At 56.5% G+C, this 136840-nt stretch overlaps 6 protein-coding genes across 21 annotated transcripts in view; 3 read left to right on the top strand and 3 right to left on the bottom strand.

Moving 5' to 3' along the window:
- The first annotated feature begins 8519 nt into the window (after window positions 1-8519).
- Window positions 8520-75634, top strand: Ell (elongation factor for RNA polymerase II). Of its 3 annotated transcripts, XM_046437591.1 has the most exons (13): window positions 8520-8667; window positions 54698-54745; window positions 60695-60816; window positions 60996-61159; window positions 63531-63796; window positions 65684-65808; window positions 69262-69355; window positions 69634-70056; window positions 70087-70123; window positions 73047-73113; window positions 73311-73482; window positions 74731-74775; window positions 75159-75634. In XM_046437591.1, the coding sequence occupies exons 1-13, from the start codon at window positions 8533-8535 to the stop codon at window positions 75273-75275; spliced, it is 1815 nt and encodes a 604-aa protein (XP_046293547.1). In that variant the 5' UTR covers window positions 8520-8532; the 3' UTR covers window positions 75276-75634. The 3 variants fall into 3 exon arrangements, with proteins under 3 accessions (XP_046293547.1, XP_046293546.1, XP_046293548.1); XM_046437590.1 differs by having other exon boundaries at window positions 69634-70123; XM_046437592.2 differs by lacking the exon at window positions 8520-8667 and adding an exon at window positions 19484-21205 and having other exon boundaries at window positions 69634-70123.
- Window positions 75635-80339: 4705 nt separating this feature from the next.
- Isyna1 (inositol-3-phosphate synthase 1) lies at window positions 80340-83573 on the top strand. Its single transcript, XM_046437593.2, has 11 exons — window positions 80340-80460; window positions 80563-80691; window positions 80832-80993; window positions 81323-81455; window positions 81541-81734; window positions 81913-82062; window positions 82144-82359; window positions 82467-82631; window positions 82715-82828; window positions 82909-83126; window positions 83267-83573. Exons 2-11 carry the CDS (start codon window positions 80572-80574, stop codon window positions 83472-83474), a joined length of 1680 nt encoding a protein of 559 aa, XP_046293549.1. The 5' UTR covers window positions 80340-80460; window positions 80563-80571; the 3' UTR covers window positions 83475-83573.
- A 237-nt stretch (window positions 83574-83810) lies between these two features.
- Window positions 83811-97719, bottom strand: Ssbp4 (single stranded DNA binding protein 4). Of its 7 annotated transcripts, none has more exons than XM_046437600.2 (18): window positions 97311-97716; window positions 90393-90465; window positions 90011-90072; window positions 89843-89927; window positions 87159-87248; window positions 86782-86847; window positions 86518-86577; window positions 86368-86437; window positions 86165-86235; window positions 86010-86077; window positions 85667-85712; window positions 85530-85565; window positions 85385-85439; window positions 85229-85299; window positions 85055-85133; window positions 84695-84723; window positions 84498-84605; window positions 83811-84141 (listed from the first exon to the last, which is right to left on the bottom strand). In XM_046437600.2, the coding sequence occupies exons 1-18, from the start codon at window positions 97367-97369 to the stop codon at window positions 84112-84114; spliced, it is 1158 nt and encodes a 385-aa protein (XP_046293556.1). In that variant the 5' UTR covers window positions 97370-97716; the 3' UTR covers window positions 83811-84111. The 7 variants fall into 7 exon arrangements, with proteins under 7 accessions (XP_046293556.1, XP_046293553.1, XP_046293555.1 ...); XM_046437597.2 differs by lacking the exon at window positions 97311-97716 and adding an exon at window positions 90930-91445; XM_046437599.2 differs by lacking the exon at window positions 86782-86847 and having other exon boundaries at window positions 84382-84605.
- A 14415-nt stretch (window positions 97720-112134) lies between these two features.
- On the top strand, window positions 112135-116632 carry Lrrc25 (leucine rich repeat containing 25). Its single transcript, XM_046436985.2, has 3 exons — window positions 112135-112307; window positions 112770-113617; window positions 116298-116632. Exons 2-3 carry the CDS (start codon window positions 112779-112781, stop codon window positions 116434-116436), a joined length of 978 nt encoding a protein of 325 aa, XP_046292941.1. The 5' UTR covers window positions 112135-112307; window positions 112770-112778; the 3' UTR covers window positions 116437-116632.
- A 2327-nt stretch (window positions 116633-118959) lies between these two features.
- On the bottom strand, window positions 118960-121466 carry Gdf15 (growth differentiation factor 15). Its single transcript, XM_046436830.1, has 2 exons — window positions 121110-121466; window positions 118960-119841 (listed from the first exon to the last, which is right to left on the bottom strand). The coding sequence occupies exons 1-2, from the start codon at window positions 121450-121452 to the stop codon at window positions 119201-119203; spliced, it is 984 nt and encodes a 327-aa protein (XP_046292786.1). The 5' UTR covers window positions 121453-121466; the 3' UTR covers window positions 118960-119200.
- A 13738-nt stretch (window positions 121467-135204) lies between these two features.
- The window catches only part of Pgpep1 (pyroglutamyl-peptidase I), a 24925-nt gene continuing 23289 nt past the window's right edge, over window positions 135205-136840 (bottom strand). For all 8 annotated transcript variants that reach the window (XM_046436833.2, XM_058576501.1, XM_046436832.2 and 5 more), the window contains one exon: window positions 135205-136840. This exon is cut by the window's right edge and continues 2495 nt beyond it. The gene's annotated coding sequence lies outside the window, so the exon portion shown is untranslated.

Raw genomic sequence — 136840 nt, forward strand, 5'->3', positions numbered from 1 at the left:
GGATTACAAGTTCAAGCACAGCCTCAGCAACTTAGCCAGAACCTGTCTCAAAAAAAAGAAAGAAAAGAAAGGGGGTTGGTGGAGTGGGTCTGGATTAGGCCTGTGGCCCCTGGGCTCAATCCACAATACTGCATTGAAAAAATACAAGCTGGGGCTGGGGATGTGACTCAAGCGGTAGCGCGCTCGCCTGGCATGTGTGTGGCCCGGGTTCGATCCTCAGCACCACATACAAAGAAAGATGTTGTGTCTGCTGAAAACTAAAAAATAAATATTAAAATTCTCTCTCTCTCTTAAAAAAAAAAATACAAGCTGGCACAGCGTCACATGCCTGTAATCCCAGTGATCTGTGAGGCTGAGGCAGGAAGATCCCAAGTTCAAACCAGCCTCAAGCACCCCTGAGTGCAATCCCTGTTACCAAAAATAAGTAAGTAAATGAAATAACAGCTGACTACATGGCATCTCTTCTGGGCTCGGCTCTGCCCCTTGGGTCTTCTTGTCCCCTCAGCCCACCCTGCGCTCTGTTCTGTCTCCTACACTGTCCCTTATTTTCCTTCATCCCCCCCCGGGGGGATCCAACCCAAGGCCTTGAGCATGCTAAGCACTTGCTCTACCACTGAGCAGCTCTGGCACCTTCGGTCCCTTAGGGTCCCTCTGGGAGTCACTGGGAATCAACTGTAAAGTGCAGAGTGCACCCGACTGGACTGGGGCAGCCCATGGCTACGCATCCCTAACTCAGCTCTTCAAGTCTGTTTTCCCGTTTGGTCTGTGGATCCAAGTCACCAGCCAGGTCTACCCCAAGGAGGTCATAGGTGCCAGGCGTTTATAGGTGCCACGCCCTGATCCTGAAGCCTTCTGCATTTTAAATACTTAATGTTGGGGGTGATGTTACTATTATTGAGATAGGGTCTCACTATGTTGCCCAGGCTAATTTTTCTTTTTTCTTTTGGTACTGGGGATTGAACTGAGGGGCACAGAACCACTGAAACACATCTCCAGCCCTTTTTTGTATTTAATTTAGAGAAAACTCTCACTGAATTGCTGCTTAGGGCCTCGCTAAATTGGTGAGGCTGGCTTTGAACTTGCGATTCCCCTACCTCAGCCTCTGAGCCGCTGGGATTACAGGCTTGTGCCACAGAGACTGGTGCCCAGGCTGATCTTGAACGTGTGGGCTTAAGGGACCCTCCTGAGTGCCACCTCCTGAGTAACCGGAACTACAGGTGTGTACCACCACACCTGGCTCCAGACTGTGACTGCTGTTGTCTTTTCCCAGGTGAATTCACAGAGGTTCAGGGAGCCAGCTGGCCAGCTGCGCCTAGGGGTTCCTCCTACATTCTCCTCCACTTAGCGGCCTGGCTGGCTCCACCCTCCCAACCTTTGTTACAGAACTCCTGTGTCCCCGCTGCCCTGTCCCTGCCCTTCTGTGACCCTCCAGAGCCAGGTAGCCCCACCAGCTCCAATATTGACCTGCGCCAGCTCTGCAGATAAACAGCTGGGCCCAGACAGGGGATTGTTAGGTCAGCATCGCCCCAGGCTGGTCCCAGGGGAAAGGTGGCAGAGAAAGAGCCCTGCGCTCGCACAGGCTGGTCTCCTCAGCTCTGAGAGCCCCTGCAGCTTCGCTAAGCCTCAGTCTCCTCATCCGTGGAATTGCCTTATAGCTGGATCGTGAGCATTGCATGAGGTCATTTATTCACTCAAAATTCTTTTTTTAAAATACCTTTATTTTATTTACTTATTTTTATGTGATGCTGAGGATGAAATCCAGTACCTCATATGTGCTAAGCAAGCACTCCACCACTGAGCTACAGCCTCGGCACTTTTTTTTTTTTTTTTTGTTACTGGGAATTGAACTCAGGGGCACTTGACCCCTGAGCCACAACCCAGCCCTATTTTGTATTTTATGTACAGACAGGGTCTTACTGAGGTGCTTAGGGCCTCGCTGTTGCTGAGGCTGGCTTTGAACTTGCAATCCTCCTATCTCAGCCTCCCAAGTTTCTGGGATGATAGGTGTATGGCACTTGGTTTCAATACACACACTCACATACACACAAACACACACGTATATATTTTTCATATTGTTTAGTTGTTAATGGGCCTTTATTTAATTTATTTATATGTGATGCTGATGATTGAACCCAATGCCTCACACATGCCAGGCAGGTGCTCATCCACTGAGCCATAACCTCACTCCCTTATTGAGCATCTTTACTCCATGCCAGACACTCTGCTGGGGAGGGATGATTTTTTATTTTTATTTTTTGGTACTGGGGATTGAACACCCAGGTGTGGTTTACCACTGGGCTGCCAAGGCTGGCCTTGAACCTTCGATCCTCCTGCCTCAGCCTCCTGAGTATTTGGGATTACAGGTGTGCACCACCGTACTTGACTCCTCTAGTATACATTAAAAATCATCTCTAGGGCTGGGGATATAGCTCAGGTGGCAGAGTGATTGCCCAGCATGCACAAGGCCCTGGGTTCAATCCCCAGCACCACCACCACAAAAAAAAAAAAGTCTCTATATTCCTTACAATACCTAATACAATGTAAGTAAGCGCTGTGTGGACAGTCATTGTGCTGGATTGTTCAAGGACTCATGATAAGAAAACATTCTGCATGTGTTCAGTTTAGATGCAATGGTTATTTTCCCAAATATTTTCGATCCATGGTTGGTTGAATTTTAGGATGTGGAACCTGGGGATGTGGAAGGCTGCCTACATAACAAGGGACCCTGGCTTTGGAGGCAGGCTGGAGAGTATTTAAGAGGGCTCTGGATCAGAAAGATTCCAAGTTCAAGTCCCAGCTTGTCTATGCCTCGCTCCTCCGAGCCTTGGTTTCTCCATTTGTAAGCGAGGATATTAATGACAAATACCTGAAAAGGGTACTAGGAGTGTCACACGGCCTCACAGGAGAGTGGTGACACCCAGGGGTAATGAGCGAAGGCGCTGGTTTGCTGTGGGGCGGGAGGAGGAGGCACAGAACTAAGGAGATCCTCTGGAAGAGCACCTCAAAATCTTCATCCTTTAAAAAACAGAAGGGGGCTGGGGTGTGGCTCAGCAGTAGAGCGCTTGCCCAGCACATGCGAGGCCCTGAGTTTGAGCCTCATCACCACGTAAAAATAAATGAATAAAATAAAGGTATCGTGTCCAACTACAACTAAATAAAATATTTTTTTAAATGAAACAAAAAAACTCCATACAAAACAAAACCAAAAATTGCATTCTGGAACCACCCTCTGTGACCAGTAAAATGGAAAAGCCCCCAGGAGGTGTCCACAGGTTGGGAGGCTGCGAGTCCAGGAGGTGGTCGCTCTGTGCCCTGGACAGGCCAGGGCTGGTCTCCAGTTCCTGCTGCCTATAAACATGAAACGAAAGAGGGTCAAAACGGGGTAGATCCTGTGGAAAACAAGCACCTCCTCAAAAGGTCTAAAGTAGAATTGTCATATGACCCAGCAATCCCATTCCAAGGCTTATTACTAAAAGAAGGAGAAACACCCATCTACACAAAAACAGGTACGTCTGGCCTCGGGGTACAGCTCAGTAAAAGAGCTCTTGCCTAGTGGGCATGAGACCCTGGGTTCCATCCCCAGCCCTGCAAAACAAAACTAAGCTAAAAAACAGAAATAAAACTAAAAAAAAAAAAAAAAAAGCCCTGTGTACTTGAATGGTCAAGAGGCAACATTCATAATAGTGAAATAGAAAGAGAAAAAGCTGCCCAAATGTTCCTCAAAGGATGAATGGACAAACAAAAAGGGTAGGTTCCTAAAATGGAATAGTATTCAGTTGTTAAAAAGGAATGAAGCCAAACATTCACTGGAGAAAAGATAGCCTAGTCAAAAAATGATGCTTAGCAAAACTGGAAGTCCATATGTAGCAAAATGAAATTAAACCTCTATCTCTCACCCTGCACAGAAATCAACTCAAAGTGGACCAAAGACTTAGAACAGAGACCCTGAGCCCTAATAGAAGAAAAAATAGGCCCAAATCTTCACCACGTCAGCCTAGGATCTGACTTCCTTAACAAGACTCCTAAAGCACAAGAAGTAAATTCAAGAATCAATAAACGGGATGGATTCAAATTAAAAAGCTTCTTCTCAGCAAAGGAAACAATAATGTGAGGTGAGAGACAACAGACTGGGAGAAAATCTTTACCACATGCACCTCCAATAAAGCATTAATCTCCAGGATATATAAATAACTCAAAAAACTTAACACCCACAAAACAAACAACCCAATCAATAAATGGGCTAAGGAACTGAACAGACACTTCATAGAATAAGAAATACAATTGATCAACAAATATATGAAAAAAGTGTTCAACATATCTAACAATTAGAGAAATGCAAATCAAAACTACTCTAAGATTTCATCTCATTCCTTTCAGAATGGCAATCACCAAGAATACAGGCAACAATAAATGTTGGTGAGGATGTGGGGAAAAAGGCACACTCAGACATTGCTGTTGGGATGGCAAATGGGTAAAACCACTACGGAAAGCAGATGGAGATTCCTCAGAAGACTAGGAATGGAACCACCATTTGACCCAGCAATCCCATTCCTTGGTTTATAGCCAAAGGATTTAAAATCAGCATACTACCGTGACACAGCCACATTGATGTTTATAGCAGCTCAATTCACAATAGCTAGGCTATGGAACAAACCCTAGATGTCCCTCAATAGATGAATGGATAAAGAAAATTTTTAGTTGTAGATGGGGATATAGCTCAGTTGGTAGAGTGCTTGCCTTGCATGCACAAGGCCCTGGGTTCAATCCCCAGCACCACAAAAAAAAAAAAAATTGAGTATCACTCAGCTTTAAAGAAGAGTGAAATTATGGCATTTGCCAGTAAATGGTTGGAGTTGGAGAATATTATGTTAAGCGAAATAAGCCAATCCCACAAAACCAAAGGCCATTTGTCTTCTCTAATATGCGGATGCTGATTCACAGGCCTGGGGCACTAGGGAAGAATAGCGTTACCTTAGATTAATAGAGAGAAGTGATGGATGTGGGCATAGGACAGATGGTAGAGTGAAACAGACATTATTACTGTATGTAAACAGGGGTGTGCATGTATTGCTCTGGTATAATGACTTTAATTGTTTAGGATAGATACCGAGGGATGGTATAGCTAGGTCACATGGTGGTTCCACTTCTAGTCTTCCAAAGAAACTTCTTACTGATTTTCACTGTGGTTGTGGTGATTGATTTATAATCTCACTGTCAGTGTAAAAGTTTTACCCACGCCTTCAGCAACATTTATCATTATTTGTATTCTTTTTATTTATTTATTTATTTATTTTGCTGTACTGAGGATTGAACCCAGGGGCGCTTTACCACTGAGCCACGTCTCCATCACTTTTTATTTTATTTTTAAATGTTGAGACAGGGTCTCCTTAAGTTGCTGAGAGGGTCTTGCTACATTGTTGAGGCTGGCTTGAACTTGAGATCCTCCTGCCTCTGTCTCTCCCAGGTCTCTGGGATTACAGGCATGTGCCACCATGCCTGGATTGTTCTTTGTATTTTTTTAAACAATTTTTTAGTTATTGATAGATTTTTGTTTATTTTTATGTGGTGCTGAGAATCGAACCCAGTGCCTCACACATGCCAGGCAAGTGCGCTACTGCTGAGCCCCAGCCCCGTAGTTTTTTTTTTTAATAAATATTTTTAATTTATTAAATGAATGTTTATTTAGAGAAGTAATTTTTCAAATTATTTATTTATTTATTTTTTACCAAGGATTGAACTCAGGGACACTCGACCACTGAGCCACATCCCCAGCCCTATTTTGTGGTTTATTTAGAGACAGGGTCTTACTGAGTTGTTTAGTGCCTTGTAGTTGCTGAGGCTGGCTTTGAACTCACAATTCACCTGACTCAGCCTTCCAAGCCACTGGGATTACAGATGTGCGCCACCTCCCCCAGCTTTATGTGGTGCTGGGATTGAACCCAGGGCCTTGTGCATGCGAGCGAGGCAAGCTCTCTACCAACTGAGCTATATCCCCAGCCTTCAGTGTAGTTTTGATTTGCATTTCCCTAATTGCTAACAATGCTGAACATTTTTTTTAAAATGTATTTTCTGGGTATTTTTACTTTTTAAAATTTTTAGTTGTAGATGGACACAATATCTTTATTTATTTTATTTATTTGTATGTGGTGCTGAGGATTGAACTCAGTGTCTCATACATGCCAGGCAAGTGCTCTACTACTGAGCCATGACCCCAGCACCCCCATTTGTACTCCTCTTTTTAATTTTTTTTTAGTTGTAGATGGACACAATACATTTATTATTTTATTTATTTATTTGTTTTAAGATATTTTAGTTGCCAATGGATTTTTAACTTTATTTATATGTGGTGCTGAGGATCGAACCCAGGGCCTCACACATGTTAGGCAAGAGCTCTACCACTGAGCCACAACCCCAATCCTCCATTTGTACTCCTTTTGAGGAGTGTCTATTTAGTTCATTACCCCATTTATTGATTGGGTTATTATTATTTTGGGGGTGTTAGGTTTTTTGTGCTCCCTATATATTCTGAATATCAATTTTCCAGCAGAAGAGTAGCTAGCAAAAATTTTCTTCCATTCTGTGGACTCTTTTTGCTTTTAAATGTTTCCTTTGCTTGTGCAGTTTTTTAATTTGATGTTATCCCATTTATTAATTCTTGGCATTATTTCCTGAGTTCAGGAGTCCTATTGAGGAAGGTGTTGCCGGCACTTCCCTGTTTGGATGTTGACCCAATGTTTTCTTGTACCAGTTTCAAAGTTTCTGATCTAATTTCTAGGTCTTTGATTTGTTTGAGTTGACTGTTGTGCAGGGTGGGAAATAAGAATCTAGCCTCATTCTTCTACATATGGATAGTCAGCTTTCCCTGCAACATTTTTAAAAAGACTGTCTTCTCTCCAATGTATGTTGTTGGTGCTTTGTCAACAACCAGATGACTCTGGGTGGGTTTATCTTTGTGTCTTCTATTCTTTCTATGTTATTGTCTGTTTTTATGCCAGTACCATGCAATTTTTATTACTAGAGATCTGTAATATAATTTGAAGTCAGGTATTGGGACAATTCCAGCATTGTTTTTATGGCTTGTAATTGTTTTGGCAGGCCAATTTGGGGATGTGTACTTCAATAATAAGGTGAGTGGCTAGCATGTGTGAGGTGTTGCGTCCAAACCCTGGGTGGAGGGTGGGGTTGGGAGGGATTGCTTTGGCCATTCTGGGTTTTTTTATTCTTCCAAATGAATTTCAGGACTATTTTTTTCTAAAAGTTCTGTAAGGAATACCATTGGTATGCTGGTGGGGATTGCATTGAATCTGTAGATTGCTTTAGATAATATGGCCATTTTAACAATGTAATTCTGCCCATCCATAAACACAGGAAGTGTTTCCATTTTTTTTTTCCTAGTGTCTTCCTCAATTTCTTCAGTGCTATAATTTTCATTGTAGAGGGTCTTTTACTTTCTTGTTTAGGTTTATTCCTAGGGTTTCTTTTTTTAGGTTCTTGTGAATGGAATTTTTCCTAATTTCTTTTCAGCGAAGTCATTATTGGTGTACAGGCATTTTATTGGTTTTTATATATTGATTTTGTATAGTGGAATTGTACACATTAAATAGATGACTACTTTTTAATATAAAACAGCCTAGGTCTGGAGGTTAGGACCATAGTACAGCATTTGCCTGGCATGTTCCCAGCCCTAGGAAACAATCATAAGCAAAAAAAAAAAAAAAAACTTAAAGACTTTCCTACCAAGTTCTATTTCGTATACTTTTTTTTTTTCTGCTCAGAAATAGAGCTATACGCCACCATTGCTCAGGGAGATGGTGTATTTTATCATTTTACAGTCTACTCTTTTCATAAACAAAGTTTAGAGGATCCCTCTTCTTCCAACCCTCTAGTAGCTTCAGGTCCTGGAATCCCAGCAGCCCACCTTAAGCGAAGCCGCATCAGCAGAACCCAGCGTCCATCGCGCGACTTGTTTTCATAGCCACGCCCACTAACCTGGCCAGCATCTGTCCCCCGCCTCCCACGTGTTTTGCGCTGTCCCCGCCCCCTCCACGCCCTCGCTGCGGCTCCTAACAGAAGCCAAAGACGGAAGACCGAAGAGATCTCATAAATAATGCATCACGTCAGAGGCTGGGGGCGGGGTTTTGACGCGCCCGGAGGAGTCAGGTTCGTGAATAATACATATGGAGGCGGGGCCTGGAGGGGTGCGCGTGTCAAGGCGGAGTTCATGCACGGAAGTGGCCTCCTCTAGGGTCTGGAGAGGTGGGACCTTCAGCATATTATGAATATGCAGAACATTGGGGCGGAGACTATGAACCTTGTTGTGCCCGTAGAGGGCGTTGCTTTTTATGTCTTATGAATAATGCAGCACGTCAGCGAACTGTGCGAGAGCGATTGTTGGCTTCTTGGGCCCCTGTGGGGCGTGGCCAGCCGCATCTCATGAATAATGTAGCACGTCAGAGGGCGGCGGGGCGGGACGTGGCCGTCGCGCCGGCGCTGGAGCCGGGAAGGGGGGGGCGGGGGAGCGATGGTCGCAAGATGGCGGCGCTGAAGGAGGCTCGGAGCTACGGGCTGTCGTGCGGGCGGGTGAGCGACGGCAGCAAGGTGTCTGTGTTCCACGTGAAGCTCACCGACAGTGCCCTGAAGGCCTTCGAGAGCTACCGCGCCAGCCAGGTGAGCGGCGTGGGGTCCGGTGCGCCGTCGGGGACGTCGGGGCGCGGGCCGGCCTCGCGCGCCCCTCACCGCGGCGCCCTGGCGGGGAGCGCAGGGTCCAGCGTGCTGCTGGTAGGTCCCTGGGCCAGCGGTGTCCTCGGCCGGCATCAGCCCGGAGCGCCGGGAACCGCGGTCTTCGTAGGTGCTACTAGGCGGTACCGGCGGACAGTCCGTGGCGGCCAAGGGGCCGGAACTTGGCCGGGAGGGGCGTCAGTGTTGGCACCTGGAGGCGTCCGGGGCCTTTCCTGGCCCGCCCGGCACCTGGGCAGGAACTGGTCTGCCCACCTGGTGGGGAAAGGGAGAGGACGGTGCTCCTCTGGCCTGGTGTGGTGGTGGGGACTTGGGCTTCTCTGTCTGGACACCTGGAGGGGCAGTTGGGTGGGGGTGACTGGTGTGTCTTCCTGGGAAGCAGCTTTTCCATGTCCCAGGCAGGGTGGGTCAGGGGGCGCTGCTGACTGGCCACCTGTGGGGGCCTGTTCCATCTAGGTGGAAGGCTGTGTCTGTACCTGGGGCCTGTGTTTGGCGCTTTCCGATGACCCTGTCTCTGGATACCATCGGAGGGTGAAAATGTTTAGGGAGGCAGTGATGTTTTCCTGAAGGTAGTTGTGTGGGGTTGGCCCTCCCGCGGTGTTTTTCTCAGTCTTGGAGCCCCTGGTGGACCTGGAAGGAGGCTCTGGCCATCATACCTGGTGGTTAACTCTCAAACTTCTCTGGTCAATTTGGGCCCATCTGGGGAAGTTTGGAGTCTTTCAGTTCTGCCACCTGGCTGGGGGGTGGGGAGACTGCTGGGTGTACCTTCTCTCAGGTCTAACTTTGGGGCACATCTGGAGTCGTGATCAGAAGTCTGCCTCTTCCCATTTCAGTTTGTGTCATGGGCACCCTCTGTCTTGTGCCCAGATCAGAGTTGCAGATCCCCCAGTGATTAGGATCTGAGAGAAAGGAAGGAGCACTTTACCTCTTTTCCTGGAAAGTGAGGACTTCATAATCATAAGGCGGCTGGGGTTGTGGGGGGATGTCTGTCTCAGATTCAGGGAGGCCCTGTGTGTGTGTTTATGTATACTGAGCATGGGGGGGCCGCGGGCGGGTGAGGAGAGAGTAACTAGGAAGGAATGTGGCTTTCTTCCTGCCCCAGACTTGTTCAGCACCATTAGCTAAGCTGGGAATTTCTTACCCTGTTTTGTGTTCCTTCTCCTGTCCTGGAGCCCACAGCTCCTTTGCTTCTTTCAGCAGTTTCCTTCCTGTCGTTGTGTTTCAGTTTTCCCCTTCATAGAACGGGGATTTCTTCTTTTTGGAAGAGCTCCTTCTACCCTTGTCAAAAAGATTCCCCAAGACGAGGCTAAGGCGCCCCTGCAGGTGAGGAGGAGAATTTAATGATGGTTTCAGGAGGTGGCAGTGGCTGCCCAGTGACCATCTTGGGCCATTTTTCCTGGTGAAATTGCAGCCTGGAACCTTTTCATCTGTGCAGTCCCCCCCCCACCCCAAGGTACTGGGGATTTAACCTAGGGGCGCTCTATTACTGAGCTATTATCCTGAGCTCTTTTTTATTATTTAAAAAATTTTGAGACAGGCTGTCCTTAAGTTGCTCCGGCTGGCCTCGAACTTACAATCCTTCTGCCTCAGCTTCCTGAGTAGCTGGGATTATAGGCGTGCACCACCACCTTGCCTGGCTCCCCTGGGCAATTCTGACTTGTCCTGCAGGAAGGCAGGTTTTCCCAGAAACAGCTGGGGGAGAGCACATGAGTCATGTAAATAAGATGGACTTGGTACCTGGTTGCTTCGGACTTCTGGGATCCTGGGACCAAGAGCCCCACCTTCTGTCCAAAGCTGCCCTCACTCGTTCCAGTCCCCTGTCAGGAAGGCTTGCCTGTGCGTCTGCCTCATGCCATCATGCTGCTATTTTTAATTTCGGGTATAGGTTACATCTCCTAACTAAGCTGGGTCTTCCTTGTATGTGAAGGTGAAGTTAACTGCAGACTGTTGAGCTTGTTCCATCCAGGCTGTTTATAGTAGTGTGTTGACCAGCCAGGAAGGGTTCCCTCAGAGAACTCTCTAAGCCGTCTAGGGCAACTTGATTGGCTGGGTTAAATTTTGGGGAGATCCAGACTTGTGTTTTTCTTGAAAGATGACTGGCATGGAAGCTTTCGTATTTAATATTACGCTTTGGGCAGTGGACTGGACTGAGCTAAGACCAGAGGAGCTCCTGTGCTTTTTGTGGCACTGGTGGCAGGAAGAGCCTTCATTTAGCTGGTTTTGGATGGTGGGCATGGGGAAGGCAACTTAAAGAACTTGATATTTGTTGTTCACAAAACCTTGTGTGCCCATCTCTGTCAACTAGCAGCCAGGATTTACTGTTCTCTGGTGCTGTGGCTATATGGTTTGCCAATAGCAACTTGTGGGTAGGGTTTTTTTTTGTTGTTGTTCTGGGAGTGCATGCTTGTGCGTGCTAGGCAAGCCCCGTACCACTGAGCTGCGCCCCTTACCCCTGCTTAAATTTTTTTAAAAATATTTTTTTAGTTTTAGGTGGACACAATATCTTTATTTTTTTAAATTTTTATGTGGTGCTGAGGATCGAACCGAGTGCCTCATGCATGCTAGGCAAGCACTCTACCACTAAGCCACAACCCCAGCCCCCTACTTAAACTTTTTAATTGCAAAAAGACTTTTACATATTCAGGTGTGGCAGGGTCTAGACAGGAACTTGCTGTGGAACTTTCCCTGTGTCTTTCCATGAATTGTTCATCGTAGCCCTTTGAGCAGCCTTGTGTAAGGATCTACGGTGGTTTCTTTCCCCAGAAGGGTCTGAAGTCTGAGCTGCTCTTGTGTAGGCCTGGTGGCCAGGCCGGTAGAGATTTAGCAATATGTGTAACGGCTGGTCCTCCCATCCCATTTTGGACTTGTTAAAGTTTCTCTTTGATTATAAAATCCCGAGTAGTTCTGAGGTTACCATTTCTCTGTATTTCTTTTGTGACTTTGCTGGGTTATTTCCAGGCGAGCAGATAGAGGAAGTGGTATACAACTCATCCTTCCAGAATAATGTCACTGCCTACTCAGAGAAGTGTCCCCTGGTGACCCTGAGGAAGTGACCCACCCAGGGGCATCTGCCTCCATCTGCCGGGTTGTATTTTGTCACTAGGGGAATTGAGTGGTCTCTGTGGCCAGGTGACCTCCTTGGTGGAGAGGAGCATATTTGGGAATAACTGAGGGCCCAGGCAGGGTCCTTGAGGCTGGAGATCGAAGCTGTCTGGGTTTGAATCTTGGCCTTGCCTGCCTCACAAGGCTTTGGGCAAGTGAATTCCTGACCCATCCCAGCTCCAGATCCTTCTCCTCAGAACCGTGAGGGTGCCAGTATTTAACCCCGTTCCAAGCTTCAGATCCTTCTCTCAGGCCCCAGCATACCCTGAGCCCTCTTGAGCTCTCAGCTCTTGGCACTCCTGCCCAGCGCTGTCTCCTGCTCTGGGCCCTCGTGGAGATTCAAGCAGAGCTGGTGGGAGATGAGCCTGGGCTCACTCTTCTCACCCAATTTGATGGAGTGTCTGGTCAGCACAGGGCCACTGCTCAGGGGCTAGACGCCCGCAGGGACTAAGATGGGTGCCTTGTGTCAGCAGCAATATTCTAGAATTATCAAGAGGTAGATAATAGGGGCTGGGGCTGTAGCTCAGTGGTGGAGCGCTTGCCTAGCACATGTGAGGCACTGGATTTGGTCCTCAGCACCACATAAAAGCAAACAAAATAAAGACATTCTATCCTTCTACAACTTTAAAAAAAATAAAAATAATAAAAAAAGAGATAGATATTGGGGCTGGGGATGTGGCTCAAGCGGTAGCGCGCTCGCCTGGCATGCGTGCGGCCCGGGTTCGATCCTCAGCACCACATACAAAGAAAGATGTTGTGTCTGCTGAAAACTGAAAAATAAATATTAAAAAATTCTCTCTCTCTCTCTCTCTCTCACTCAAAAGAAAACTAATTTAAAAAATAAATAAATAAATGTTAAAAAATTCTCTCTCTCTCTGTCTCTCACTCTCTCTTTAAAAAAAAAAAAAAGATAGATAATAAACAGCCACCCCGGAATCAGCAAGAAAGATTCATCAGTGGACAGTGCTAGAAAGGAAATAAAATAGGGCAAAATGCTGGTGAGGGACCCCAGGTGGGCATAGGAGATGACACAGAGTTGAGGTCAGTGGCTGGAGAGTCCAACCTGCACAGTCTCTTGGAGTCAGGGCCTGGTAAAGGTGTAGGGTGGCTGCAAGGTGCTGTCCAGGTGTGAAGGAGCACCAGGTTCCATGGGCCTGCAGCCAGTATCCCACAGCTGTCCTGGGAGGCCCCAGTGCTATGCTGCGTGCTAGTAAGTAGGTGAACTGCTTGGACGTCAACCTGGACACTGGTGGCAGGAGGAGTCTTCATTTAGTCTGCATTCCCTTTGCATGGTGGGGAGGTCCGGGAGGCCAGGCTTGTCTCTCCCTTCCTGGGTGGGTGCCCACGTGCTCCTGAGCAGGGAAGTGCTTTATCCTGCTGTTCAGATGAGGACTTCCTTAGGAATCCTAGGGCCATCATCTCCAAGCTCTGGGGGGAACACTAGCTTATGGTTCCTGCTTTATGTTAGGGGCATGTCAGACTCTGAGGCAGCCTCACCTGTTTGAGGGCACTCCACTGTCCTCGTGTCTCAGCTTCCTCTTCGGTGCCCTAGCCACAGTCTTGTTTGGGGTTGGGGTGGGTTTTGAGCTGTAGGGCACATAGCTCTGAAGGGAGTCATACTGTGGGACCAAGTACTAGTGAAACACCAGCATTTTGACAACCCCACCCCCACCCCCCGCACAGAGGCCACAAACATTGATGACATGAGTGGCTGTGCAAAATTTTTGTAGTTTGACTGTTCTGAGCCCTGTCCTTGGAGAAAACCAAAAGATGATAGATGATCGCCTGCATCTGTAGTGTATGTCCCACTCCCATGCCAGCACTGGCTGTGCTGCCCGAGTAGTTCATTTTGTCCCTGTCAGGTCCATGACGTGAGCAGTTCCTGTTTCCCAGGTGAGAAAACAGGCAGGCATGGCTTAGAAGGTTGAGTCACCTCACAGGAGGTTTCACGGCGTGAGGCTTTGGCCAGGCTGGATGGGCTGGGTGGAGTGGGCTGGCACAGGGCATCAGGAGCATGGCAGCCTTGTGTCTCCCGCTTGCTGGGTCATTGGGTTCGATTTGCTTGTGTGTTTCCAGGTGGGCGCCAGCTGATTCTGGGTGGGGTGGGCTCCTCCCCCAAGGTGCTGCTGTAGGATGGAGCCAGCCTGAGGCTGTAGTTGGCTGGCTGTGCAGGAGAGGGGCTGGGGGTGCGGGAGAGACAGGGAGGCTGAACACCACCCTGGCCACTGTGACCCTTGACCAAGCTTCCGGCTGCCTGGCTGTGACCACGGTGATTGTGTGTAAACAGTAGGCTGCTCACGGAAACCCACCCTCTGTTGACTCATCAGGAGGCCAGAGTTCATCACCCTTTAAGCAGTTTTGACATCATACCAGGATTGTGACATCGCCAGGAGACCTTGAGGGAGGAACCAGCCAACTTGAAAAACAAGACTGCTTCTCCACTCTGTGTAGCTCGGACCAGAAACCCAGGAGACCCCTGGCTTTCAGAATCTGGGCTTCAGGGACAGCAGCCCTGCTTGATGTGGCCCAGCAGGGGTCAGACTGATGATTAATTCTGTGTCTGTAGGATTTGGCCTCTTTTGTTTTTAGGGCCTCACGCCCAGGACTCTGTCTTTATGACTTACCTTGTCCTGTTTTCTCCTTGGTCTGTGAATTGTGCAGCTGGGCTTTGTGTGATCTCATCTCTGCAGTCAGCCACATAGCCTGAAGGGACACTTAGAACAGTGACCCCAAATGACCTCTGATCTGTAGGTGCTTGAATGACAGACAGTGATGACAGGCAGATATGTTGTCACTTTTTAATTAAGAGAAACAAAAGAGAAAAAAGAAAACTGGTGTCCAAGTAAGCCATCCCAAGGGAGACTGTTCCACTGCATGAAAGTGTCATAGAGAGACTTGTCTCCACATGAAGTGGCCATGCACACCAGGACCCAATGCTAATTATATCCTCCAGGGCTGGATACCTCCCTGGCCAAGTGGAGACGCAGCTCCTGGCTGAGTCACGCAGGTTTGAGGGACTATGACTCCCAGTCCCTAGGGAGGGACAGGTTCTCAAGTCCAGGTGAAGTTTGTGGAATCACTGAACTGCTGTTTAAAAGCCACACATGCTGGGTGGGATGGCGCACACCTGTAATCTCAGCGACCCTGGAGGCTGAGGCAGGAGGATCACAAATTTAAGGGCAGCCTTGGCAACTTAGTGAGACCCTGTGTCCAACAACAACCACAAAAAATATAAAAGCCACGTGTGTGAAAGCTTTTTTTTTTTTTAAGCTGGATGAGTAGTGTAGCTCAGCCTAGAGGCTTGCAGCAAACCTAAAGTACTAGTCCTGTTGCCCCAGGCAAGTGCGATGGCATCTCATTTCCTTTCTCTTCTGTCTTGTACTGAGTTGTCATCATGATACGCTCATGTGATTTTGTCTCTTTTTGTCTCTTCCCCAACTAGAGAACTATTTTTTGTCCTTATAAACTTTGCATGTGCGTGTGTGTGGGGTGCTGGATATGGAATCCAGGGTCACAAATGCCAGACAAGTTCTCTACCGCTAGGTTCTTCCTCCTGCTCCGCTTTTTTTTTTTTTTTTTCCTGTTTCGAGACGGGGTCCGTCTCCCAGGCTGGCTGTACCTCCTGGGCTCAGACGATCTTTCTACCTCAGCTTCCCAAGTATCTGGGACCACAGGTGTGTGCTACTGTGCCCTGCTCAAACTTTGTTTTTTGTCTTTTATGGTGCTGGAAACTGAATCCAGGGCTTCATGCGTTTGGCAAGTGCTCTACCATTGAGCTATAGCCCCAGCACCCTAAACTTTATTTTTTATTTATTTTTGATACTGGAGATTGAACCCAGGGGCACTCTACCACGGAGCTACATCTGCAGCCCTTTTTATTTTTTATTTTAATACAGGGTCTCGCTAAGTTGGTTAGGGCCTCACTAAGTTTCTAAGACTGGCTCAAACTTGTGATCCTCCTGCCTCAGCTTCCTGAGTTGCTGGATTTATAAGCATGCACCACTGCACCTGGGTCCAATTTTACTTTTTTTTTAAATATATTTTTAAGTTGTAGATGGACACAATATCTTTATATTTATTTATTTATTTTTATGTGGTGCTGAGAATCGAACCCAGGGCCTCACACATGCAAGGCAGGCACTCTACACTGAGCTATAGCCCCAGCTCCCTAAATTTTACTTTTCAATGGCTATGTCTTCCACACGGTTTGGATCCTAAGAGGTCACTATTCGTAGATCATTTTTATGTCCTGGTCATTCTGGATGCTGGGACAGGCTGCTCTATTTCCTGAGGTGGAGGTGCACAGACGCACTGAATTGTGGCCGGGGCTCCCCTGGGGAGGCTGGCGCAGGCAGAGGCCTGGCATGACCGCTCATCGCTGGGTGGAGTTGGGAGGCTGTGATTGCTGTGCATTTGCTTCCAGGATGTGTTCTGGCTCTGGTGGGGATGGCTGTGTGGTCAGGAAGGGCCAGGTGGGAGGCAGGGAGGCTGGAGGAGGCTGTGGATAGAGGCTCTGAGGGCCTTAGCTGGGATGGTACCTGGGGACTGGGTAAGGGTTCAAATGTGGGAAACAATTGGGAAGTCGCCTGTGTCTGGTTGGAGGAGGTGGACATTTCTGATGTTGGCTTATGCTGGCTATGTGGTAGAAGGTCTTGACCTAGTCGGCTTTGTTGGGATGTTTGATCTGGGGTTTTCAGTGAGAGATGCAGGGTTCCTGCAGGGCTGAAAGACGTGCCGATGGCAGCTCTGGAGTGGTTGCCGAGGATCAGAGAGCCCTAATGTGTCCGTGACGGATGTGTCGTTGCTGTTGAGGTGGAAGCTGTGTGTAGTGAGGTTGTGGTGAGCCGGTCTTTCTGAGCTGCTGCCTTTGTTCCAGAGTGTGGACGTCCTGAGTTCCTCCAGGTGTCCTCATATGTGCAGTTTGAAGGTGGGTTTGAACAGATGTGGCCAGTCTGGGTCTTGGATTGCATCTTTTGCTGAGGAGCAGTTGGACACCACGTTTCCCGATTGCACTGGTGTTGACTAGCCCAGAGGCAGTTACTGGACTGTGGGTGCACTGGACAGCGTCACCAAGGTCTTCGGCTGGATGGAGGGTTTGCCTAGGTCACCCTGAGTCAGCCTTGCAGGTGGGTGAGTAATGTACTCATCAGGTTCAGGGAAGACCAGGGGAGGGCCTTAGTGACAGCTCTCTTGTCACTGCTTCCCAGTGGGCTTTAGGCATTTCTGTCGCAGGCTGCCTGGAGCAGCTTAGCCTGCCTTGGAGCTTTTGAGAAACTAAGGTGCTGCTGGTGATGAAAGCCCTGGGTTAATCCTGCTCTCTTCACATGGAGTGATCAGGGCTCAGCTGGGTGGTCCCTTCCTTGAGTGTGTTCTTCCCCAAGTCACTGCTCTTGCTGGCCCTGTGACTCTTCTAAATACTTACGAAAAGAGTCATCATAAGGAGGCATTTCCCTTGAAGGATGCTGGGAGTCACATGCTGGGGTGAGTGAGACTGGCTTCAACTCCTACTGACAGTCTGGTTGCAGGTGACAAAGACCCTGACCACAGCTACCATCGGATGGGATGTTGGTGTCCATGCTGGAGGTGAGCTTGGCTGACTTCAGGTCACGTCTGAAGGAGAGTGTTAAGGAAAGTCACCTGGAACCAACTGAGAAGCAGGGGCATGGAGGGCCCTTTATTGACTCTGGAGTGGATGCGAAGAGAAGTGGAGAAGACAGTGACAGTGTCCTACTTCTGTAAGGACAGCATGTGGAGCCCAGTACCAGGATGCAAGTGTGTTTGAATAGAGAAGGTTAAGATGTACCTTGGGTGTCCTGGAGAACCTGTGGGGAGGGGAGAAGGGTAACTTAGCCTTGGCCCTTGGTTGGGCACCCCAGTTATTCACAGCCCCCTGCTATCTCTTGAGTCTGGCAGGGTGGGACACCCAACCAGCCAAAGGTCCTAAAGATTTCAGGAAGGGGCAGGGCCCACCTTGCAGGTCCTAAGGCCACAGCTCTTTTGGGAGCAAAATCTGCTTTTATGAGTTTAGTTCTTTGTGTCCCAAGTGAAATTGAAAGATAACTCTTGTGCTGGGCACAGTGGCACATGCCTATAAATCCCAGCTACTTAGGAGGCTGAGGCAGAAGGATTTCAAGTTTGAGGTCAGCCTCACCAACTTAGTGAGACCCTATCTCAAAATAAAAAATGGAAAGGGTTGGTGATGTAGCTCAGTGGTCAAGGTCAGTCCCCAGTATTACATCCCCAGTACCACACTCACACAAAGATAACTGTTGTGCTGGGCATGGTAGCCCACGCCTGGAATCCTAGCAATTTGGGAGTCTGAGGCAGAAGGATCAAAGTTTGAGACCAGTCTCAGTAACCTAGTGAGGTTCTGAGAAACTTGGTGAGACCCTGTCTCAAAATAAATGAATAAATAAATAAGAGCTAGAATGTAGCCCAGTGATAAAATGCCCCTGGGCTCAATCCCCAGTAACTGCTCCCCACCTCTGAAAAAAAGATGGAAAAAGATAACTGTTAAGATGACCAGGGTGTGGCTCAGTGGTGGAGCACTTGCCTGGCGTGTACAGGTCCTGGGTTCCATCCCAGCACTGTAGGGGAAAAAGAGAACACTTGTCGGGGCTGGGCTTGTGGCTGAGTGGTAGAGCACTTGCCTAGCACGTGTGAGGCACTGGGTTTGATCCTCTGCACCACATAAAAAATAAAATAAAGATATTGTGTCCACCTACAACTAAAAAGTATATTTAAAAAGAAAAAAAGGATAACACTTGTGGAAGATGGGCTTTCTTCCTGGCAGGAAGCAATCTGGACACCTCAAAGGTCAGGTGCTGCCCACTGGGGGGTACTGGGCAGGCTGGCCTTTGCCCCTGCTCCTGCCCTTGGCCTGACCCTGTGGTGGTGAAGGTGGGTGGGAGAGAGCAGAAGCAGTGAGGTTTCCTGGGATCCTGTGGGCAGAAGCCACCTACTGACTGCTGGGAGGAGCGGGGCCTCTAATCAGAGGAGGTGAGTGCTTGTGCACACGTGTGTGTATATGTCAGCCACCATGTGACCTGCACTCCCCTTGGAAACATGGGGTCAGCGCCTCAGTCCAGGCTAGGCAGATCTGAGGGGGGCCTCTTGGCTGACAGGTGGGGGCAGCCACCCATTCACACTGCCCTTCCTGGTGGGGGTGTTGTCTTCTGGGACCCAGAGGGCTCAGGATGGTCTCCTTTACTGGCCAGTGTGGATGGGGAGGTTCCCCCGCTTTTTTTTTTTTAAACCTTTAGGAGAGATCCAGCTTTCTGCTGTGGACCTGTTGTGGGGGCTCCCCTCCCCTCATCCAGAGGGAGTGATTTCAGGGTCCCAGAGTGAGACGATGATAACTGTAGCATCAGGGCAGCCTGAGTGGCAGGTGTGTCTCCAGACAGAGCCACTGAGGGTAAGGAGCCCAAGAGGTGCCTCCTGCTCTTGTCCTCTCCAAAATTTCGTTCCCAGGACCAGGACTGCGTCTCCCACTTGCATATTCCCGTGGCTTAGTGGTAGAGTTGAAGGGGCTTCTGTCATTTCTGAGGAAGGAGTTCAGACATAGCTTGCCCAGCAGGCCGAGCAGGGCTGGCTTCAGGCACTGACAATGCGGACTGTTACTTCAGCTTTTCCAGTGTCAGCTGTAGTGCCTAGGGCAAGGGCCCAGTCAAGCCCACCATCTGTCTTTGTAAATAAAGTTTTATTGGGACACAGCTGCTCAGTTGGAACAGCCCCATAAAGCCCGAAGCAGAACTTGCTCAGACAATTGGCTGTTGGTCTGGAGTGTTAGCCCCTGTGCTGAGACCACACCCCTGGGAAACTGAAACTTTGGGTCCCTTTGTTCTGGCCCCTTCATTTTATCAGCAGGAAGTCTAGGTAATGACTAGCCATGGTCCTGTGGTTGGCAAAGATGAAGAAAGGCTAGGTGTGGTGGCGCACTCCTGTAATCCCAGCTACTTTGAAGGCTGAGAGGAGAAATACAAGTTCAAGGCCCACCTCAGCAATTTAGCGAGACCCTTCTCAAAAGAAAAAAGGCTAGCAATGTAGCTCAGTGGTAGAGTACCACTGTTTCAGTCTGTATCCTGCAAAAAACAAAATAAAAGATGAGGTTAGTCCTGGAGTCCAAGGGTGTCTGCTCTGGGACCCACAACCCTCCTGGCTGCCAACCCCCACCTAGATCTCCTGAAGACTCAAAATGCTTCCCACCCTGAGTGCCACTCCCATGGCTTTCCAGGAGCTTTTCTCAGCTTCAGCAAAGAGCCTGGCATAGCTTCCAGCGGGACTGGCCTTTTTTGTTTGTGACCTTTGGAACTGAAAACAAAGCCCAGTCATGCACAGCCTGGATGGGAAGGGCCAATGTGCATGACCCTTGTGGAGTTGGGATCAGCTGCAGCTTAGAGGAAGCCTTGGCGTCCTGGTCCCCTCCACTCCTGGGGATGTAGGTTCCACGTCTTTGCCTTGGAGTGGGTCGTGGGGCCCGTAACTGCTTCTTTTTGGGCCCTGACCACAGTCTCTTGTTCCTTCGGCCTCTGCTCTGTGGTCAGAACAGGGGGGGCGGTGTCTCTGTGGGGCTGGTGTCCGTCCGCCATGGATACCTCACCCTGGACTTAGGGTGGTCTTGGGGAGCCTTCCAGAGCTTTCTCAGCTTGGGGCAAGTGCTCTCTGTAGATCAGATTCCATGTAAGATACCAGAGGCCTGAAAGTCCCTGAGAAGGGCTTCCTGGGTTGGTCACCCTGGCGAGGGGCAGCGTGTGGTTTCTGCGTTCTGTCAGCAGGAGCGGCCTGGTTTTGCTCTTCTCTTCTGATGTCGTCTCTCCTTTCAGAAAGGGTGTGGCAGCTGAGCTGCACAGGCCAGGCAGGGGCCTTGCAGGGAGATGTCTGAGGGCAGGGGCAGGTCTCAGCTAGAAGAGTGTGTTCCTTCCTTTCCTGGTGGCACTATTTTTGGAGTTGGACGCTCACCGATGTCTGCTTGTTCCAGGGAAATGTGCTCAGCTCGCAGTGCATCTGGCGAGTGGGAGGGGACAACCAGTGCTGGCGGCCTGTGTCCAGCTCATCCCTAGTCTTCTCTGGGGCCAGAATGAGGCATGTTGGATCCCTTTCCTGTGCACGGGGTCTCACTGGTGAGGTCCTTCATGTAGGGCCACACAGCCCACCCTGTGATCTATGAATGGCTCCATCCTGGGGTCAGCTTTTCATAAACCGGAAGTAAGCTGTGTCAAGGAGGATTCTGCTGAGGTGTCTGTCCTGAGAGGATTGATGAGGTGTGGCCCCGGCTCTCTCTGCGCTACCCTCCTGTCATAGCATCTCTGAGCTTAGGAGGCCGCGGATTCCCCGCTGAGCAGCGCCTGCCAGAGCTCACATGTGCAAGGTAAAGTTCACCAGCCCTGGAGCAGAAGTGGGTCCATGCAGCCCCACAAAGGCAAAAGCGTGGAGTGTCTTCCTTCCCCTGGGTGGGGTGACCGGCAGGGTCTAGGCCCAGAGTCCCACCACTGATGGCAGCTTGTCCTGGGAGCCTCAGAGTGCCCCTGCCTTTTGCCTTTCCTCTTCCTGCTCTCTCACATGTGGGTTAATTGAAGTCTGGCCACTTTGGAGTGACAGGAGTGGCCTGAGAGCTGGCCGCAGACTGTTGGTGCAGTTCTGGGTTGAGGTGTTCAGGAGCAGGTAACCATGCGCTGTGGGCACAGCTGTTCCTCAGCAGGGCCTCATGCCCAGGTGTTTGCATTGGGGTGGAGGGATCCAGTGAGTGGGAGAACCTGAGGGTGTCACAGGCAGGTCACCAGAGGATGTGGAAAACAGGGCTCAGGCCTAGGGCAGTGCCAGCAGTGCCAGTACCACGTTGACCACACCGGGACTGGTCCTGAGCCAGTCTGCAGACCAGGCGGATTTACTGCAGACGGTCTGGGAATTGGGGGCAGCAGCCTGGGCACATGCTGGCAGAGGCTGCCCATCATCCTGTGGCCACATGGGCACCCAGGGCTCAGAGGGAGGCCAGGCAGAAAGCTTCCAAGTGGTAGAGCTGGTGTCCTGATGACAGCTAAGGGCTGGGAAAAGGGACAGGCTGCCTCATTCTCCTTGCTGATGTTAAAACACATGGAGGCTGGGCACAGGGTGGCAGTGACCACCTGTGTAGTGGTGCCACCCTCTGGTCCTCAGTTCCCCCTCCTGCAGTGTGGAGTCATTGTGGGCCAGTGCCTGTGGCCTGGTGGTGTGGTCAGGTCTTGAGTCCTACCCCTTTGGCTGCAAGGCCTCCTTTCTCCTCCTCCGTGGCATGTTTGTGGGTTTAGGGAGCTGCACTCCAAAGTGGCTTACAGGGCATCTGGCACATGAGGCTCCCCTTTCCTGCTCCACCGTGTCCGGGCACAGACAGCTCGGCTGGGCTGCTTCTGCCCACATCCCTGCTTTCTTGTACCTGTTAGTGGCGAGGAGCCTGCTTTATTGAGGACAGTTGAACAGTGAGAAATAAAAGCTCGGCCTAGAATGGCAGGCAGGTGGGGGTGTGGCCCCACGTGCTCCTGTGTTCCTGGCTCCTCCGGGCACACCTGCCTTTCTGCTGCCCATGAAGCCACAGGCACAGCCTGGCCCAGGAAGGGTGGGACTGGCCCCTGCATCTTTAAAATGGCTTTGGTTAGGAAGGCCTAGCAGAAACTTCCTCACTCCTCTGACACAGCCTTGCTGGTAGGGTCACAGGTGCTGCCGGGTCAGTGAAGGCAGGTGGAGAGGAAGGCACACGGTGGAGTGGCAGGAAGGGCTGGTGGTGGCTTCAGTTCCCAGATGTCCCAACATTTTCTGCCCTCTGGCCCCTGAGCATCAAGAGGTTGCCCACTGGGGTTCAGCTGTGAGCCTGGGGGTGCAGACGTCCAGTTGCTTGACCTGTCCCTTCACAGCTCTGGTGTCCCGGAAGAGTTGAGGCACAAGTTGCTCCAAAGGAGCTCCACTGTTGGAACTGGGCACCGAGGGGTCTCTTGCAGGTGGGAGTCACAGACCCCAGGCTAGCCAACTGCTGGATACTCAGAGCTGCAGGACTTATGTGGACCTCCGGGCCTGTCACCTGGACTTGTCTGAGACAGGTCCCTATGGAGGGTGACACAGAGCAGGCATTCCTCACAACAGCCTAAGGGGGTGGTCTCCACGGGGCTGTAGCGAGGCTGCAGCCTGGAGGCTTCACAGGCTGTGTTTTGTGGTGACTTGTTGACCCCATGATTTGTCCTGTGGGCAGTGTCAGCCTCTCCTCAGGCCTGAAAGATGACCAATGACAGACAGGTGTTACCACTTTAAAGACCAGACTCTGGCTCCCTCCCCACCCTCTCCAGGCAGAGGCGAACGTGACAGAGATCAGATGGGCAGCGCAGTGTGAGCTCAGAGCCCAGGAGGAAGGCCAAGTTGGCAGACGGCTTGGGGGAAACGCAGCCAGGGGACTGTTTCGCTCAGGATGTGCGTTCAGATTTTGGTGAACTTGAGTTACAAAATTGCGTGGCAAAAACCAGAATAGGAGTGGCTGCAGCACATCAGCCAAGTCATTCCTGGGTGGGTGGCTCTGCAGCTCCCCTGCGCCACCTGGAAGGCTCCTCTCCTCCTCCTCAGCCTCACCCCTCCTGGCGCCTGCCCTGTCTCTTCGGTTGTCCCTTGGGCACAAGTAGCCAAGCAGGCCATCGAGGTTGAGTGAAGTGTGTCTGTGAGGGTGTGATCACTGGGTCAACCGTTGCCACTGTGACTGCCCAGAGCCTGCCCAGACTGTCCACGAGAGACGAGGCCTCTCTAAACTTGGGATCGGAGCAGTGGGTGGGAGGGAAGTGAGTCTGCAGGATGGTGACTTGCAGGGTCAGGTCAGACCTGGCATCTGGCCAGAGCACATGCTCTCCATTTTGGCCAGAATGCTGGCCCAGCCCCCACGTAGGACACCTGCTAACCTGGTCCTGGTGCCTTGCTGGGCAGTGGGGGTCCTAGGTGGAGAGTGACAGTCCCACAGGCTCTAGAGCAGCCTGCATGACAGGAAGACTCCCTGGTAGAAGGGACATTTGCCAGGGTCTGAAGAAAGATTGGAGTTCCTGGCCCTGGCGGTTGTTGGGGAAAGCCAGTGCCCAGGAGGCCTGTCCCTGCCCACGGGTGCCAGTGGCCAGAGACACGCCACAGCAACAGTTCAGAGTGAGTGGGGAAGCCGGCCAGAGGGCACCTCCTCCCTTTCTTAGGCCTCCCTCTCCAGTCCCTTCCCATCCTGGTTCAGATGTCTCCTTGTCACTTGGGTCACCTGGGATTGGGTCACTCGGGATCAGTGGCCTTGGCTCTGCGCACCTGCCTGCTCAGTGAAGGCTGTTAGACATTTGTCTAATCCTGCGGTGGGCTGTGTGGAGGGGGAGGGTCCTGTGTGGTTCCCTGTCCTCCCGTTGCCTCCGGGGCTGCGTCCTGCCTGAGATTCCCAGTAGCTGCCAGCTCCTGCCTGGAGCCCTGGCCGCGCCGCCTCCCCCAGGCTCTTCGCACTCGCACGTGTCGGGGTCGCTCCCTCCGCGGTTCTCCTGCTCTGCCAGATGCCTTTTCCAAAAATAAAGCTGGCAGAACTCCGCTACCTCTTCTCATGTGGGTTAAGTGGCTTCACCCCACGGTGGTGGCACTCCCTCACAGAGCCCCACAGAGGCACCTCCGGCGCTGCCTTGCGCAGCAGCTGCTCAGGGCCTGAGGTGGCCATGCCCTCTCCAGACCCTGAGTGTTCATGGTGGCTTTCCTGAACTGGGTGCCAGCGTGGCCCTCTGCAGCCTTGTAGCTTCTTCTCTGCTCTGCTCTGCTTTCTCCTTTCCCTCTGTTGGGGATGAATCATGGCCCCACACATGCTAGGCAAGCACTCTGCCACTGAGTGTGTCCCTAGCCCAGAACACTTTTCTTTTTCAACTAGGTTCCTTTTTTTTAATATTTATTTTTTAGTTTTCCGCGAACACAACATCTTTGTTTGTATGTGGTGCTGAGGATCGAACCCGGGACACACACATGCCAGGCAAGCGGCTACCGCTTGAGCCACATCCCCAGCCCCCCCCCTTTTTTTTTTAATCAAATAAAACCATAAAAAAGTGCCACCTTATAAAGCAGGTGATGGTGGGCTGCTCGGCAGGGCCAGGGAACCTTATAGTGTGACTCTGCCTTAGAGCTGGGTGGTCCTCAGGGATCCCCCTCCATAGGTCCCTGGCATTGTGGGGTTCTGGGATGCACCTGGCCCCCTGTGCCCGCCCTGGAGGGTGTGCTGCAGGTGGCAGCTTCGGGCCGTCTGCTGGATCACTGGCCTGCACCCTTAGCAATGAAGCTCTTTCTGGGCTCAGCAAACCTGGCCAGGTGGCTCAGGGCTGCTCCGGGAAGGGCTTCTGGGATTCTGCGTGGATGGCCCAACACTTTTCCTGAAGTTGGCTCAGTGGCAGGAGGAGGAAGGTCCTCAACCTTCTCCACAGAGCACTAACCCATGCTAACACCATGTTCTGCTTCTCTGTCCTGGCATCTGTGAGTTGACAGTGGCATTGGGCACTTCTCCCTTGTTTCTGCTCCACTCCTTTCTCTTGATCTCCTCAGTTGTTTTCCCTCAGGGATGGAATTTGGAAAAGCCCCGTGTTTGAGGTACTGGGACACCTTGGTCTGGGACATTTGACCTTTCAGTTTCAAATGTTTGCTCCTAATTTGGCTGGTTTTAGGATGTCCCCTGGTGTTGGGGCTGGGGTCCCTGCTAGGCAGAAGTGATTAAGGCCAGCTCGTTCCTTGCTTCTGTTGGTCCTTCCTGCACCACTGCACACCTCAGCCTGGCCCCTCACCTGAGGTGTCCCCGTCCTTCTCTGCCTCACTGCTGGCCTACTCCTTGGGAGTCTTTCTGCATCCACACAGCTGTTTCTGTGGCTGGTCATTCCAGAGTGGCCTGGTCTGTCCCCTGGGACCCTGCTGTCTTGGGAGCCCTGACCATTCCTGGCTGCTGGACCAGGCACGTGCCTCCTTAACACATCTATCAAGCGGTGGTGGCAGGACACTGAGTGGCCTCAAATGGGGCCTCCTCAGCCTGTGACAAACCACTTCCCAGGATGCTCAGTGTTTTGGGGGACATGGTCTCGCAATCTCTGGGATGCTTGCAGAATTCTAGAGGCCCTGTTGGGAGCAGCCACTGAGCCATCCGACCAGGTTTGCTGGAGCCTAGAAAGCACTTCGGTTGCTAATGGTGCAGCCTAGTGATACCTGATTTCTGATTTGTCTCTCCCGTGCCACCCTCACAGGGCCACCTCGTGACCCAGCTAAGCAGCTTGGAGCTCCTTTCTGTCCCTGCTGAGTCTGCTGAGGGCCTTCCTTTGAAAGAGACTGTTTCTGGAGGGCATGGCCGGCTCCCTGAGGAGAGAGGGCTGCAGGAGGCTGCTGAAAGCAGGCCAGCAGCAGGAGTCCAGAATTTGCGTGGGGATTCCTTTGCCTGCATCAGGGGTCTCCAACGTTCTCCTTCTTTTTCCCATTTATATGGTGCCACCTCTTGGGCCCTAGCCAGGAATGCCAGATGGATCAGGGAAGTGCCTGGGATTCGACTCCTAGTCTCCTGGTGCACATTTTGCTGAGCCCTGGTCCATCTGGCTCTGATGGGTCCTTCATCTGCGCCTGCTCCCCTCAATAACTGGCCCCTGGCCCAGGATGCTGTACCTGCCCTGCCACACCGGCCTAAGGGAGGATGCGGCCCTTGGCCTTATCAGCCTGGCTCTGAGCCGACTATGCCATGGACCAGGTCCTGCTCCCTCCTCCCAGTGTCCTGTGCTCCAAGACCTGGGCTGGGCCAGAAGGACTCCCCTGGAGTGGGAGGCAGGTTGGAGGGTCCACCTTGCTCTGACCACAGACTGTCTAGACCTTCGAAGCCACCTCTTCAGGCACACCCCAGGACCTTCCCACTTCTTGTACACCACAGTCTCTGATTCTTCTTAGCTTTGTCGCAGTGCTGGGTGGGATACCGCCTTGCTCTGATTTGCGTCTTACTTGTGGCTTCTCGTGTGTTGTCACGGTCCATGTTACTTTCTGCAGCGGGTGCTGCATCCCTTGCTGTTCCTGTTGGCTGGTTTGGCCAGCAGTGGGGCTCCCCCCCGGGGCAGGTTGACCTAGGCCTTGCTCTCAAGAGTTTGCTTGCCTTCCGCCTGCTCTGCCAGTGAGGATGGTGGCGTGGAGGTGAGGACAGTGCCGTGGAGGTGAGGACCATGTGTGCCCTTCCTTGTTTGTGATGGGCCAACATTCCCCTGCCCTGTGGAGAGTTGTGGCCTGAGTTTGGCAGCTGGAAGTTGCCACACCTCCTTGTGGGACCTCTGCTGACAAGTGGAGTCACATGTGTGAAGCTGGCAACCAGCTGGCTACTTGTCCCCTTTGCTGAGCAAGATCTGTGCACCACACTGGCTGGTGTTTTCAAAGCACTCAAACTGTCATTAGGCTACTTTTGAAGGTCTTGAGTTTCCTTCAGTTCTGGGTAACATATTAATGAGAAAGCTGAAGTTATGTTTAAAAAGTGTTTTTTTTTGTTTTGTTTTGTTTTTGGTATTGTGGGTTGAACTCAGGTGCTTAACCACTGAGACACATCTCTAGTCCTTTATATATATGGATATTTTTTCCAGAATATTTTTTAGTTGTAGATGGACATAATTCCTTTATTTTGTTTATTTATTTTTAAGTGGTGCTGAAAATCCAACCCAGTGCCTCACACGTGCTATGCAAGTGTTCTACCACTGAGCCACAACTCCAATCCCTCTTTTTATATTTCATTTGGAGACAGGGACTCACTGAGTTGCTTAGGGCCTCACTAAGTTGCTGAGGCTGACTTTGAACTCACGATCCTCTTCCTTCAGCCTCCCAAGCTGCTGGGATTACAGGCTTACACCACTGCACCCAGCTTGTATTTTTTATTTAGAGACAGGGTCTCTCTAAGTTGCTGAGGGCCTCACTAAATTGCTGAGGCTGGCCTTGAACTTGCCATCTTCCTGCCTCAGCCTCCCGAGCTACTGGGATTACAAGAGTACATCACCACGCCCAGCTAAAGCTGGTTTTGTACTGGCAAAATAGTAGAGTTCACCCAGCCCCTGACAGCTCCCCAAATCATTTTGCATATAGGTTGTGTTAGAGCCCAAGGCCATCATCTGTTGCCATCCAAGCACAGAGCAAGAACTTACCAAGAAGTTCCAGGGCATCTGTGCTGTGACGTCCTCTGCAAGGATGAGACTACTCTGTTGGCCCTGGCGCACTGCTGCTTTCTCGAAGAAAGACCCTTAATTCCCCTTTCTCCATCGTCAGAATCTGTTCTCTAGGCAGAAGCTGCCTGAGTCCTCCCTGCTCAGCTTGCAAGATCCTTCCTCTTTTTGGTTTGGCATCAGGGATTGAACCCAGGGGTGCTCTACCACTGAGCTGCATCCCCAGCCCCTTTCTTTTTATTTTTAGTCAAGGGCCTAAGTGGCTTAGGCTGGCCTCATATTAGCGATCCTCCTGCCTGAGTCCCTGGAGTAGCTAGGATGCAAGCTGCGCCAGTGCGCCCAGGATCTCAAACGCCATGACCTGGGAGTCAGTGCAGCGACATTCAATGGAACCACGAGAGGTGTCCTCATGATGAGCTCTTGGTGCACCCAGTGGGGTTCAGTTGTAAACTAGGACATGCACAGGAGTCTTCGTGGCTATACTGTCACGTGCAATACCTGTCACATGTGGCAAAGGTGGAACGAATGGGCCACCAGTCTCACATTTTACTTAAACAACAGGCCTGCCATCACCTTGCTGAATATTATTTGATGTTTTGAGAAAGGTCGCCAAGAGCCTCTTGTGTCCTTTTTCCCAGACCTTATCCCCCATGGCCTGTCTGATACTCTGGCCGAGAGTGGATGCCTTGAGGTTGCATGGTCTTCGTCCCCACTTTAGCCCCTGAAAGACAGGACCGATTGTTCCCATTTTGTGGATGAGAAAGCTGACAGATACAGTGTCAAATCTGTCACCAAGGCCAACAGTGAGTTGAGGGACTGTCTCCCTGACCCAGGGAGTCTGCAGGCCCCTGCAGCTTTGCCCCTTTGTTCATGTCAGGGCTTTGCTTTGTGTGTATGTGTGTTTAATATTTATTTTTTAGTTTTAGGGGACACACTATCTTTATTTTACATTTACGTGGTGCCTCATGCCTGCTAGGCGAGCGCTCCACCACTCAGCCCCAGCCCCAGCCTAGCCCCAGCCCCAGCCCCTGCTTTGTGTTTTTATTTTATTTATTTATTTTTTAATTTTTTATTGTTGGTTGTTCAAAACATTACAAATTTCTTGACATATCATATTCCACACTTTGATTCAAGTGGGTTATGAACTCCCACCTTCACCCCATACACAGATTGCAGAATCACATCAGTTACACATCCATTGATTTACATATTGCCATACTAGTGTCTGTTGTGCTCCGCTGCCTTTCCCATCCTCCCCCCTCCCCCCTCCCCACCTCTCCCCTCCCCTCCCCTCCTCTCTCTCTACCCCCTCCACTGTATAACCCTGAGGGTCTCCTTCCATTACCATGCAATTTCCCTTCTCTCTCCCTTTCCCTCCCACCTCTCATCCCTGTTAAATGTTAATCTTCTTCTCCTGCTCTTCGTCCCTACTCTGATCTTAGTTACTCTCCTTATATCAAACAAGACATTTGGCATTTGTTTTTTAGGGATTGGCTAGCTTCACTTAGCATAATCTGCTCTAATGCCATCCATTTCCCTGCAAATTCTATGATTTTGTCATTTTTTAATGCAGAGTAATACTCCATTGTGTATAAATGCCACATTTTTTTTATCCATTCGTCTATTGAAGGGCATCTAGGTTGGTTCCACAGTCTTGCTATTGTGAATTGTGCTGCTATGAACATCGATGTAGCAGTGTCCCTGTAGCATGCTCTTTTTAGGTCTTTAGGGAATAGACCAAGAAGGGGAATAGCTGGGTCAAATGGTGGCTCCATTCCCAGCTTTGCTTTGTGTTTTTAATAAAAGAATGTTGTAGTCCTTTATCGGAGTGTTCAGAAAAGTAGAGGTGGGAGCTGGAAGAGGTGAAGGTTGTTGTGTGGCAGGGTCCATTTAGTACTATCACATACATTGTTTCAGCAGCCTAATAGGTTAGGTTGCTAGCTCCCTATGGCAAGGCCCAGAGAGGTAAGGTGTATTACTGAGGCCACACAGCTTAAATGTCAGATCCTGAATGGGAACCGAATCTTCTAATCTTAGCTTTTGGGCTCTGAGACAGACTTTTGCTTTCAGTTTCCAGCAGCTGTCAGTGGCCTCAGTGTGCCGTTTTCTGATCTTGAGTCCTCTAGTGCCCTGACCCTGCTGGGCTGATGGGTGGAAGTTGGGCTTTTATACTGCTGGGATCTCCTGCAAGGAAGGACATCCCAGGTGATATTTCAGGTACTACTTTAGCTTTAAGGCTGAGGTCAGGTCCCTTCCCTGCACCCCTGGCCTTGGTTTTGGGTGGCTCAGGTGTCATGGAGGAGGGAGCCAGCCCTGGATCACGTGGATTTTAGTGCCTTCCAATTTGTCATTGCTGCACACGTCTGTGAGTCAAGTTTCATTCTTCCTAACCCAGGCCCCTGGCTCCTGACCCCTGGGAGGCAGGAGGATTGGAAGTTCAAAGCCAGCCTCACCAACTTATGAAGGCCCTAAGCAACTCAGCGAGAACCCATCTCTAATAAAATACAAAAAAGGGCTGGGGGTGGAGCTCAGTGGTTAAGTGCCCCTGGGTTCAATCCCTGGTACTAAACAAGCCTGGGTTGGCAATGAGTGCTGGGAGGCTGCTGGGCAGGGCCTGACTAGATCTTCTGCTCTGGTCAGTCCTGCTTCCCCCCATAGGATTGCAGAAGGGAACTGGATTTTGTCCTTGCAGCCAGACTGCGGAGAAGGGCAGCTTCCCAGCACCAGAAGCCAGTTTTGTTTTCCTTTCCTAAATAAATAGGCCTCTGGCCATCCGCTGAAGCTGTCAGTCTGGAGCTGAGCCGGGTTTGACTGCTGTATCACGAACCATTCCTGAAATCTAACTTTTAGCCTGAAATAAATGATCTTTAATGATCTTGGTTGGCTCTGGCTGATGCTGTTGAGTAGGAAGGTAGGAGACATTATCAGTATTTTCTTTTGGAAGAATTAATATTTTTAGAGCAGTTTTGATTTCACAGAAGGTTTGAGTGGTGAGTGCTGCCTGGCCTGTGCTACCCTAGGTTCCATCCTGGCACCAGACCCGACCAAACCACCCTGAAGACTGCAGGTGTCCCACTTACACCGTCTCCCCATGATCAAAGTCCCCCACCTGGGTGGTACGTTTGTTGTGACAGCTAATCCTACGTTGACGTGTCATTGCCACCTGGAGTCCATACTTCATGTCTGGTTTCATAGAGTTGAAATTATATAGTAGGCGGCCTCTTCAGACAAGCGTCTTTAACTTAACAGTATACACTTAAGGTTCTTCCATGTCTTTTCATGGCTTGATCACTTGTTTGTTTGTTTAGTACCAGGGATTGAACCCAAGGGTACTTAACCACTGAACCATAGCCCCGGATCTTTTTTGTATTTTATTAGAGATGGGTTCTCACTGAGTTGCTTAGAGCCTCCATAAGTTGGTGAGGCTGGCTTTGAACTTGCAATCCTCCTGCCTCAGCCTCCCGGGTTGCTGGGATTATGGGTGTACACCACTGCACGTGGCTCATTTCTTCATCACTTCTTTCTTTCTCTTTTTCTTTCTCTCTTCATTTCTCTCTTTCCTTCTTTCTTTTATTTATTTTTTTGCGGGGCTGGGAATGGGAGCAGGGCCTCGCATGTCTAGGTGAGAGCTCTGCCACTGAGCTACACCAGAGCACTCATGCCTTTTTGCTGCTAAATAATATTCCATTATTACATAACACAGTTTATCTGTTTATTTACTCGAAGACTTCTTGGTTTCTTCCATGTTTGGATAATTATTAATAAAGCTGCTGTCACTCTCTGAGTGCAGGTTTGTGTGGACACAAGTATCACTCTGCTGGGTAAACACAAAGGAGCGTGATACTGGATCACCTGGTAAGAGCATGTTACTGAGATTGTGCATGAGTGTGTTACTGGGAATTAAACCAGGGCCTCACTCACTCCAGGCAGGTGCTTTACCACTGAGCTCCTTCTCCAGCCCTTTTTACTTTGTTTTAAGACAGGAGCCCACTGAGTTGCTGAGGCTGGCTTGGAACTAGTGATCCTCTTGCCTCAGCCTCCCGAGTTGTTGCAATGACACGCAGCTGTTATTTAGACTTGTAAGAAGCTCCTGCTGGGCATGGTGGCACACCCCTGTAATCCCAGTGACTTGGGAGGCCAAGTCAGGAGGATTGCAAATTTTCAGATTTGCTTTGGCAATATAGCCAGACCCTGCCAGTCTGATGGCCTCCCTCTACCTCTTTCCAAACTGTACCTTCCAAGAAATGTTAAAAGCGTTGTTTCCTGCACTTGACCTGGTTTCATTTATTTGCAAGCCCTGAAAGATGAGCTGTCACCCACAGGAAATAGAGGAAATGCTCTGGGCTTGGCATGTGGCCTGTCTCCTCCTGTCTTACTTTCCTGCTTGCCCCTCTCTGAGGGGTCGCCTGTCTTGCCCAGTGCCAAGGGGAGGCAGTGCCTGGTCTCCTCCTATATGTGGGGAAGTTTTCTGCCGAGGCAGTGGCCCGTCCCACCTTGAAGGCTCCCGTGAAGCCCCACCAGCACCAGCACATTCTCCCGTGGCTGCTGACTTCCAGAGTGGCTCTGGCGTTTGCCTTGGAAGTGCTGTCACGGGGCCTGTTTGCATGGCCCTGTTTGCGCCTCAGTTTCCCCTTCTGTAAGGAGCAAGTAGTTCACCTTGCTCTGGAGGTTGTGGGGACCAAGTGGAGTGTCACGTGAAGAGTCAGTTGGGCAGCATAGTGGCTTTAGATGGCAGGTTCATTGCTGTCACACTGGGAAGAAGCTGAACTCTCTGGGGTCTTCACACCCCCCCCCCCATCTCCTCCCATCCAAACTTCCCACATTGTCCTTTGTGACATTCAGACATCTGCCAAAACAGCAGGTAGCAGCTCGTGGAGGACAGGCCCCTGTCCTCAGCTGCCTGCCTGAGTCTCGCTACCCTACATCAGGTCAGAAGATCCCCGACAAGGCCCCGAGCCGACCTCCCTGCAGGGCCCGCCCTGGCTGCTTCTCTCCGCGGCTGAGTCTTCCTCACAGTCTGACCAACAGGGGCCACTTTCCCGCTCCTTGCTCCAGTGCAGATTCCCTTGAAGTGGCTACAGGTCGGGGGAGGGGCTGGCTCTGCCTGCTGAGCCCTCTTCTCTCAGTGGGTGGCACTGCCTCCATGCAGTCTGCCAGTCTTGTCCCATAGCCTGGTAGCTCTCCTCCCAACCCTGGTGGCAGCTGGGAGCCCGCAGGCCTGGGTTCCCCTGGTCTTGAAGGGAGGGGAAACAGGCTGTGGGGCTCATGCCACGACCCAGGGTAGTCAGGTGGGCACTGCGCCCTGTCTGACGCAGATTGGAGTGAGCCTGGAACAGGGGGCCCACTGTCCCCACCCGAGGTGTCCTGCAGCTGCCACCAACTCCTCTTTGCACCCCAGCAGCCAGGGCACTGGTTGATGTACCTGTGGGGCGGGCCTAGCCCTCCCCTGGACACCTCTGGCTCTCGTCACACTGGGTGCTGACCTTTGATAGCACTTCTGTTGCTGTCTTTTCTGATTTTCAAGTCCTGGGCTCCAGGTTCTGAGATAGTACCTACCTAGAGGCTCTGGGTAGGGACCTGGGGAAGTGAGGGGGCTCCCAGGCTCTGAAGGCAGAGGCCTGTGTCCAATAGCAGTCATCTAGAATGTGCCCAGAAGGCCAGGGCTTGGGTGCTGTGATGATTGCAAGGGGTGGGGCCGGGCAGAGCGGCCCTTTCTGTGAGGTAGCAGGCGGTGGGGGGGGAGGAGGGGAGGCCTGTGCTGGCTCTGGGCGCTCTGGTCCTTGGGCCTGTGTCTCCTGGATGAATTTCTGGTGCTGATATTTGTTTCTGACCTCCCACTTGGGACGAGAGCCGGGAACTCACTTCACTCTTGTTTTTTTTTTTGAGAGAGAGAATTTTAATATTTATTTTTTAGTTCTCGGCGGGCACAACATCTTTGTTTGTATGTGGTGCTGAGGATCGAACCCGGGCTGCACGCATGCCAGGCGAGCGCACTACCGCTTGAGCCACATCCCCAGCCCCCTCACTTCACTCTTGTAGGGCTGGTCACCTCACCTTCCAGCAGTCTGTGGGACTGTCTCCTGTGGGGCCACTGCCACCTGAGACAAAAGAGCAGAAAGAACTGTGAGGAGTGGGCTTGGGGCTGGGGTGTGGCTCCGTGGCCTGGCGCTTGCCTGGCGGTGGGGCAGGGGGAAGTGGTCAGGGATGGGTGGCTGGTGGGTCTGCAAGCCACCTTCCTGTTTAGCCTGCTGTGGCCCTGGGCATGGAGGTGGCCCGAGCCGCGCCTTCCCTCCCTGGTTGTGGGGGGCTGCCCTGGGCCCGCCCACCTGCTCTCCAGGGGTTGGGTGGAAGCTCATCCAGCTCCCTGCCCTCGTCAGCGGACGTCTCGCTCTCATAGCGGTCTGTTTGCTGCTCAAGATGAAGCAGCTTGGCCTGTATTTGGGGAGTCTGGCCCTCTCCTCTCTGGCCAGCAGTCCAGAAGCAGCCTTGGCTTCGGAGGGGACAGAGGGACCATTATGCTGCCAAGAGCCCAGGGTGAGCTCCTCAGAATTGTGGCACAGAGAGCGTCTCTTCTGGAAGGTGCTGGCAGAGCTTCCCAGCACGGCCCGTGGGCAGCTCTAGTGACAGTGGCTCTTCTCATCACCTGGGTCCCCGAGCTGCCCTGTAGGATGTACCCGGCTTTCTTCTGTCTCAGACAAGCCTCTGGTCTTACAGAAGTGGTTTGTTTCCATGAGCGCGGACCCTGCCTTCCCTCCTGGTTCCCTGTGGTTGGGTCTCCATGCAGGAGGGCAAGGAGCCTGGCTTACCTCCGCTCGCCACTGCCAGCTTTAGGAGCCACACTGGATCAGAGCGACAGGAACACAGCGCAGCAAGGGGGCCCCTTCATTGGAGGTAGGCGGGAGAAGGCAGCTGGGCCTGGAGGTGGGCTGGGGCTCAGCTCCCTTCGCCAAGCTGCCCTCCTGGGCCTCAGTGCCTCCCTCCTCCTCCCTCAGTCGTTGAAGGGCCTGGGGGCACCTCCTGCAGATGTGGTGGGGGCGGGCGGAGCGGTGTGCCGGGGAGTTGTCAGAGCGCAGAGAAGAACAGGAGAAGCCAGGCAGCCCCAGCTACTTGGGGGGTTCAGCCAGTTTGGGCAGCTTAGTGAGACCCTGTCTCGGGATAAAAAGGGCTGGGGGTGCAGCTCAGTGGCAGAGTGCCCCTGGGTTCAGTACTGGGAAGTTGGGGGGGGGGCAACAAGTGATGTGACCCAGTAATGAATTCACTCCATTAATGCATTAGTAATAAGGTCCAGTGGCCTATCTAACTGTCATAATTAGTGGTGAGCTGAACGTCATTTTAAGGTATCAACACAACCATGATTAAAAGCGTATTCAAGGACTGGGGCTGTAGGTCAGTGGCAGAGCGCTTGCCTAGCATGTGTGACGCACTGGGTTCAATCCTCAGCACTACAGAAAAATAAATAAAGACACTGTGTGTTTATCTACAACTAAATAAATATTTAAAAATTATTTTAAAAAGGTGATCAATAGTGCTATTAAAAAATAAAGTGTATTAGGTCCCCGGCACCCGCCCCCACCACAAAAGTGTATCAGAGCCGGGGTGTCGCACGCCTTAAACCCAGCAGCTTGGGAGGCTGAGGCAGGAGGATTAAGAGTTCAAAGCCAGCCTCAGCAACTTAGCAAGACTCTGTGTCAAAGTAAAATGGGGTGGGGATGTGGCTCAGGGGTTAAGCACTCCTGGGAACAAAAAAGGGAAAAAAAAGTGTATTAGAGTCACAGGCCTGTACTGTCCTCTACTTGCCTCCTGCCTCTGTAAAGGAAGAAAATGCAAATAAGCCGTGGTTCGTGGAGAGTGGAGGCAGATTTTCTTCTCACTCAAATTCGAGGACTTCAGAGCTGAGCTGGCAAGCTGTGTCCTAGCAGAACCGACTTCCCCAGCTGGGGGCCTGGGGCGCTGTGTGCAGAGGGCTTGCTAGTCACTGCTGTTAGATGAACGGGAGGCTGCTAGGCCTTGAAACCGGGCCTCTTCCGAACACTGTGGCCACTCAGGGTGCCAGAGCCTGAGTGGGAATGAGTCAAGAGTGGGTGCCCAGGACCAGTTTGGGTCAGTCTGCACATTGAAGATGTTAAGGACGGTGATGCACTTCAGACCACTGTGAAGGGCAGTGGTCACGTCTGTCTCTGTGAGTATTAGAGACACAGAACCAGCACATGTGCGTATACATGTATGCACCGAGAAAGATACAGAGAGAAGTTCATTTTAGGGAATTGGCCCAAGTGGGGTGGTGGGGTAGTCTGTGATTTTCAGGGCAGGCCAGCAGGCTGGAGACTCAGGGCGGCTTGACATTATAGCCTGGGTGTGAGGGCAGGTTGGAGGCAGAACTCCTTCCTCCTGGCATCTTGGTGTATTCTTCTCTGGGTCTTCAACTGATTGGACGAGGCCCACCCACAGCCTGAGGGAATCATGTTTTACTCAAAGTCTACTGATTTGAATGTTAAACTCATGTAAAAATAACTTAATGGCAACATCTGGACTGATGTTTTTCACCCAACAGCTGGGCACCATAGCTTAGCCAAGTTGCCATAGGAGATTAACCATCACACTGCTGGAGAATGGGAGAAGGATGTCTACCAAGGGCCGATGGTGAGCTGAGGACAGTGGTGCCAAGCCCAGGGCTGTGGGTGTGGAGCAGGGTCTGCTGGGAGCTGTGCAGGGAGAAGAGCGGCTGCAGGGGGAAGCCCTGTCTGGACCATCAGAGTAGCCATTCAGTGAGGAGTGGATGGACCCTGAGAGCCTCCAGCTGGAGTCACCCTGTGGCCCTCAGCTGGGACCACGCAGCACGATTGGTCAGGGTGACACTGGCAGACCTGAAGCACAGCCAACTCTAGGAAAGAAAGATGGAAGAGTCTGCCTTCCAGAAACGTCAGAGCCCCGAACGTCCGAAAATAGCAAAGCTTGCAGGTTGTAGGCAGCTAATGAGGCCGGCTCTGCGTCGGGGAAAATGACACGAGGATGCTGCCAAGTCAGGTGACAGCGTGGAGGTGAGCAGTGGCCTGAAGTAATGTGTGGATAATAGAGAGGGGCTGGTGGCTGCCGTGTTGGCGCTGGAACACGCTGAATGGTGGTGTCGTGGGGCGCGGCATGCAGCCTGCTCGCCAGTGGCTCGGGACAGCTCGTGTGTACAGGAGCATGGGGGGGGGGGTGGGGAAAACTTCCCAGCAGCCTGCGTGGGGCTGAGGGGGTGGCCCATTCCTGTACTGTTCTGTGCTTTCGAGATTATTTCCAGATTGTGTCCAGGGAGAAAGCCAGGCCGAGGCCCTGCTCTCAGATGCAGCTGCCATGTCTTACCGTCCCACCAGCCCTGTGTGCAGGGTTAGAGGCCCTCAGGACCGTCCGAGCGTGCTCAGTGTGTCAAGGCCCGCGACGGCCTCCGCTCACCAGGTGCAGACTCAGGTGTCCTTGTGCCTGTCATTGGCCCCAGGGGTGAGCAGTGGTGGGGTGGACTCCTTCCTCCTGAGTCTCACCTTCAGGAGGGCAGAGACAGCTCTGCACACTGGTCCCCCAATGCCTCCTCCAGGCATCTAGTGAGTGAGCCCGCCCTGGCAGTCAGAAGCCTCTGACCCAGCCGACGAGTTGGTTGGGGAGCCAGGGAGGAATGCTTTGGATGGTGGCCCAGGAGGTCACAGTGCTTTGCCGAATACCATGTAGGGGGCCAGGGTGGGCCCCTCCAGGGGCTACAGAACCAAACCTGCTGGTGCCATTGGCCACAGTCAAGGCCTTCTGTGTGATATGACAGGTGCTTGGGCAAGACCCCCCCTTTGAGGAGGCCAGAGAAGCTGCTGGAGCTGGCTGGGAAGAGGTTTGTGGCCTGGATGGCAGGGGCTGAGCACCTGGGGCCTGCAAGATCTGAGCTGGAGGAAGTCACAGAGAAGGAAGCCATGGGTGGACAGGGACGGGGGCAGGGGCAGCTGGGGTGGTGGGGTGTCGCCAGCTCGAGGTCTGTTCAGGCCTGCACTGCTTTCCTTTTCCCTCTCCGTAGTGGAGGGGTTGTCTGGTGTGACAGGGCTGAGAACTGTTCCCGGATACTTCTGTTGTGCAGGGCTCCCAGAGCACCCGCTGCCTTCTGGCGTCTGCGCATGTCAGCGTCTAGGGGCAAGCACCTGAGGCTTATCTTTTTTTTCTTTTCTTAAGGTCTATCTTATTTCTTTCTTTCTATGTATGTATGTATGTATGTATGTGTGTTGCTGAGGATCGAACCCAGTGCCTCACATGTGCAAGGCAAATGCTGTGCTACTGGGCCACAATCCTAGCTCCTGAGGCTTATCTTGTCACCTTGAGCCCGTCACTTTTGTTTGAATCAGTCACTTTTGTTTGAAGGCAGGTGACAGTACATTCTGTAAAAAGGCAGATTATTATGGCCAGGCATAGTGGGGTACGCCTGTAATCCCAACAGCTCAGGAGGCTGAGGCAGGAAGATCACAAGTTCAAAGCCAGCCTCAGCAATTTATCGAGACGTTAAGCAACTAGAAACCCTGTTTCAAAATAAAAAACAAGAAGGGCTGGGGATGTGGCTCAGTGGTTAAGTGCCCCTGGGTAAAATCCCTGGTACCAGAAAAAAACAAATTCCAAACATCTGGCTGCCTCCTGCCATCAGGCAAGCCTTCTCCTATGGGTGGGTGATGAAAACAGATGTGTAGATATGGGGACACCTGCCCCCTGCAGCTTCAGCCCAGAACACCGATTAGCCAGTTATGGAGAGCTGACAGGTGTTTGAAGCAGGGAGTCTGTCAATGTGGAAGGACAGTCAGAAGAAAAGACACACCATGAAGGAGCAGCCTGCCACCCCTCACTTTGAAAGAGTCCTGGGTTTGAGCTCACGCACTGCCATTACTGAGTGGGCAACCTTGAACAAGGCTCTGGCCTTTCTGAACCTAGGTGCCCTCATCTGCTTGATGGTGGTTCTCAAAGTGCTCAGCCCTGTCCATAGAAAACTTATATGTAATATAAATTGTTATTATATATAAGACATATAATCAGGCTTTTGAGGGTGTGTGGGCACCAGGCACCTGGCAGATCGTGACCTGCTTCTTCCCTGAGAGAAGCTGGGAGGATGCAGTACCACCCAGAGCCCTGGCTTCTGAGTTCCCCGGCCTCTCAGATACACTCTTTTTTTTTTTAAATCTTTATTTATTTTTTTAGTTTTCAGCAGACACAACATCTTTGTTTGTATGTGGTGCTGAGGATCGAACCCGGGCCACACGCATGCCAGGCAAGAGCACTACTGCTTGAGCCACATCCCCAGCCCCTCAGATACACTCTTCAGTTTTTGGGACCTGCTGTGGATGGGCCCTGGCAACATGTGGCCCACTGGCATAGAAACTCTTATAGGTGGTTGTTTTTTGTTTGTATGGGGAATTGAACCCAGAGGCGCTTAACCACTGAGCCACATCCCCAGGCTTTTTTGTATTTTCTTTAGAGACAGGGTCTCACTAAGTTGCTAAGTGCCTCACTAAGTTGCAAAGGCTGGCTTTGAACTAGAGATCCTCCTGAGCCATTGGGATTACCAGCATGAGCCACCTCCTGTGGGGTTTGAGAGTGTCATGTGCTTCCTGCTATGTGGTCTTCTCCATGGGCCCTAAGGGCTTCACAAGGGTGCCCTCTGGGTTCTGCATTCTGGGGCAGGAGTCCAGTTTGGTGACGATTCTTGTTATGCTGTGTGGTCATCTTTCTGGAAAGAAATAAGTTGGCAGGTCTTGGTGTGTGCTTGTATACAACCTAACTTGAGCACAAGCTGATCGTTGTGAGACAGGACCCAAGAGGAGAGGCGGCCTGGGCAGACCCTCTGGAGCCCATTCTCAGGGGTGCTGGCAGGTGGCGGGTAAAGGCAAGAGCCTGTGCTGCCCACCCTGGTGGATTGTGCTTGGCATGGGGCAGGGATAGCAGGCAGAGAGGTCTCCTGGTGTTAGAAGCTGGTGGCTGGGATTACAGCTGGATGGGGCAGGGTGGGGCCTGCTCACTGGGTCCTGCTGAGTACAGTCTGAGAGTACAGACTACACTCTGTTTATCTGGGTAAACAGAAGAGCCTGTTGTTCTCAAGATAAAACACCTGGGCCTCTCCGAAATCAAGTGCTCGATTCCACTGGGACCCGAAGCTGCTCTTCCAAGGGGAGGCTCAGCTCTGCTGGTGATGCAGCCTGAGTGCTGGGCAGCCCTGTGAGTCCTTGTCCCAGAGTCATTCTGGAGGTGGAGGATGTAGGACATGTCGGTCTGGTCCAGGGGTTTCCCCGCAGGGCCAGTACAGTCCCGCCTTGACCACATCAGGTTCTGTTTCTTAAAAAAAGAAAGTTAAAAAGATGCAGAATGAGCTCTGCAGAGGGGCAGATAAGATGAATCACAAGAGCAGGGCTGGGGCCAAGCCTCAGGGCCTCCAGGTACCAGCCCGACAAGGAGGCACCAAGACAGGGCGCAGATTCTGCTTAAGAGGTGGCATCCTTCTCAGAACCCTAGGTCTCTGAGGGCCTCAGGGGTGGCCTTGGTGAGGTGGCCAATGACCGAGACTGATGGACCATTCACCCCGGGTCCTGGGCATGTTCCCCAGCTCTGCTGCCCTCTCCTGGGGTCTGCTGGTTCAGGAGGCCCTTGTGCGCTCTGTTCACCACGCCTGCTGATACTCCTTGGCTGCACTCCCCAAACCTGGAACCAGAGCGTCCCTCCAGGTTTGTATCAACAGGCCAGGGTCATGAGCTAGCACCCAGCCTATTCCTGGGGCCTTCCCACTGAGTCTCTCCTCCAGACCCTGCCAGCACAGGTCCCCAGCCCAGGGGCTGCATCTTGGGGAGGCAGCCTGAGGGTGTTTGTGCTAAGAGGTCTCTTGCTGCCCTTGAGGTCAGTGGAGGGATGGCCAGGCTGTGGGGGAAACAAAAGCCAAGGGCCTTCAAGGTGTTTCCTACCTGGTGGTTTTCCCAGTGACCATGAGGGGGTGCAGATGTGGGCAGGGGATGCCCTCTGTCTCCCCCAGAGGCCTAACATGGGACCACCCCGGGCTTGGGTGGGTGGACTGGTCCTGGACTTGTGGGCTCCCTGTATGGAGATGGGTTCCTGAGGTGGGGGTTCATGTGCAGGGAGGGGGGAAGGGAGGCTGCTGGAACTGTGCCCCAGGTAGGGCCGGGAGCTGGCCAGGCAGGCAGTTAGGTATTGAGGCTGAGACAGAGAGGGGAGGTTCTGAGGGTCCAGCCAGAAACGGACTGAGCCCTAAGGCAAGGCTGCCCAAGGGAAGTGGCCTGAAATACAGACAGGTCAAGTGCCTGACCTGAGGGGGCCTACTGGGGACAGCTGTCTACAGGCCACATCAGCACACTTCCGAGTGGTTCTGCGCTGGGGAGATGAGCTGGTGAAGAAGGATCTCTTGAGCTGGAAGGACAGGACAGAGTTGATTCTCAGACACACCCTGTGGAGGCCCTGCTTGGGGTCTGAGGAGGGGAGGTGACAATGTGGGACCAGAGCAGATTTCCTCTCACCTCAGACAGAGTGGGAGCCCCCAGAGAGGTCTGTGCCAGCCCAGAGGACCCAGGTGGCCTGGGCCATGGGCCAGGTCCTCACCTCCCTCTGTCAGGCATTGAGGATTGTGGTCACTCAGCGTGGGGAGAGGGGAGCACTGGTCAGGCGCCCAGGCTGTGGCCGAGGCAGGCTCGGGGAGCTCGAGGAGTGCTGCTCAGAGGCCTCGTTGAAGTTCCTTGGTGCCAACACTGAGCTCAGTCCAGCTGTCGGTGAGCTTTTGTGAAAGATCAAAAAGAAAACAAAAGCCACCCAGCACTTGTGCTCCTCTGCGGGCACATGGCTCAGAAGGTGGCTGCTGAGAGTGGCTTCCTCGACGCTCCATGGGTGAAAAGATGTCTTCAAAGAAGGGTTCCAGCAGTTCCTGGAGCTGGGAGAGCTTGACTCAGACCAGCAGGGTGCTTGGCACATCTGGCAGAAAAGAATTCCAGCGTGTGCCAGGCAGGGCACCGATAGAGGCTTATTTATGAAGGTAGATCCTCATTCAAGGGAGGATGGGGACAGTCTTGAGAGTGAGGGTCACATTTGAGGGGGTTCCTGGCTGATTTATTTATTTATTTGGTACCAGAGATTGAACTCAGGGGCACTGAGCCACTGAGCCCCATCCCCAGCCCTATTTTGTATTTTATTTAGAGACAGGGTCTCACTGAGTTGCTTAGGGCCTTGCTTTTGCTGAGGCTGGCTTTGAACTCCTGTCTTAGCCTCCTGAGCTGCTGGGATTACAGGTGTGTGTCACTGGGCCCTGGCTCTTTTAAAGGAAAGCTGGTAAGGGTGGGTGTGTAGGAATGGTATTAGCCTGGCGATCTTAAGACATGATGGTTTCTGGTGGGCTGGATCCTCTCAGGATTCTTACACTGATGAGGTCTTCATTATCTGACCAGTAGATAGCACTGGAAAGTCCCCTGAATTATAAGTTCTTCAAGATGTTATATTTCTCTTTGCTTCAGATTGGCAGTTTAATTAGCAGTGCACAGGTAGATTTACAGATTTCACAGGAATTTGGGGTGTAACAGTTGGCCTGGGAGAGGGATTGGCTCAGGGAGTGACCGACCTGTAAAAAGTATGAGGAACTTCTGAATTAAAACCCTATTTTAGTTTTTTAGTAGTGGGCATTAAACCCAGGGGTGCTCAACCACTGAGCCACATCCCCAGCCATTTTTTGTATTTAATTTGGAGACAGGGTCTCACTGAGTTACTTAGCGCCTCACTAAGTCGCTGAGGCTGACTTTCAACTCACAGTCTTCCTGCCTCAGACTCTCAGGCTTCTGGGGTTACAGGTGTGTGCCCTTGTGCCTAGTTAAATTCTTATATTCTTGTCCTTTCTTTCTCCTTTCTGTCTACTTTCATCTGATCTCACTGTGAGTGGCCAGGGCTCAGGAGCGGAGCGAGGACCCTGCCCCTCCTGACTTTGGGTAGGCAGCTTGTGATGTTGGGCAACTCCTTCATATCTTTATTTGAGCTGAGGCAGATGTGAAAGGCGAAATAGTAATGAGAGAGCCTGGGCACTGTGGTTCACTCCTGCAGTCGCAGCTACTTGGAGACCAGGGCAGGAGGATCTCAAGTTCAAGGCCAACCTTAGCAACTTAGTGAGACCCTGCAAAACTATAAAGGCTGGGGATGCAGCTCAGTGACAGAGCGCCCTTGGATTCAACCCTTAGTGCTGCAAAATAATAGTGATAATGATGAGGGGAAAGGCAAAGTTATGGTGCTGGAAAGAGGCCCTGGCCGAAGGAGGACCTCATGGCTTCGAGAAACAGCAACATAGTTCCACTTGGGAGTATTTTTTTTTTTTTTAAGAGAGAGAGAATTTTTTAATTTTTAGTTTTCGGTGGACACAACATCTTTATTTTATTTTTATGTGGTGCTGAGGATCGAACCCAGCGCCCTGCGCATGCCAGGCGAACGTGCTACCGCTTGAGCCACATCCCCAGTCCTTGGGAATGGTTTTCATAAAGTTAAACCCTTCCCGTGAGCAAGTGGAGGTCCTGGGCAGTCACCAAATGAAACGAAACCCTGCCTGTGAGTGTTACAGCCTTTTCTTCATTAATCTCTCAAACTGGAAACAACTGTTGTTCTTCAGGGTGAATGAGTGAACAGAAGGTGGCATATTTACTCAGTGGGAAAATGCTCAGCAATAAAAAGGAATGAGCTTCCCAGAGAGCCACATGGATGAATCCCAAAGGCATTATGCTAAGTATGAGTGGTGGACGGAACAATGATCTCAGTAGATCCCTGGAATCTGTGACTGTGACCTAATATGGAAAAAGAGACATTGCAGATGGAATTAAATTAAAGGTTTTGAGAAGGGGAGATTGTCCAGAATTATGCTGGTGGGCCCTATATGTCATCTTAGTGTTATCTATTTATTTAGATACTGGTACTAGGGATTGTACCCAGGGGCACTTTACCTTGGAGCCACATCCCCAGCCCCTTTTATTTTTCACTTTGAGACGGGGTCTTGCTAGTTGCCAAGGCTGGCCTTGAACTTGCAGTCCTCTTGCTTTAACCTCTTAGTTGCTGGGAATTCAGGTGTGCGCCACCACGCCTGTCTGTCATAGTGTCCTTATAAAAGAGAGGGAGACTTGGTCCAGACTGAAGAGGCAGTAGCCACAGGATCGGAGAGGTAGAGGTTAGGGTGACGCAGCTACAATCCAAGGAACACCTGGGATCACGAAGCCAGGGAACATTGTCCCTGAGAGCCCCCAAAGGAGGACACCTGCTGACACCACAGTTTCAGCCTAGCAATACTGACTTCAGATCTAAGAGAAAATGAACTTTTGTTTAAAGCCACCCTGTTTGTGGTCATTTGGTCCAGTAGCCATAGGATAATCATGGTGGGTTCCATTTACATGAGTATTCGGAAGAGACAGAATCACAGGGACAGAAAATGGATCTGAGATTGCTGGTGACTGGGTGTGAATGGAGGGTTGGGTTCCAAGTCTGCTCATGGGAAGTCCAGCAGAAAGGAGCTGGCCCATGATGCTCTGGCAGTATTTATTTGCTGACCCCCCAAAAGCAAGCAAAACTCATAAGAGGGTGTTAGGGCCCCTAATGGTCTGTGTGGTCTTTTCTAATTATCAAGATTTCCTTTTTTTCTTTTGTGTGCTGGGGATGGACCCCAGGGCCTTGTGCATTCGAGGTGAGCACCCTACCCACTGAGCTAGATCCCCAGCCCTCTCAGGGTTTCTCAAAGACTTTTTTTTCCATAAGCTTCTGAGCTTCTCCATGAATTTAGGTAGAAGTACCCACTCTGCTGGCTCCTGTGTGGCTCACCTGGCTCATGGCAGCTTGGAGTCCCTTTGTTGGGACTTCCTCATCCGGTCACAGCTGGTGTCATCCTTCCAGCAGAAAGGAGGAGCTGCCAAGGGTCCCTTCCCTTCTATGCTTTGACCTGGTGGTGACCATGATCTCTGGGCTTCTCGGGGTGGAACATGTGGGTTCAGCCAGACCTACTGGGGCCCACCTTCCCCCGGCTCGTGGCTCACAGTCTAAACAGCCCTTGTGTCCCACTCTAATCCTGCCAGGAAGCCAGGGAGGTTTCCTGAAAGATGTTTCTCAATCATCTTCGCTTTACTGGAAGGTGGGGGGCTGTTGCCAGGAGGCCGCTGGCCGGGCTTCTTCCCAGGATTAACCACCTCTCTTCAGCCCCGCATGCCTCTGCGAAGCGTGACCCAGCTCTGTCAAATCAGTGCGTGTGAACTGACATTTGCTCTGTAGAACCAGCAACACACTCTTAGAGAAGATCCAGATGCCCTTCCTTCCCTGTTTCCCGTCATGGGGTGTGTGTGTGTGTGAGTGTGTGTGTGCGCGCATGCGCCTGCGCATGCACCCATGTAGACAGCAGGGGACTGTGATGTCCAGGCAGAGTTAGCATCCAAGCCAAGGGAGTGCTTCTGGACCCCAGGGAGGGGATGTAGGCATTGTGTGCCCTCAGGCAGCCTGTGGGGTACAGCTAGGGTCTCCTAGTCCCCCAGGCTGGTGGCAGGTGTCCCAGGGCTCTGTCAAAATCAGGCCCCTCCCATTCACGTCTCTCCTCTTCCCTTTGTCCTACTCCGAATATTTTGTTTTGTTGGAGCATTTTAAAAACTATCCCAGATATCTTTTCTGTTTACCCTTGACCTTTCTAATGACAAGATTTAATGTCCAGAGATAAGGACTTGCTTTAACCTAATCTTGGCACATTTTCACATTTGGCCCAGTCCACAGCCACTGTACTATCACTGGAGCCCTGCCCCGTGTACCTTCACCTGACCATGTCCCTGACGTTGCCACCGTAGCTGGGTAATCAGTGTCCACATGCTCTGGAGCCTGTGGTCATTTGGAAGGTTCAATCCTTTTTCTTCTCATCTATTCTTATGGAACCAGGTCTCTTGTCTGTGGAATTTCCCGAGCTCTGCTGTGACACGGGCTCTGCTGTGACGATCACTTCCCTGTGGCAGGGTCAGCCCCAGGGCTTCTCAGCCTGGCACTTCTGACAGTTGGAGCCAGAGTGTTCTCCCGGGTAGGGGCATCCTGTGCCTTGTGGAACATGGATCAGAGTAGCTGGCCTCCACCCACCAGATGCCAGCAGCACCCCCACCCTGTGGTGACCACAAATGTCTGCGGACACAGCCAGTGTCCCTGGGGCTGAGGATTGCTGATGTAACTTGATGCTTTTCGGCTGCACTTCTGTAAACTGGTCGCTAGGCCTGGAGGTGGATTTCATGAACCACTTCCTGTTGCTTCACCCTAGGAAGTGCTCTTCTCTTTGGGGAGAGGATCAGGGGATTCTGGGTCATGGAGAGGTTCCTTCTGTCCTGTTCTCAAACCAGCAGTGAGTGTTCAAGGTTTCCTCCCCCGCCTCATGCCACCTGACACTGCCCCCACCCCCTCCCCCTTTCCTTCCGCAGATATGCCTCTCTTGAAGTGTGTCTCTTCATGGAGGGACACTGCCTGAGGTGGTTCCTGAGTGTGCGCCACAGTTCCAGCAGGCATCCAGGCCGAGTGACAAGATGTCCATGTCTCTGCTGTGCTGCTTTGAGACATGACCTCTATGAGAGGCTTCTCAGCCTACACGTAGCCTGGCCCCCACCTCCCCACCTGTCCTGGACAACGCTCCTGGCCCTGGTGGTCCAGCTATTGTGACTCTGCCAGGCCTCGAGACTCATGGCTGGGGCCCTTGGCCCAAAGCAGAGTACCAGGGAGTTGTGTCTGTCTGTGGGGACTCCTGGCTTATCCCTGTGCCAAGCTAGTGCGACACAGACCTTTAACCCACAGGGGCCTGATTGGACTCATGAACTAGAGAGGGTTTGGGGGAGGATGTCACCTCTGACCCTGCAATGGGGGTGACATGATCCCTCAGAGGGCCTGTGGAGTCTGGGTGGGTGGGGTATCCAGGTGTGCAGACAGCGGGGAGGGGTGTCCTTTCCTTCAGTTACCCAGTGACTTCTCACATCCAGCCCCAAAGCTACTGCAGTGACCAAGAAACAGTGCCTATTGTTACCAGTGCCACAGGCTAGTTTGGGCCCTTTGTCCTGTTGTTTAGATGAGAATGACATTGGTGGGCCCTGACTCTGTGAGTTGTGGGGTCCTGGAGGGAGCAGCCAGCCATGCCCAGGTGGGTCCAGGGTAACGCCTGATTCTGCCTGGCGTGACCTGCGGTCTGGGCTCTGGCTACCTGCTTGTAGATGCCCATCTGCTGATGCCCTCTGGGTGCAGCGGGCAGCCCTGGAGTGCCCACACTGTCGCTGCCCACCATTTATTCTTAGGGCACAGTGCCTTGGGCTGCCTCCCGCAGTCCAGCCCATTTCCCCTCCTAGTCCTTGTGTTCTTGTCACTATCCATAGTGCCACCTTTAGAACCTGAACTTGACTGTTGTTTTGAGTGCCTCAAAGGGTATTTACAGAAAAGTAATGAGCCCGCCTTGTCTGGGTCCCACACGCCCTCTGCCCAGCGTGCCCCCGGGTGCAATCCGTGTGTCTGTGAAATTCAAGGTTGGCTGTGTTTTACCCTGTGCTCTAGAGATGTCCTTGGTGGTTGTTGGGCCTGTGACCGAGGTATGGGGAGTGCATGGAGTATCGGTTGGGGCTGCGCTGACCTGCTGCTGCGCCCCCCCCCCCAGTTCTTGGTTTTCATGGTGGGGCTGATGAGGCTGCGATCTGTGAATTCGTAGTGTTCATCACATTTGTGGATTTGGAGTCATTACTTTTTGAGATGCTTTGTCCATCCTTTGGGCTCTGATATGAGTCCGTTGTGACTTTTTGGTTTGGTTTGGTTTGCATGCTGGGGAGCGAACCAGAGCCCCTCATGCTAGGCAGACGCGCCAGCTCTGAGCCACACCACAGCCCCAGTTCTGTGTATGGTGGACCTCATGGCCAGCGTCCCCCTCGTCACTGAGGCTAGGCTTATTTTCCTTTAGGATGTCCATTCACTGTGTGACTCATTCTGGTAGTTTCTGTGGTTTTGTCTCCATTCACTAAGCTTTTCTTCTGCAGTGTCTACTGTTCATTCCTCCTGGTGAACTTCTCATTTCAGATGTGTTTCTCTGTTGCGGTGTCTCTCTCCTGGTTCCTCCTGTTTCTCTTCTTATCAGTTCAGGTTTGGTTAATGTAAGCCCTGGACCCCACCCTCCTTCTTTGGAGCAGCATGTAGCGTCAGGAGTTGGATCAGAGTGGGTCAGCGTTACTCTGTTTCCCAGGCTGAGATCAAACCTGTGACCCTCCTACCTCAACTGGGATGTCAGATGTGTGCCACCACACCTGGCTTCCTGGAGCCTTCGTTATTGATTTTTCTTTACTTGTCTGTTTATCTGGTACTGGGATTGAACCCACAGTGTTGAGCATGTGAGGCAAGCCCTCTACCCCGAACTATGTACCCAATTCAAGCTTTTAAAATTTATAATAGCGAATCTGAAGCTCATCTCTTAATTCTTTTTTTTTTAGTATTTATTTTTTAGTTGTAGTTGGTCACAACACCTTTATTTCACTTATTTATTTTTTTTTATGTGGTGCTGAGGATCGAACCCAGGGTCTTGCATGTGCGAGGCCAGCGCTTTACCGCTGAGCCACCACCCCAGCCTCATCTCTTAATTCTGCCTTCTCTGTCCTCCGGGCTTGCCTCTACTGACTGACTTTTTCCCCGACCCCGGGGTCATGCTTTTGCAGCTTGGAGTGTGTCTGGAGGATTCTGTTTTGGGGTGCTGGACTTCCTGCCCTTGCTGAAGTGTGCTGGCTGTGTTCCTGCTGCTGCCGGCAGTTTGATCAGGAGTGGGTCAGTCGGTCCCTTGGAATTGTTTTCCAGCTCCTTTTAATAAGGGGAGCTGAGAGAGGTCTTTACCCAAGGGCTAGTTTAGCTGTCCCACTGAGTGCCCTCGGTGTCTCCAAGCCTCCCAGCCCTGCCTCTTGAAGTGTCCTCTCAGTCACAGCCACTCAGGCCTTGTGCAGGTCCCAGTCCCTGCTCCACCTCTCTGGGGTCTCTGCCCGCGTGTCCCAGCCCCTTTGACCTCCTCAGTCTCCTCTGCCTCCCCAACCCTGGGCTCCCCGCACGTGTGGGCTGGAGGCTCCTCAGGAGTGCTCTGGGCTATTGGGGATCCCTTCACTTGTTCCCCTCTCTAGGCTCCTGTGCCCGCTGTGGGGAGCCATGGCTGGATTGTCCGTCCCGCTCTCTAATGTTGCCATGAAGACCTGCTGGGTCCCAGGTCCTGGCCTACATGGGTGCTTGCTTGTATGGGGCCAGGGGGATTCTGCGAGGCAGCCATTTGTCCTTCGGTCCGTCCATCAGCAAACATGACCTGAGTCCACTGTGTGCCCGGCACCGTGCTGGACACCAGTGCTGAGTGGGGTAGACTCTGCTGTGTCCCAGGGCGCCGGAATTCAGACTTGCTGTGTTTAGACCAGTTGCGTGATCCTCTTTGAGCTCCCCAAGTTTTGTGGTGGCATTCAGCGATACTCTGCTGACAGACTGCTCTTGGCATGTCACTACAGATGTGTTCCCAGAAACCCCCTCCCGCTCCCCCTTTCCCAGACGCGGGGGCTGCAGTGCTGGTGGACGCAGGGCTGCCTGCTGCTCCCCGGGGCAGCTGGGTCTCAGCTCTCTGCACACTGCCCACAGGAGTCGGGAGGGCGTGGGCCTGTGGCTGCAAGGCTGGGTTGCCCCTGCTTCTTAGGAGCCTTTGGGAACAGTCACCACGCAGGTCTTCCTGTGCTGCAAGTGTGCAGTACCACTGCTTCAGGGGCAGACCCAAGCACTGGCTCGGGCAGGCCTTGCTCTGCACCTGCTCCTTGCTGGGCACCTTTCCGGACGCTAACTGTCATGGAGCAGGGCTGGGTGCTGGCATGGGGCAGGGCTGGGTGCTGCCCTGGCTGCTTGCCCCCAGGTCCTCAGGGTTGGCACCCAGGCCTTTGCTGGGGCTTTGTGCATCGTGTGCCCAGCAGATACCCCTCGACTTCCTAGTGGGACCCACATTGTGTCTGCCCTCAGCTTGCTGACGCAGCAGAAAGAGTCCTGGATGGTTCCACCCGCCGCAGGGGAGAGGGGAAGAACGGAGGCGGGGGCTGCTTCACCAGCAGGTGCTGAGACCGCCACACCCACAAGCAGCCTGACTGAGACAAGCCCAGGAGGCAGGGTTCCAGGAGAGCTCACAGGCTGGGGGTGGGGCTCAGTCACGGAGGGTCGGCCTGGCACACGGGAGAGCTCGGGCTCCATCCCCAGCCCCGCGAAAAAAATAAAAAGGGGGGCCATCAGATGCTGAGTTCTCTTCAGCCTGCCCCTCGCTCCACAGCTGACTTGCTGGCTGGGGCTCCATCAGTAGGTTCTTAGGTGACAGGGGTGTGCTGGGAGTCATTTAAATTAAGTGTATTTGTTGGATAGCAGCTGCTCAGTGTCACCTGAGGACTTTTAAGAAAACAGCCACCCTACTTTGATGGAAAAATAGATGCCATTCCAAGCCCCTCCCCCGCAGACACCGCAGACCGTCGGTGCCTGCTGGCCGCTTTGCTGGATGTTGGAAACACAGTTCTAGTGCACTCGGGAACTCTTCAGAAAATTTGTTTTTTTAAATCTGTCACAATTTTTATTTTGTGGCATTTTTTTTAAAGGATGCTAGAACTCTTGAGCTGGGAGTTTGAGACAGGTGGACACGTGCGGGTACTCGGGACACTCCGAGTCAGAGGCTTCCTCAGCCCTCTGAGGGACACCCTTCCCCTGCGGTGCTGGTGGGGCCTGTTTCCTCTGGGAACCCAAGGGATATGCAGGGGCAGGTGGGCAGCTTGCTTGAAGGTACCTGGGTGGAGAACTTTGCAGAAGGGGTCAAGGCTACCTGCACTGTCATGGAGTAGCTGATAGGCTGACAGCCATGGCCAGCCCAGCAGCTACAGCTGTGTTAATCAGACCACCTGCCTGGAGGGGCAGCTCTGGTGCCAAGAGACAGGGCTTGCCCTTTGTCACACATGTTCCCTGACACTGGTTAATCTGACTGGTTGTCACCTGTTGGACACATGGGCTAAGTGCCATTATAATACAACTGTCATCATCAGGCACATTTGGGAACAGCGAGCAGTGCTCCTCCCTTTATTCTGTGTCTTGGGAAGCAGGTGCCTTGTCTGCCAGCCTGCACAGGGACTGTGACTTAGTCGGATATTGGTTTGGATGCCCATTTTTGTGAATGGCTGGACAGGTGGTATGCAGAGTGTTGTCCCCGTGTGTGTGTGTGTGTGTGTGTGTAAGAGACGGTCCTAGTGAAATGCTCTGTTGTTGACAAGAAGGGCCTCGTTTGCTGGAGGGAGGAGACACTACACAAGCTCACATGGCCAGGAGCCCAGATCTGTGTTGACAGCCAGGTCACGTGGGGACAGGCACTTGAGGTTGGCTGTCCCAGTGTTGCAGAGAAAGGCTGGGCTCTTGACTGCTGAGTCCTCTTCCTGGGAATACCCTTGGGGAGTGAACGACTTTGGAGGAAGAGTCATCCAGACAACCTGGTTGGCATCATCTACAGAAGGCGGTGAGTGCTTCACTGATGGCGGGGATGGTGGGAGAGCCGAGCCATTTGAGGGTGCTGTCATCGGTGGCCCCACCACCAGACCCCCAGCACAGTCCTAGGATGGTGCACCTTCCTGGCTCCTGTGCCACATTGTGGCCCTGTCTCTGTCACATGGTCATCCCACAGAGGTCTTGGCATGGAGTGAGCAGTAGATGATGGTGCTGGAGTAACGTGGGCCTGTGGAGGCTTGGGGGCCGTGCCCCACCTGCTCTGTGCCACCTCAGCATCCCCAGACCCCACTCCAGGGTGTACCCCCTGGCTTCTCACCAGGAGCCCTTCCCTGATTCTGGTCTCAGTCTCACACTCCCTGGCCCGTGAGGGCTGATGCTTCAGTGTCACAGAGGTCTTTGGAAGTGACGACAGGCAGGGTCACTCTGCTGTGGGGGCTCCTTTGTTCTGTGTGGATCTTATGTCTTCGCTGGTTTCCTTTCACCCGCTTCATCTCACTTGTGTGTTAAAAATGGTGAACGAGGCAGGGCCGTGGCTCAGTGGTGGAGTGCTCGCCTAGCGCGTGCGAGGCACTGGGTTCCATCCTCAGCACCACATAAGTGTAAAATATTGTGTCCACCTGTAACTACAAAATAAATATTAAAAAAAAAAATGGTGAATGGAGCCCGTGGACGTAGCTGAGTGTCGGAGTGTGAGCTGGGCGTGTGTGGCACTCTGGTTCAGTCCCAACATGAATGGCCTACGTGTGTCCAGAGAATGTCACTCCAAAGCCCCCAGGTTGGCAAAGACCCGGTGTAAGTCAAGAGGGCAGCCAGCGGCGTCACAGAGGTATATAGCGTGCGTCCCATGAAGCACTCGCATTGTCAGTGTCCGGCCACCCGCGAGCCCCAGTGTGACCCCCTCCTGCTCCGCTCCTTGGCCCTGGAAACGTGTTGACCTGCTTGGTGTCTCCAGTTCTGCCTGTTCTGGGAATTTGGGGATCTCCGCCACCTGGCTCGTGCTGAGGTTCTTCTGTGCGTGTCCGTGGCAGTCTGTTTTTTGTATTGCTGGGAATATTCTGCCGTGTGGGTCTCTCCGTGAGTTGACAGACATTTGGGTTGTTGTCCCTTTTTGGATACTGTAGGAGACTACTGGGGATGTTCAGGTGTAAGTTTTCATTAAGAAGAGCATTCACTTCTCTTGGGTCTTCCCAGGAGCGGGAATGCTGCGGATGTAACCTTCCCCAGCCTTTCCAGGGCCTGGGTGTGGGGCTCAGGGGTAGAGCGCTTTCCTAGCATGCTCCAGGCACTGGGTTCCATGCCCGGTGCCAGGGGGGAGAAAAACACCTGCCAGACCTGTCTCCATCCCAGCTGCACTTTGTTTGTTGGCACTAGCAGCTGGCAAGGGTTCTGGATACTTCTGGATTCACTTGTCCCCACCAGCATTCGGTGTTATCCACCTCTTTGGTCTTAGCTGGCTGGCTGGGTGCATCCAGGGACCTCCCTGCGGTTAGGGTTTGCATTCCCTGAGGAGTCAGGGCACCCCACGTCTTCCCACGCATCTGTGGACCCCTGTAGGTCTTCTTCCTCAGGCCCGTCCACAACTGAATTCCAAGCCATGGTCACTGAGTGCTGCACTCCTGAGGGCCCAGTCCGGCTGTGGTCCCTGCTAGGTGCTGCATATCCCCAAGTGCCTTGCCACCCGGGTGGTGGTCAGGCTGTGGATTGTGGGCCAGGGTCAGCCCTTTCTGAGCTGCCCTGCATCTGCAGCACGGTGATGTTTGTGCCTGTAGTGTCTGGATCGCAGGACCCGCACAGGAGGGGGCCCTTGGAGCCTCTCTCTGGGCGCCATGCATGGCCATAGGGTCTCAGCTGGCCAAGTGACCCTCTTAGCTCAAGGCCATCGTAGAGCTAGTGAAGCCAGTCCCCTCACATTCCGCCCTGTCCCTGCTTGTGGTACCTCCTTTCATGCCCAGTGCTGGGCCTGGGCTCTGGTTCTTGTTCTCTGCACCCCTGTACCCCAGGCTGTTAGCATGCCTCCCTATGCAAAGGGGGAGCCTCGGCCATGGCCTCCAGCTGCGGACCTGGGAGGCGCCTGAGTTCCAAAGGGCAGACTCAGAACTGACCTGGGGGGTGGTGTTGTCTGCTTCTGTCCCCTGGAGCACAGGTGGGTTCTCTCTCCACTAGCCCCTGGTCTGCTCTGCAGAGGGCGGGATCGGCAGGAAGCCCCTGCAGACACAGTGGAGCTTTGCTTGCTGGGAAGACCTCTGACCAGTGGAGCTGGAACCAGGGTCTGAGTGGGGAGGCCAGAGTGCCAAGGAGAGGAGAGCAGGGGACACCAGTGGGCCTGGGTGGGTGTCTTGTGCAGGAAGACGGTTCTGGACCTTGAGGGGATGGGCAGGTGCAGGGGGGCATTGGGGGCTGGGGGTCAAGGTGACCAGTCCTAACCCTCCACGGATGGCTCTGGGACTCGGAGGGTGCCTGCTCAGGGCCCACGTTCTCTCCGCAGTGCCACCAGATGTCTGATCTCTGGGGAGCTAATGCTTCTAGGTTTTTAGTATAGTTTTTTTTCTTTAGAAATTCTGATGTCCCAAGCAGGTGATAGACTGCTCAGAAACTGTGCTGGGGCGCTGGACAGATGAGGGATCCTGGCTGCTGCGCTCCGGGTTCCACTTGAAGGGCGTATTTAGGCGGGACTCAGCCAGTTTAGGGCTTCCTGGGGACTAACGGGGACTGTGAGAATGGAGAAGGGCCGTCTCCACACATGCAGGGGCTCAGGGAGTTTGTGTGATCTGGGTCGCTGCATCCTGTCCTCTCTGTTTCCCGGTAGGACTGTGGGGCCACGGACACCTGAGCCCTGCTTCCCTTCTCTCTCCCCATGGGAGCCACAGGCCAACAATGGCCTCTGAGGACATGGAACACATTCTTGAGTCTGGAGTCCTGGGCCTGCTGCCAGCCTCTCTCTGTTGCCTGCCTGTGAAGCTCCTGGTTCCCCCCCCTTGGCCCTGGCCGTGTCCACTGCGAGAGCTCCTGCTGACCATTCCAAACCCCGCTTCTGGTGGCCTGCCCTGCAATTTCCACACTTGAGCGTGTTTTCTTTCACCTTTCCTAAAATCACTGTCCTTGGGGTCCTGCTCCTTCATAATGGAAACTTGAGCCCACATTTCTAAAGGTCTTTATTGACACCCACCCCTCTTTTTTTGCAGGATTCTCTTTCACTGAGACCATCAATCCGATTTCAAGGAAGCCAAGGGGTAAGTCTTTTTGCCTTAATCTATTTGCGCTCAAGGGAGCTCCGCCGCCTTCAGCCTGCGCTTGCTTCAGGGCACGGAGCAGGCTCAGGGCAGGCAGCGTTTTGGCCCGGTCCACTGCTGTGCCAGGTTGGGGCCCTGGGCCTGTCAGCCTGGCTTGTGTCCAGTTGAGGTCCTCTGGGTGGCCCTAGGCCCATGGCCACCTCAGCCAGGCTCCCAGTGCCCATGGCAGCTTGTTGCTGGGCAGAGGGCAGCTCTCCTCAGAAGGCCCCCTTCCTGAAGCCATTGCCACTGAGCCACATCCCCAGCCCCATTTTGTATTTTATTTAGAGACAGGGTCTCCCTGAGTTGCTTAGTGCCTTGCTGAGTTGCTGAGGCTGGCTTTGAACTTGGGATTCTCCTGCTTCAGCTTCCCGAGCCATTGGGATTGCATGTGTGCGTGTGTGTGTTTGAAGTTGCCATGTTGTACCCACTCTTCCTCCCACCTGGGGCTTCTCACAGCAGGAGGGTGGACGAGATGGTCAGCGGACTTTCCAGAGCCCCTGGGTGCTGCAGTGTGTATCTTCAAGTGCCTGTGTGACCAGGTGTGAAAGGATCCATAGTAAGGAAGTCTCTGCAGCTCCTGAAAGGCTGCAGCCCCTAAGGCAGGTCAGAGGCCCCAGGCTGCCCTGGAAGTGTCTCTCTCCTCCGGAAATCCTCAGTTCCCCCTTAAGGCCTTCAGCTGTTGGGCAGGGCCACTCAGACCTGTGGGTCATCTTTACCTACTTCCACCCAATTGGTTGTAGAGAATAGCTACATTTATAGATACCTCTGTCATCCACCTAAACTGGAGTGCAGTGGATGGTGGGATTCCTGAATCTGTGACTACCTTTTGGCCACCTCCCCCTTACCTTCCCCGGGGGTCAGAGGTCAGTGTCAAGGCGCAGCTGGCCTTGACTTGTGCTTACTTGGCTCCACAGTGCCCCCTGGTGTTCAGAGCCATCCTGACCTCCTGAGCAGTAGGACATTCTTCCCTCCATCCCTCGTTCTCCCAGTCCACACAATGTGGGAGAGGCTGTCCACCAGAAAGGGTGTTTGCAGGTTGAACTTGATGTCAGTAGAACAGTGTCCTCCCTGTGGCCCAGGACAAGCTCAGCCACTGGTGTGCATCTCCTCCTAGTCTGAGCACACAGTGGCCCACCTCACCACTATAGTAAGTGCCATGAGAGACAGGCCCCCAGGAAGCTGACAAGCAGAGCCAACAGATTCTGTGGAGCCAGATTCCCTGAGAGCAGGGCCACCTGTGGCACATGTGGCCTCTGGAGTCACATACTTTGCTGCACTTGCTTTTTGCTCATGTGCCCTTGGGCTTTCTGCCCTCTCGTGACACCATGGCTGTGGCTGTCTGGGGAGCACTGGTAAGCTTTTAACTCCAAGGGGAAATGAAACCCCACCTGGCTGGCCCCACCTCCAGAACTTATCAGCAAAATCCCAGTTGATGAAACAAGAAAGAAAAGTAGTAGTTGTTTTCAAACAGCAGGGCTGTTCCAGATGCTAGGACTGTGTGCAGCAGTGGGGTCTGGACAAAGGTCTCTAGAAGGTCTACAGCACTTGTCTGAGGTCTCTGACCATGTCCGTGTGCCTAAGAGTGGATTCTACAGGAGTAATATTAGTGTTGTGTCCAAGGGTTTAGCCACAGGCATGCTTGATGCTTTGTTGAGGGGGCTCAGGTCCCTCAACTTAGAAATGCCCTAAAAAAAATCAGGGGATAGGGGCTGGGGTTGTGCCTCAGTGGTAGAGCACTTGCCTAGCATGTGGGAGGTCCTGGGTTTGATCCTCAGCACTGCATAAAAATAAATAAATAAAGATATTGTGTCCAACTACAACTAAAAGAAAGAAAGAAGGGGAGAGGGAGAGGGAGAGAGGGAGGAAGGAAGGAAGGAAGGAAGGAAGGAAGGAAGGAAGGAAGGAAGGAAAATCAGGGGATAGCCAGGTATACTGGCGCATGCCTGTAATACTGGCCACTCGGGAGGCTGAGGCAGGAGGATTACAAATTCAAGACCAGCCTCAGCAAGTAAGCAAGTCTGTAAGCAACTTAGCAAGACCCTGCCTTAAAATAAAAGATAAAAAGGACTGGAGATGTGGCTCAGTGTAAAGGACCCCTGGGTTCAATCTCTGGTACCAAAAAGTAATAATAATAAGGGGGTCTCAGAATTAGGAGCATCCTTATGCAGAGACCAAGCAGCCTGGAAACCTCAGGTGGACACAACCTGTAACTTAGAAAACACCTGGGTGTGAGGAGGAAGCAAGACCCTTCACTGGGTGGCAGAGGCTGCTTGCTCCTGGACATCATGGCCAGCCACTCGAGTCACTCTCTTCAGAAAGCATAATGTGCTTCTCCTCTGCGAGTTCACTGGGAACTGAACACAATGAAGAACACAAACGCTACCTGAGCAGCCCTCTGGCTGGAGAGAACCTGCTTGGTCAGAGTCTAGGTCCCTGCATGTGTTACATGGACACACCTGGACCCACGCTGCCACCTGTTTTTATTCTCTCCCCTTTTTTTTTATTCCTTTTCAAGACTGAGGACCAAACTCAGTGCTAGGCAAGCGCTCTGCCACTGAGCTAAACCCCCAGCCCTCTGTTTTTATTCTTTCTTTCTTTATTTTTGTAGTTGTAGGTGGACAGCATGACTTTATTTGCTTTTTTTTTTTTTTTTTTTTTTGGTATGTGGTGCTGAGGATCGAACCCAGTGCCCCACACATGACAGGCAAGCACTCTGCCACTGAGTCCCAGCCCCAGCCCTTTTTTACATTTTATTTAGAAACAAGGTTTCGCTGAGTTGCCAGTGCCTCTCTAACCTGCTGAGGCTGACTTTGAACTTGCAATCCTCCTGCCTCAGCCTCCCGAGTTGCTGGGATTACAGGCGTGTGCTACCGTGTCTGGCCAGTTTGGTTTTAACTGAGCAGAATATTGAGGGATTTTCCCCACTCCTTCACTGTCCTCCCTGACACCAGGACTTAATTTACCTCTCACACCGCCCCCCCCCACACACACCCTGCAGCAGAGACCTTGCAGAGCTCACCTGGGGCATAGGTTGCAGAGGGACATGCTGGAAGGATTCTAGCTGAGACCTGGTCTGAGGTGGGACCAGAGCCCCCTGGTGGCCATGGGTCAGACCAGCAGCAAAGGCTGGAGACTGGAGACCTTGGATGCCCCGAACCCCAAATAACCTGGAGTCGGGGCTGGCATCAGACATGGCAGCCCTGCAGTCCTCCCCTGACGGCCCCTGGGAGACCCTAAGCACATTGGTCACTGGGACTTGACAGTAGCCTGAAAAGGGCAGCTGAGACCTCATCCAGCAGTCACAAAGCCGCCGAGTGGTGGCCGCGCTGTGGGCTCTGGTCAAGAGCAGGGGCGATTGCTCGGCTGACACAGGCTGTGCCTGCGTCCCTGCCCTGCTGTCTCCCAGCTAAGGTTCCTGCTCCACCCGCGGCTGGCGGCCACTAGCCAGCAGTGCTCAGCCCATTCCTCGGGTAGCAGAGTGTGGCAGTGCCTCTGAACCCCGGGCTGGGACTGGAGCGCCCTGGTTGGCAAAACCTTCACCAACAACCAACTCCTGCCTGAAACACTGGCCACAGGCGCCCTCTTGTGCCTTCCTGTTGTCACCAGAGCATGAAGGTCTCCCAGCATCAGTCTCCCACTGTCATTTCCATGCCCTAAGCCTCTTACCTAAAGGGATGCACTTTCATGTCACCCTCTGTCACCCCATGTTTCCCTCACACCAGACCCTGGGAAGGCTCCGGTAGGGTCCTCGGGGTGCTGACCAGGCCCACACTGCCCTGCTTGCTGATGTGGCAGTGTGGGTGGGCGGGGCCTCAAGTGCCAGGCTCACCTTCTCTGTGTGACCAGCCCTGGTCTGGCCCCAGCTCCCTGCCAATCCAGTTTCTTCACTGGAATCAGGTGGGGTCCAAATTTGCCCTGAACAGGGCTGCATATAGGGCCCCCAGCTGCCGCTCATTCGGGGCAAGAGCCACAGGCAGCTTGGGACTTGAATCAGGGGAGCCTCAGTGTCAGCTAGAGTCTGGACCACGTGCGGACTGATGGGCCGAGGGGGCCCGCCCATCCCTGGCTCAGCTGGATCAGGTCCCTTTGGAGTCCCCAGATGTCGCAGTCCTAGGTTCCCTCGCCTGCCATGCGCTGGCCCGCCAGGTCACGTTTGCTCTGTTGCTACAGTGAGTGGGGCGTTCCCAGTCACTCTGCCACTGAAAGGGATGTGTCGGCAGGAAGCAGTGCCTACCTGGGTGAGGAGGTGCCACAGCGGTGTCCAGACAGGACAGGCTGGATGGGCAGGGTCACCCTCACGGCTCTGGCCAAGGCTAAGGAGGGGAAGAGAAAGAGTGTGTGAATGTGTGTGTGTGTGTGTGAGAGCACGCGTGCGTCCTGAGGTGAGTCACAGGCAGTTGGGTTGATTCTCGCCAAGTGCAAGCCACCCCATCCCTCTCTGAACCTAATAAAAACATGTTAGTGTTCAGACAAACACAAGTGGTGGAGGCCAACCCGGCACAGCACCCTGAGGTCTTAGGGTGCATGCCTAGGTGCAGCCTGTGGTGAGCACAACAGGGACATAGGCTCCTTCCCTGCAGGGGTACGTGGGGTGGAGGTGCATAGAGGGGTGTTTGGTAGGCCCTGGGGCTGGGCGGGGCAGGGCAAATGGGATGATCCTTCCTCTGGAGCAGGTTCAGCCTGTGCGAGGGGCAGGAGGGTCTGCGGACCCGGATGGCGGGGCAGCTGTTCTGGTTCAGGGCAGGGCCTTGGCTTGGGCTGCGTGGGGCTTGTAGTGTTTCAGGATGATCCCGGGCTCGGTGCTTCTGTGGCTCCCTGTGTCCCTGCACACCACTCTGAGAGCCACATCCCAGCAGAGGCCATGCAGCAGGTGGCAGGGTGGGCGTCTCTCTGTGTGGCCTGGTGACTCAGGAGCTGTGTTCTTGTGGCTCCCGAGGCTGGAGTGCAGACAGATTAAGCTACCCCTGGGCACATGTGGCTGCTTGGAGATGAGGCCTGCTCCCCACCCCAGCTGCCCCCTCCTCACTGACCATTCATGTCCCCATCTGTGTGTCTGATTAGCTGTGAGGAACTTGTGCTCAAACCCAGGGGTGAGTTTCGGAAGAGTCACCCCTGGTGGCCAGGGCTCTGCGAGACCTTCCTCTCTCCTCCCTCCCTCCTCAGCAGCCCCGGGCCTTCCCCGGGCCTGGGTGGGCTGGAGGCAGGGGCGTGGTGATGCTGTCCTGCGGGGAGCCAGTGTCTGTGCTGGAACTAGGACGGCTGCTCGGCTGTTGTGGCTTCATGCTGGGCTGGACTCATGGTCTGCAGCCAGGCTTACGTGGACTGTGGCACATGTGAACCATGTCACATGTTACCTAGATATGGGGGTCCAGTGCTGCCCATCTTTAAGCTTCTCAGGGCCCACTCCTCTTTATCTGCAGCCACAGGACAGTGAGTGCACTTGGAGTCTGGGAGCCAAGTGGGCAGATTCTGAGGGTCTGCTGGTGCCAGTCCTACCGCATTTCACCTTCCTGGGGCCCAGGCCAGGTCGCTCCATTTGCTGGGTGTGCAAACTGGGTCACTTCCCGGGCAAGCCACCTCCCCAGAGCCAGATGAGCAGGGTGGAGACGCTGCCTCTGGGTAGGTGCTGAGCACTCAGTGTTCACGGTGCCACTGCTACTAAAACTCGAGACAGGGACACCCACACAGGAGCCCAAGGCCCCTCCCTGACCATTGTTGAGGGCAGAAGGTGGGGACAGCCTCTGTCCTGTCACTGCCAGGAATGGCAGAGGTGTGTTTTAGAGGAAGCTGCTGGAGTTCCTGTGGTGAGGGTTGAGTGGCGGCAACTTGCGGGGGGCAGCTGGGCCTGGTGGAGCTGCGGGCCCCTCCTTGTAGCGGGCCTCCCAGTGACCCGCCCTCTGTGCGCAGCACATCTCCATCCCTCAGCCTGACTGCCCCGAGGAGGCGCGGACATTCTCCTTCTACCTCTCCAACATCGGCCGGGACAGCCCCCAGGGCAGCTTCGACTGCATCCAGCAGTACGTCTCCAGGTGAGGCGCCCCTGCCCTGGGGACCCCCAGACCGGGTGCTAGGCCTTGGCTGTGGCCTCTGGCCAGGTTGGGACATGTTCTGTTGAGCAGTGTTGCCCGAGTCGGAGGGGACTGAGCCCCACGTCCAGGTGGGTGTGAGGCAGGGCATGACCACGTCTCCCTGGCCCTGTGTCTTTCAGCCATGGGGACGTCCACCTGGACTGCCTGGGCAGCATCCAGGACAAGGTCACAGTGTGCGCCACTGACGACTCCTATCAGAAGGCCCGTGAGAGCATGGCGCAGGCGGAGGAGGAGACTCGGAGCCGTGGGGCCATCGTCATCAAGCCCGGAGGCCGCTACCTGGGTGAGCAGTGGGGCGAGGCCCGGGCCTGGGGCAGCAGCAGGCTGGTCCAGGCCAGGCGCTGGCTGTTTCTATCCAGAAGTGGTGGGTGGGTCGGCACAGGGGTCAGTCCCTGAGCAGGACTAGATGCCCACACCAGCAACCAGGTCAGAAGGCAAGTTCTAGCCACCTTGGCGGTGGCACCCGAGTTGTAGCAGCTGCTGCCTTGTGAACCCCAAAGTACACACAGGGGCCCAGGATCTCTAGGAGCTCTGATCTGAATTGGTGGGCTTTCCTTGTAGGTTTAGCTTGGGGACCTTGGGGACCTCCACCTCAGGGAAACGAATGGGCTCTGCAGAAAAAGTGGAGAAACCAAGGCTGGGATTGTGGCTCAGAGGGAGAGCGCTGGCCTCGCATGCTGAGGCACTGGGTTCAAGCCTCAGCCCCACATGAAAATAAAATGAAGATACTGTGTCCACCTGTAACTAAAAAAATAAATATTAAAAAAAAAAAGTGGAAAAACCAATAAGCATCCAGAGGGGAGTAAGGCAGTGTCTTTAGAGAGCCCCTCGCCCGCCCCTGCCCTGCCCTGCCCCTCCCCCCGGGGTCGAGGAGTTTAGGATTGGGGCACTGGTTGCTCCAGGCTCTGGGCCGGGGAGGTGAGCAGCTGAAAGCAAGAGAACCTCCAAGGTCTTTTGGTTCATTCTTTTATAAGAAAACACGGGGTGGGGGGCTGGGTTGTGGCTCAGTGGTGGAGCGCTTGCCTAGCACATGGGAGGCACTGGGTTCCATCCTCACACCACATAAAAATGTGTAAATAAAATAAAGGTATATTGATCACTAAAAGAAAATGTAAATAAAAAGAAAACATGGGAAGATTTCACATTCATCCTCCTCCCCAAAGACCTCTCTCTGGATGCATCCTCAGCGGTCACTGCAGGGGCTGGTCCTGGCCATTACTGGGAGAGTGGGTGTGCTCCACGGCCAGAAATCCCTGCCCGCCCCCTGCAGCAGGTACTGGGCTATGAGCCACCTGGCAGTGTCTCCTGGGAAAGAGCAGTGGGGTGCTTTACCCACCTACTCTTGCTTCAAGGTAGAAACTTGAATGTCCACACACATTAATAAATTCACGGGTCTTTTGGCTAAAATGTTGGTTAAAAACTTTCTCATCATGCCACACCAGGCACAGTGATGGTTCTGAAGCAGTTGACATCCTCACGGAAACAGTCTTCGTGAAGACTAAACATGCATGTCCTGGCTCTGGCCCCGAGTGTTTTAGTGTCAGGCCTCCCTGACCCCTGCCTGGCCCATGACTTCCTCTCAGCCTGTGAAGACAGGGGCCAGCCCTGCTCTCTGGACCTCATTGAACAAACCCCAGAGGTGTGAGCGGCTGGCCCTAGGGATTCTAAAATAATTCTGTTTTCTTGTCACAAATCATAGTTTGAGTGACAAGATAAAAAGGAAGTCCTCTTGCCAGGCATGGTGGAGCACACCTGTAACCCTGGCAACTCAGGAGGCTGAGGCAGCAAGATCGAGAGTTTGAGGCCAACCCGGGCAACTTAGTTAAACCCTGTCTCAAAACAAAACTAAAAAGTGCTGGGGATATGGCTTAGTGGTAGAGCACCCCTGGGTTCAATCCCTAGTACCAAAGAAAAGGATGTCCTCATGAAGAGCTTTGTGGCCAAAGTCCTCAAGATTTGCTGCTGAGCTTGCCTGGCTGGGTGCCTTCTGCAGGAGGCCAGGGCAGTGTTGAGGACAGGGTGAATGACTTCTGAATGGAGGTCACACAGAGTTGTGGTATGCTAGACCCTGTTCTGTCTCTGTTCCCTCTGGGACTGAGGGCAAACTCAGTGTCCCCAAGACCCCAAGCACAGCCACGCTTGCCAGAGAAGCACTTACTGGGACCCATGGCTGGGGACCTGCATGCCCTCTGGGGTCTGTGCAGCAGCTGTCTGAAGTGGCCCTGACACCTATTCCTGTTTATTAAAAAAAAGGGGGGGGTACAGCTGTGGGGCTGGTATAGGACTGTGAGATCCAGACTCCAGGGGTACCTGTCTTTAGTTCAGGGACCCCCATTTTAGTATACCTAAAGGGTTCATAGATGCCCTCAACCCCCAGGGTGGCCAAGTCTCCAGTTTCTAGGACTCAGGTCACACTGATATAATTAGTTGAGGACTTGAGCACCTCTGTGTCCTGCACCTCCCACTCTGAGGCTGGGGACCCTGAGGTGACAGGCTGGCTGGCTGGTTAGCAGGTGGCACTCTTGGCCGCCCAGTGCTCAGCTTTGGCTTGGTGTGGGCTTCAGACCGCTGTCTTCCCAGTCCCAGTGCCAGCACAGGGTGCACCACGGGCCGCCCCCTCCCTCTTTCCCTAATTCCCCCGGCTGTCGTTGCAGGCAAAAAGGTTCACTTCCGGAAGCCAGCCCCAGGGGCGACAGATGCAGTGCCTTCCCGGAAGCGTGCCACCCCCATCAACCTGGCAAGTGCTATCAGGAAGAGTGGTGTAAGCGGGGCCAGCGGGGTGTCCCAGAGGCCTTTCCGTGACCGAGTGCTGCACCTCCTGGCCCTGAGGCCCTACCGGAAGGCCGAGCTGCTGCTGAGGCTACAGAAGGACGGCCTGGCGCAGGCAGACAAGGACTCCCTGGATGGCCTGCTCCAGCAGGTGGGCACTGGGGAGGGGCCGCACAGCCCACCCACCCTGAGGCCATGCACCACAGTGGCTTCTGCAGTAGGTGTCTCATGGGGCCGTCTGAGAAGGGCCCTCCTGGGCCTCCTGGCTTAGAACACACTTAACCTGGGGGACGTGCCTCCTGTGTGTTGGCTGACGGGCAGCTGCAAGGCCAGGACCAAGCAGCCACGTCTGCTGTTGCGGGGACAGTAGATCTGAAGCCTGGGGCCTCGCAGCATAGAACTCGGGCTCAGCAGGCAGGTGGCCTGTGGACAGCTCCCTGCCACTCAACAGCTGTGAGCCTAGGCAAGGGGCTTTGTACCTGGGACCCCTGGTCCTCACCCAACAGGTCCTCACCTGACAGGAGTGCCAGCTCCGTCTCTCTCGAAGAGAAGGAGGGGAGCCAGCGAAGGTGGTGGTGGCAGGTGGATCCTGCTGTTAGCAGCACACTGAGCCAGTAGTGCTGTGCTCACTGTCGTCCCAGGGACTCGGGGGATGATGCAGGAGGATGGAAAGTTTGAGGCCAGCCTGAGCAACCTCCTGGCCCTGAGGCCCTACCGGAAGGCGGAGCTGCTGCTGAGGCTGCCCAAAATGAAACTTTAAAAAAGGACTCGGGTGGAGCTCAGCCGAGGAGCGCTCGCCTAGCCTACGGGAGGGAGGCCCTGGGTGCCACCCCCAGCACCGCAGACAAACCCCCTTGCTGCCACCCCTCTCACCAGCACTCCCCACACATTCCCGAGGCCCCACCCTGGCTCCCCAGGCCCCCCAGGCCCCTGGGAAGCCGAGCACTCCTGAGCTGGCTTCCAGCCCTGAGCCAGGCCTGAGGTGGGGGGTGTTCTGCCCAGGAGTGCTGCCATGGAGGTGTGGCCGGGCCTCTTGTCTCAGTGGGTCGCAGCAGGATGTCGAGGGTGTCACCCACCAGCTTGCCCAGTCCCCCTGCAGCTGGGAACACAGGTGGGGCCTCCCGTAGCAGGGAGCACACATCGTGCTGTGCGGTGACATGGCAGCTGGATCTGAGGGTGCATTTCCATATTTGCCACGTTCATTGTCTCTGGTGCAGCCCGAGGCCGGTGGGGACCTCAGAGTGCGGCCTCAGGAGGATGTTGGCCTGGCTGCCACCCACCCAGTCCCTACTCCTTATGTGGAACTGAGGGCGACATCTGTGAAAGGCTGGGCTTCAGGGGTGTCCTGAAGGTGCCGCATGAAGGCAGGGAGGGGAGGAGGGGCCTCTGAGGCCCTGCTGTGTGGACGACTCAGAACACAGGTACTGGGGACCTGTGGTCAAGTGCTTCCCTCAGCCCTCAACCTAGGGAGGTAGTCCCAGGAGACCGCCTGCGCGCCCATACCCCTGACCCCGCATCTCTTGAGAACGCGGCCACCCGAGCTGCTGTCCCTGGAGTGCAGCGGCCTTGCCTGCGGAAACGCTGGGACTTGAGCCCTTGCGGGATGCGGCCATAGCCCAGGAGAACAGCTGAAGGCAGAAGGCTGCTGGCAGGGTGGCTTAGCCCTGGCCTGGGGTGGGCACCTGAGCTTAGGCTGGCTCTGCTCCGGGAGCCACAATCTGAAAGGGAAGGGGACGGGCTGGCATTGGGTCCCGGAAGCTCACGAGTGTAGATGGTGGTGCTTCCTTTTTGGAGCCAGCCTGGCCCCCAGCATCTGTGAGATTAGTAAATCTGGACCTCACGCCCTCACCCCCCTTGTCCCTTATGTGCCTAAAGGTCTAGGGGAGCTGGGAGTAGCGGGTGGCACAGGCAGAGGGGGCCGCCATGTTCTCTCTCCGCTCTGTCTGCCTCCCTCTGTCTCTGCACACCCCGATGCATGTGTTCCGTAGGGCCTGCCTCCCAGGCTCCCTGCACGGTGACGGCTGGCTCTGTGTTGCAGGTGGCCAATGTGAATGCCAAGGACGGCACATGCACGCTGAGGGACTGCATGTACAAGGACGTGCAGAAGGACTGGCCTGGCTACTCAGAGGGGGACCAGCAGCTGCTGAAACGAATGCTTGTCCGGTAATGCTTCCTCCCGACCCCTCCCCGGCACCTCCCAGAGATCTGGGACGACTTCTCATGGTCCCGAAGGCCAGTGGCTCAGGACAGAATCTCCTGGGCACCTTCCCGACTATCCTCCCTGCTGCCCGCAGTCCCACAGCCTCCTGCTGGTTGGTGGGGGAGGTAGCACCCTGGGTGGGGGTGTAAGTCACGTCGCCCCAGCCAAGGAGTCCTCAAACAAAAGGCCTCAGTGTGCCCGGATCAGATCACCTGTGACTGTTCCCCCATTTCCCTCCCGGCTCCTTCAGCAGCCAGCGTCCCCTGAGGCCACTGCTGAACCTCTCAAGAACCCCAAGCTGAGAGAAATGAGGCAAAGCGTGCTCCCTGCAGATGTGATTAAGCAGCGTTAATTAAACACATCCCCTTTCTGACTAATTGGGCCCTAGGGTCAGGAGCAGTGGGCCCTGGGGAGCCGGGGCTGAGGAGGCGGGCAGCTGTCCCCTGCAGGGCTTCTGCAGGCCTGTGTGCTAATTAGACCTGAGCTGTCTGTGAGTTTGGCGTTTTTAGGTGTTTTTAAATGTGGCTGTTTGAAGCAGTCATTGTGTCTAGAAAGCCGAGGGGGTTGGGGATCACTCCACGTGAACCCCAGAGAGCAGCGGCAGCGCTTCCCCTCCTCGCCCCTGCAGTGTCCCTTCCTGGAGCTGGTCGTGGTCCTCGGGTGAGCTGGCCACCTGGAGCCCAAGTATCCTGTGGTGGGTCCTGGGTGCTCAGAAGAGGCTGGCAGAGGACATAGTCTTGGCAGAAGCCCTCCTGCCACCGTCCACACCTGGGAGGTCCCCTGCTACTCCAACCAACCTTGTCCCCGGGCAGCACTGTATCCTCCTTCCTCCAGCTGTTTCCACCCGCCACACACTTAGGCAAAGGACCGAACATTGTTACCATCAATGACATTGACCCGTGTGCTTGGAAGTGCAAGGCTGCACCCAGCCTGCCCCTCCTTTGGGGCCCCCTCCGGCGGTGCTTGCACCCCAGGGGTTCCGTGCCTGCTGGTTTGTCCCAACCCAGGCAGGGGAGCTGCGGGGAGCGAGCCCCAGGCCTGTGTGGGTCAGTGGAAAGCAGCATCTGGGCGTCAGGCAGGGTGTCACAGCATGCCTGCCCCAGCCACCCTGCTCACCTCCATCTGAGGTTGTTTCCTTGGTGAGCCGCTGGCCTGCGGGAGCCCATGGGCGGTCAGCCCTCGATGGGGGCTGGCTGTGGATCGGTGGCCACTGGTGTATGGGAAGAGCGAGCGTCAGTGTCCCAGCCTGTGGCTGTGCAGAGACGCCCCACAGAGGCAGTGTTCGATGTCAAGGCCTCACTTAGACCAGAAGTGAAGACAGGAGCTCGGAGTGTTTCCTTTGTTACAGGGAAGGCTGGGCCTGTGCAGGTCACAAAACAGGCAGGGTGTGGGGACCAGCTCACTACAGGTGGCCCGCAGCAGAGCCCTGTGCCATGCCTCGGCTGCACTGTCGGTTGTCTGCACCCTCTTCTGAGTCCAGCAGCTCGAGCCATTTTTGGTTGTCCACTCCCCGGGCCTCTTGTCCCTTTTGGGAGGTCCGGAGACCTGCACATGCCCTCAGGAACCGATTCCACCAGAACCACCCAGTGCTGGGGGCCTCACCCCAGTCCAGGTGCTCCTCTCTCACCCAGAGCCCCATCCCTGGCCCCGCAGCTGCCCCCTGCTCCTCCCTGGGGTGGAGGGAACACAGTTTCTGGGATTTCTGACTCAGGAAAGGGCTCAGGAGGCCACCCATCTGCCCCTCTTCACACCCCAGCAATAGTCCTACTTAGTGTCAGCCGATGGCCAAGACTAGACTTTCAGAGCCAAAAGCGCTCTCCCTCCATGTTGAAGACCTGGCCTTTGGTCAAAGGCATCCCGACCCAGCCCTTTCTCATCCACCCATGCGGTCACAGGCATGCAGGCAGGAGCTCTGGGTGGCGCCTGTTCCCTCCATCCCATGTGTGGTCCAGAAAAGACGCCACTGCCCTTCCCTCCTGCTTTCTCTAATTCTGCCACTAGGGGGCCGTGGTGCTGGGTGGTCCTGTGTCTTCCCTGTTTTTCTTTCTCTCATACTTTTGGGAGATTTCTTCAGCTTCTCTTAGCCTGTTGTTGTCCTGCCATTACTTCTAGTTTCTAAGAGTCTTTTCCTGTTGCTTTTTGGCAGCATGATGTTCTTTTTTCATGAAAGTGAGGTTATTTCTTGTCTTTTCTCCCCGAGGATATTACAAAGGAATAACAACTTTATTGAGATGCAATTTATGTAACACAAGTCACCCATCTAATGTGAACGATCAGAGAACATTCGAACCTGTGCAGCCATCACTGCTATTCCAGAGCCGTCTCATCACCCCCCCAAAAAAACCCCATCCCCATCAGCAGTCACTCCCACACCTCTCCCAGCCCCTGGCAGCCACTCATGTGTGTCCTGTCCCTGTGGATTCGCCTGTTCACAATATTTCATGTCAGTGGAAGCACATGCTGTGTGGCCTTTTGTATAGGCTCTTGTCACTCAGCATCGTGCTTTTGAGGTTCGTCCGTGCTGTAGCCTGTGTTGGTGCTGTTCCACCAGGTGACTGGACCACGCTGTGCTGATCCAGGCATCTGTTGATGGGCAGTTGGGTGGTTTTCACCTTTTGCCCGTGATGAATGATGCTGCTGTGAACGCTGGAGTCCCCAGCAAGACTCAGCTTGTACCCTAAGTGTCAGGTCATTTTTATGTGCTCCTCATCTCCATGTAAATGAAGAGGCAGTGAACTAACCTCCTCTGGGTGCAGGACACTGAAACAAAATCCCTCAGGCTGGGCAACTGTCTAGAGAGGAGGTTAATTTGGCTCATGATTCTGGAGTGCGGAGTTGGGGGCTGCATCTAGTGACAGCTTTTTGCTGGCAGGTCCTGCAGCAGTGCAAACCGTCCCATATTGAGAAAAAGGGTGTGTGCGTTTGTGTCTGTTTTCTGGTCTCCCCATCTACTCAGGACTCAGTTGTGGGGGCTCCATCCTGATGCCCTTAACTAACCCTAGTCACTCCCCAGAGGCCACCTGAGGAGCCGCAGGCAGATTCAGTTTCTGTCGTCCTCTTACAGTGGGGACCAATCGCCACACAGAAGCCTCGGGGGCCACGCTCAGACCTCAGTGGCACCAAGGGGTGTCCTCCTGTGCCAGCTGGTCCAGAGGCCCTAAGGCTGCTCCCTGCCGCCCCGGGCTCCCCTAATCCCTGGGCTCCCCCACTCCCAGGGCTCCCCCACTCCCAGGGCTTCTCCACTTCCCTGGGCTCCCCCCCCCGGCTCCCCCACTCCCCACTGCACCCGGCCCAGCTCTCATTTTTTGGAGTGGTTTTGGGGGGCACCTCTACTTGGGCTTCCTGGCCAGGGGGTCACTCCATCCGGCACCGCTGCCGAGTCCTCTGACCCGCCCTCCCCCCACTTCTCCTTACAGCAAGCTGTGCCAGCCACAGAACACCAGCCTGCCTGGAGACCCCGTGGCCACCAGCCCCCCGGGCGAGCATGGCAGCTCAGCCTCGCCCCCTCAGGTAGCAGCTGACTGACTGGGTGTGAAGCGCAGGTGGGGGGTGGGTCTCCCCTGTGAGCCAGAGGACCCCTTCTGGCACCCTGTCCGCCTGCCTCCGTGAGGCTCCTGTGCCTGGAGGCTTGGCCACCCGGCTGGCAAGCTTTGGCTACCAAGTCCTGACCCAGGATCTGGGCGCCCCCGTGTGGCCAGAGGGTACCTTACAGGCACTGGGTCTCCCTGGGCCTGGTGCCGCCTGGTGGCTCCCGTGCTCCCTGTAAAATCATCGCCCTTTCTTGGCAGAAACGGCCACAGCCACCTGATTTCATTGACCCCCTGGCCAACAAGAAACCCAGGATATCGCACTTCGCCCAGAGAGCCCAGCCTGCCCTCAACGGGAAACTGAGTGTGCCCAATGGCCGCGAGGCCCTCCTGCCCACCCCAGGGCCGCCGACTAGCACGGACACCCTCAGCTCCAGTGCCCATCTGCCTCCGCGACTGGAGCCCCCGCGGGCCCATGACCCCCTGACCGATGTTAGCAATGACCTGGGCCACAGTGGCCAGGACAGTAAGCGCGGGGAGGCTGCTGCCCCCAGCCCTGCCACTCACCTTGGTCTCCCCCTGCTGACGGACTGCACCCAGCCCGACAGGCCCCACGACAGCCCTGCCCGCAGCCAGCCCAAGAAGAAGTCCAAGAAGCACAAAGACAAGGAGAGGGCGGCCGAGGACAGGCACCGGACCCAGCCGCCAGATCACGCTCCTGCCACCCACAGAGCTCCCCCCGATGCCCCAGGTGGGTGCCCCCGCTCGCCCTCACTCGAAGGGTGTCATGAAGGTCCAGGCTGCTAGAGTCTGAGGGAGGCTGGCCATGCTGCCCGCGAGGCCCTGTCAGGCTCCCCGCACGTGCAGCCTGGGGCCGCTGTGTCCTAGCGGCTGTTCCTCCGTCTGCCCCTTTGGTGTGGGGGTTTGGGGAGCCCTCAGGGCTGAGACCTGGTGCTGCTTTCACTGCCCGTGTGCAGGCCACGGACCAGCAGGGAGCAGGGCTCACAGAAGGGGATCAGTGTGGAGAGGAACACGCTGCAGGAGACTCTGGCTGCTGAGAGACAGCAGGGGTGCTGGGGGCTGCTGGGGCCCAGGGAAGGAAGTGGAGGGACAGGGAAGCCAGCTCTACCCAAGCAGATCCAGGGTGGAGAGGACAGCACCTGGGCTGTGGTCAGCTTGTGTGGCTTGTGGAGGAGCTGGGTTTGGGCACATGCAGGAAGGATTTAGAAGGCATTGCAGGGTCTCCTGGCAGGGGTGGGAAGCCCTAGGGGACCCAGAAACGGGTTCCTAGCGACAGGACCAGGGGGTGAAACATGCCAGGCCCTGTGCTGAGCAGGGGACCCTCTGGGCCTTGCATGCTGGGCAGGGGCTCAGGCACTGGGCCACACCCGGCCCAACAGAGGAAACTTTGTGATGGGGAATCAGTGTTGGGCTACTGAGGGGTGATGTGGGCCAGCACAGTGCTCTCCAGAAAGGCAGGGCTGGCAGTGAGGTCTTCTATACCTAGTGCCCAAGATCACAGCCCTGGGGACTTGAGCCGAGCAGGCAGTGGCCTGTCCAGCTCAGTGACCCCTGGTTCCTGCTGATTTGTAGAAAACAGCATGGACTAGCACAGTGCACCACGCCAGCCTCATTCGGACACTGAGCAGCCACACGGGGTGGGGCCTCCTGGGGCAGTGGCATCCGAAGTGGCTGCCTTGCTCCCCAACACTGGCTGGCCAGGGCAGCCGGGGCTGTGCCACCTGTTGCTACTTCAGCATTGTTTCTCTGGGCATGATCCCAGGCGGGGGTTCCTGGGACTGTGGCTTTGATGAGTTGTCCCACTGCACCCAGGAAGGCCACACCTCCCCGGCCTCTGCCAGGAACAGAGGAATAGGAGCCCTGCAGGGTCCTGCCAGGTGCAGGTCAGCCCTTGGGCAGCTCCTCCCAGGCCCTGGGAGACCCCGTGCGAGTAGCAGGGAGGGGGTGGGGCCAGCGGGGGCTGGAGCGCTGCTAGGCCGAGGCCCTCCTTCCATCCCCAGCGCCAGACAGTTAAAAGGGAAGTGCAGCATGGCACCAGCAGCCATGCCAGCGCAGAGCCCACTGTCTCCAGGGCCCAGGTTGGTCCGGGTGCGGGGTAGGTCCCAGGGCCCCCACCCAGGAGCAGAGGACAAGCCGGTGGAGAGATGGGAGAGAAACGAATGGGTCATGTTCCCAAAGAAGCCCCCTGGCAAGAGCAGCTCAGCAGGCCATGACCAGGGCCTGGGCTTGGCACAGGGGCCACAGGGTTTGGCAAGGGCCAGACTTCAAGGTCCCTCCTGCCCTGGGTCAGGCTGGCCCTGAGCCTTGGTTTGCCTACTTGTCATCCCATTTGAGAATCTTGAGGGTTAGATGAGCTGGTGCCAGCTGGGCTTGGCATATGGCAGTCACGTGTTCCAGAATGCCCAGGGAGGCCCTGCTCACGCTGCCCGTGGCATGGCAGGAGCATGGGCTACACATGGCAGAGATGCCTTGCTGGCCACACCCCTCACATGTTGGCACAGCTGTCCAACTCGTGCCCTGTGGGCTGAGGATGGGCATGCGTGGATGGCCGTGCGTGGCTCAGGGTGGGGATATCAGCTTAGAGCCCTGGGGAGACTGTTCTGTCCACTTGTGGCCGTCCTGGAGGGGACTTTCAGAGGGGAGTGAATGCACACCGAGGTCAGGCCTGTCCCAAGAGCTGCCCTGCAGCCCTGCAGCCCCGCCTGAGGGGAGCAGAGGGAGCGAGCTCTGGGCCACCTTCAGGCCGTGGGCGCCTCAGCTGCGTCTGGGACCGCGGCTCGGGGAACTTGCTTGTCCTGGCAGACGCCCAGGCTGCTCTCCTCTCACCGGCATTGCCTTACAGGAGTAGGGCGTGGGTCCCCGAAGGTCCACGGAAAGGGCCAAGAAGTGGGAGGTCCTCTGCCAGGCAGAGCGGTACTTCATCCTTCCCGCTCCACACCACAAAGGGACACACTCATTTCTGTACTGGGAAGGGAGAGCGTGTTCTGGAGAGAAAGGGCCCCGGGGAAATGAGCCTCATTCTGGTCACAGCGTGTGGGTGGGGGCGAGGGCACTTCTCCCTCCCCTCCCTGGTCTCCAGCAGCTTTGGGGTGTCATGTGATCTTGCCAGGGCAGCACACTGGCGGCAGGTATGAGTGTGGACTGCGTGGCCTTCACTAGGTCCGTTCTGCCTAAAGGGCCGCATGTTGTCGATCCCATGTCCCTGAGCTCCACCCCAGGACCTCCAAGCAGGTGGCCCCTGCTTCTCCAGCACAAGCTGCAGCCCGGCACCTGGTCGGAGGAGCAGGATGCGGGGCTGCGTCTGTGGCCAAAAACCAGGACACCCCAGGACCCAGGCCAGGCAGGGACCATTTGTTTCAGCTCAGTGACCTTTAACCTACTGTCAGTAGAAGCAGCAGAGGCCTGGTGCTGTCCAGCTCCAGAAAGGGACAGTGACGCAGCCACCCTGACCTGTCAGCTGCTCACTGTAGGTGTCCCTGAGGCAGCATCTGGGCGCACATGCTCTGTGGGGCTCTGGCCTGCCCTGCCCTCCCCTCAAACCCTCCTGGTGGCCTCGGCACAGCACCCGCTCTGCCCTGCCTCTGCGGTATGGGCCTGTCCCGGCCCCGCCCCGGGCAGCACGGATACCCGGCAGCTGTGCCTTCCTCTTGCAGGTCTGAACGGGACCTGCGGCAGCGCCAGCGTGCCCTCGTCCACATCAGAGACACCAGACTATCTGCTGTGAGTACCTCGGGAGGGGCTCCGCTTCTCTGGGGCCAGTGTCCCCAGCTCCTCAGCTTGGCAGAGGCTCCCCTGGCTCCATGTTTGTTCTGTGAATCCCAGGACACAGCTGTGGCTGGGGTGTCCTGGGATGGCCATTGGTGGCTCTCCTCAGGAGCCCCCTGAGCCCTGATGGCCCCTTTCTTTCCTCTCCTTAGAAAATACGCGGCCATCTCCTCCTCCGAGCAGCGCCAGAGCTACAAGAACGACTTCAACGCTGAGTACAGCGAGTACCGCGACCTGCACGCCCGCATCGAGCAGATCACGCGGCGCTTCACACAGCTGGATGCCCAGCTGCGGCAGCTCTCGCAGGGCTCCGAGGAGTACGAGGTAGGGCCGCTGCCTCCCTCAGCCCTCCCAGGAGTCCCTGCTGAGCCTGTGCCCTGGGGCGGGGGACACACAGGCATTGCCCTCCCTGGTGTCACGCACGGCCAGCGCCAGATAGTAACCAGCCCGTCACAGGTGTCCTCACAGATAGCCAGGCCCACCGGCCCCCTGTGCAGGCAAAAGAGCAAGATGAGCTGAGGCGCGCAGGTCCTCTTCTCAAACCCAGGACCCGGGACTCAGGACCCCACATCATGAGCAGGACTACAGGTGCCTGGCCCTACCTAGAGCCTGTGATCGCAGAGGGCAGAGGGCACTGAGGGGGGTGGCGGCTCCTGTAGCTCCCTGACCCAGAATCCCGGCCCCGGGGCTCAGGAACGTGGCGCCTCCTCCGCTGCAAAAGCATCTCGTTGAGGAAGGAAGTTGCTGGCTGGGTGTGGCTCGGTGGCAGAGCGCTAGCTGGCATGAGGGCCCTGGGCGCCAGCCCTAGCAGTGCTACAGGAAGAAGTAGCTACTCAGTGCCACTTGTTAAAGCAGGATAAGGAAAAGGGACAGGGCCACCTGGAAGCCACCATAGGCTTGCGGGGAGCAGGGCTCAGCCTCCACATAGCCCAGGCAGGTGGGGGTGAGAGCAAAGAACCGGCCTCAGAGGATGGAAAATGGCCGAGAGGGAACCTGGGGTGGATTCCGGCCAAACCAACCTGACAGGATTCTTGCTGCGACACGGGGGCTGCTGGGGATGCGGGACCCTGGGGCGGACCTCACGAGGAAGTGCTCAGGCGGGCTGTGAGAAGGGTCAGGACCTGACAAGTTTGGCTGACTGACAACCTCCAATCAGGCCCCGCACCCAGTCACCGATTGTCCCCACTTGCCACCTTTCAGAGCTGGTTGCCCGACTGCAGGGCTGGCCCTGGTAAGGGTCAAGGTTTGTGTCCCCTGCCGGAGGTCAGTCTGATCTCCAGAGGACTGGAGGGATGATGGGGCTCTCTGAGGGCTTCGGACCTACACGCTTCCTGCAGCCCACGTGGCCACTCCACAGCAACCCCTTTGCCCCTGGAACTGTGGACAGACCCCGCTGGGCTTGGGGGAAGGCAGTCGCTCTGCCCCGGAGGTTGCCCCAGCTCCCACAGGGCACATCCGCCACATGGCCGCTGCTCTTTCTGAAGCTGTGCAGAGCACCGACCGAGAGGGCGGCTCAGCCTGGCCTCCTTCAGATGCAGACGTGACTCATGTTGTGTTCTGTTGTCCCTCTAGACCACTCGCGGGCAGATTCTGCAGGAATATCGAAAAATCAAAAAGGTGAATAGTCATGTGTTGGGCAGTTGGGGTCAGCCGCACCAGGTTCCAGACGAGTCTGGAGCAGGAGGGTGGACTCAGGTCTCTGATCCGCAGGGTGCCTCTTCCACCAGAGGGGCCGAGCCTGTCCTGAGCGGAGCTGGTGCCCAAGGTCGGGTGCGGGGGTGGGGGGCCTCAGGGGCCCTGTCTGTAGGAAGGGAGCCACCACATGGGCTTGGCTGAGGGGACCCTGCTCTGCTGGTGGACGAGCCGGCATCTCAGCCTGCAGGGTCCCAGTCCTAGGAGGACCCTCACATGCTGGGCACAGGCGAGCAGGGGCCGCATGCCTGGGCAGCCTCAAGCCCCGGTGCGGGCGGCTGACTCCCGCGTGGCTCGCTCTCTCGCAGACCAACACCAACTACAGCCAGGAGAAGCACCGCTGCGAGTACCTGCACAGCAAGCTGGCGCACATCAAGAGGCTCATCGCCGAGTATGACCAGCGGCAGCTGCAGGCCTGGCCCTAGCCGGCACCCTCCACCTCACGGGCCCTCTGGGTGCCAGGGGCTGGGGGGTGCGCGTGGGAGAGAGGATTTATTTAAAACAATAAACACGGGAGATGTACGCATCTGAGCCAGCACCACGGCTGTCAGGGAGGCCTCGCCATGCTCGCCCAGTGGGGTGGCCGAGGCCCGCCCTGCCTCCCTGCAGGCCAGGCCCACGGAAGCCCACCTTGGGGTCCCACTTCCCCTCTCGCCACAACCGAAGACCGGAGGCCAGCCTGCCTGCCTTTTCTAGTTTTATACAATGTCAGCCACTTTTAGCTACTGCTAGAGACTCAAGTCTATTTTTGTACAAAAGAGAAAGCAAAATCTTTTTTTCTAAACCTGTGCCTCCCTCTCCTTGGACATCCAGGGTCTAGATGTTACCCTGTGTCCTTTCCCGCAGTATTAAGACGCCATCGAAAGGCACAGCGCTGGGGACTTCCCAGGAGAATCCGAGCTGGTGGGCCAGGGCCCCGGGGCTGGGCAAGGTCTCTGCTCCAAAGCCACCTTCAAGGCTTCGGTCAGGGGGACTCTACCAGTGCCCCTGGAAAGCTGCTCAGAGCTGAGGAGGCTGCGCTCCGGGCCCCTGCCAGTCCTGCTGTTTCAGGGCCGCGGGTGTGTTGTGCTACAAGCTGAAGTCCTCGGCAGCGGCAGCACGATGTCCCAAGGTCCTCGGTTTCCCCCTCGCAGCTGCTCTCGGTTCCGAGCCGTCAAGGCCGTGCGGTTTCTGCTGACCGTGCCCTGGCCCTGGCTCCATCCACCTGTGCGTCCTGGGGTTGTGCCAGCAGGGCCACCGCTGGGGCTTGCACTCAGGGAGGGGCTGGGAACCCGAGGACACGCCCTATCTGTCCTCTCTGGGGCACAAGCTCCACAGATAACCCAATTGCTGCTTTGTTGCTGTGCCTAGTCTCTTAGTGTCCCCCAAAGCATTGGGGGACTGTGTGTGTGTGTGTGTGTGTGCGCGCGCGCGTGTATGTGACCCCTACAAGGTGTGGGGGGCGAGGCGAGTGTTCACATTCAGGGCCAAGCGAAGCCATGACTCGGGAATGTGGTGGGGGCTGCTGTGACCAGGGTCAGTCACGGTGGGGGGGCGCTGCCGTCCACAGCAGTGAGGCGGGAGGGCGGGCGGGTAAACACAGATGCGTCTATTTTTCTAAACCGTGGGGGTGTCTCCCAGTGGCTTCCAAAGAGCTGGCGCCTGTGTGGAGGCGCCTGCGTATGTCCCACCCGCCCCAGTGTCTTTCCTTTGGGACCCCTGGGGTCCCCACATCTCTGAGGAAACTGATCCTTTATGTTTCAATAGCTGTTATTTTGTTTGGCATCTGGGGTGGGGATGGCGGCCCAGGCGGGCTCTGCCCCCTCCCTCGGGGGTGGAAGGACTTGCTGAAGGAGGGCCGGCCGCCTTCCACCGCCCCATCCCAGGCCCCGCAGAGTTCGCCTCTCCTGGGCGTCTGCATCCTCCTCCTCGGAGGAAGCTGTTGTGCCTCGGGGTTGATGGACGAAAGTTCTAGCTGATTAAAGATGGTCTAACTTATTGACGTTTTTTCCTTTTAATGTTGTACTGTGGAGAAAAACTATTTTGAGCCATGGAGTTGGTGTTTACAAGAACTTTTCACTTTTGCCAAAATGTTACAGTTGAAAGGCGTCGCATCTTCAGTCCCCTCGTATTTTCTTAAGCACCTGGTGTCCTTTTTGTACACTCAACACGGGAATGCTGAGTTTTTCAACCTACAATAAATTTCACTGAACTGAACCAGCCGCCCCTGGCTGGCTTGTGTGTGTGTCACAGCCGGGTCCTGCGGTGGCCCCAGGGAGTCCCTGGTCCTGGGCTGGGGGTGGGCTGGGGCCGGGCTGGGGCCAGGAGGTGACTTGGCCAGGAGCCTCCGTGGTGATGAGGGGCGTCCAGCGGGCAGCCCGCGCGCCCTCCTGAGGCTACTGGCCGGGAACAAGGGACCAAGGCAAGCGGCCTCTGCGGGCGCCACAGGGCCAGACCCCTCTCCATGAGTGGGAACAGAAAGGGCGGCAGAGCTGGCGCTGAGCACAGTATGTCTCCTGCCCAGTCTGCACAGGGCTGCTGAGTGACACACAGGAGTGAGACCAGGATATTTAGGGGAACAAGCTGTGACTCACCCCATTTCTGGGGAAAACAGCAGCAGGTCGCCTGTGGCTGGGCCCCAGCTGAGGGGGAGGCTGCGCAGCCCAGGAGTCCAAAGCCACCCCCGGCAGCAGGCGATAGATATCCCCTCAAAGACACCGAAACCAGCTGTAAAGAAGGAAGCAGTGGCCATGGTGGGGTTCGTTGTGTGTGACTCCCAGGCTGGCACATGGGGCTGGCTTGTCCCCCTGGTGGCAGTGGGAGTGCTGAGGTTCAGCGGGGTGGCCATCTGGGCCTGTGTTCCAGGCGAGGAGCTGGAGGACGCAGGCGCTGGGCCTCCAAGGACAAGGTGGGGGCTGGGGTGTTTATTTTAAAAAGGAAAAACAAAGGCGCGCGGAGGGCAGGGGCCTGGGGCCGCTGCAGCCTCTTGGCCCGAGTTCTGAGGCAGCCAGGAATCCGCGGGGCGCAGGGGGAGGCCGGCCGGCAGCGAGGCAGAATGTCCCCTGCTTCTAAGATGCTCTGGACCCCGTTCTTCCGGGGACAACACCCGTCTCCACACCTCAGGGCCAGCACCTGCTACCTCTGGCCTTGCCGCTCTGCCTGGACCATAGGCCACTGAAGCTAGTCTGTCCCCCGCTGTCCTTCCTGAGGCCTGGACCCCTGGGAGCTCAGGAGGGTGTCTCCTTCCTGGTGACCTGGACACCAAGGCAGAAAAGGGCTGGGGCTACCGCCACACTCCTCCTCCGGCTGGACAACGCTCCTTCCTTCCTACCTCTGTCACCACAGTGACCCTGGTCCACGGGCCCACCAGTCCCCTCCCTCAGCCTTGCCACCCCACAGCCCCTACCTTCACCTCCCAGCACCAACTGCCAGGAAGGAGGCGGCCCAGGGCCAAGGCCATGTTGCTTCCCACTGACCTGTGAACTAATGGGGCTGCCTCCTGCCCCCACCCAGCCCGCCCTGGGAATGCCAGGCCTGGGGGCCTTCCTCATTGCTGCATATGTCCCCATGGTGCCATGTATGGCCTCAAGCTGCAAGCATGCCCTCATCCCCTGATGTCCGACCCCAGGTGAAGAGGCTCAGCGCACAGGCTGCCCCCACTTCAGACCCTTGGACATTCCTGCTGCCGACAGGACAGCTCTGCCCAGCCACAGGCTGTTCAGGGGACTCCCAGGACCCCCGCCTTGGGTTGGATGACAGCTCACAGAACTCGGGGACTGGCTGACAGCCACACAGGGGACATGCGAAGGGCATGATGGGGCCTTGGACCTCCCTTGCTCTCTCCATCCATGCCACCACCCAGCGCCACCACAAAGGCACCCAAACCCTCCTTAGGGGACTGTGCGGAAGTCTTGTAGGGCCTGCAGTGCCTTTCCTCACCCCGGTAAAGGCCACCACCCTGACTCCTGTGACGGAGGACCACAAGGTGCTGGAGCGGAGCTCAATGGCAGAGCAACTGCCTGGCACGCAGGAGGCCCGGCTCCCATCCCCGGAGTAAAGAGAAAAGAACAAACTCGCTAGATCGAGGTCTCAGGTGACCAGGAGCCTTCAGAAACAGAATCCAGGGGGACACGTCCTGGGCTTGGGCTCCATGAAGCACAGACAGCCGTGGAGAAAGGTATTGGACAAAAGTGGCTGTTGTCATGGAAACAGGTGGGACTGGACGCCCAGCGAGGCCTGTCCGTCCAGATTCTTCTCGCCTCCTTCTGTGGGGAGTCCTCCCTCCCAGGGATGGGGCAGAACTCCTGGAACTGGGATCTTATCTGCTACCAGACCAGGCAGGTCAGCAACGCAGCTCCGAGGCATTCTTGGTGCTATGGGTGGGGGAGACAGGTGCCGTGGGGACAAGCATTCCGGTTGCATGTCAAAGTGGCATTTTGGGGGAGCTGGGTTCTGAGCTCCAGTGGTGTGATTGCATAGATGTGATTGGTTAATCTAACTTATGACATGATGTGTGATTGAACTCGAATCTCCCAGAAGCCAGGGAGATACCAGATGTTCTCCTAGCAGCCCCTGGGGTCAGCATGGTCTCCAGACTGGTGCCTGCCTTCCATTGCCACCTTGTCATCAGAGTGGGAGCCCCTTCCCCAAGGCTTTTAGGTGACTCAGGTACCTGCTTATAGTCTTCTCCAGGTGAACTCCTCTTCATACCTCAAAACCCCTTCCACCAGCCACTTCCTCTGGAAACCCTGCTCTGTAGAGCCTCCTCTGTGAGTTCCTTCCAACTGGAGGTGCCCCAGTCCTGGTCCCCTTCCTACTTCAGAGTGGGGCCCTTTCCAAGAGCCAGACTCTTGGAGCCCCCAGTCCCCAAGACCAGGCCCCCGGCTGCCTTTCCTGCAAACATTCCCAAACTCTCCACCTTTTGGGCCAGCTCCAGTGGTGGAAACTTTCCGGCTGGCTTGTTTTGGAAAGTTCCTTGGGGGAGCCGCCCCCGCTTGCCCGCTGGGTTCCCACGCTCCCTTATCACTGTGCATGAGGGGGGCCTCTGGTGTGCTGTCCCGGCTCCTCCCCACACTGGCGGTCCTCTCTCCTCCCTAGTGACCAGCCGTGTCTCCAGCCCGCTACTCCTCATGCATGTGAAACCCCGCTGAGGCAGAGGAAATTTGGTCCACCCGCTCCAGGTTCATGGGGCCCAGAGATTCGGAGTACTGAGTGGCGGCCACCGCTCACAGAGGAGGCCGGCCTGGCTTCCAGGTCTGTTTCCCCTGCAGTATCACAGACCCGGGCCCCTCCCTCCACAGCCGCAGCCTTCCTGCGCAGCCCCATCCTCCAGCTTGTGGCCGGGGTCTGGGGCTCAATTGTAGCCCCATCGTCCTCTTTTGTAAAATGGGAATAAGCGGCCGCGTGTCCAGAGGACCCCTAGAGAAGAGAACCAATGCCGCTCAGTGGTGACCCGGCCGCTTCCGGCCTGACCGGGCCTCGACAGTTCGGCCTAGAACCCCTGCCCCCGCCGTCGCGCCCCTCCCCAACAAGGCGGGGGCGGGGCGGGGGGCGGGGCCGCGGCGCTTTTCTCCCGAGGCCGCTCCGGAGCCCGCGCTGTCCGCCGCCGCGGTCGGAGCTGACTCCTCGAAGGTGAGCGAGGTCTTGGACGGATTGGGGGCTTCTTGAGGACCCAGGCCGGCTTGGGCCGGTCACCTGGGGTCCCCGCTGACCCTCTGCTAACCCGGGCCCCAGGTCGCCGCGATGGAGGCAGCCCCCCAGTTCGTGGTCGAGAGCCCGGACGTGGTCTACAGCCCCGAGGCCATCGAGGCTCAGTACGAGTACCGGACGACGCGCGTCAGCCGTGAGGGCGGTGTCCTCAAGGTGGGCGAGGGGCCCAGGAGCCTTGGGTTGGGGACACTAGGGAGATGATGGCGGGGGATTGTCCAACATCTCCAACCCTCTCCCTGCCTTGAGGGGAGAAGAGGCTGGGGCCCCAGTCTTACGACGACGCCTGCCCCCAGGTGCGCCCCACGTCCACGCGCTTCACCTTCCGGACTGCCCGGCAGGTGCCCCGGCTTGGGGTCATGCTCGTCGGCTGGGGCGGGAACAACGGCTCCACGCTTACCGCCGCCGTGCTGGCCAACCGACTGCGCCTGTCCTGGCCCACGCGCGCTGGTCGCCAGGTGGGGGGCCGCGGAGGCCCGGCCGCGGAGGGGGGCTGGGTCGGAGTTCCTGCGGGCGGGGAGGGGGCCTGCTGGGGGCGGGGCCTGGCTGCCGCGGACCTCCTTGGGCGTTCCAGAAGGTGGGCGGAGAGCCGCAGGAGCCTTGTGAGGGCGGAGCCTTAGGCACGGCGGGCTCGGGGAACCCGCTGGGGAGGAGATGCTTCCGCCCCGGCCTGGAGCCCGGAGCTGAAAGCGCAGGAGGGCAGGGCGGAGCCCCGGGCAGGCCGCGGGCCCTCCTCTCGCCACGCCTGCGCCTTACCCCGCTGTGTCTCGTTCCCCCCACCACCCAGGAAGCCAACTACTACGGCTCGCTGACTCAGGCCGGTACCGTGAACCTGGGTCTGGATGCTGAGGGCCAGGAGGTGTTCGTGCCCTTCAGTGCGCTGCTGCCCATGGTGTCGCCCAACGACCTGGTGTTTGATGGTGGGCGGAGCCCTGGGCGGGATGGGAGGTGGGGTCTGGAGCAGCTGGGGATCAGGGCTGGGCCAAGCATGAGGGTCCCCCGCAGGCTGGGATATCTCGTCGCTGAACCTGGCTGAGGCTATGCGGCGCGCGAAGGTACTGGATTGGGGCCTTCAGGAGCAACTGTGGCCGCATATGGAGGCCATGCGTCCACGGCCCTCGGTCTACATCCCCGAGTTCATCGCGGCCAACCAAAATGCGCGTGCTGACAACCTCATCCCGGGCACACGCGCACAGCAGGTGTTGCCTCATCCCGCATCCCTTGTTCCCTGCCACCAGTTCACTCCCTTTTGCCTCATGCTCCTATCCTGGGCACCCAGGCCCCACTTAGTACTTTGGAGAACTGAGTGGCCCATGCTTCTGCAAACCGTGGGGTTTGTACAACCTCCCCGCTAGCCTTCCTTCACCCTCCCTGCAGTTGGAGCAGATCCGCAGGGACATCCGTGACTTCCGATCCAGCGCCGGGCTGGATAAGGTCATCGTGCTGTGGACAGCGAACACAGAGCGCTTCTGCGAAGTGGTTCCTGGTCTCAATGACACAGCCGAGAACCTGCTGCACACCATCCAGGTGGGCACATGCCAGGGTGCAGTAGGGTGAGGGCCAGTTCCTTGGACCCACCTCTTACTGACTGCCCACCCACACCCGCAGCTTGGCGGAGAGGTGTCACCATCCACGCTCTTTGCGGTGGCCAGCATCCTGGAGGGCTGCGCCTTCCTCAATGGATCCCCGCAGAACACACTGGTGCCCGGTGCGCTTGAGCTGGCAGCGCAGCATCGAGTGTTTGTGGGTGGAGATGACTTCAAATCAGGCCAGACCAAGGTCAAGTCTGTGCTCGTGGACTTCCTCATTGGCTCTGGCCTCAAGGTAAGTCTATCTGGGGAGGTGAAAAATGCAGGAAAGGAACCTGGACCCGAAGGACCTACCTAGTTCCCTGCAGGGCCTAGGGCTTCTGTGCCACCTCTTTTGACCAGACCATGTCCATCGTGAGTTACAACCACCTGGGCAACAACGATGGGCAGAACCTCTCGGCGCCCCAGCAGTTCCGCTCAAAGGAGGTGTCCAAGAGCAGCGTGGTAGACGACATGGTGCAGAGTAACCCAGTGCTGTACGCTCCAGGAGAGGCGCCTGACCACTGCGTGCGTAGGGGTCCACAAGAGCCAGGTGGGGGGCTTCTGGCTGGAGGTGGCAGGGGCCCTTGCGACCTGGTATTGCACCCTAGGTGGTCATCAAGTATGTGCCCTATGTGGGTGACAGCAAGCGTGCGCTGGACGAGTATACATCAGAGCTGATGCTTGGTGGAACCAATACACTGGTGCTGCACAATACTTGTGAGGTACAGTGGGAGAGACGGCGGGCGGATCTGAATGGGAAGCCCCACCCACCCCACAGCCTCCTGACCGGCCCACCCCACAGGATTCGCTGCTGGCAGCGCCCATCATGCTGGACCTGGCACTGCTCACTGAGCTGTGCCAGCGCGTGAGCTTCACCACCAACACAGACCCAGAGCCACAGGGCTTCCACCCTGTGCTATCGCTCCTCAGTTTCCTCTTCAAGGCTCCACTTGTGCCCCCAGGCAGCCCGGTGGTCAATGCGCTTTTCCGCCAGCGCAGCTGCATAGAGAACATCCTCAGGTGCGCTGGGTTCCAAAGCTCCCACCCATGGCCCACATATCCATCCACTCATGGGGCTGTGCACAGGGCTAGGGGGCTGGAGGCTGCAGAGGTCACCAGCCTGGAGGTTTGGCCCTGCTGATCCCAGCCCTGTCCCCCAGGGCCTGTGTGGGGCTCCCCCCACAAAACCACATGCTCCTGGAGCACAAGATGGAGCGCCCAGGCCTGGGCGTCAAGCGAGTTGGTTCTGTGGCCACCGCCTGCCCTCTGCCTTGCAAGAAAGGACCAGCGCCCATTGCCCCCAACGGCTACACCGGCGATGCCAATGGGCACCCACAGGCAGAGGCACCCCAGATGCCCACAGCTTGAAGCTGCAGTTGCAGACCCCCAGCCCCTCCTCTCACCCCTCTGGGGCCATCCTTTCGAGGTCCTGTAAAGACAATAAAGTCAATGCCCCTATCAGACAAACCTCCACCTGTGTGGTGTGTCCAATGGTCACCCGCTGCTACGGTCACCCCCAAACCTGTCCAGCATCAGCTAGACACCTAGCTTCTACCCCACCCTCTTTTCAGCTGGTCAAACTCCTACCCACTCTTCACAGTTATTGTCCCAATTCCCAGGAACCTCCCAGCCCTGGGGGTGGCAGAACAGCAGGGTGGAAGATGTGGCTGCAGGTCCAGGCCCAAGTGAGAATCCAGACCCGGCTACCAAAAACCAAAACCAGTTACATTTATTGGAAGGGTCCACCCTTGCTGTCCTGGGGAGAGGGGGCCACCAAGGAGCCTCCCTCTGACGAATCGCGAGCCGCGGGAAGGGCCCACGTGGGAAACAACGTCTCTGAGGTCCTTGCGTTTTTATAAAATGAGAAAGTCCTGTGGGGCCTCCCAGCTGTCCAAGCCTGGTTGGCCAGGTATCCAGGTGCCAGAGGTGTGACCTCAGACCCTCGCCCCGGGTAGGGGCACTGAGCAGAAGCCGAGGTGGGCAGAGGGCTGGGGCCGCAGCCCCATCACACGCTCATGGTCATCCCTGGGGAGTACTGCAGAGAGAGGAGGCGGCGCGCAGGGGCGGGCTCAGTTCTCGCCTCGGCTGGGACCCTCCCCCACCTCCCCCCCAGGAGAAAGGGAGACTGGGAAGAGCAGGGCCGACCCGGGGAGGGGAGGGGCGGAGCAGGGCAGGGCGGGATGCAGGGGGAGGCTGTCCTGGGGCTCTTGGGGGGAGGGCAGGGGCGGGAGTGGGCGGGGAGTGGAGGAAAGGATGCCGCGGCCGCCCCCCCCACCTGGCCCGCCGCGGTCACGGTCTTGCTCTGGCCCCCCGGCCGCCCCGCCGGGGCCTGCCCGCCAGGCCCCTCCGGCCCGACGCCGCCGCGGGGGGAGAGTCGACGCAGTCGCTTACGCTTTCGCTCGGGAACGGGTGCAGGAAGGTCCCGGCGGCCGCCATCTCGCCGTCGTCCCGCGGGGTGCCCGGGGCGTTGCTCAGGCCGGCCACGGCACCGGGGGAGCTCTAGGGGCGGCCACCGTCAGCGCCGAATCCCCGCCCGCCCCCACCCAGACCTCCGCCCGGTTCGCCCCCTGCAGGAGCGCAGCCCTCACCTTCGGCAACCCGTCCATGTCGCCCGAGCCTGAGAACGACAGACCGACACGCGGTTCAGACGCGCCTGCGCCAGCCTGCTGGACTCCGGAGCTGCCGCCTCCCCGCCCGCGCCCGGAGCTTGCGGCCCGCCGCCCTCCCCGAGCCTCCCCCAGCCCCGGACGACCCACGCCGTTGGGTCCCCAGAAAGGGCATGTGCAGGGTCTCCGGATTGGGGCAACAGTGGTTTAAAGGCGGGATGCGCCCGGCCCGGGACACGGCCCAGAAGCCTCAACAGCTCCCGCGGGTGGGAGGGCTGCCGCCGCCAGGGGGCGCTCGAGGCCCACCGAGCGGCTCGGCTGGGGCGGGGCCGTGCCACTCACCCAGGGATCCGTTCACGTGGTGCGGTTCCATCGCGCTCATGGCGGCCATGGGGCCCTCCGGGCCAGGGCCTAGAGGGAACTGTGAGGACAGAGCAGCATGGGCCTGACCGACTCATCACTTCCCCCCACGGGGTCACCCCCTACCTAGGGTCCTAGCCCTGCACCCCCACTCACGTTAGCTCTGCCGGCGCCCGGCCCGATGGGGTTCATGATGGTGTACATGTTCTCGCTGGAGTTTGTGGAGTCTGGAGGGACAGCAGGGCCACGATTGGTGGGGTGTGAATGGGCTTTCCCCCCATGCACCCGCCCGCGTCACCGCCCAGGCCATACCTCCAGGGCTGGGCATAATGGGTGTTCCAGGGGGTCCACCTCCTCCTGGGGGTCCCTGCACATGGAGGGAGAGGGCCGTGAGAAAGGCCCCTGGCTGCCAGCCCGGGCCCCAGCCTGCATATTGCCCAACTTCACCCGGACTCACCGTGTAGCTGCCGGGGGATGAGGAGGAGTAGGGAATCTGGGGACAGGAGCAGCTGTGAGTAGCTGGCATGGGCAGGCTCCTCGCCTCTGCCCTGCGGGCTCCACCACCCAGTGCACCCCACCCTGCCCCTGACTCACCGAGTTGCCACTGGGGCTGGCCCAAGGGCCTCGCACTCCTGGGCCCCTGGAAGAGATGGTGATAGACCCTGGGGCTAGGCCAGGATGGTACAGCAGTCACCCATCCCACCCTGCTCTTCTCTGCCTCCAGAGAGGACAGCATAGGTCGCCTGAGAGGTAGTCACCTGGGCCAATTCCCCGGGCTCAAATTCCAACCACTAACTAGGGTCTGGCTGCTGCTTGGGCCTCGGTTTCCCACCTAAACAGTGCAATGGAGTAAGCACCATCTAGGCTGTCCTGCCGTTGCAGATACTGCCCCTTTACTCGGGTGGACACATGCTTGGGGACACACTCAGGGCCTTACATGTTCATGGCAGGCAGACCTGGGCCAGCAAGGGAGTTGGGCGGGGGCCTCATGCTACCTCCGTAACCCTGTGAAGGCAAAGGAGCTGTGAAGGGCACCACCTCCAAGGGACAGCCCCTCAGGTTCACCCCACCTCCATCTCCACGGGCCCTTACCTGGGGCCCAACGCTGGCCACGCCCCGGGGAGGCGTCACCCGCTGCATCGGGCCGCCCATACTGGGGTGCCCTGGGGTGGGAGCAGAAAGAAGGGGGCTCAGATCTGGGCCATTCCCCAGTGTGGACGCGAATGTGGGGTCTGCACTGTGAGGCAGCCAGGTGGGGACGCTGGGAGTCAGGTCCTGAGAGCTTCCCTACTCACCGGGAGTGCGCGGGGAGGGGTCCATGGTGCCAGGGAGGAGGGGCTGGGAGCCTGCGAGGCCCACAGGAGGCTGCGAAGGGGCATAGCTGCACTGAGTGGGGTGCCCCCGCCCTGGCCCACTGCTGCCCCCTCCCCTCATCCCTCTCTCACCTGACTCGGCATCCTCAGGGTGGGCCGGGGGCCCCCTGGGAACCGCGGTGACATGAAGGGCTGGAAGAGGTGGGTGGGGGATCAGCGCCACCTCCACCCTCCTCCCCCAAAGCTCCCCAGTCCCTCCTATGCCCAGACCCCCAGTCTGGACAGGCCCCTCCTCTAGCTAACAAAAAAAACGTGGTCGTTGGACTAGACAGCGCGCTGGGGGAGGGGAGGTGTGTGCGCGCATGTGCGTGGCTGGGCAGGGCCACAGGTCCTTACCTGGCTGTGAGGCCCCATCATAGGGGCGTTGGGGTTGTGGGGGGGCGGCTGGGAGCCAAAGGGGCCCTAAGAGGACAGAACCAGGTGGGTTGTGGGAGGGGACTCCATGGAGGCAGGGGGGTGGGCCAGCCTATAGCAGGGAGCCCTGCTGGAAGGGTCATAGGTGGGACTTGTGTCACTGGTGGACACCAGGCCCACTGGTGGCCACTGCATCCCAACCACCTTGTGCTCCTTTGTGCAGACATTCCCCTTCCCACCATCGCACCTAGGTCCCTCCCTTGCTGGCTCTGCCAAGTCCAGAACAGGTACCCCTACCCCCGCCTCAGATACATGCCCACCCAGGGTTGGGGGAAAAGGAGTCCCAGGCCTGGCCATACCTGGAAGAATCCGGGCGCCATGGGGCCTGCGGCCATCGCATCACTGGGAGCCATGCTCCCCATCACCGGGCTGGGGGCCGCTGCAGCACTCTGAGGGGATGGGAGACACAGTGAGGGCCAGGTCAGGACATTTCCTGCACGGGGTGTCTTCCCCTCCTATATGCAGGTGGCCATGGGACAGGCAGCTGTAAGTGATCAAGTTTGGACTTGAACCCAGTCTAGTTGACACTGTCAGCGGGGAGTCTGGGGGGGTCCAAGTGAGGGAAGAGCAGCTGCCCCAGCCCCACCCCAGCTAAGCGTCGCTGCAAAGTGGTCCCAGCCTCCAGTGAGGTTCCACTTGAGGATTCCGCTGCCCCAGACCCCAGTGAGGGGCTCATTCAGTAGCAAAGGCGTATGGACAGGGTGGCCCCGGGCTGGCCCTGCTCTCCAAGTCCACCCAACTGGCCCTAGCCTCCTGACTGGCAGGGCAACTCGGGCCCCTAAGCCCATCCCCAACACCCCAAGCACACACAAAGTCCAACTGGGTCCTGGAGGCTCCTTGCAACTGCTGTGCAGACCCCCCGCCCCCCGACAATCTCTTCCCCCAGGATGGAGGAGGAAGAGCAGGACTAGGGTGGGGTCCCCAGGCATCTGGACGCTCCTTAGGTGGGGAGGGGGGAGGAGGGGGTGCTAGAGATGAGGGCTCCTGTGTCTGTGAAGGTGAGGTTTCTGGGCAGGCCCTAAGCTGGCAGAGGACAGGCTGACAGGCCAGTTCCTAATCAGCTCCAAGTTCCAGACCAGTCTGTCTCCGCAGCCCCAGGACCAGATGTGGAGAAGGGGACAAGGAAGGAGGGCTTGGGAGGCCAGCACCTGAGTCCCTGAGCAAGCAGGTCTCCCCTCTTGGCTGCTTGGCCCTTATCTGTCCACATCCCCCTCCTCCACCAGGTCAAAACCCCCAGAGAAAGGGGTGCCCAGTCCCTGGGGCAGGCACAAGTTGGCACACAGGGTGCTCTGGCCCTGTGGCCTTGCGGCCCCTTGGGTGCAGAAAGGAAAGTGCTTTGTCTGCTGGCCCTGACTGGCCGGCTAGGAGAGGGGTCTCTGGTTCACCCTCACTCTGTGGGCCACAGCTGGACTCCCTTCCTGCCCCTTCTCAAAAGGGCAGCCTCAAGGGCTCAGCCAAGGCCTGGCAAGTGGAGGGGGAAGTGGGTGCCTCTCCAAGCGCATGTGGATAGAGAGCCTCCCAGAGCCCCCGACAAATCACTGGAAAGCAACGTGATCTGAGGAGGGTCACGGCCTCAGCCCCCAACTCGTCTCGGGTTTCCAGTTCCAAATTGCCAGCTTGCCTCTGGGACTCAGGGCTCTGCACGCTCAGCACACTCGGGCTGGCCAGGGGGCACCTCCCCTGGGGTCAGTCCAGCCCCGGGAAGCCAGGCCCCTCTCTCACCCCAGGGGACACCTGGGCAATCCGGGTTGGGAGGCCCAGCCAGGAAGGGAGGGGAGGTGGACTCTGGCTGGGCCCAGACCACAGACCGCAAGGTGAGGGGGTGGGTGGCACCTGTGCCCCCAACTCCTAGGCCCTGAGGGGTTAATCTTGGGCTGCCTCCCTAGCTGGTAGCCCCAGCGAGCCAGACCCCCCACGTCAATCATCCCAAAGAGGCAAAGAGGCGCCAGAGCCCTGCCCGTGTTGTCATGACGACGGGCTGGGCTCGCTAGCGTTTCCTGGAGACGCCAAGGTCGGCTGGGGAGCCCTGGAGCAGGGAGGGGCACACAGAATCCTCACTCGGGCCGGGCGGGGAGGATGGGGCCCCCTTGGGAGCTCACATAGGACGCCCCGTCACAGCGGAGGGTGGCAGTCTGGCAGTCACGCACCCAGTTCCTGGCCACAGAGACCCTCACCCAGGCCTGGGGAGCCCCCGCCCCCCTCTCCTGGCCCAAGCTGCTCCCAATGCTGGTGCTGCCATGGAAACCGGCCTGTGCCTTCTGCCGAGTGGCGGATCAGAAGGCGCCTGGGGAGGCTGCTAGACCCCAGCGGGAGCAGGGGGGGCTGAAGTGCCACTGCGGAGGACAGGCACCCTCCACCCACTCCTCCGGCAGGGTTAGGGGTACGGCACAGGGGCACTAAGAGTCTCGGTAGGTGACAGTGATGCTGGGAGGCCATCAGTATGGCCCTGCTTCCACGCAGAGTGTGCCTCAGGTTGCTTCAGGGACCTGAGGAGCTAAGCACTGAGCTCCACCCTGCAGCGAAGTCCCCCAGCGTGGATGGGAGGTCAGCTGCACTGTCCCCAGCCGCCAGCCAGTGAGGGCACATCCTCAGATCCACAGCCCCATAATGATAAGATACGCCTCAGCCTCCTCTGCAGACAGGCATCGGAGCCCCACAACCCAACCAGAAACACCACGATAGGTGGAGCCCATGCCCTAGGGGCCAGGAAGTGCCCTGATGATGACCTCTAGAGCTTGTGGGGACAGGGCCCCACTGCCTCCCCTACTAGCATGTGGGCTCCCAGAGTCTGGGGTGGCAGGGACAGGCTGGTGCCCACCCCACCCAGCTGAGCAGGGAGGCAGGAAGTGCGGCACACCCTGGGGGGGCTATAGGACCCTCAGGAGCTGGCTGCAGTGGAAGGGGGTGCACAGGGACAAGGTTCCAGGTCCCCCCAGGCCCACAGAGCCCAGGCGTGCCCACGCCCACCCGGGACAGTACTCACGTAGTCCTGGAAGGCCTTGGCCTCGCCCGGGTGCTCGCACGCCTCTCTGCGGTCTGGCGCTGCACAGTACAGATCCCAGAACACACTGTGGGCAGCAGAGGGGACGATGACTGCGCCACATCCCGTTGGTCCCTGTCCCCTCTCTGCCCCCAGCAGCACCACACGCACCACCACCAGGAATGCAGGAACCCTGGGGGCTCCCCGAGCGTGATGTTCTTCTCCCATCGGATCTGCAGGGAAGAGGGGAGGCGGCTGAGAGGCTGCGGCCCATGCCAACCTCCCGCCACCCAGCCCACGGAGCCCGGGCATTTGGGGCTGGGGGGCCACCAGATCAGAGCAAGGGGGCGAGCCGGCCAACCAGAGCCACTGAGGTGGACACATGGATCCAGGGCCACAGGCCGGGATGGATGCCAGCTCACGTTCCTGACCCCATCCTTGCCCTCGGTTCCCTGGGCCACCGAAGGAGCCATCCCAACTGATGCCCCAGTGGAAACAGGGCAGAGGACCCCGGGTGTGGCAGAGGGAAAGGCCAGGCTGGCGTGTAGCTCACCTCTGACAGAAAGGTCTGGGCTGACTTCTGGGCACCAACGTGCAGCAGGTACTCATACACGTACAGAGCAAGCCTGTGGGGAGGGCGGGCGAGGTGGGCAGGGCCTATGGCCAGTACCTCCCCAAGCCCACCCCCCTGCTGTGCTCCCATCCCTCCATCCCTCCCAGAAGATGGCGTCCTCAACCCTCTTGCTCAGCTCAGCCAATTCCTAGGGTCCATCGACACCCAACCTGCAGGATCCCCGGGCATCGCCCACCCTCAACTCGAGGCCCAGTTTCGCTCAGTTCAGCACACCCTCATGGACCAAGCCCTGCCCCATCCTACCAACACTGACACCCAGGTGACCTCGGCCCTGGGGGTACCTCCACCCAGAAACAGGCTTCCCGATGCTTCTCCTGATGGGGCACCAGGGAGCGACTCTGGGTGGGCAGCTGTGTCACGTGCCCAGGGCCATTACCTACCCCATCCCAGCTGTGCCTGCCAGGAAGGCTCCCACTCCCTGGTGTCCCTGGGTCCCCTCCCCTCCCTCGGGCTCACCAGCAGGAGGTAGCTGCAACTTTTCTGCTGACTCCCAAACAAGACAGTCCTGACCCTCCCGCAGAGCCAGAGCCAGAGGTGCGCATATTCACTATGGTGCTACCCTAACACCCAGTATCCTGCATGGGTCCCCAGCAGGGAGACCTGGACTCTTCCTCCGTCACTGCTCACCCTGAAAACAAGGGTTCAGCCACTATTCGCCCAGACAGATGGCCCCAGCACTGCCCTCTGTAGGTCACAAAAGGAAGCCAGGTCACTCACTGGCTTCCCAGGCCACCTTCCACAGTAGGTTTAGTAGGGACGGGGCCCCCACCCCCGCTCCCAGTGTCACCTAATCCCTGGGCTCCAGCCCCTCCTGACTCCCTGGGTACCTCAGGGTCCTCCCACTCCCAGTCCCGGCCCTCATGGCCTCCCCACGCCATCAGGGTGGGCAGGGACAGGAGGCGGCTGGCCGCAGGCCTCCCAGCAGCCTCAGCTGTCTGCTCCCCACTCGGCGGCCGCCCTCCCCTGGCCGACAGCCCCATCCTAAAATAACCTCCCCTTGACTCATGCTCTGCAGTCTCGCGGCCCTCCTGGCCTCACTCTGAGCTCCACCTCATGTCCCTGCGCTCCCCCCACGTACCCCAGCTACTCAGTCCCACCCCAGCTCCAGCGCTTCTGCCAAGGCCCAACTACTAGGAAATGAATGTGGGGGCTCCCCTCTCTAGTTCTGACCTGCCCTGGACACCTGTCCTTTCTCCATCCATCTGTCCATTCCCCCAATAACCAGCAAACATGAGGAGAGGCCTCCAGCCCCAGACTCCCAGGGGAGCAGGGAAGGCAGGCGGCAGGGAGGCAAAAAGGGGCGGGGGCCAGCAAAGGACACTCGGTCTCAGGTCGGGGTGTAGCTGGCACAGGGCAAGGCGGGTCTCTGCAGCTCACATCTCCCCTAGTGGGTGGTGATGGCCACCTAAGGTGCAGGGATGGGGCAGAGGGGACATGTCCCAGTGTGTGGTCCCCCAGACAGGCCGCAGTCACTGTCACATCATTACCCCACTCAAAAGCACCTCCGGGCCCAGATTCTGACTTGACACCCCATTTCTATGTCCACCCTTGCTCCGACTGGTCACCTTGGCATCTTGGCCTCGAGGGTTATCAACCAACTTACTTCTAGAGGCTTCCTGAGCTTCATAAGCAGCCAGCATCTGTCAGACCCACTCCCGTCAGTGAAGGATGCCCGCAATGGCCAATGGGGGAGGTCTGTGGAGAGCCCACCAGACTGGGGAGCTCACGCCACCCCACCCTCCTCGCCCCACGAGGCTCGGGGCCCACAGGCCTGGCTCTGGGCATCAGAGCAGCGGGCACAAAGGCTGCGGGTAGTGAGACACCGAGATGGACAGAAGGACAAGGGCTGGGGGGACCCAGGGAGGCTTCCCGGAGGTGCAGGAAGGGGCCGCATTCCACCACACACACCCCAGGAGCACACGCTTTCCTGGGGTCTCAAGATATTCCTAAGGAAGTGACCCTGTCATCAGTAGGTCCACTGAGCATTCCTACGATGTCCTTCTCCATCCCCTTTCCACACACTGTCCCACAGCCCAGAGTCCCCAGAGCCCCCTGCCCACCGCTGCATCCTCCAGCGCCTCCACGCCCTGCCTGCTCCACCCCAGGCCACATCCTCCCCTCTCCCTGGTGGCCTCCCTTCCTGATCTGAAGACATCTGGTGACGCTCCCAAACAGCTAGGACCCACCTCCAGCCCGGTCCCCACTCCACTCAGGCTTCCACTCTCCACCTGGCAGCTGGAGGCCCGGCCGGCAGCCCCGCGCTCCTCCCCACCACCTGCCCCGTCCCCGTCATTGTGTCTGCCTCTGCCAGCTGCCCACCGCGACTCCTTCCACTCCCACGCTGGTCGCCAGAACTCAGTGCCCCCAAATTCAAATGAGCCCTGGCCTGGACCAGGTGTCCACTGGGCTCCCCTCGGCCGTACCCCAACACACTGCATTTACTACATTAAAGACAAAACCAAAGCAGACGTGGTGGCCTGTAGTCCCAGCTGATCAGAAGGCTGCAGCAGGATGGCTCAAGACAGGGGTTCAGGGCCAGTCTGGGTCACATGACAAGACCCCTGCTGCAAGCAACCAAACCTGAGGGAAGCCCCCTGTGTCCTGCCCACACCCCCAGCCCAGGTCTCTTACCAGGATTGTGGCAGAACCCCAGCAGGGGTTGCTCTTCCCTGGCACCTCTGTGTTCCCCGGCCACTTCCGTTCAGACCCTCTAGAGCCCCCCCACTACATAAACTGGCTGCTTCCTTCCCCAGGGCCTTCATGCAGGCTGCCATCTCCCGGGGGCACTTCCACCAGACTCCAGGGTCACCATCAGAGGCTTCCCTGGGACACCTGACCCCGATTCTGCTCCATTTCCCCTTCATCCTGTGTCTCGCCATCTGACCCAGCTCTCTGCTCACTGCTGCAGACCTTCTAGAATGTGGTTTTGAGGGGCAGGGGACTCACTGGCTCAGGTCTCAAGGGTCCTGGTGCGGGATCCAAATCCGCAGCTACTCCCAGGACTGGCTCCAAGACCTGAGAGCCCTGCCCCACCCCAGGGGTGGCCACCGAGGGCGGATAGACAGGAGGAGCACTGGAGGCCCAGGAGCGGGGAAGCCCCAGGCGCAGCTCCTCATCCCCTGAGGGAGGAGTGACCCTGAGCCACAGGCACAGGGCTGGCCAGGCATGGAGACATGGTGCAGCATTATCGCCTTGTGGACTGAAATGGGCCACCAACCACCACCGTAATTACCCAGAACTACCACAATTATAGAGAATTTTTTTAATTATCAAGAGTTACCATAATGGGGGCCCCTACCCAGCATCCCCTTGGACGTACGCTCTGCTAGGGGCTGAGAAATGCCTTCTACTACAAAGACTTGTGTCTTCCTTCAATCCATCACCAAATCCCACTGCAGCTCCCAAAGTGACCCTCCAACCCTCCAACTGCAGTCCTCCCTCCCCTCTGCCAGCCCAAGGGGCCTGACCTTCAGCAGCACCTTGTCACCAATCCCACCCCTGGCTTTTCTTCCCCAGCTGGAGGGCTTCGTCTCAGGCTCCTTTCTAAAGACCCTCTTTTGCTCTGACCCAGTGATCTAACTACCAGGTCCACAAGCCCATTTCAAAACCAAACTCACAGGAAAACAAGATACCCAGGGACACCAACCCTGGCTGTCATTTAAGGGACTCTTCTAAACCTACCTGGCAGCTCTAAAGGGCTCAAGGATACGTCTGAGGGGTAAGAGTTAACCACGGCAACCTTGAACTCTGTGGTCACTGCTGTGAGCCAAGGTAGGGACCCCACCATCTAGGAGGTACCCAGCAGGCGCTCAGTCCATTTTTAGGACCCAGAGGCCCCACGGGGAGCCCAACTGGACTCAGTATGGGGACCAGAGAGAGAAGGAAGGAAAGGACTTTTCAGGAGGCGGGAGGCTCTGAGCAGGGGAACCCAGTGCTGGGGAGTCAGGGACTGAGTCAGTGCTGGGACTGAGGCAGCGGAGCCCTCTTCACCCCACTTCACGGAAGAGGAAATCAAGACCCAGAGACAGGAAGTGGCTCGGCCACAGCTGGTATTTCCTTAGAGTGAGGGCTGCTGGTGTGGGTGCTCTGCCTTCACCCAGTCCTTTCACCCAGTCCCAAGAATTCCAAAAGGTGCCAGTGCAGCGGTGCACACCTATAATCCCAGTGGTTTGGGAAACTGAGGCAGGAGGATGGAGAATTCAAAGCCAACCACAGCACGGCAAGGTGCTAAGCGACTTAGTAAGACTCTGTCTCTAAATATAATATAAAAAGGGCTGGGGATGGGGCTCAGAGATTGAGCACCCCTGGGTTCAATTCCTGGTACCAAAAAATAAATAAAAAAACTTACAAATGGCAGGCCCTCCACATTCTAGATGAGGGAACTGAGGCGGTATCCTACCAGTCCCCCTCTCTAGTGAGGCGCCCCCCCCCCACTTCTGAGAGCTTTCCTGCAGCCAAGAAGCTAGGCTGTTGGTAGGCCACTTGCTCTCCAGGACCCCAGGCCCGTCCCCATCCATGAGCTGAGGAATGTGACCATTTGATCTGCACACTCTCTTCAGCAGCAGAGCACGGGCAAAATGGGTGAGCACAGGATGGCTCTGGCCCAAGATGGGACCTCAGCCTCCCCACCAGGTGCTGAGCCACTTGTAAGCATTCTCAATCCTGATGCTGGCATCCTCTGAGCACCTCTGTGGGACAAGCCAGGGGGTAAGGCAACTGCAGGGAGAGGGTAAAAATTGGGGATAAATCCCTCTACCAGCCCCAACCCAGAACAGAGGCAGGTTCAAAGAACCATCATTCCCCCGGATGTCTGACAGGGTCAAGAACCCACCCCAAACCCACCGCGCCCACCTCAGGCCTACTGCTCCCTCCCTTCTCTTAGCTCCTCCACCTTGCTCAAGGCTGTCTTCCAGAGAACTGTGCTTGCCTTCCCCAGGCTGCCGGCCTCTTTCCTGACCCTCCACAGCCCCACTGCACAGGGGGCCTGAGTGCACTTCTGCAAACACAAGCCTCCCTGGGCTCCACTGCCTATTCCCAGCTCAGGGCCTTGGCATGTGCTTTGCCATCTGCTGCCTCCTCCCTCTCCTACCTTCACTATCCCTAACTTCTTCAAGCCCTGTGTCTGTCCCATGGTAACTGAATACCTGACTTACAGATGTGGCCTTCTTCAGGGTCAAGTTTGCCTTGCCGACCAACACACCCCAAGACCTATTCTAGTGCAGATCTGATATACACGTGAAAAATCCCCACTGGTGGGTGGTCACCTTCAGACCCAGCAGCAACAGCCAGGTGCCAGTTTCAAAAAAGTCTTTGGGTTTAAGGCTTCTTGCAAATGGAGCTCAGCTTCCTAACTGCACAGATGAGCAAGACAGGCCTGAAGGGAGAGGTCACTGCCTAGCATCTTCTGGGACCAAAGAACCACTTCTCCAATGTGACCCAGAGACTAGGCAGAGTGTGTGTCCTTCTCTTTGTGGAGGGGAGTTGGGATTCCTACATCAGTCCAGGAAAAGGCAGAAGAGGGGGACAGAGTCAGCCAGCATTCAGGGCTTCTCTTCACTATCCAGGCTTCTCTTCAATCCTCACTAAGAGACTTCCAAGGGACCCCTGCCTGATGACCCAGCATCCTCTCCTGCTTAGGTGGGCTACTCCACATGGAGGCTACCCTAGATGTCCAACCTCTAGGATCCTGTGAATCTGCCGACACTGTGGCAGGCCCTTCACTTTTGACACTTTCACAGTGCTGCAGAGGACTGAGTGTCCTTGCTGTCATGGCTCCAAGTACCTTTCAAATGCTCCCCAAACCCTTAAAAAAGAATGCACTGCTCAGGCAAGGAAAGTCAGCCTGGCTGGGGGCACTCCCTAGCTCAGAGCCACAGAACAGGAATGGGGCAGTGCCAGATCTCGAGCTCAGCAACCTAGCTGCAGGGGCACTCAGCTGCTTCCCCACCCAAGGATTCTATCAGCCTGAGAGCACCTGGTAGCCATCGCTCAGAAACCCGCCCAGACCAAGGGGTGGCCCCTGGGAACGCATTCTGCGGCATTGGGGGAGGGGCTCAGCCCCGTGGCTCCGGGAGGCTTCCGAACCTTGAACCGTGTGGCCACCCCTAGGGGCGCATCTGGGCCCCCGCCCAGCGCAGCTGCCCCAGCAGAGCTGGACAGGTGGTTGTGCACCCCTCAAGGACTCCCCTCTCCTTTCCAGCTTTTCCCAAGGCGCCAGGGTTCCGAGAGATCAGCCTCACCCACCCGGGAAACTTCCGAGAGGGACTTCGAGAAGCTACGAAACCCCGGTACCCAGAGGGCGCAACCTGGAAACCCTGGTCCCCAGAGGGCGCAACCTGGCGTACTCCAGCCTCGCCCCACGGAGAGGTCTCGCGACCCTCAAGTCCTGCTCGGATCTCGCGCGCCCCTTCAAATCTCGCGCCCTTGGGTCTCGCGGGCCCCCCCCGCAAATCTCGCGACCCCTCCACCCGCGCAGGTCTCTGGCATCCCTTCGAGTCTCGCACGCCTCTCAAATCTCGCCCCCTTCGGATCTCCCGCGCCCCTGAGAAGCCCCTCAGGACCTTCGAGTCTCGCGCGCTCCCGCTTATCTCACAAGCCCCTCGGGTCTCGAGCAGCCACGCAAGTTGCGCGCCCGCGCAAATCTCGCGCCCCTCGGGTCTCGCGCGCCCCCTCAAATCTCGCGCCCCTCGGGTCTCTCGCGACCCCTCGAGCGCGCCCGGGCCCCGCACGCGTAGCAGCCGGCGCCCACGTGCCCGGTGCGGGGCTGGTCCGCGTCGGAGCCCGCGGGAGCGGCGCGGACGCCGAGCCCCGCCCCCGGCCCCCGGCCCGCGGACTCACTTCTCGCGGGCCTGGCTGTCGGAGGGCACGGCCGAGCCCTTGCCCCCCTTGGCGTACATGCTGCTCCGCGCCGCTGCCGCCGCCGGGGCCCACACCTGTCAGGCGGCACCGGGGGCCGCGCTCGCCGTCGCCATAGCTACCCCGCGCCCCGGGCCTCACCGCCCCGAGCCCCGGGCGGGCACCGCGGGCATCGTCCGCGCGGGGGAGCTCCAGACGGCCGCGGCGGCGGCAGCGGTGACTCCAGCTTCGGCTCCAGCCGCGGGTTTTATTTTTTTCCTCTCTTCCCTCAGCGCGGGCTGTTCCGGGAAGCGCGCGCCCCCTCCTCCTGCCGCGCGCGCCCCCGCCCGCCGCCCGCGGGCTCCGCTCTTAAAGGGGCAATGACAGGCGCGCGGGTGGGTCCCGCTGCCGGGACCGCGGGACGGGCGCGCACGCGCAGTGCTCGCTGCGGGGGGTGGGGGCGCGGCTAACACACACACACACAAACACATACACACCAGCTAGGACTAGCCACCCAAATTGTTGTACACCCAGGATCACAGCCACACAGTCGCAGCGACACTCTGAGACACAGCACCCTACACGACAAAAGTGCACAGCTGCTGCAACAACTGACAGACCATAAAGCTTCAGGCATACTGCGTGTATCCCCCCCAGCAGAGACTCTCCCCCAGCAAGGGTGGGGGCCACCCCACACAGCTCTCCCAGCGAAACTCTGCTGTATGCACAGCTTAAATAGTGGCCGAAACAGAACAACTAGACACAGGTCACCGTGTACACAGGCACACAGAGACACGCAAAGCTAAATTGCAGCTTCCGACAGCCGTGGAAAGGGCCCGGGCAGCTACTCACAATCACCCCAAGGCATGACATCGCAGCCCTGGGGTCGTACTGAGCCACACGCGACCTAGCTCCATACAGACATAAATTTTTGAGGTTCCTAGCGCACACGCTGTGAGCCACCCTGCACCGCCTCACAGCACCACCGGTGTCAACAGAGGTGCTGGGGGACCGTTCGCTGGCTCTGCTTCTCAGCCTCAGTGTTGCCAGCTGTAAATGGGGGCACTCCACCTGTAATTGCTCTCTTGCTGGAGTGAGGGGTACAGACAGTGGGTGCACCATTCCCCCTCCTGGACCCAGGGCATGTGCGTAGGAGGTGGGGAGGCAGGGCATGCCCCCAGGTTGGGGGTCCCGGTTATGAGTGGTGGTCTGTGAGCCAAAGGGTCGGGTGGGTGTGTGTGGGTAGCAGGGGTACGTGGAAAGTTGGGGTTTCAGCGTCTGAATGTTTGACACGTGAATATCTGACACGTGAATGCTTTTTTCCCTGTGCACGCCCACGGTGTGTGTAAACCGAGTTTCCTGTGAGTTCACCTGCGTATCGTGGTGCCTAGGGGTGAATGGTAGCTATCCACGCAGCTGTCCCTGACTCGGTTGCGTTTGTGTCCGAGGCAGTTTTGGGGGGGGCGAAATCGCCCAGTCTCAGGTTGTGTGCACAAGTGTGTGCGAATGTGCGGATGTGTGTCTCCGCGCGTGGGTGGATCGCCAGCTCCCTGGGACCTGCATTGTGTGAGCTGTGCGCTCACGTTTCCTGTGTCGTGTGTGTGCGCGCGCGAGAGAGAACGCGCCTGGATGTCACCCACCACCATCTGACCCTCCATAGAGGCCGACCTCCTAGCACTGGACGATACCCCACCCCCACCCCCACCCCCACCCGAGGCCGTCTGGCAGGCGGGAAGTCGGGAGCCGCCGGGGTTCCAGACAGACCTAGAGGAAGGGAAGGGCAGGGCCGGCCCCAGCCCCGCCTCCTCCCCGTGGGGCCCAGGCTTGGGGGGGAGGGACGCCAGTCCTTCCCATTTCCTGTCCAGCCCGCCGCCCCCTCCCCCAGCTTCCTCTCCCGCGGGCCTCTCCGGCCGACGGTCAGCAGAGGAGCCGCCAGCAGCACTCCGCGGAGCTCGAGGCAGACGGAGGGCCATGGGGGGCTTAGGTGTCAAGGACACCCCATCATAATTAGCGCTCCTTCCACTACTCCCAACGAGGCACGGAGATGGTGTGGCTAACCCATCACAGCACGTTGGTGACGTCTGGGGCCAGGCAGACGGTCCTCTTACCCCCATTTATCACCCGTGGCTCCCTGACTCTCCAGGATCCTGTACCCCCTGGACGGGTCTCTAGCCCTCTGTGAGCCACAGTTTCTTGGCTCGACGTGAGTCTTCGTCTACCCTACAACCATTTTTTGAACGTCCACAGTGTGCCAGACTCTGGGGACCCAGCCGGGACACGTTGCTACCACTCAAGGGGCGAAGAATCTGATGGGGGAGGCGGATAGTCAAAAGCTGGCGAGTCAGTCGGATAATTTCAGGCAGTGCCACGTGCTGGGCAGAGAGAGGGAGGGAGGACAGGCGACAGCGAGGTCGGCAGGGCTCCCAGAGGAGGGCGGAGGCGGAGGGAAGGAGGCGGAGGCGCCCGCGGTTCCGAGAGCTGCGCTGGGGGAGTTACTTGCGGGCGGGGGCAACTAGCGCGGTTCCCATAGCAACCGGGGAAGGATCTCCCAAACACAGCCTGGGCGCCTGCGGCAAAGTGCAAGGTGAACGCGCCCTGGGCTCCAGCAACGAAGGGGAAACAGCCGCGCGCTCTACGCCAAAGGAGACTGCACAGAAAGGGGTCCCCGCCCATGCAAGCGAGGAGAATGGGGGAAGGGTAAAGCGGAGGCGTGGATCTCAAAGATCTGGAAGAAGTTTCAGATTGCCTTTGAAGCAGGTGCAAAGATCCTGAGGCTGGCACACAAAGTATTGGAGGCAGAGGGAGGAGACAGGTGAACCTGGAGCTGAGGGAGGGAGGTGCTGGCAGGGACGGCAGCGGAACAAGACCACCACTTTCTGGGAGGAGTTGAGAGTTATTCCAAGAACAATAGGTAGCCATAAGAAAGTGTGGATCTGCTAGGAATGGCCATGTGGGGAACTGGTGTTGGAGCTCAGAAGAGATGCCCCAAAGCATATCTGGAATGCTGAGTTCTTTGCACTAAAGGAGATTGGAAGGCCTCAGAAGCAAAGTCTCAGACCTTTTGCCCAATCTCCCTCTTTCTCTCTGGACAAGTGTCATAGAAAGCAGAATTCCTCTTTCCCAAAGCACGTGATAGAACTAGAACCCTGCTCCTCTAAAGCAAAGCCATTAAGCCAAAAGATCGAGCTAGAGGTGTGGCTGGGTGGTACAGTGCCTGCCTGGCTGCTTCAGGCTCTGGTTTCAACTCCAGCATGCAGGGGAGGGGCTTAGATCACTCTTCTCCCTCTAACTAGAAGACCCTCTTTCTAGAAGCGTCCTGCCCATACAGAGACCGAGAAGAATGTGAACAGAGGTCTTGCTGGGGTTCACCCCTCTGTAGCTTGCCATTTTGTCCAATCACGTTTCTACAGGGGAGGCAGGAATACAAATAGTTTTGCTGGGCCTTTGGTCTTCATTTCCAAAGTCTCCCAGCTCACGGAAAACTTTTATTTCAATACATTTTCAACACATTCAATATGCTTTTCTCTTGTGAACCTGTCTTTGGTTACAAGAATAGTGGCCAAGACCCTATGCATGAGGAAAGGGATCTCCCCACTTCTACAGAGTTAAAATGATATGACAGGAAAGTTGCACCGGGAAAGGTGCCCAGCTGGGCAAGCGTCCTGGTCAGGGCAGATCTGGTAATTGACTTAGAGTCCAAGATTGCTCAGGGTCAAGACTGCATCCCAGCCTTGCCACCTCTATGTGGGCTCCATGTCGCCCCCGTGTGGCTGCTCGGGGACTGCAGCTGAGTCGGTTTGGAGGGGTAGGTGGTGAGTCGCCACTGTCTAGTCCTCCAGGGTGGTGCCTGGGGGAGTCCGAAGGCAACTCTGCTTACGGAGCAGGGAGTCTGCGCAGAGGGGGCACCTCCTCTCCCCTCCACCCCGCCACCCTTCCATACATCTTCCACAGTCTTATCTTTCTTCCACCTGGAGAGTTTCCTCCGATCCCTGCCTGTCCTGGCCTCCTCTGGCTCCTCCTTCAACCAACAGTTCCTCCTCGTCACGAACGGGAGGACAACGACTCCTCCCCGTTCTTCCTCCTGCGCAGCCCTTCCCCCTCCCCTTCCTCCTCCAGGCCTTCCCGGGCCACCTCCCCCGCATCACTGTTTCCACACTGGCCTTGGTTGGACTTGTCACTGTTACAAAAATCATGCATCATGTAATCTTTTGACAGCCGGTGCCGCCCCTCGCTCCGGGACCCCCACACCCACCAGGACCGAGGTGGGGACCCATGAATATTCTTCGAGAGGCCGGGCTGCCACAGTCCTGGGGAGAAGGCGGCCTTGGTTTTCCTGATGGATTTATTCCTCTCCATAGGAGGAGGCAGCGGCCTCCCACATCCTTGCCATTCAAGCGGGGTCTTGGGGGGGGGGGGGAGCTGCGCCTGGGGCCCCTGCAGCCCCTCCCCAGCTGTGCGTGGGCGGCGGGCCACAGCTGGGGAGCCGGGGCTGCGCTCCGAGGCCGTTTCCTCTCCGAAGCTGTAATTACGGGTAATTTTCTAAATGCAACACAAAAATTAAAACCCAAACAACACCGGGAAGAGAGCAGCCGCAGCAGCTGGTGGAAACCGGTGGGTTGGGGCTGGGGGGGCGGGGCCGACAGGGGCGACGCTGGGGCAGTCCCTCAACTTGCGCAGTCCCGGGTTCTGAAGTGGGGATTGCACCCGTGTTTGAGCCCTGGCTGTGGCCGGCCCCACTGTGTGGCGGTGCTCAGGTGCCAGGTGAACCCCAGTGACCTCTCTGAGCCATCGGATGTGCCCCAACCCATAGGGCTTCAAGGGAGTCCAGGCAAGAGAAAGAACACAGCAGGATTCGGCCGGGACCTGTGGCCGCCCTCCCCCAGGAAGGCCAGCCCGGCGGGTGCTGCTCCCCCCACAGCACCTTCTGTGGCTCCTGCTGCCCACAAGGCAAACCCCCAACCGGGCCCTGCTTGAGTTCCGCCCTGGAGAGCTTGGGAGTCAACCAGGCCCTGGGCGGGGCGGCTCTCAGAATCCTGTAACCCCTCCAGCCGCCCGGGAGGGAGGCCGCAGTTCTTCTCCCGTGTTAACATGGGGTAACTGAGGCTCAGAAGGGCACCAAGGAGTCTCAAAGTCACCTTTGCTGGGGTCACCCAGAGGGCACCTCCAGCGTTCTGTCTGGGTCCCTGGAGGCATCCTGTGGAACACCAGGCGACCCCATGACAGGGAATGGGGCAGGGCCTCACGGAGTGCCTGGACCCCGACTTCCGGTGCTCGCCTCCTCACCTGGAGATCTCCCTGGGGGAAGGAATGCCCTTCCCAGGTGTCTCTGGTCTCCCTAAAGCGGCAGGGCCAAGCCACCCTCACCCATCACCTCCGGCTCCTTGTCCCCTGCAAGTTTCTTCACCAACTCCCACGAGGGCCTTCTGGGACAACCTTCCAGACACCCGGGGCCCTGTCTGCTTTCTGGGAAGCCAGAATGACGCCGGGTGGATAAACAGCCCAGCCCCACCGTCACTAAGCAGGATCACTCTGACACGAGTGTCCACACCATCCCCCAGTGGTACCAGGGAGGCTCAGTACACAGCACTGCCTGCCAGTTAGTGGGTGAATCTCCAACAGGGCTCTTTCCCTCCCTGTCTCTCCCCGTGGCCAGTCCTGGGTCATCTCCCCTGTAGCCCTTGATTCCTCAACTAGGAGCAGGCTCCCAAGGGCTTCAGTACCTTCCCTGAATCTTCCCAGCAGGCACCGAGGTATCCCTGTTCTGCAAAGGAGAAAGTGGACTCCGAGTAGCAGAGCAACTGATCTGAGGACACACAGCAGGGAGCAGATACACAGTCCCAAACGTGGGGTGAACTGGCAACGCCCCTCCTTCACCTATTTTTTCCAGAACTTCAGCCCCTCTTCCTACTGATGAAGGAAGGAGCTTCCATAGCTCCCTAAGTTCCTATTCCCAGTGGTATAGGGAGAAGTCTTTTTTCTTCTTTCCCTTTGAGGGTCTTCTGGGTAGTAATAACACTGGGGAGTAGCTGCCTGCTGTGCACTGAACACTTTCCCACCATCATGTTGAATATACTCATTCACACCCCAGGGCCTTTGCACTGGCTGCCTTTCCTGCTCAGGATACCCTTCCCCTCATGCGGACCTTTTGTCCTTCAGGCCTCTGCTCCAATGACACATCTTCAGAAAGGCCCTCCAGCCTCCCTCTGGATTACATCACCCTGATGAATCATCCTTGAAATCTTATTTGTTAATTTTTGCACGTCTACTTCCTCTGTCCCCAGTGACCTGTTATTTCATGAAGGTGGGGAATTTGCTTTGTTCCATGCTGTGTCCTCATGCCTAGGACACGTCATGGCATACAGTAGGCACTCAGTAAATATTTAATATGGAAAGATTAATGAAACACCACCGATGTCCCCTCTGCTCAATTCCTGTGTGGCCTGATAGGACGCAGGGAACCAGGAGACGTTTTTCCCCCTGCCGATGTCAGGGACTGCAGTTCCAAATATGACCACACGATGGCACAAAAACTCAAAACCTGAACTTAGTTGGAACACCCCGTGCCCCTGGGAACCACCCGGAACCCCCACGTTCTGGTGGGGAATCTAGTCGGCTTCCCCTGATCTTGCCCATGTTCCCAGGTTGGCTTCCAAATACGTGTTTACACATTTATGTGCTGAATTGTTTCATGACACAGGAGAAAAATTCAGAAAAAGATCTCCAGTTATGGAATCACCTAAAAACATCTATTCTTTTTCCTTTTTGTTCTGTTTGGTCGTTGTCATTTTAAATCTGGAGAGGGCTTCCTTGACTAACTTCAAAACTTCAAAAAACCCCCCGTTCTTTCCCCAGCACCCCCCACACTCATGTACCCCCAAAATCTACCAAAAAATAAAAACCTGCAAAACATCCCACCCTACTCACAGATTCCCCCTGATGCTTAACTTTTTATCCATCACACAATTATTTCCTAACTTCTTTTATGATTTGTTACTTTATGATTTATAGTATCTCTCCTACTAGAATGTCAGCTCCCCAAGGGTAGGAGTTTGGCCAGAAGGTACTCAGTAAATATACGTGGAATGAACAAATTCTGACCAAAGTTTTGAAAATCGGCCTGACACAGTGGCGCACGCCTGTCATCCCAGCAGCTCAGGAGGCTGAGGCAGGAGGATCCCAAGTTCAAAGCCAGCCTCAGCAAAAGCGAGACGCTAAGCAACTCAGTGAGACCCTGTCTCTAAATAAAATACAAAATAGGGCTGGGGATGTGGCTCAGGGGTCGAGTGCCCCTGAGTGCCCCTGAGTTCAATTCCCATGTACACCCCACCCTTTTTGTTTTAAATCAAACCTAGCAAATGAAGGTGCACTCAGACACCCCTCCATATTCGGACATTCCATGGATTAGCCCACTGTAGATTGAAAGTATCCCTAGGGTGGTACCCCACAGAACCCCACGTGATGGCGGACACCTGTAATCCCAGCAACTCAGGAAGATGAGGTGGGAGGATCACAAGTTTGAGGCCAGCCTCAGCAACCTCGACCCTAAGCAACTTAGTGAGACCCTGTCTCAAAAAAAAAAAAAATAATAATAATAATTAAAGGACTGTGGATGTGGCTCAGCGGTAAAGTGAACAAAAAAACTACCCAACATATACAGAGACTGTTCTTGTCATCATTTCCTAAACAATATACTATAACAAGTATTTGAATAGCATTTTGGTTGTATCAAAAATGGACACAGTGTATTTTCATCACATCATTGTAAGCCAGCTAGAGACCCTGGGATTGAACCCAGGGTTGCTTTACCACTGAGCTCCATCCCCAGCCTTTTTAATTTTTTACCTGGAGACGGGGCCTCATGAATTTGCTGAGGCTGGCCTCAATTTTGGGATCCTCCTGCCTCAACCTCCCAAGTTGCTGGGATTTTAGTCTGGAGATGATTGAAGGTCTGTGGGAGGATTGTGTAGGTTCTATGCAAATACTACTCCACTTTACACAGGGACTTGAGCATCCAAGGAGTTTGGTGTCCTGGAAGGGTCCTGGAACTGTCGTCCTTGGATGCCAAGCCCTAACCCAAGTCCCATCTCTCTTTTTACTACCAGACAATCACCACTGTGAAATCAAGGCCAATACACGTGTCCAGAGCAACATGAAGCTTTCCTGGGGCCAGTGGCATTGCTCTGGAACCTTCCCAAGTGCCTGAGGACAGATCACTCTTGTCTCTGCGTGCTGTGTGGCCTAGGGGTCAACCGTGCAGATCTGGGCAGATCTTCAGTTGCTGTAGACTCTTGACTTGAAGATGCTGTGCCTGAGTTTCCTCATATGTACAAAGGAGCTAACGTCACCACCTAGTTTGAGAGGCCACTGTGAGGATTACATGGCTTAATACTAATTAAGACACCAACACCTGGCTGCTTCTACTAGTTATTTAAAATGTCAACTCTGTAGAGGGCTTTTTTCTTTTGGTACCGGGGATTGAACCCAGGGCACCTAACCACAGAGCCACATCCCCAGCCCTGTTTTGCATTGCAGAGACAGGGTCTCCCTGAGGTGCTTAGTGCCTCCCTAAATTGCTGGGGCTGGCTTTGAACTCTCCATCCTCCTGCCTCAGCCTCCCTAGCCGCTGGGGTTACAGGTGTGCCCCACGGGGCCAGTTTAAATAGTACCTTTGAGAATGTCATTTAAAGACATGTGGGTCAAGGACAGACCCGTATATGATGTTGGTCCCCTAAGATTATATCACCAAGTGACCATTCAGTTTGTGAGACCCATGGCCTAATGACGCATTTCTTAGAACACGTCCGAGTCATTAAGCGACCCGTGACTGTTTTCCTTCATATCGCTCCATCTGTTGGAGGGGGGGGACCCCGGGGCCTCAGTCATGCTAGGCAAGCGCTCTGCCACCGAGCACCACCCCCAGCCCCGAGGTACAGCGTCTTAATTTAGTGTCCCTGAGAAGCAGACCCTAAGGCTGGAATCCAAGGGCCTGATGTTTTGGAAGGGGACTCAGGATGCTCTTTGAGGCAGGTAAAGAGACAGGAAGGAAGGGGCTGGGGTTGTGGCTCCGCCTAGCACGAGTGAGGCCCCGGGCTGGACCCTCAGCACATAAAAATAAATAAAGTTACTGTGTGTTCATCTACAGCTAAAAAATAAAAATGAAAAATGAGGGCTGGGGACATAGCTCAGCTGGTAAAGTGCTTGCCTCGCATGCACAAGGCCCTGGGTTCCATCCCCAGCACGATCAAAAAATAAAAAATAAATAAAAAATAAAACCCCACCAACAACCGAAAAGAATATTAAAAGAGGGAGGGAGGGAAGGAGCCCCCAGGGGGCGCCAACCAGCAGGCTCCGGGGCCGCGCGGAGCATGCGCACCTTAGGGCGCTCGGGCTCCGGGCGCGTGTGACCGACTCTCCTTCCGGCTGAGGTTGACGACTGCTCCCCCGAGAGCCCTGTGGCCACCTGCGACCAGATCAGCCCTCAGCCAAGAAATGCAACTTAGCATGTGCGACGCGCTTGCTTGGCCAACCAGTTCGCCCCTTGCCCTCCCCAAGGCACTTAGTGGCTTCTAAAGCCTCACGTCCCCGCCGGCCGAGCGCCTGCCGCCCTCCCAGCAGACAGAGGGAAACGGTGCCCCGGCCACCCCAGCCTTGCCCCCAAAGGCAATTTCCGTGGAAGGTTGGGCCACCGTTTACCCACCCCTTCCCCCACTGGACACTCCGTGTGTCAATCACTCAGTGTTTCCAGGGCCACAAAGGTGACTGTGGTTCCAGCCCCATTGCTGTCCCCACAGCCTCCTTACACTGCGGCGCTATTATTGTCTTCGATTTATTTATTTATTTGGGGGACTGGGGACTGAATTCAGGGGCACTCGACCACTGAGCCACCTCCCCAGCTCTATTCTGTGTTTAGAGACAGGGCCTCTAAATAATAAATAATAAGTTGCTGAACTTGTGATCCTCCTGGCTCAGCCTCCCAAGCTGTTGGGGTTATCGGCATGTGCCACCGCGCTGGCTATTGTCATTTTACAGAAGGGGATGTCAAGGCACAGAGACCTTCAGGCCCTGGTCTTGGGTCCCATCACTGGGAACGAGCTGAAGGGGCCTCAGCCATCCTTGGCTAAGTTCCAGCCCTGGTCTGGCCTCTGATGGTCACCCCTGCCTCTGATTCCGACCTCCAGCTCCTCAAGCACCTGGGGACCTCTGCTGCCTGCCTGGCCCCTGCCCTCCACCCTCTCTGGGTGAGTGGATTCCCAGAGCAGCTGGACCTGGGGGAGGGTGTTCCAAGTCCCCAGCCCTGAGGATGTCCCAGGGAGGATGGGACAAGGCAGGAAGCCAGGAAGGGGGACCTGACTGAGAGGTCTCAGGGAGGGAGGAGGGGCTGATCCAGGTGAGTGAGAGAGGCCAGGGGTGGGAGGAGGGGGAGGGCAGACCTGATCAGGACTGGGGTCCCTGGGGGCAGAGCCCTGGCCAAGACCTTGGTGTGTGTGGGGGGGTCCTAGCAGCACCTGCACAGGGTGGGTAGGGAGCCCAGGTGTTGAATGACGCTGAACTGAGGGGATCACAAACTGATGGCCCTGGAGCTGGGAGGCCCCAGGAAAGTCTCTCCCTTGGTCTCTCTGGGCTGCTGGGGTTGTCTGTGTATCCCTAGGTTCTCTGGGGGCCTCTGGGGGGCTCTGGGATCTTGAAGATTTTCTGGGTGTCCCTGGAGGTGTCTGGGAAGATCCTGGTGTCTCTATCTAGAGCCATTTCTGGGAGTCTTGGAGGTCTCTGTGCTGACAGGTGGCCCTGCCTGGGGCCCAGGTGTGGCAGGTGGGGAGGGGAGGGGACCCAGAGGTGCGCCCTTGGCCCCCTCCTAGCTCCCTCCTTCAGGGTGGGGCCTGGCAAAGCCCACAGCTGTCCCCTTCCCAGAGGCGGGGCTGGGGCTACCCCAAGAGGGCCCAGACCCCAAGTCTTCCAGACTCCAGGTCCTTCAGGCCTGAGACCCCAAGGCCCCCAGATTCCCAGACCCCGGAGGCTCCAGAACCCCCAGGCCCCCCCTGAAAACCTAGCGTCCCAGGCCCCAGCTGCCCATCCCCCACCCTCTGTGGCAGTGCATCTGATGTCCCCTCATTTCCGTATTTCCTCATTTCCTCCTTTTCTGAGAGGCCCTGAGCTAGACACCCCACCCCCCAAGGCTGCCCGAGACATTCCCGGGCACCCGGCCCCCTCCCAGGGCTTCTCCTTCACACAGCCGCCTGGCTTCTGGGTTGGCATCAAGGGCCTCCATGAGACACTGCGCTCACACGCTAGGGTGGAAACTGTAAAACGGTCCCCAGGGAGGGTCTCTGTCCCCTTGGCTGCCACTCAGAGGTGACCATGGGTGTCTGTTCCTTGTGTTCCTTGTTTCACCCAGTTTCTTTATTCAAATGAAATATAGAAATTTTTTTGATGGACTTTTTTTTTTTCCATTTAGCATTTTTATCTTGGTTCTAGGGACCGAAATTTTGTGTCCCCTTCCAAGATTGATATGTTGACATCTAGTCCCCTTTGGGATGGTAACAGGAGGTGGGTGCAGTCCTTTTTATTTTTTATTTTGAGATGGAGCCTCACCAATTTGCTGAGGCCAGCCTTGAACTTTGGATCCTCCTACCTCAGCCTCATGAGTTGTTGGAAATTCCAGATGTGTGCCACTGCTCCTGGCAATATCTGTTCTTCATAAGCCACCCAGTTTATAGTATTTTTGTTACAGCAGCCTGAACTAAACCCCTGAAGACATCTGATGCCTACTCAGGTCTGTTCCCGTCACAGGACCTTTGCACAGGCTGACCTTTTTCATGGAAGTCCTCCCACTTTCACACCTCCTTACTCAGAAGCTGTTTTCTCCATAAGAGCTTCCTCGATCACACCATTAAAAAGTTGCTATTAGCAGTGTTATGTACCTGTCATCCCAGTTACTTGGGAGGCTGAGGCAGGAGGATCACTTGAGCCCAGAAGTTCAAAACCAGCCTGGCCAATATTGAGAGACGCCCATCTCTTAAAAAAAAAAAAAAAAAAAAGTTGCTACCATCCTCTCTTCCTCCTGCGTCTATGTTTCTTTCTGTCGTTCCCACCGCTTGGCTTGCTCTACTTTCCTGCTTCCTGATGGATTCTGGATCCCACAGCTTCCCTGTCCCCACCAGCTGTGACAAGAGCCCCCCCAGGGCAGAGGTATATCTGTGTTGTTCACGCCTCTGTCCCCAGCTCTCAGACCCCATGCCCAGTACACAGTAGGAGCTTATTAAGGACTTGTGGAGGCTGGACACGGTGGCGCACACCTGTAATCCCAGCGGCTTTAGAGGCTGAGACAGGAGAATCTCAAGTTCAAAGGTAGCCTCAGCAACTCAGCGAGGCCCTGTCTCTAAATATAGGGGTGAGCACTCGCCGGGCACATGGGAGGCCCTGGGTCCCATCCTCAGCACCACGTGGCTGCGGGTGTCCCAAGAAAAAAAGAATAGACTTGAAGAAAACTAGTGAGTCTTTCCTTAGGGCCCCCAGAGATCCGTTCTTCTCATCACCCCCGGGAGAGAGGAACTCTGAGTGATCGTTTCCATATAATAAACAAAGCTGGGATGAATGATCTCACGCCTCTCATCTTTTCTGCTTTCTATTTCATCTTTTTTTTTATATTTATTTTTTAGTTGTACACAGTGCATTTATTTTATTTTGTTCATTTATTTTTATGTGGTGCTGAGGATTGAACCCAGGGTCTCGCACATGCCAGGCGAGCGCTCACCACTGAGCCATAACCCCAACCCTTGTTCCTTTTTCTTTTTAAGTAGGGTGAATTTATTTATTTGTTTTTATTTTTTGATACCAGGGATTGAACCCAGGGGTGCCCCATCCCCAGCCCTTTTTAGATTTTATTTAGAGACAGTTGCTTAGCGCCTGGCTCTTGCTGAGGCTGGCTTTGAACTCGCGATCCTCCTGCCTCGGCCTCCTGAGCCACTGGGATGACAGGCTCAGGGGCGCCCTCGCCTGGCCATTTTAAGTTACTTCAAAGTGAATCACTGGGGCTGGGGGCGGGGCGGGTGGTAGAGTGTACTTCGCGTGTGCAGGGAGGGACCTGGGTTCCAACCTCGCGCCCAAACAAACCAACGCTTCAGGGCCATTTAGTCCATGTTCTGCTCCGCCACGATCCTGTCTCATTTTCAATCCAAGAGGAAACTGTCCCCACTAGTGGCCACTCCCGCTCTCCTCCCTGGCCCCTGGCATCCATGCATCTGCTTTGCAGACTGAGGACTGTGTGGCTTCTGTCACTCAGCACCCCCCACCCCCACTCCCACTGCCCCTTCCCGGGCTCAGCCAGGTTGGAGCCACGACCTCTCCGTGCCTCTTGGTGACCGTGGTGTCCCGCGTTGGGGATGCTGGCTGGGTTGATGTGCACAAACCTGCAAATACCAGAGAGAACCCCCTTCTTCGATAAGAGGGGACAGTTCACAATGCCGAGGGGCCCAAGGGGACATTCCCCAGCACCGTTCTGGGTCGCCTGCGTCCCCACTGTCCAGCCAGCACAGACTGTCATCGTGCTTTTGGGTCTTTGCCCATCTGATAGGTGAACCATATCTCAGAGCTGGGATTTATGATTTTCAATTTTCTTATGAAGAGCAAGCTCGTTTTCCCCCCCTAGGTCTGAACCCTGGGTGCTCTACTGTGGAGCCACATCCCCAGCCCTTTTGATTTTATTTTGAGCCATGGTCTTACTGGGTTACTGGGGATGGCCTCAAAGTTGATATCATCCTGCCTTAGCCTCCTGGTGTGGGAATACAGGGGTGCACCATTGCACCCAGCTAGAGCAAGCATATTTAGATGCATTGAGGAACAATTTCCAAGACTTCTGCAAGGTCTCGGCCCAAAATCTGTGACCATTCCTTTGAGATTGAAGTAGACTCTCATCCTCTCAAAGTCCAGGAGAAACCTATTAGTAATTACCCCATTTTACAGATGTGGAGGCTGAGGCTCAGAGTGGCTGGCGTCACTCAGTGAGTCGCAGCTGGAATGAATTTGAACCTGGCCTGTCTGACACCAGGGCCCCAGTGCAGCTGAGACCCTTTCCCAGGTCACCCCTGCCCACTCTATCTTCAATTGCAGTCTGGTCACTGTCCCTCGGATTGAACGCTGGCCCTGGGAATAAAGCCCCACCATTTAGCCTAGACTGCCTGCCCCTTCCCACACCACCAGCTCCTCCTGCCCAGGGGTCTTTGTGCCTCAAATCTGCAATGTGCTCCTTTCTGTTAGTCACTTTAAGTCATTGTCCAAGCCTCAGAACCATGTCCCCTCCCACAGGAGCCCTCCTCTCAGCCCCTCCAACCCAGAGGCACCCTTGAACATAAGCTGGAGCTTTGTGTCTACACCGGCGGCTTGGAGCTTGGAGAGCCAACTGGATTCTAGGAATCCTGGGCAAACTCCTACCCATGTGTTGAAGCCCCGATCCTGACCCCTCCTCCTCCAGGAAGCCTTCCAGGATCCTGTCCCTCCTTGTGGCCCTGCACTGACTCCAGGGAGCAGGTGTGTGTGTCCAGCTCTGTTCTCTCCCAAGGCGGGTGCCCTGGAGGCCGGGGTCCTGGCTGAGGCCCCTCGCGCAGGCCGGCATGAGTCGTGTTTGTTGAGTGACTCGATGAAGCACAGGGGGAGTCACCTGAACTGAGATCGGGGAGTCTGTTGACGAGGTGGCAGGCAGTTGAGGTCCAGATGGGGGACGTGAGGTCACTGGGTTCCAGCAAGAGGGAAGTGGGACCCTGGGCCTCCCCTCCTCCCCTCCTGAGAGCCCGCGGCCCTGCCGAGGGCGGGTCATACTGTCATGTTCAGTCTTCCCCTCTGCGCTCCACCCGGCCACCAGTTCCTCTTCCCCAGAGCCGCTGGTGCGAGGCCTGAGGAGCACCTGCCACCACCCCCTCCAGTCGCTCGGCGCTGGCGAGAGCCTCTCGCGGGCACCGGAGGCTTCCTGCACGGCCGAGGCAAAGGCGCGGGGACCCGACCCGAAAGGTCAGACCAAGGCGCTTGGCTTCGGACCTGGGCAAGGGCTGCGAGCCGAGCGGGGACCCTTTCCGCAGCCCCATCCCAGGATCCGAGTTCTGGGAGAGACCCTGAGCTGGGCCGGGGGAGGGGCTAGCCGTTCCCAGAGCAACCGCTCATTTGCATAGGGTCCCGTCTTGGCCAATGAGGGGGCCCAAAGAGGAAACCCGGCGAGGGCCCGAAGGTCGGGGGTGGAGGGGCTGACAGGGCAGGGTCTCCTCTCTGCCTTCCCAGCCCGCGAGGGACTGCGGTCGCGTACCCATTCTGCAGAGGGGAAGACTGAGCCCTGGAGTCCCTAGCCAACCAAGAGGGCGACAGACCAGGGGCTGCATTCTACTATTTCAACAGAGGCCGCAGCTGGTTTGAGATAGCAACAGAGGCGGGAGGGTGAGGGCAACCACAGGCCTTTGAATCGGGCCATTCTCCACCCAGGTTGCCTGAATGGGGGGCGCCCTGGCGTGGGTGCTGCCGATGCGGTCGCTGCTGCTGCTGCTGCTGCTGCTGCTGCAGAACCCAGGAAATCAGGGATGGTCGTGCAGCCTGTTCTCAGGGCCAATGCCCGTGGACTGGACTAGGGAGTTTGAGGGCACCTGCCTGAATTTCAGTGGCCTGCTCCGGAGCGGGTCCTCGAACCAGTCTCTCCCGAGCCTGCCCTCGAACCAGTCTCTCCGCGCCAGCAGCCTGCAGATCCTGGACTTGTCCGCCAATGACCTGCGGGAGCTCCCGCCGCTCTTCTTTGCTCACCTTGACAAGCTGCAGCTCCTGGATGTGACAGGCAACCAGCTGAGCAGGGTGGACAGGGTGCTGGCCCTGCGCTGTGGCCTTGAGCTGAGGGCAGACTGCAGCTGTGCCATGCTGCCCTGGCACCAGGTCTGGCAGAGCAACTGCTCTGGACAGCAAGCTCCGCAGTGCCTGCTCAGGGCCACTGGGGCCTGGCAGAACCTCTCAGCCTTCCTGGAACCCAACTGTGCCCCTGGCCTGTCCCCAGTGACTATTGGGGCCATTGCGGCCGGTGGGGTCCTATTTCTTGGACTTGCTGTCGCTGGTCCACTGCTGGTCTGGAGACTCCGGGGGAGCCGAGGGGCCAAGAGCCTGGGCCCGGGCAAAGCCTGGGGTGCTCAGGATGGCTCCAGACCCAGCTCGGGCTCACAGCCACGGTACAGCAGCCGCAGCCTCGGCACCAAGCCCCCAGGGGCCACCCTGCACCGCATCTCTGTGCCTGACTATGAGAACATATTCCTGGACCAGCAAGGGGACAAGCACCAATGGGCTGGACATGGGTGAGTGACCCCCAGCCTCGCCTGCAGGGGCTCATGGTGACATTCCTGACCCACAGAGCCGGGATGCAAATCCCAGCTCTGCCAGATGGGCATGGGGACACGCACCTGTAGTCCCAGCTACTCTGGGGACTGAGGCCGGAGGATCCCTGTAGCCCAGGAGTTTGAGGCCAACCTGGGCAACATAGCAAGACCCTGTCCCAAAAAACAAAAACCAGCCAGGCATGGTGAACAAGTGCCTGTCATCCCAGAGGCTCAGGAGGCTGAGGCAGGAGGATCTCGAGTTCAAAGCCAGCCTCAGCAAAAGTGAGGCTCTAAGCCACTCAGTGAGACCCTGTCTCTAAATAAAATACAAAATAGGGCTGGGATGTGGCTCAGTGGTCACGTGCCCCTGAGTTCAATCCCTGGTACAAAAAAAAAAAAAAAATCCTAGATCTTCTGCAGCCTGGGTGACCTCAGGCAAGTAGCTTTCCTTCTCTGGGCCTCAGTCTTCTGAACTGTAAGATCAGAAGGAGTTAGGGTAAGAATTACATAAGTCTTGTGTGTGGGATCAGCGCCCTTTCTATGACCTGCAAACCCAGTTTCTGGCTTCAGAGGATGGGGAGAGGGGATGAGTCTGAGGGACAGTGGGGGCTCTGTGGTAGTGGTGAGCAGCTTGGATTCTGGTCCTGTGTGACACAGACTTTCTCTGAAACTCCATTTCCGTCCCCATAAAATGGGGACAGCCCTCCCATCTCCTTTGACACACATAAGATGCTAAACGGGTCATCTGGGTTCCTCTCCTCCACAAAGCCCCAGCCTCTAGAAGATTTTACTGGGCTTCAATAGACGAACTCAACTTTCCTGGATTGGAGAAGAGAGTGGTGGCGCACACCTATAATCCCAGGGGCTCAGGAGGCTGAGGCAGGAGGATCACAAGCTCAAGGCAGCCTCAGCAACTTAGTAGACTCCGTCTCGAAATAAAAAATTTGAAAAGGACTGGGGATGTGTCTCAGTGGTTAAGCACCTCTGGGTTCAATCCCAAGTACAACAATAAGAAAAAGGGAGAGGGAAAGAGAGAGAGAGAAAAGAGAGAGAGAGACAGAGCCAGGAGGGAATTTCAAGGGTTGAGGCCCCGAGGTGGGAAAGAACAGAGGCTCCATGGTCAACAGTTCCTGAGAGGGCAAGACGTGAGACTCAGCTCAGCGTGGTGGTGCACGCCGGCCATCCCAGCTAGCCATTCACACTTTAGTAAGAGTTGCTTGGCCCACATAAGTGGCTGCAGAGGATGGACAGAGCTGGGAGTCACAGTTGATCTTGTGCCTCTTCCGACTCACTATGTGACCTGGGCCCGTCATTCCTGGGCCTCCCAGGACCTCCATTTCTGCAACCAGAAAACAGGGTGAAAGTGACCTTCGCCTCCACCCAGGGTGTTATCGGAGGCCAGGTTGGTCCTGAAAGGACATGAGGGCCAGGCGAGTGTCCCCCACAGGGTGCCGTGGGAAGTCCATGCCTTCGAGTCCCTTCCCAAGACCACTTCTGCTTTTGAACCATATTTGCAACTGCTTTGCATATTTTCTCCTTTCTCATCAACAGCCCTGAGTTCCCTTCCTGCCGGGCTGCCTGGAATCTCCCAGTTCCTCAAGCCATATGTGTGTGTGTGTGTGTGTGTATATATATATATATATATATATATATATATATATATATATGTATGTATGTATGTTTGGGGGGTTTTTGGCAGTGTTGGCAATGGAACCCGGGGCCTCACATATGCTAGGCAAATACTCTGCCACTGAGCCACATCCCGAGTCTTCTTTATTTTATTTTGAGACAAGGTCTTGCTAAGTTGCCCAGGCTGGCCTTGAACTTATGATCCTCCTATCTCAGCCTCCCAAGTAGCTGGAATGAGAGGTGTGTGCTGCTGTCCCTGGCTCAAGGTAGCCTTTTATCAAGAGGAGGTGTTAGGATCTTCTGGACAGAGTTCTCCCCGGGGGTCTCACCATAACTGGACATTCTAGGCAGCTTATCCACTCCTTGACTCCTTCCATGGATGCCAAAACTCAGACTCAGAATTTTTGTTTTTTTTAATATGTACCGGGGATTGAACCCAGAGCCACTTAACCACTGAGCCACATCCCAAGCCACCCCCCCTCCTTTTTTTTCCCCCTAATTTTGAGACAGGGTCTTGCTAAGTTGCTGAGGCCGGCCTTGAACTCACGATCCTCCTGCCTCAGCCTCCCAAGCCATTGGGATGACAGCCTGGGCCACTGTGCCTGGTCAGAAATTTATTTTTAGGTGGGAGCCTCAGTCCCCTGTTGCTTCAGGGGACCTCGGCAAGACAAACATCCCATTTATAGGAGCCGAGGCAGGCTCCAGCCGCCCTGCAGGGCTTCCGATTTTTTCAAGAGGAAACTGAAATTTACAATTTTTATGTGAAAAAGGGGAGCTACCTCGACTTTAGGGAAGGAAGAAATAAAACAACCACCTCCCCCCAAAACCCCCACCGCGGGTGCGAGGTTCGGAGGCTGAACCCGCGGGTCCCTGAGTCAGCGGCTCCTCCCTCCCAGAGGAAGACGCCCGCGCGCCCTCGGCCTGCGGTCCCCCTCTGCGCCCTTTAGTGCCACTCAGCCAACGCGACCTCAGTCGGGCAGATGTGCCTCCCCCCTCCTCCCCCAGCTCACCGCCGTGTGTCTGTCCCCAGGGCTCAGGCTGCAGAGGAAGGCGACTTCTATGTAAACTTCGAGGGCGGCCACGGCGACTCCCATCCCGTCTACTGCAACCTGCTGTCCCTGCGGCGCGCCACGCGGGCCGGGGAGGAGCGCGCGACCCCCAGGCGCTGAGCCGGTGGCGGAGCCTTGGTCCTCCAGGCCCTGCTGGGGCCCCGGGCACCGCCAGCTCGTCCTCTGGCCTCAGTCTCCCCATGTGACCAATGGGGGCAGAGAAGGTCCATCCTGGAGAAGGGCCATCCTTTGACAACACCATGTCATCCCCCTCTCGACGTCGCCGAGGTGCTCAATAAATGCTTTGGGACACATACGCTGCTGGCTCAGGGCCCGGGGATTCCTCCTGGGGGCATTTCCCATGCTCCCCAGACCAGGCTCCATCTGAGATACCCAGGCTCCCCCACCCCCAGCCCTGCCCTGTGCCCTGCCCTCGCCCCCTTCCCAGGTGTCCAGGCTGGGCCCTGACCCTGAAGTGGCACCCCCCCCCCCCCTTTCTCCCCAGAAAAGTCTTCACTGGGCTTCTCCAGAAATCTTCACCATGGCTGATTTTGGGACTGTCAGCAAAAAAGTCTCTGCAAAAGAGTTCAAGGTAGAGAAACTTCCTGTTTTACTTGGCCACTGGCCGGGAAGATACCAGCACTCCAGGTGCTGGACACCCCCTTACTAGTTTTCACAAACTTGTATCCAGTATAGTACTTTGTAGAAATGTGCAAACAAGGCCTCTGGCCCTGAGCTGGGCTTCACAGAGAGGTCTACATAAGGTACCAACTAGGCTCCCTGGTAACAGCTGTCAGGGGGAGGAGAGAGAGGGGACAAGAAGCTCTCCCTTCTCAGGTGTGGTCCTTGAAGTGTTAACTTGTCCAGAACAGCGACAGAAAAAGCTGCTTTTCTGTGAACTTCTGCAGACTGTGAACTTCTGAGCTCCTCCCCTTACATGCTGGGTCTAAAACTCTGAAACTCCCTGAACTTGGGGTTCAGGGGATTGATTGATTACAGCAAAAGCTGTGCCCTCTGAGCCTGGCTGCAGCCAAATACAAATGTTTCCTGCTGTCCTCGGTGCCCTGCCTCATCTGTCCCTACAATAACCCCACAGGAGTGAACACTGGCTCCAGAAGCTTCCTTCCTTCCTTCCTTCCTTCCTTCCTTTCTTTCCTTCCTTCCTTCCTTCCTTCCTTCCTTTCTTTTCTCTCTCTCTCTCTCTCTCTCTCTCTCTCTCTCTCTCTCTCTCTCTCTTTCTCTTTCTTTCTCCTGTCATCCCAGTGCCTTGGGTACTGGGGACGGACCCAGGCACACTTTACCACTGAGCCACGTCCCCAGCCCCTTTTCTTTCTTCTTTTGAGACAGGGTCTTGCTGAGTTTCTTGGAGCTTCACTAAGTTGCTGAGGCTGACTTTGAACTTGTGATGCTCCTGCCCCAGCCTCCTGGGTCACTGGGATTACAAGGCATGTGCCCAGCTCCCAGTCATTTCATTTTTTTAAATGTTTTAATGAGACAGGGCCTCACCAAGTTGCTGAGGCTGGCCTGAAACGTGATCCTCCTGCCTCAGCCTCCTGGGAGCTGAGATTGTAGGTATGTGCCAGGAAGCCCCACCTTGCCTGACCCTCTTAACCCACTTTCCTTCCCTCACTAGTGAACTACCAGGGTTGAATCTCCACACATTTCCTTTACAGTGCCCACTTTCTTAGGATTTTTGGTGTGGTGCTGGGATGGCACCCAGGGCCTTGTCCAGGCCTGGGGAGCTTCACCACTGACATGCACCCAGCCCCCCAGGATTCCCTCCAGACTCCTGCATCTCCCCCACTCCATCAGATCATCAATTGTCTGTGTGGTTACTGCTGCATCCTCATGCCCAGCCAGAACCTGGCACAAAGTTGGCACTTGCTGAATACATGCAGGGACACCTACTGTCATTCAGGTTGGCTTCCATGGCAGTGGGGGCATTCCCAGGGATACAGCTCATTGCTGGAGATCCTCTATCCCTCCAGAGCCCCCTTCAGCATTCCCCTCCAAGGCCCAGAGGGGGACAGGCTGGTAGGTGGGGTGCTGCCTTCAGCATACCTCAGCAAGGCCAAGAAGATGCTTATGGAACCTTCTTCAGTGGGAAAATTATGTAACCTGGGAGATGTGATGTGCATGAAAGTGTTCTTCCCCACTTATTTATTTCTCCCTGCTCTTTTTATATGAAAGAGCGGAGGTATCATTAACATGGAAGGAAATGCCACAAACAGGAGGGTTGGTGGGTCTCTTCAGGGAGGGGCGGTGGTATAAAATGATGAACTCCACAGCAGATGGGCCTGGCTCTGGGCTGCCTGTGCTTGGAAAGGTGACTCCACGCTGGGACAGAGACAGAGAGCCACCTCTGTCCCCCAGAGAATAGTACTGAGAGATGAGGAAAGACAGAGGCAGACCGAGACCTCAAAGGGTCCCAGAAACAGAAGAAAATATAGAGTCAGAGAATCTCCAGAGCAGTCAGGGAGACCTCCCTGGCCATGAACGCCTCTGGAGGCTGGTGTTTGAAGGACATCCTGCCACCCACGCTCCAAACCCTTCCACCCCCCCCCCCAGCTCCCCTGGGGAAACTGAGGCGAGGAGTTGGGAATCTTTCCGAAGTCACCCAGCCCCATCCTGGACAAGAATCAGTTCAGACAGCTCCATTTTTATTACATATCCAGAGTTTTAAATAAATACACCTTCCACCAGGCGTCTCCCAGGCAGAGACCCCAATAAGTTAATAATAAATACAGTCATAAATACAGCGGGAGGGCGGGAGGGAGGCAGCGGGAGTGAGTTGACGGTCAAGACCTGCGGGCCCCCTCCACAGGCGGGACCACTGGGGCCACTTCCATTGCGCAGGCGCTGGACTAAGTGAGGCCGGGGCTGCTCATGCGCAGTGGCAGGCTTTGGCCTGGAGGTCGTCGTAGGTCCTGAGCGAGACGCCGCGGTCGGTCTTGTGCATGAGGACTACGAGGTCGTAGCTGGAGGGCACACAGCACGGGGCGGGCACCGCGTCCGGCCTCAGGCCGTGCAGACGCGCTTTGATCTGCGCATGCGTGTTGGCCGCTTGGTAGTGGCTGGGGCACTCGCCGACGCACACGCTCACCTGCAGCTCACGCGGCGACAGCACCCAATCAGTCCAGCCCAAGTCCTCCAGCGTCGCTCGGACTGTCTGCAGGCGACAGCAACGCCCGGGCCCGAGCGGGCAGCCGTCTGAGCCTCGTGCACGCGCGCTGCGGGGCCCCCTGGCGGCTCGTGCCCGCAAATGCAGTTCCAGCTGAGGCCCGGCGGAGGGCGACAGTGCCAGTGGCAGGTCCGCAGGCGGCGACAGTCGCAAATGTAGCGTGGGTGCCCGGGATCCTCTGAGGCTGAGCTGACGCTTCAGCGGCCGCGTCACGTCCCACGACTTCGTCTGTGTCGGGGACAGCCGGAGCAGGGCCCGGTGCACGCGGTAGGCCTCCGGGAGACCCTCTGTCAGCGAGGCCCGGGAGAGGCGCAGGTGCAGGTGGCCGTCGGAGCCGAGTCGCACTGGGAAAAAAAGAGATCAGAGAGTTGGTCACCCTACTGTGCGCGAGGAAAAGGGGTTACCATCCTGCCAACACACCAAGCAGCACCCCACCACAGGGCCTTTGCACAGCTTCTTCCCGGGAATCTCAGCGTGGCTGTGCCCCATCCCTTTAGGCCACCTAAATAACAACCATCTTGTTTTATTTCGTGGCAAGTACTTCATCTTCCCTAGAATCTCAGTCCCTCTTGGCTTGGTTGCCACCGTGCCGGGCACACAGTGTACACAGTAAACATTTGAAGGAATGAATGTATATCCAATAATCGGTGAATCTGAGATTCGAATCTTGGCCTGCTTCCTTCTCATTGAAGAAGAAAAAAAATCATTTATTTATTTATTTATTGGGGTTGGGTGTTACTGTGTCGCCCAGGCTAGCCTTGACCTCCTGGGCTCAAGTGATCCTCCTGCCTCAGCCTCCCAAGGAGCTAGGACTACAGGCACAGACCACTGAGCTAAGCTCAAAAATACCTCACAGGAGGTCTGACCTGATTCTACAAACCAAGGAGTGAGGAGCACCAAGCCCCCCACATTCCAGATGACTTGGTCCGGAAAACACAGTCCCCCAGGGTGGTGCAAGTGTGGAGGGTCTGCGGAGACCCGTCTGAAAGCCTGCAACCCAGCTCTAGGCTCAGCGAGGGCTAGAGATTTACCAGGAGTCACACAGCAGGGCAAGGATTGGGGGCGTGTGGGGAAGTGCCCTTCTCTGCCAGACCCCTGCTTCCACCCCTCCTGGGTCCCAGCGGCGCCCCCTGGAGCCTCTGTGGAGGGTGCGCAGAGGGAGAACCTCCCTCCCCTGTTGGGGCGCCTGCCCCGCGACTCCAACATCTTGATGAGGGATTGCGTCAGATTCCGATCCGGCTCCTGCAGGTTCTGCTCGTCGCTGGCCGCCTCGCTGCTCCCTCATCCCTCCTCCTGGACCTCTGGGCAGGGGCAGGACCAGCCTCCCCACCGGGTCCCCGAGCTACCCAGGCCCTGTGCGCATTCGGGGGACCCCTGGCATCTCTGAGCCTGGTTTGCACATCTGCGGCCCCTGACTGAGGTCCCACCCGGGGCGAGCCTGGCCCCGGCCCGTTGCAAACAGGTGGCGGCCACCTTCCCCGTCGGACTCCGGAGGGGACAGAGAGTTCCCACCCACCCATTTCAGAGGCGGGAAAACTGGCGCCTCGAGGCGGGGCCTGGGCCCGTGGACAGTCAGACACGGGGGAGCCCCGGGGTCGCCAGGGCCACTCACGTTCTGGGCTGAGGATTCGCACGGCGGGGGCGGGGCCGGGCGCGGCGTCGCGCGAGCTCTGCTGTCCCCGGAGCCTGGCCCGCAGGTCCTCGTAGCGCATCCTCAACTCCCGGGACCAGGGATCGGGCTCGGCCTCGGGGTGGGTGTCCGATGGCCCCGGGAGGCCGGGTCGGCGCTGCTCGGCCAGGGACACCGCGTCGCCCGACGGCGGCCACGAGATCACCAGGAGCAGCAGCAGCAGCAGCAGCATCTGCGGTCGGGGCGGAGGCGCGGGTCCCCGCCGGGGCCGGCGGGGCCGCGCTGTCGGGGCCGTCGCTGAGGCTCGGGCTCCGGGCCGGGGCATGGCCGGCTGCTCGCTGCGCTCCAAGACTTGACAGCGACGTTGAACAGCGGCCTTTATAGTCCCGGACTTTGTCCGCCCCGCCTGCCGCCCCGCCTGCCCCTGTGCGGACACTGCGGTGGCCTCCGCTGGGCGGGGAGTCCCCGGGCCTCCGGGAGGTGCTGGGGGACAGAGTCTCCGGGACAAGCCCGGGCTCCTCCCGGAGCAGGGACAGGATCCCAGCCGGGGGGTTGTTGGAACATGATTTTGTGCAAAGACAGCGACTGTGGGAAATTGCAGGCAGGAGCCAAGAGGTGGCCTTCCCCCAGGGGGACCCCCGCGCGCCCCTCTCCTTGGGATCAAAGACTGAAGAGGGTGAAAAACAAAGGAAGCCGAGGGGCAAGGTCAAAGCTGGGAAGGGCAAGTTCAGGCTTCACTGTCCCCACCAGGAAAACGGCCTTTCTCTGAGGAGGTGGCCAGACGAGGTGTCAAGGACAGCTAGGGACCTAGTCAGTGCACAATAAACTGCTATTCCCGTGACTCAGCCTCCTCTGGAGAACTCCTACTCCCTCTTCAAAACCCTGTTCCAGAAACCCCTCCTCCAGGGACCTGCCTCTGACCTGCCCTTGGCCACTCAGTGGTGCTGATCCGCCTGCTCCCCTCCTCCACTGTCCCTAGCGCTGTCACCTTTGGGGACAGGAGTGCATCTTCTCTCCAGTGCTGCAGTCTCCTGGTTGGTCCCAAAACAGAGGCAGCAGGAAACTGGAGTCCTAAGGTGTGGGGGTCCGGGGCTGCTGTCAGTCAGGCCCAGTCACCGGACATGGAGGGCGGGGATGCCCAGGAGCGCCCTGCCCCCTGCTCAGGACTCCTGGCCCCAGACACCACCCCTGTGGCTGCTTCCAGCTTCCCAGGCACAGAAAGGCTGGGCCTGTGCCCGCGTGTACCCACTGCCCACCTCTCGCTGCGTGTGCCCAGACAAGCCTCCAGCCCCACCCTGGAGGTCGAAGGTCAGCAACAGCCTCTGTCCCATGGAGTCACCACTGTGCTGTGGCGGGGGAGAGGTCCCCCGTGAGACACTCTGGGCATATAATAGGTGCTCAGGAAACGTGCCTCTCAGTTCCATCCTGACTGCTTGGTTGGGAGGAGGAGCCTCTGGCCTTGCCTCCCACCCACGTGGTACATATAGTAGGCGCTCAATGAAGGGTGCCACAGGGATGAGGCTGAAAGCTGGCAAGCTACGAGGTCACTCCCCCACACGTGGCCTGTCAGGAGAGATGAGTAATCCTGATGCGTGTGGCCTTGAGCAGGTCAGGAGGGTCACCGAGACCCAGGCCTGTTCTGGGGTGGCATTGGGGCAAAGGAGACACTGCCCAAGTCGGCAGCTTTTCAAGTTCAATAGCGGAGATGGGATGGCCGTGGTCATGGGACTCCCAGCTGGGCCGCGTCCAGACACCCTCTTGTTCCACAGAGAGATGCAGGAGAGGACAACACAGGGATGGAGACTGCGGAGAGGATCAAAGGAAACGCAGAGGACACCAGGTGCATAATAAGTGCTCAATAACTGGGTGTTACTACAGCTACTCAGCCGCGCGGGAGAACTCCTACTCCTTCTTCAAAACCCTGATCCAACCCCCTCCTGCAGGGAGCAGCCCCCACCCTACCTTCGCCAGCTGAGCAGTGCTCATCCTCTGCCAGGGCTGACCTCCCACCTGGGACTCCGTCCCTGGCTCCTGCTCCCCCGTACTGGGGCCCCTTGAGGGCAGGAATGCATCTTCTCTGTGCTCCAATCTCTTGGCCGGGCCCAGAATGGAGGTGGCAGGGAATTGAGGAGCTGGGATGTCACAGCGGGGAGGGCTGGTGTCAGTCAGGTCCAGCCATCAGATGTGGAGGCCAGGGGTGCCAAGGAGCACCTCCCCCACCTTCTTTCCATGCTCAGGGCTCCTGGCCCCCCACACTGCCCAAGGCCTCTTCCAGCTGTGTGTGGGCCGCCGTGCCAGGCCATGACGAGGAGTGTGTCTGGGGGTGACAGGTGTGAGCTGCCAAGCAGCTCCGGGGCTCCCTGAGTCCCCAGGACTCCCAGGGCCTGCAGGCCTCCCCTCCCCAGCACACACCTCTTGCCGAGTGGGCTCCTGCCTGGCACCCAAGGCGGGCACCAGCCTGTCCTGTGGGGTTACCCCTGGACCATGGCAGGGTTCTAGATGTCCCCCATGTGATGCTCTGAGTACATAGTAGGTGCTCAGTAAATGCACCTGCTCACACCCGTCCATTCTATCCAGTCTGTGGCCGAGTGGAGAGTGGGTCAGGTGAATCTTGTTTTTCAAACAAAGGCTCCTGGGGGTAAGGGGCCCAAGCCCAGGACAGGCCAGGGGTCATGGAGTCCGTCAGACTGCCTGGGTCCCCAGAGCACAGAAGGGAGAGGGCTGGGTTGGGGTTCTCGAGGCAGCTTCCTGTCACCCCAGGGCTGCCCTAGAAGGCTATTTCTCTCTGCCTCCCAATTATGAAGCACCATGAAAAATCAACTCAACATCCACCACTTTAAAGTTTACCACTCACTGGGTGTGGTGAGGACCTCAGGAGGCTGAGGCAGGAGGATCGCAGAGTTTGAGGCCAGATTTTTCATGTGCTGGGGATTAAACCCAGGGACCCGTCTACCACAGAGCCAAGTCCCCAGCCCTTTCTATTGTTTTAGTTTGAGACAGGGTCTTGCTAAGTAGCCAGGCTGGCCTCAAACTTGTGACCCTCCTACCTCAGCCTCCCGAGTGGTCAAATAAAATTTTCACAAGGACAGAGGGGTGGCTCAGTGGTAGAGCATTTGCCTGGCATGTGCCAGGCCCCGGCCGGGTTCAGTTCCCAGAACCGCAGAGTGATAAACAAATAATAAATAAATACATAAAACGTCTGAGGCTGGCTGGGGCTGGGGCTCAGTGGTGGAGCGCTTGCCCGGCACGCGTGAGGCACTGGGTCTGACTCTCAGCACCACATATGAATAAATCAAATAAAGGTCCATCAACAACTAAAAAGTATTTTTAAAATGTCCGATGCAGTGGCCTTTAGCACATTCATCGTGTAGTATAAGCATTGCCTTAAATCTTCCAGAACATTCCATCACCAGCCCCTGGAGCTGCTGGCCTATTTTCTGTCCCTGTGGCCGCGGGTTCTGGACCGTTCATGTCAAGGAGGTGGCCCACTGGTGGCCTTTGCCTCTGGCCTTTGCGCTGAGCGTCGTGGTTTGGGGCTCGAGTTGTGGCAGGTGTGGGCGCTGCGGCCCGGGCACCACGCCTGGATGGCGCACTCACCCTGGGCGGACATTAGGCTCTTGCATGCACTTTGTGGCTCTGGGCCGCTGCAAGTGCGTGAGCACCAAGATTCATGCCCCTGCGTTCGGTTCCTTTGGGTTTGTGTCCAGAGGTAGAATTGCTGAGTCTTGTGATGATGATGCTTAAGGTGTTTTTGGAGGCTGCTGGGCAGGGACCCCGGGGTCTCCACAGGCTAAGCACATGCTCTTCCCCGGGCTCCGCCCCAGCCCACACCTGGAGAGTGTCCGCACCTCCACCTGCTTTAAAAGTTTCATCAACATGAGTTACATAAGCGGGGCGCAGAGGCTCAAGCCTGTCATCCCAGCATCTCGGGAGGCTGAGGCAGGAGGATCCTGAGTTCAAAGCCAGCCTCAGCAACAGTGAGGCGCTAAGCAACTCAGTGAGACCCTGTCTTTAAATAAAATGCAAAATAGGGCTGGGATGTGGCTCAGTGGTCGAGGGCCCCTGAGTTCCATCCCCAGAAATCCCCCCTTCAAAAAAAGATGAGTTACATAAAACCAAAAGGATCAATCTGAGGTGTTTAGTTCAATGACATTTTTATAAATGGTGTCTCCATGAGACTTCTCGGGGATGAAGTTCCAGAACATTCTTCCTGGCCCCAGGGAACACCTCCCTAACATCACCCTCCCGACCTCTAGATAACATGGATGCCTTTGCCCATTTCCCACCGTGACCTGAACAGAAGCAGCTGCAATCTCCTCTCCCGTCTGGGGCCCTTCACTCAGCCCATGTTCATGAGCGATGGCGTTTTGGGGTCTCTCTGTTTGGGTTCATCCTTTTCCCTTGTTATGTAATATTCCACGGCACATGCCCAGAGTGGAGCTGCCAGGTCGGGAATGGGCGTCTGTCACTTTAAGAGTGGGGTTAGTAAATAGCTCACTTCATTCATGGAATTTCCCCAAGGGGCATAAAAGCCCTGAGTCCCCTGGAGAAGGGCCACCTGTCAGGTTTCCGCTTCACCAAGCTCCAGAGCGGTGGCTGGGCCGACTCCCCAAATTCTGTAAACGATGACCTCATTCGTGGCCATTCCCGTGGCCCAGCTGCACGGGGCGCAGGCAGCCAGCCAGGGGTGACCTCAGTCCTGGGGACCCTGACTTCCTCGGGAACAGCGGCCACTGTCCCCGGGGGGTGCAGGAGGTGGAGGTCAACTGCGGGGCCGGGTCAGGTGGCTCCTCTGCCTGGTGGGCCCCCGGCCCGCACAGGCTCTCGGTCACGGGTCCCCATGTCACATCGTTGCCAGGGAAACCACGAGCCTCCCGCTGAACGGGACGAGCCAGACTGTTTCCAAAGTCCAGCGAGTCCCAGGGGGACAGGGTGGACGGCTGTCCTGTCGCTCGCTATGACCTCCCTGGGGGTCGGCGTGTGCCTGGGTCCTGAGGAGTCCCCACCGCTGGCTCTGGGTGGCACCCTGGCTCAGCCTGCGTTGCCGGGCCGATCTGGGGACCATTACTAAGGACTCCCAAGCCAGTGGCCTCCCCCTGGAGAGGGACAGCTCTGAGCTCGCAGGCCCTCCGCGAGCCGCCATCCAACACCAGGAGCCCTCATCACCTGTCCTGGGCCGTGGTGTCTTAGCCTCAGCCACGTCTGGAGCCAGTCAGGCTCAGGCCGGTGGCGGGGACAGAAGGGCCCTGCCGCCACTTGCTCCTCTCAAGCCCCAGCCCCAGGGCCCTCCCGCCCCCTCCTGTCCCCTCTCCCCCAGCTCCTCCAGGCTGACAGTTCCTCCTGCCATCTGCCCCTGCCCCCCCACACCAGGGCCTTCTCAGTGACCTTGACGTCCACTCCACGGATGAGACACTAGGACCAAGGTCCCAGGCTGGGAGGCAGCGGGGCTGGGTGGGAACCCCGCAGGCAGCCCCAGCTCACCCCACCCCCAGGCCTGTGGGGTACGGGCAGAGGGAGCCCCAGGACGGGGCTGGAGACGGGAGACCCAGGTTCAGGGCCCCACTCTGTGGCGCCCGGGCTGTGTGATGGGAGCAGGAGCTGGGCCTTTCTGTGCCAGCTTCGTCGACATTCTGAGCTGTCCCAGGTCATACCTCAGGACCAAGGGCTCCTTCTGCTTGCTCACAGGTGCTCTGAAGAGACACGTTCGTTCATTCAGTGGATCAAGCCACAAGTCTTCCTTAAATCCCCGTGAACAAGGCTTCCAGGCCAAAGAAAGAAAGGGAGAAGCATGGAGGGAGAAGAGGGAAGGGAGCAGGTGGAGGGGCACAGCAGGTGCAAAGGCCCTGAGGCGGGAGCTTCTCAGGCAGCTCTAGGCACTGGATTGGCCAAGGGCCTGGAAAGCCGACCCCGGGGACCAAGAGGATATTGACATCAGGTGGCTGGCTTCTCAGCTGGGACCTGGGCCAAGTCATGCACATCCCAGAATATTTTCTTTGTCAAAGGTGGCTTCCTCCCCTAGACAGATTTATCTGGATTTCCTGAAGTTAGATTGAAAGTCATGAGCATGTACATGAGCCCCCCAAAAGTGCTGGGTTGATGGCAAGAGTGACATTTGTCTATTTATTTATTCAGTGGTGCTGCGGATGGAACCCAGGGCCTCCTGCATGCTAGGCAAGCTGAGCTGCATCCCCAGTCCCTTCATTTTTTATTTTGAGATAGAGTCTTGAGAAGTTGCTGAGGCTGGCCTCCAATTTAGATCCTCCTGCCTCAGCCTCCGGATGACAGGTGTGCACCATGGTGCCTGGCTACAATTGTCTTAAATATGCTCAAAGAACTCAAGGAAAACGTAAGAAAAGAACTAAAGGAAGTCAGGGAAGGTAAACTTACAGAAGGACCCATCCACGTGTGTTTCTGAGGAGCAGCCCGTTCACAAAACACGAACAGAGAGGTGCAGCGCACGCTCAGCTTCCCTCCACCCACAGGGACCACACAAGGAAGCGAGGCCCAGAGGCGTGGCTCAGCGCGGGCTGCTTGCCCAGCAGGAGCAGGACCCCAGGCCCAGGCCCAGCGCTACAAGAGAGAGAGAGAGAGAGAGAGAGAGAGAGAGAGAGAGGAAAAGAAGTCCAAACGCCCGGCACATGGAGTGGGGCCACGGTAAGCCAGGGCGCATCTGAGGACAGACAGACAGACACATAGGACCTGGGTGATGCAGCCACAGGCCGAGGGAGGCCAAGGATGGCCAGCAGCCACCAGAAGCCAGGAGAGCGGTGGCCTGGGACAGACTCTCCCTCGGCGCCCGCAGAGGGACCCAGCATGGCCCCCACCCTGACTGAGCTTTTGGCCTCCGTGGAGGAGGCTGAAGCCGTGGAGGATCTGTTTCTGTTGTGCTGTTTTTTATTCATCTATTTCGTGGCGCTGGGATGGAGCCCGGGCCTAGCACACCCTAGATGCGTGCTGACCACCGATAACCCTGGTCCTTCCTGTCGTTGAAGTCCCCGTTTGGCTGTCCCCCCACCCCCCAGTGGGCCTGGTGTGACATCCCTGGGGCCTTCAGATGTCCAGGAAACTCCAGGGTCCGCTGCACGGAAGTCCCTTCTCTCAGTCCCTAATTCATTGACTTATTTTGGCTCCGGGAACTGAATCCAGGAGCTTGACTGCTGGGCACAGCCCGCCCTCCCTGAGCTGCTGAGGCCGGCTCCGAACTCGCCATCCTCCGGCCTCAGCCTCCCGAGCTGCGGGGATGACAGGCGTGCGGCTCCGTGGTTATCTTTTTGGTTTCTTTATTGACATCCAAACATTCGAAGTTGTGGTCGCGTCTCGGAGCCTCCAGGTTTTCACCTTGTCGCGGTCAAGGGCGGTCAAGGGCGGTGGCAACTCACCAGGCTGTTAAGGGAGTGAAGGGTTGGCTTCCCCCAGGTGTGACCTCCCTTCCCTTCTGGGTCTCTGCCAGGTCCCCTTAGGGTGTCCAGTGAGGGGGGACAGATGGCGACAGCTGAGCATGACTCAGCAGGTCTGGGCCGTGGGGGAGAAGTGGTCAGTCAGCCCTGGGACCGGCTGTGTGGGTTCCTGCCTGGGGGTGGGGCGCAGGGCAGCCGGAGCCCAACAGGAAGTGGGTCACCTCGGGATCCAGCTCGAGGCCCCACGTGCCTCCCGCCGGAACCCAGCAGCTGGGCCACCTCCATCTCCCTCCTGCGCTCCCCGCACCCCACATCCTGCTTGGTACCCTTTCGCCTCTGTCCTAATGCGATTCACTGTGTGCATTTATGGAGCACCAGCTGGATGCCAGGCCCTGACCGAGCTTGGATCCAAAGCCCTACCAGGTGGGTGCAGGGATCAGCTTCATGTCACAAGGAAAAACTGAGGCCCTCAGGGCACAGCCCAGGCTGGGTCACTGGCACAGAGCCGGTTATCCCTGTGACAAGTTCCTAGAGAAACTGCATCCGCGACAAGGTCCTGCAGATGGCCTGCCCTTGGCCAGCGGGAACGTGGAGACGGCGGAGAGGAGGAAGGTTGTAGGCCAAGTGCAAGTTCGCGGGGCGACATTAGTCCTTTAACAGCCCTTTACCTCCTTTACCAGCTGCTTCCCTGGACTTCTGCGTCTGGCCTCCCCTTCTCCTGACCAGTAAGTCAACTTCCGTGAAAAAGTCTCTAAGGGAGGCAGCGCTCTGGCCTCCACCAGCCGCGAACCTCAGAGGCCCAGAAGGATCTCTGCCCGTCGCCCCCCGAGCCCCCCACACCCCGGCCACCAGACTTGGTAAATGTACCTGTGACTAGGAGATCCACGGACCCTCTTCAACAGTGGGCCACACCATTCAGCCTACCCTGAATCCATTTCCCAGACCACGGTCGCTCACATTTGCTCCAAAACAAACTATTTTATTGGAAAATGTTTTTTCACGTCCTAGCTATTATTTTTATTTATTATTTTGCGTGGTGCTGAGGACGGGCCCAGGGCCTCCGTGCTGGCTGAGCGCTCTGCCACCGGAACATTTTCTTATGTCCTGTGAGAGCACCCTTGTTCCTTTCGGCCTGCACCCTGCTCTCTCTGTCCCTCGGTGTTTTTAGTCTAAACAAGATGCCCAGGGAGTTTCGTGTCTCTTGCTCTCTGCTCCCCGCCTCTCCCTCTCCTGTCTCTGTCCCCCATGGGCACTGCACACTGGGGGTGGCAGGGTGACCCTCCCATTTCCGGGACATGGACATGTCTGGGCAGGTCCCGGCTCCAGTCCCTGACGGGAAGGAAAGCACCTGAAGGGGGAGGGGGGAGGGGGAGGGCTCCCCAGGGTCCAGGGCCCGACTTTGCCCCTCGGCTCCCTCTGGGCCTGTGGCATTCAGTGAGTTCCCAGGACGACCTCAGCATCGCCCCCAAACTCTGGGTTCTGAGGGGTCCCGGGAGCTCTCCAGGTTTGACGGAGGGGCTGGGAGAGGCCTCCTGGACAGGGGGACGGAGCACTGAGAGCCTAGTGTCCCCAGAAAGGAGGGGACGCGTTCAAATCCCAGCAGAGGAGTCGGGCTTTCCCCTGGGGACCAAGGGGGGCCAAACAGGGTGTAAGAGAACCCAGAGCTGAGACCCCTGCCTCTGCCTAAGGTGAGGCCCCGGCCTCGCCCAGCCCCTCCCTGGCATGTGCCCCCCAGGACCCTTCAGCTGCCCTTGAACCCCCATCCTCCCCCGCCCCCCGCCCCGCCCATAGCTGGGACCCTGCACCCTGCTGCATCCTTGCTGGGTCCCCAGAGTAGGACCAACACACAGTGGGTGTGACTAGAGCAGCCCCAGGGTGAGAGCCTCCTGAAGCAGGAACAGGGTCCTAGGGACCCACATTCCCAGCTCCTCACAGCACCCCCTCTCCCTCCTGTGACTTACCAGTCCCAGAGCAGGGCCAGGCTCAGGAGACACAGGCCCAGGCAGATCCACCCTCCATAGAACCGGCTGGCTGCCACCCAGAGTGCTGTGATGGAGGGCGCACAGGCAGCCCTGGGAGGCAGAAGAGGTGCCTGGCATCCAGGAGGGCTTTCTGGAAGAGGAGACAACTGTGTCGATGAAGCAATGGCTCTGTGCCCGGCACCTGGTGAAGGCCCCTGAGGTATGGGGAGAGCGAGGCTCAGGGATGCAACGGGAGGCCAGGTCCCTCTTGGGCTTCTCAAGGCCCTTAGGACAACACCCAGCCTCCCCCTGCCCACCCCAGGAGGCCACTGTTTTGGACGCAGCTCCTGTGCGAGGCCCTGGGCTGCCCAGGCTTAAAACCAAAATGGAGTCACTCACGCTAAAGCGCCATATTCCTGAGCTGGAATTAAGCTGTTTACATGATCTTCCCAGAATTCAGGATCAGTGGCCAAGTTGTCTGAACAGGAGGCCAAAGAGGCACCACAACGAAGTCCCTTCTGCTTTAATTCTTTCGCAAAAAAGGTTATCAAGGTCTGGGGTGCAGCTCAGGGGTGGCGGGGTTCCCTACATGCCCAGGGCCCTGGGGAAAGGAAGGTGAAGCCAGATTTAAAATTAGGTAGTCAGTGTAGTTAGGTAAATTGGGTCTAATATCGAGTGAAATCTAAAATGGAGGCCATGCTGAGAATGATTCCGGGAAATGCAGGACAACTCATGGAATGTTAATGAAGTCCCAGAAAGGCCCTAGGCCAAAGTCCACCCCAAAGAAATGTTAATGGAACCCAGGAAACAGCCCCCAACAGATTTGGAGATAGCCCATCCCAGAGAAGTGATAAGCCCATCCCAAAAAGTGATAAGTAAGTCCTTCCTGCCCGTTTGGCCCACCTGTGTCCTAACCCTTCCCCCTTGCATTCCATCACCAAACCTATAAAAAGGGGAGACAACCGCACTTCCATGGATTCCACCTCTTGGGTCCCCTTCTTCCTCCGGGAGAAGTCTTTTCTGCTGTCCTTTAATAAACTTCTAATTTCTACTCTGACCTTGCCTCGGCGTGCTCTCTGGTGTTATTCTTCAACATCGGGGAAGCAAGGACTCCTCACCGGCCAACAGCGGTAACAAAGGGAGGGAGGGAGAGAGGGAGGAAAGGAATAGGAGGGAGAAGATGATACCCCAAAGCTTTGTCAGGCTGCGCTGGAACGCCCGTCCAGGGTCACGTCCCTCTAACTGCCACATGGGGTGAGTGTGTCCCCAAGGGGTATATGCTGCAAGTTTGGTCCTCAGTGTGGTGGCGTGGAGGGGGACCCTTGGAAGAGATTAATGCAGTTCTTTTGGGGTCCTGGTTAGTTCCCCCCAAGAGGGGTTTGTTGTAAGAAGAGAGAGCGTCTCCCCACCGACCCCTCCCTCTCACGCGGATTTCCACCATAGTGTGTCCGCCATGTTGTGACGGGGCCAGAAGCCTCCACCAGAGCCCAACAGATGGGGCCTCCTGATCTTGGACTTTCAGCTCCTGAAATTGTGAACGGAACAAATCTCTTTACCAAGCACCTAATGTCAGTATCCATCATAGAAAAACAAATCTTGTTCCTCCCCCGGGGCCAGGAGGGGCTCTCTCTGAAGTTCCTGTGTTAGTCCATTTTGTGTGGCTATGACAAAAGACCTGAGATAATCCACACAGTAAGACAGAAGCTTAATTTGGGCTCATGGTTTCAGAGGGTTCAGTCCATAACTGCTTGGTCCCCTTGCTTTGGGCCTGTGGCAGAAGGTCCATGGTGGCAGAAGCACATGGTGGAGGAGGCCAGTTCACTTCCTGGCAGCTGGGAAGCAGGAGAGGAAGAGGAGGGGCCAGGTCCCTGGAGGGCACACCCCATGACCTCACTTCCTCCCCTGAGGCCCCACCCCTAAAGGCTCCACCACCTCCCAGTGGTGCCTCAGGCTGGCGATAAAGCCTTTTTAACTCAAGGGCTTTGGAGGACATTTCTGATCGAAAAACAGAGCCGTTTCCAGCCGAGGAAGGTCTTCCAAAAGAAATGCCATTGTTTTGAACCTTTTCCCTAAAATCCATTAACCAGGAAAGATGAAGCTCCGATGGCAGGACAGAAGGCTGGGACATGTCACCACACCCAGACAGGCATTGTCACAGCCTGTCTTCTCTTCAGTTTCCAAAGAGAATCATTTACAAACTGGAATGTGTTCTTTGGACCTGTTCAATTCCCATAAAAATCACTTCTTACCCCTCTGAAATTGCCCACAATGTTAGTCAACTTTTTGTAACTGTAACAAAATGCCTGAGGGACTCAATTTTTAAAGAGGAAAGGTTTATTTTGGTTCAGAGTTTTGAAGGTTTCAGTCCATGGTCAGCTGGATGTTGCTTTGGGCCTGTGGCAGGGCAAAGCTGCACGCCTCATGGCCAGGATGCTAGAGAGAGGAAGGCCTAGGGTCCCATAGTCCCCTGCAAGGGCACCCCCAGTGACCTAAGACCTCTCCCCGGCACATCTCCCAAGGACACCGAGCTGGAGACAGATCTTTGAACAATTGGGTCTTTGGGAACATTCCAGGTCCACCACTAGCAGCCCATGACCCCTCCTCTGTGCAGAAGATGTCTAATCGTCAAACCTCTGGCTCTTCTTTGAGGGCCACAGTTTACAGTGCTCTGTGCTCGTGGGCTTGTTAACACCTTGTTTTTCTCTCTCTTCATTTCATTTATTTATTTCTGGGCAGTACTAGGGATCAAACCAGGCCTCACCGCTGAGCCACTTCCCAGCCCTTTTCAAGTTTTTTGATGGTGAGACAGGGTCTCACTAAGTTGCTCAGGGCCTCGCTAAGGGCTGAACTTGGCCTTGAACTTGGATCTTCCTGCCTCAGCCTCCGAGTCATATCATATCTTAATAAATTTGTGTGCCTCCCCCGGCCCCCCCCCCCCGTCTTTTTCTGATCAATCTTTCAATTCAGTTCAGTGAATTTTCAAGGATGTTGGGGAGTCTCTCTTACCCCTAGAGCACCTCGTGTGCCACCCAGACACACCTCAGTGTTTGAGATGGGGTCTTGCTAAGTGGCCCAGACTGGCCTTGAACTCCTGGGCTCAAGTGACCCTCCTATGGGTGGTGCCACCACTGCACTGGCCTGGGCCACCCCTAGGCCTGTCTGAGAAACTGCAAAACAAGAGTAGCTTGGAAAAGCTGCCCTTTCGGGGGCTGGGGATGTGGCTCAAGCTGTAGCGCGCTCGCCTGGCATGCGTGCGCCCCGGGTTCTGCCCTTTCGTACAGGACACTGGCATCTGTAAAGGACGCTGTCCTTGTGACCGGTCCCTGGGTGAGCGCTCCTGCAAGTCATCCTGCTTTTTTGCTATAGTTTCTTTCTTCCGTTTTTGTGGTGCTGGGGATGGATCCGGGGCTTCACGCGTACACACGTGCTGTCGCTGAGCCCCTGTGGTTTGGGTCTTAAGGGTCCCCAAAGAGCCCTGTGTTAAAGGTTTGGTTCTCAGCATGATGCTCCTGGACGGTGGAGAGAGCTTTCCAAGGTGTGGCCCAGGCCAGCGCAGTGGTGGCACCACCTACAGTCCCAACTACTTGGGAGGCTGAGGCAGGAGGCTCACTTGAGCCCAGGAGTTCAAGGCCGGTCTGGGCAACATAACCCCATCTCAAAAAATAAGCAAACAAAAAAGACTCTGGGTTCTCAGTGGCTCCAAGGCTTCCCTCTCCCATGGGCCTCATGTTCCCCCAAATGCTTTCCTGACTACTAAAGCCCCACCACACGGTGATTCTTGAGACAGCCATGGAGCTGAGGTGGGCGGGTCTTCATCCCGGCCAAGGTCAGACATGAGCGAGGAAAGATCCTGTTGTGTTCTGCAAACTGCTCAGCTCTGGAGAGTCTGGCCTGGCTCATGCCCCAGACCCCTCTTCTCCACAGCTGTGGCAAGAAGACAGGGGGCTTCCACTGGTGGGGCCCGAGTTTCCTTGTCTGTACAAGGTGGCCATGCCACCCACTGTTGGGGGTTGTACATGTACAGGTTGACACAGATCATGGTTCTAATTCTAGCACCTGCTCCCCCTTGCTGTGTGACCATGACACAGTTCCTCAACCACTCTATGCATTATAACAAAGGCCACTGGTTTTTGTTTTTGCCATACTGGGCATCAAACCCGGGGCCTCACGCATGCTAGGTGAGTGCTTTACCGCTGAGACACACCCCTGACCCCAAGGACACAATACCTTTATTCATTTATTTTTATGTGGTGCTGAGGATCAAACCCAGGGTCTTGCACATTTGAGGCAAGTGCTCTACCACTGAGCCACAACCCCAGCCTGTCACCTGGATTTGAGGACAGAGAACAGGCAATAAGAAGTCCTCTCTTCTGGGGTACAGTAGCGGCAGCTACTCAGGAGGCTGAGGCGGGAGGATCTCAAGTTTGAGGCCAGCCTCAGCAACTTAGCAAGATCCTGTCTCAAGATAAAAAATAAGAGGGGCTGGGGACGTGGCTTGGTGACAAAGCACCCCTGGGTTCAGTCCTCAGTAGCAAAAACACCACAAAATCCCTCTTCTCATTCATTCAACACCCTCTTAACAGCTGCCACGAGCCGAGTACCACGTCACCCACCCAGGATGGAAAACCTAGTGAGAGGCGTCCCCTCTGCCCACTGACACCCCAGGCTGCAGACGACCCCCACGGCTGCCAGCCTCACACAAGGACACACAGAAAATGACACATTTCAACTATTTTATTTGCTTCTGGGGTGTCAAGTTTGGAGTCTCCCAGAGCCCAGCAGACCCTTCTCTGCTCCAGGGGACCCCGGACACGGAACGGGGTCTCAGACAAGGCACTGGCAGGCACTCAGGTGGGGGAGAAGCCACACTGAGGACGGAGGGGCGGGGCCCTCCCCGGGGGACAGAAAACAGTCACTTTCAGCCAGAACAACTATTTCCTAGAAATTGAGAACAAAATGAAAACCTGAGATTTGGGTGGGCCCCAGAACAAGCCAGGCAGAAAGGGGGCCCCTTCCTAAGGCCCAGGTGTGGCCTCTCCCCAGGGGCCAGGACAGGACGGGGACGCCACAGGCCGTGAGGAACCGAGAGCCGGGGGACTTCAAGACAAAACCCTGGCGCGGGCCAACCTGGGTCCAGGTGGAGGGGGCCATGGCCACTGCCAGCACCAGGACCTGTCCCCTTCTCTGTGCCCCGCGAGCACGGGAGCAGGGCAGGCACTTCTGTGTGTCGCTGGGCAACAGGAGAAAGGTCAGGGGAGGGGGGGAGGGGGAGAGGACAGGAGGGGGCTGGGCTGCGCCTCCAAGGTCCTCAGATGGCCCAGACAGTGTGTGACAACCAGCCCAGACACAGGCCACCGGGATGGGGACGTCTGGGCGAGGGCATTCAGCACCCCCCAGGCCTGAGCCCTGCAGACAGGGACATCGACCAGGCCTGCCCCCAGGAGCCTCGTGCCGAGGGTCTTGGGGGGTCCCCAACTTCCCCACGGCAAACACGCTCCCCCCCCCAAGCCCCCGCAGGCGGCAGTGAGGATTTGCACCTGGAGAAGGAGACAAAGCCCTTTCACTGTCCCTGGCCACTGGTGGCGCCCGAGTCTGTCTGTGAGGCCATTGGTGCCCAAGGCCGCCTCCGGAGGCTGCCCCGAAGTCTGGGGCAGAGGCTGAGGCCACAGAGAAGAAAGGAGCTTTGTCCCGACTTCTGGGTGCAGACGCTGTGAGGGGGCGGGGAGGTCAAAGGTCAACAGTCTAGACAGGCTGCCAGGAGAGGGGGTGTGGGGCTGGATCTCCTGCAGCCCCTCCAGCCCTGGCCCCCAGGGTGGGGCGCAGGCGCCAGAGCCACACACCAGGTGGCCCTGCTCCTAGGACAAACAGCCCCCCTGCCTCGGAGCAGACCCTGGCTGTTCTAGACGTTTCCACGCCAGCAAAGAATAGAGCAGGGGATTTCCCTTCGCTGAAACTATTGCAATGTGACATTTTCCCTTTCTTTTCTTTTTTTTGGTCCTGGAGATTGAACCCGGTGGCCTTAACCACTGAGCCACATCCCCAGCCCTTTTTGAGACAGGGTCTTGCCAAGTTGCTAAGGGCCTCACTAAGCTGCTGAGGCCAGCCTTGAACTTGTGATCCTCCTGCCTCAGCTTCCTGAGTTACTGGAATCACAAGCACGTGCCTCCCCGTGCCTGGCACAACATGACATTTTCTTTAAAAATCTGGCACTGACTGGGAATTCATGACTCAGCCCTCCTTCCCCTGGCCAGCCCTGCATGAGTGGCCTCGGGGACCTTGTGTGCTCCAGTCCTTGACCCGGCAGGTCGCCAGGTGTCACCAGGTGACCCCAAGCTCAGTCCACCAGTCAGACTTC

Source organism: Marmota monax, unplaced genomic scaffold (genome assembly GCF_021218885.2).
Source record: "Marmota monax isolate L192 unplaced genomic scaffold, Marmota_monax_Labrador192_F-V1.1 WCK01_AAM20220418_F8-fsc00021, whole genome shotgun sequence".
NCBI lineage: Eukaryota > Metazoa > Chordata > Mammalia > Rodentia > Sciuridae > Marmota > Marmota monax.

Excerpts from the sequence above, each read along its gene's own strand:
- Ell (XM_046437590.1), top strand. The coding sequence starts at position 8,533 with ATGGCGGCGCTGAAGGAGGCTCGGAGCTACGGGCTGTCGTGCGGGCGG. Across the intron at positions 61,160-63,530 it reads GCCCGGAGGCCGCTACCTGG|GCAAAAAGGTTCACTTCCGG; the intron begins GTGAGCAGTGGG and ends CTGTCGTTGCAG. Across the intron at positions 74,776-75,158 it reads AATATCGAAAAATCAAAAAG|ACCAACACCAACTACAGCCA; the intron begins GTGAATAGTCAT and ends GCTCTCTCGCAG.
- Gdf15 (XM_046436830.1), bottom strand. The coding sequence starts at position 121,452 with ATGCCCCGGCCCGGAGCCCGAGCCTCAGCGACGGCCCCGACAGCGCGG. Across the intron at positions 119,842-121,109 it reads GCGAATCCTCAGCCCAGAAC|TGCGACTCGGCTCCGACGGC; the intron begins GTGAGTGGCCCT and ends TTTTTTTCCCAG.
- Ssbp4 (XM_046437595.2), bottom strand. The coding sequence starts at position 91,015 with ATGCGCACCTCTGGCTCTGGCTCTGCGGGAGGGTCAGGACTGTCTTGT. Across the intron at positions 89,928-90,010 it reads TTCCTGCATTCCTGGTGGTG|TGTGTTCTGGGATCTGTACT; the intron begins GTGCGTGTGGTG and ends TGCTGCCCACAG. Across the intron at positions 85,134-85,228 it reads CGGGCGCCGGCAGAGCTAAC|TTCCCTCTAGGCCCTGGCCC; the intron begins GTGAGTGGGGGT and ends CTGTCCTCACAG.
- Lrrc25 (XM_046436985.2), top strand. The coding sequence starts at position 112,779 with ATGGGGGGCGCCCTGGCGTGGGTGCTGCCGATGCGGTCGCTGCTGCTG. Across the intron at positions 113,618-116,297 it reads CACCAATGGGCTGGACATGG|GGCTCAGGCTGCAGAGGAAG; the intron begins GTGAGTGACCCC and ends GTCTGTCCCCAG.
- Isyna1 (XM_046437593.2), top strand. The coding sequence starts at position 80,572 with ATGGAGGCAGCCCCCCAGTTCGTGGTCGAGAGCCCGGACGTGGTCTAC. Across the intron at positions 81,456-81,540 it reads CAACGACCTGGTGTTTGATG|GCTGGGATATCTCGTCGCTG; the intron begins GTGGGCGGAGCC and ends GGTCCCCCGCAG. Across the intron at positions 82,063-82,143 it reads ACCTGCTGCACACCATCCAG|CTTGGCGGAGAGGTGTCACC; the intron begins GTGGGCACATGC and ends CCACACCCGCAG.